At 38.3% G+C, this 144,179-nt stretch overlaps 2 protein-coding genes across 2 annotated transcripts; both read right to left on the bottom strand.

Moving 5' to 3' along the window:
• Positions 1 to 6,885: 6,885 nt before the first annotated feature.
• Positions 6,886 to 26,824, bottom strand: GCSAM (germinal center associated signaling and motility). Its single transcript, XM_036744119.1, is given in 6 exon segments — positions 6,886 to 6,978; positions 6,981 to 7,211; positions 7,690 to 7,718; positions 15,686 to 15,726; positions 20,105 to 20,173; positions 26,745 to 26,824. Coding segments are annotated over 6 exon segments (543 nt in total).
• Positions 26,825 to 43,540: 16,716 nt separating this feature from the next.
• SLC9C1 (solute carrier family 9 member C1) lies at positions 43,541 to 120,789 on the bottom strand. The gene is made up of 27 exons (XM_036744118.1): positions 120,639 to 120,789; positions 118,248 to 118,348; positions 114,517 to 114,645; positions 103,649 to 103,814; positions 102,600 to 102,728; positions 97,795 to 97,956; positions 95,036 to 95,135; positions 93,472 to 93,615; positions 92,146 to 92,320; positions 84,195 to 84,276; positions 81,784 to 81,950; positions 80,734 to 80,856; positions 79,627 to 79,724; positions 77,278 to 77,397; positions 73,821 to 74,016; positions 70,443 to 70,628; positions 69,154 to 69,303; positions 65,029 to 65,080; positions 60,753 to 60,901; positions 57,560 to 57,685; positions 57,310 to 57,408; positions 55,458 to 55,628; positions 49,395 to 49,526; positions 49,086 to 49,271; positions 47,707 to 47,833; positions 45,977 to 46,041; positions 43,541 to 43,612 (listed from the first exon to the last, which is right to left on the bottom strand). Exons 1-27 carry the CDS (start codon positions 120,787 to 120,789, stop codon positions 43,541 to 43,543), a joined length of 3,558 nt encoding a protein of 1,185 aa, XP_036600013.1.
• Positions 120,790 to 144,179: the final 23,390 nt, after the last annotated feature.

The raw sequence follows: 144,179 nt of genomic DNA, 5'->3' as shown, positions 1-144,179 counted from the left end.
ACTCAGTTTTGCTGGGTAAGTGATTCTTGGTTGCAACCCTAGCTCCTTTGCCATGCTGTATATCATATTCCATGCTTTAATGTATAAACTGCTAAATCTTATGTTATCCTGACTGTGGCTCCATGATATTTGAATAGTTTTCTTTTTAATTGCTTACAGTATTTTCTCCTTGATCTGGGAGGTCTGGCATTTAGCTATAATATTCCTGGGAGTTTTCATTTTGGGCTCTCTTTCAGGAAGGTGTTTGTATATTCTTTCAATTTCTATTTTGGCGTCTGGTTCTAGAATATCAGGGCAGCTTTCCTTAATAATTTCTTGAAAGATGAGATGCAGGCTCTTTTTTTATCATGACTTTCAGGTAGTACAATAATTCTTAAATTACATTTCTTGAATCTATTTTCCAGATCGGCTGTTTTTTCAGTCAGATATTTCACATCATCTTCTATTTTTTATTCTTTTAATTTTGTTTGTTTCTTGATGTCTCATAAAATCATTAGCTTCCATTTGTCCACTTCTAACTTTTAAGGAATTATTTTCTTCAGTGAGCTTTTGTACCTCCTTATCCATTTGGCCAATTCTACTTTTTAAAGAGTTCTCTGCTGGTGGGAGGAATTAAGTGGAGGATCAGAGCTGGAGTGCAGAGCCTGCTTACATCTGAGACACAGACTGGGTTGGTGGTTCTTGGGGGAAGAGTAGCACTGGTGTGGCAGTGTTGCGTAGAAATAGCTCTGAAAACAACAGTGCAGCCCCTAAAGCTTGAGACAAAGTACTCTCTACTCTACAAGCAGTCATATCCTGACAAAAAACTCAAGGGTCAAGTAGTTGGCTGGGAACATGGCCAGGCAGTACAAATGGACTCAGATTCAGACTCAGACTTTGGAATCTTTGGTGACAAAGAAGACCAAAACATACAGCCAGAAGAAGTCAACAAAGTCAAAGAGCCTATATCAAAAGCCTCCAAGAAAAACATGAACTGGTCTCAGGCCTTGGAAGAAATCAAAAAGGATTTGGAAAAGCAAGTTAGAGAAGTAGAGGAAAAATTGGGAGGGGAAATGAGAGTGATGGGAGAAAACTATGAAAAACAAGTCAATGACTTGCTAAAGGAGACCCAAAAAATACTGAAGAAAATAACACCTTACAAACAGACTAACTCAAATGGCAAAAGAACTCCAAAAAGCCAATGAGGAGAAGAATGCCTTCAAAGGCAGAATTACCCAAATGGAAAAGGAGGTCCAAAAGACCACTGAAGAAAATTCTACCTTAAAAATTAGATTGGAGCAAGTGGAAGCTAGTGACTTAATGATAAATCAAGATATTATAAAACAGAACCAAAGGAGCAAAAAAATGGAAGACAATGTGAAATATCTCATTGGAAAAACCACTGACCTGGAAAATAGATCCAGGAGAGATAATTTAAAAATTATTGGACTACCTGAAAGCCATGATCAAAAAAAGAGCCAAGATACCATCTTTCAAGAAAGGATCAAGGAAAACTTCCCTGATATTCTAGAGCTAGAGGGTAAAATCGAAATTTACAGAATCCACTGATCATCTCCTGAAAAAGATCCCAAAAGAAAACTCCTAGGAATATTGTTGCCAAATTCCAGAGCTCCCAGATCAAGGAGTAAATACTGCAAGCAGCCAGAAAGAAACAATTTGAGTATTGTGGAAACACAATCAGGATAACACAAGATCTAGCAGCTTCTACATTAAGGGATCAAAGGACTTGGAATATGATATTCTGGAGGTCAATGGAGCTAGGATTAAAACCAAGAATCACCTACCCAGCAAAACTGAGTATCATGCTCCAAGGCAAAATATGGATTTTCAATAAAATAGAGGACTTTCCGGCTTTCTCAGTGAAAAGACCAGAGCTGAATAGAAAATTTGACTTTCAAACACAAGAATCAAGAGAAGCATGAAAAGGTAAACGAGAAAAAGAAACCATAAGGGACTTACTAAAGTTGAACTGTTTTGTTTACATTCCTACAAGGAAAGATGATGTGTATATTTCATAAGACCTCAGTATTAGGGTAGCTGAAGGGAATATGTACATATATACATATATATATACATATATACATATATATATATGTATATATATATATATATATATATATATATATATATATATAGAGAGAGAGAGAGAGAGAGAGAGACAGACAGACAGACAGAGAGACAGAGAGAGACAGAGACAGAGGGCACAGGGTGAGTTGAGTATAAAGGGATGATATCTAAAAAAAAAAATCAAATTAAGGGATGAGAGAGGAATATATTGAGAGAGGGAGAAAGGAGAGATAGAATGGGGTAAATTATCTCACATAAAAGTGGCAAGAAAAAGCAGTTCTGTAGGAAGGGAAGAGGAGGCAGGTGAGGGGGAATGAATGAATCGTGCTTTCATAGGATTTGACCTGAGGAGGGAAAGCATACACCTTCAATGGGGTATCTTACCCCACAGGAAAGGAGGAAGGAGATAAAAAAGGGGGCACGATAGAAGGGAGGGAAGATAGGGGGAGGAGGTAATCAAAAGCAAACACTTTTGAAAAGGGACAGGGTCAAGGGAGAAAATTGGATAAAGGGGGGATAGGATAGGTAGGAGCAAAATATAGTTAGTCTTTCACAACATGAGTATTGTGGAAGGGTTTTGCATAACGATACACATGTGGCCTATGTTGAATTTCTTGCCTTCTTGGGGGGGGGAGTGGGGAGTGGGGGGGAGAGAATTTGGAGCTCAAAGTTTTAAAAGCAGATGTTCAAAAAAAAGTTTTTGCATGCAAGTAAGAAATAAGATATACGGGCAATGGGGCATAGAAATCTATCTTGTCCTACAAGAAAGTAAGGGAAAAGGGGATGGGGGGAATGGGGTGATAGAAGGGAGGGCTGACTGGTGAATGGGGCAATCAGAATATATGCCATCTTGGAGTGAGGAAGAGGGTAGAAATGGGGAAAAATTTGTAATTCAAACTCTTGTGAAAATCAATGCTGAAAACTAAATTATTAAATAAATGAATGAGAAGAAAAAAAATAAAGAGTTCTCTTCAGTGAATTTTTGTATATCTTTTTTCTATTTGGCCAATTCTATTTTTCAAGGCATTATTCTCTTCAGTGCATTTCCGTGCCTCTTTTACCATTTGACCTATTCTGTTTTTAAGGTGTTATTTTCTTCAGTATTTTTTTGTGCCTCTTTTACCAAGCTGCTGACTCTTTTTTTCCCATTGTTTCCTTGTATCACTCTCATTTCTCTTCCAAAATTTTCCTCTACCTCTCTTATTTGATTTTTAAAAATCATTTTTGAGCTCTTCCATGGCCTGAGACCAATTAATATTTTTTTGAGGCAGGAATTTTGACTTTGTTGTCTTCACCTGAGTGTGTGTTTTGATCTTCCTTGTCACAATAGTAACTTTGTATGGTCATATTTTTTTTTTGTTATTTGCTCATTTTCTAGACTATTTCTTGACTTCTAACTCCATGATAAAGCAGGGTTCTGCTTCCCAAGTGGAGGAGGCACTGTCCCAAGCTTCAGGGTTTTTTTTGTGCAGCTGTTTTCAGAAGTAATTCTGAAGACTTGTAAGGTTTTGGTTCTTTAAGGTAGCATGATCTAGGGAGAAGTGTGTTTACTGTTCTCCAGTACTGTGCACTGGTTTGTGAGAGCAACCACATACATTCTTTTCAGTCCTGGAACTATGATCAGGTTCCTGCTCCCCTGTGGCTGCAAGCTTTGTTCTGCTAGTGCTCCTCCTCTCACTGGGACTAAGACCTAGGACTTCAACCCAAATCCAAGTATAAGCAATGCAATGGAGTCCTGCCCCTAATGCCAGCAAACGGAACTCTGTAAATCTCCTTCTGACCCATTGTCCATTCCCCTTACCATCTGTGGGCAGAGAGGTCTGGAAACTTCCACTGCTGCCATGAACTCAGGGGCTTCTGAGGCTTGCTCCTGGTTTGCAGGGTCCTGGTCTGTGCTCCACTCTCGCCCCGGTGTAACAGACCTTTCCTACTGACCTTCTAAGTTGTCTTGGGTTGGAAAATTGTTTCACTCCATCTTTTTGTGGGTACTGCCACTCTAGAATTTGTTTAGAGTCATTATTTAAAGGCATTTGGAGGGGTTTGGGGGAGAGCTCAGGTGAGTCCCTGCCTTTACTCTGCCATCTTGGATCCAAACATTTGTTTCTGTTTTTTAAGTTTTGAATTCTAAATTGTATCCCTCCCTCTTTACCCTCCCCTCCCCACTCCCTGAAGCAGTAAGCAATCTGATATATATTATACATGTGCAATCATGCAAAATATTTCCACATAAGCAATTTTTTACAAGAAGATTCAAATAAAAGAAAAATAATGGAAGAAATTGAAAAATAGCATATTTCAGTCTGTATTCAAACAATATCACTTCTTTCTCTGGAGGCAGAATACTATGCTTCATCATTAGTCCTTTGGAATTCTCTCTGATCATTGTATTGCTGAGAATAGATAAGTCATTCACTGCTGATCATCATACAATATTGCTGTTACTGTATACAGTGTTCTCCTGGTTCTGCTCACTTCACTTTGCATCAGTTCATGTGAGTCTTTCCAGGTTTTCCTAAAATCATACTGTTTGTCATTTCTTAGAGCAAAATACTAATTTATCATAATCTTATACCATAGCTTGTTTAGCCATTCCCTGATAGGCATCACTTCAATTTTCACTTCTTAGCCACCACAAAAAGAGCTGCTATAAATATTTCTGCACAAATAATTCTTTTTCCCTTTTTTTTTTCTTTTTGATGTCTTTAGGATATAGATCTACCAGTCAGCACATCATTTTAAATGAATTATATTTTGGAACAAAAGCATAAATATAAGCAGGAATATTGGTGTGCTAGTAAATGATTAATAACTGCCGCTCTGAAAAATTATAGGTATGACACACTTTCAAGTTTAATTGGCATTAATAATATTTTCTCCATAATTTTCTTAAGTCTAAAAACAAATGAAATAATAAATCAGCCATAATTTTTAGCCTTTACTGATTTTTGAGGTATAAGTGCTCCCATTGAAAATTTTAACAATTGCTCTGTTGACCAGTTAGAGTTGGCTCTAGCACACCATCTCCCTTCTTGAATGACTCAATTTATAAAAGAAAAAAATGTCCAAGACTATATAACATCCCTAAATGGGTCTGTCAGCCATCAGTTCAACGTAACAACAGTGGAAAACTGAGAATCTTTCTACTCCTTTCTTAAACTCTGTTTAGTGGACTTAATCACCTGATGTATTGGATTTTATCTGTCATTGCTCTAGCTTTCAACTCCTGCCCTCAGAGCAGCCTATGTCAGCAAATATCCCAAGATACTTCCATTCTCATTCCATGGGATGACTGAATAACTCCAAGACATCTTAAGAGCAGAGGATTTTACCTTGTGTTGTGTTTGTCCTTCATTTTCGAAGAGGACCATGACATCGGGGAAATGATGACATGACGTGCAGTTGACTTTAATTTGAGTGAGGGAGGACTGTGCAAGGTCACCAGCCTCATTTTCTCCTCCAGAGCCATCTGGGTCCAGTGGCCAGGTATTGATCAGAATGACTGGAGATGACCCAGGATTCAATGTGAGACCCTGGCCCTTGTAGGCTCAGGCTTTTTCACTTAGAGTTTGGTTATGCCCATTCAGTGAATACCATAAAAGGGGATTAATCAGACAGGCAGGAGCTATACAAGTATTTTCATTAGTGGTTTTTTTTTTAAAAAAAAACAACTTTCCTGTGCATGATTTTCTTTTGGTTCTTGAATATGCTCACACTTAGGATATTTTCTAGATAGGGTGTAAAAAGTGCTGGGCCAGGAGTCAGGAGAACAGAGTTATAGTTCCAGCTTCATTAGTATGTGACCCTAAGCAAGTCATGTTATCTCCTTGGGCTTCAATTTCTTCATCTGTTATACATGGACAATGTAGGGATTTGTTTTGCTTGATTACACACATTTGTTAAAGGGTTTTCTTTTTCTTTTTCTTTTAAATGGAGGGTTTGGAAAGGAGGGAAATAAATGCCAGATTGAAAAATAAATTAGAAAAATATTTACTAGGTTGATCTCTAAGGATCCTTCTAGCTCTAATATTATGGTTGATATATGTTGATGAGTAATGAAAGAAAGGAGAAAGGGAGAAAGGAGGGAGGAATTCATCAAACGAATTAAATCTTTGAGAATTTGACTAAAGTTTTTCAGTTTCCACATATACAAAATGGCAAGGCAGGCAAAAAGCATTGGCAGATAGGCCATGAAACTAACCAATCACTTTAAGATCCTGCCCCACCTCCCACTTCTCTCTTTCTTGTACAGGAACACCCCTCCATGAAGTGAAGAAGGTTGGATAAGAAGGTTAGAGATTTGGAATGGGCTCTACACATTTGAGGAGATGGATCCCCAAGCTGTCACCTGGGAATGTCATCTTCCAGGTAAGGCTTCTTCATGACTTCACGCCCTCAAACAAGACAGTGTGGTGTATTGGAAAGAGCACTGAGTGGGAGTCTTGGCTTTTGGGGGCTGGTCATTCCATCATAGAAAGGACACTAAAAGACATCTCATCGAACCCCCCTCATTTTATAAATGAAGAAGCCGAGGCATAGAAAGGTTTAAGTGACTCATCCAGACTCACAGCTAATAAGTATCTGAGGCAGGATGTGAACCAAAATTTGTCTGACTCCCAGTTCATAGCATATTATACCATGCTGCCTTCCTCAGTTTTCATTGCCTCCTCTGTAAAATGGGCCATACAATATCAACCCTAACACAGAGTTGTTGCAAATATCAAATATGAGAAAGCGTGTGAAAGTGCTCTGTAACCATGAAGCATTCTACTAATGAGGTGAATTGGTTGTTACTATTATTACTGTTACTGTTATGGGTAATTACCTTCTTTTCCATTTCTTGGAGTTTTCTATATATTCAGATTCCCCGAATTCATCAGGTTGAAGTGGGATGGGTAACGGGGATGGGCAATGGGCATGATAAGTTCATATTCCTCGTCCTGGATGCTGCCGGAAGGCCGGGGGTTAGAAGGGACCCTAAGGACAGCGTATTCAGTCTCAGGCCCAGGAGCCAGCTGTTTGGTCCTCTTATCTTTGGGGCCAACATTCTCATAGTCAGCCTCCGTGGAGTTTATGGAAGGCGTTCTTTCAGGCACGTGCACGATGAAGGCATAGAGCGGCTCCTTTGCATGGTCTTCATGGCTTCCCTGGCAATTGGTCAAAATAAAATTTGATTCAGATGCTCTCCTGCCTCCCCATTCTGTGCAGCCCTCCTCCAGTGGTGCCTTCTCCTCTTCTCCCCCTAAACTATACCTCCTCCCCTGCTCTTCTCTCTCAGGCCTGCCCTGTCCAAGTGGTGCCCAGTTTGCTAGGGTGCTGTGCTCTCAGCTAGCTGTCATAGAGGAAAGCTTCATCCATGAACATTTCAATGAAGATTTGTGACAAATGACAGCTTAGTATATTCCCCTTCCGAGGCCTGCATTTCTCAAAGTTGAGAGAACCACATTTCATGGATTTCTAATAGTCTCAAGCTCTGTGGCAGCTGGAAGAGAGAAGGGTTTCCTTTTATGCCCTCCAGATGATGCCACTTAGGGGGCCAACCCTGTGTATACACCCCCTGGCATGTCCCTGAGGTGCACAAGCCTGCAGGTCTGTTTTAGAAAAGCAAAATGAGTTTTTCCTTACCTGATGGTAAGAAGGTGAAATTTCTTCACCTAGAAGAAGAGAAATAAAGCAGTCACTATAGATCAGGGGTGCAGGATTGAGAGAGGAAGAGGCATGGAGCTACAGATGTGGAAGTGAATGAGCAGAGGCCTGTCCTGTTGGGACCTACTGCCTATTTCTCTGGAGGCATGAGATGCTGAACAGAGATGGAGGAAGTCATGACAGAGGTGATGGGGTCCACTCCAAATCCATGTAATGTAACTTCTGCGTCAAGGAAATTCTTTTACTTCTCCCCAATTGATTCTTGTTCCTACTCCCCACAAAAGCTGTTCCAACCTTCTCTACTCAAAGCTCCTACACTTGCCTCTCCCTCTCCTCACTTTTTCATCTGATGACATCTCCTATCACTTTACTGAAAAGATAGAGGACCTTCATTGTGAATGTCTTCCTCTTCTCCTCTTTATCTCAAACCCCCCTGACATAATCTCTCATTCTTCTTTTAGTCTCTGATAAGATGGTCCCTTTCCCCAATGACATCAAGCCCTCTCCATCTATTCCTGATCCCATCCCTTCTTTTCTTTTTTTTAAATAAGTTAATTTATTTATTTTTAGTTTTCAACATTCACTTCTATAAGTTTTAAATTTTCTCCCCCTCCTTCCCCTCCCCCTCCCCAAGATGGCATGCAATCCTATATAGGCTCTACACATATATTCCTATTAAACATCTTTTCACATTAGTCATGTTGTATAGAAGAATTAGAATGAATGGCAGTAACCAGGAGAAAGAAAAACATAAAACAAAACAAAACAAAACAAAAAAAGAAAATAGTCTGCTTTGATCTGCATTCGGACTCCATATTTCTTTTCCTGGATGTGGATGATATTTTCCATCATGAGTCTTTTGGAGTTGTTTCAGGTCCTTACACTGCTCGGAAGAGCTAAGTCTATCAAAGTCAGTCATTGCACATTGTGACTGTTACTGTGTACAGTGTTCTCTTGGTTCTGCTCATTTCATTCAGCATCAGTTCATGTAAGTCTTTCCAGATTTTTCTGAAGCCTGCCTGTTCATCATTTCTTATAGCACAATCGTATTCCATCACATTCATATACCACAACTTGTTCAGTCCCCTCCCTTCTTTTCTAACAGATTGTCCCTTCCCTCATCCTCCTACCCTCTCATCCATCTTCAATCTCTTCATGTCTACTGGTCACTTCCCTTCTCCCCACAAACATGTCCAAACCCCTTCATCCTTAAGAAATCTTCTCTAGCCCTTTCCATCCCCTTGAGTTATATTTTTCTCCCTTTCCAGCTAAACTTCAAGAAAAATCTGCCTATAATCATTGCCCCCATTTCCTCGCTTCTCACTCCTCAACCCTTTGCAATCTAGTTTCCTCACTCAACTTGATCTGTGATTTATTTAACTGGCAAATCTAATGACTTTTTCTCAGTTCTCCTTTTTGACCCACCTGTAACATTTAACAATGTCGGTTTTTCTCTCTTCACCTGGATCTTTTTCTTCTTTGCACTTTTGTGACGTTGCCCTCTCTTGGCTCTCCTTCTATCTGTCTTCCCCCTCCTCATTCCTTTGCTGCCTCTTAATCCATACCACGCCCCTTCACTAAAGGTGTAACCTAAGACTGTCCCAGGCCCATTCTCATTTCTCTATAATCTTTCATTTGTTTGGCTTCCTCAGTGCCCATGATTTGAATTATTATCTCTTTGCAAACTTGTCTTTCTTCCATGCTCCAGTTTCAAATCACCAAACGACTATTGGACATTTCAAGTTGAATATCCCATAAACACCTCAAACTCAAAATGTCCTAGGCAGCTGGGCGTCACAATAGATGAAGTGTTGGGCCTGGAGTCAGGAAGACCTGAGTTCAAAATCAGGCTTCAGAAATTTACTAGCTGTGGGGCTCTGGGCAAGTCACTTAACCTCTGCTTGCCTCAGTTTCCTCATCTGTAAAATAGAATAATAATAACCACAATTACTTTACAGGGTTGTTGTAAAGATTAATTGAGATAAAGTGCTATGTAAATGTTAGTTACTATGATGGTAATGATGTTGTCCAAAACAGAGCATTCCCCCAAGTCTAACCCTCTTCTGAACTTCCTTATTTCTATTAATGGCATAACCATCCTTCCAGTCTCCGAGTTTGTAATCTCTGTATCATCCATGATTCCTCATCCTCTAGCCAATCAATTGCCAGATCTTATTGTTTCTACCTCCACAAAATATCTTACATCGGAGTTCTTCTCTTTTCTCATGTAGCCACCACTTTAGTTTAGATCTTGATCATTTCTATCCTGTATTATTGCAATAACCTCCTAAATTGGTCTCTCTGCCTCTGGCATCTCTCCACTCCAATCCAACCTACATAGGCTTTTGAAAGTGCAGATAGAAGTGAATCATTTCATACAAGAGACTGCTTTAAAGTGGAGATAGGTAAAGATTAGACTTCTGAGTGGGTCAGAGGGTCCTTGGGCCTGGGTCCAAGAAGTCATATCCAGACTTCACAACCTCAACTGCCATCTGATATTTGGAAGACCAAATTGATGGAAAAGGTTTAGCACAGAGCTGATTAAAGGGGAAAATTTGCTGTTTGGGCATATTTGAATGGAGGGAAAACATTTTTCCTCTACCTTTCTTGGCACTTCCATCTACTGCATGAGAGGTGGAAACCAATTACCCAAGGAAGCAGACCTGGACTTAGAACTGTTTTTGGCTGAAAGAGTCAATCAGTCACCAAACCTTACTAAGGAATGGTCATGGAAAAGGTCTTCAGTCTCAAGGAAGGAAGGAACATCATGAATGAAGTTAAATGATATACTACTCCAGAATTTATAGAATATAGATAGAGAAAATATTTATATTACGTAAAATTTGCAGGATTCTGCCACTACAATAACAGAAAAAAAAATTATCATCAAATGATAGGGTTAAAGATGTGGTTTGACATTGTGGCTAGAGGTTGACATCAAACCATACCAGTGACATCAGTTGTTAGACATGGTTATTTAAAAACCAGTTTCGTTGTGGCTTCTTATACTAGGCACATAGTGATGAAGATAGGAGTGATCTATTTGGGGAATTATTTACAACTTCTTATGGCCAGTGGTAGAAATTGGAGAGAGGATGAAGGATGAAGGAGGGCTTTCTAACCTGCTCAATTTGAAAAATTATTTTCACCTTACATCAATGATTGAGTAATAATGTAATCAGATAAGGGATAAATAAGTCCGATAAAGAACCAATAAAGCCTAATTTTTATGGATCACACACAAAGGCAGCATAAGGTTACAATGATTTTAAACTAGTAGACAGCTTTTACACTGCCTCAAGATACCAGACTAGCAGACTGTCTTCTTACTATTTACTACTACTTACTCTCTTGAATAATTGAACTATCTCCAGAGACTAGTGGGGAAATGCCATATTCTTTTTAAAGCAATCCTTAATTGACATGAATTTAATTAAATGGTGCCAAACTAAAATTTAAAAATTATTAATTACTTGCCATATGTATAATACTGTGCTACCAGGATATATAAAATAAAGATAGAATTTTTAGGAGCATGATGGACCAAAGTTACAAGACAATAGCTCCTGAGTCTCATTCTCAAAAAACAACAGTAGAATTCCAAAGAGCTCAAATTAGCAGAAAGCCCTAAAAGAAATTTACTCTTAGCAAAACTAAAAAAAAATTATCAGACAAAAGTTTTCTGACACAATGATGTTTAAAAGAGAGAAAAATGCTAGAAGAAAAATATCATAGAAAAACCACAGAAATATCAAAACTAAAATTAGAATTTTCTAAAGATACAATAGAGTAGATAATAAATACACTGAAGTAAAAAAAAAAGAAGAAATAAAATTAACAAAAAAGAAATCATAAGATGGAATGAAAAACTGGGTACTCATAAGAAATCTTAGGGAGAATCAATAAATATTCAATCAATAAATATTCAATCAATAAATACTTATTAAGAACCTACTATGTGCCAGCCACTATGCTAAGAATTAAAAATTATAATGAAACAGCAGTTAAGAAATACCTTGGAGGAAATATAAAGGCAACAATAGACTCAGTGAAAATCAAAAGTATTTTACTGGAGTAAATAATATCAAAAACAGAAGAAGAAAAAGAAAGAAACATGCCCAACAAATTACACACAATAATCATATTCTTTCAATAAATAATTGAATGACACAAACAGACTTGAAGAGAAAAAGAAAGAGGAAAGGAAAATGTTCATTTGTAGGCTCATAAAGAATGAGGAAAAAGAAAAGTGCAGGGCAAAGAGTGTGAAATGGGTAGAGAGTATATGTTATGTTTCGTGTATGTGTGTGTGTTATGGCTGGGATAATATTAGTACTAATGAAATAAGAAAATCATATATCTTCTGATAAAACAAATAATTTTACAAAACGTGGTGAGCTAATGGAATATATTGCAGTTGGGGTGAGATGATGAGATGAATAATTCTTACCTATTCAAAAAATAGAAGTTCCAAGAGACAAAAATAGAAGGATTTTACTTTTAGCTAGAGTCAAATAAAGACTTTTGAACAACAACAAAAAAATCTAGAATGCAAAGGAAAGAAAGAGACTGGGAAGAAATCATTGCTATAAATTCAAATACTTAAATGGATCTGTGATCTTGTCAATGCAATGTACATCATGAACCAGACATGTCTCCCCATCCTACCTAATTCAATCTATTACCTAGAACCCAAAAGCACTAGGCATAACAGCACCCCAAGACCATCAATTTCACTTGGCTCCCATGTGGCTCCCATAGATATTATCTCAGGAAACAACTTCTCTGGAGATGCAACCTGTTCAGTGCTTCTCTGCTGGTGCTTTTGCTCTTATCTTCTCAGCAGAGGCATTTATTGAAGGCCCAGAAATTATTTTAGATGGTAATAAAATCTTTGACATCAAAAAATGATTCAACATCAGGAGTAGATATGGTCTTTTCAGTGGAAATGATGTTAAATAAAAATGTATTAACATATGTTTTGCTGCTGCATCCTAAGAATAACAGAGCCTTTCCATCTGATTTACAGAAAAAACCTATCTGTGTTGTTTCCCCCATTAGAATGTGTGCTCCTTGGGAGCATGGAGAACAATCTTGCTTTTCTCTATCTCCAGCACTCAGCCCAGTGCATTGCATATAATATGTGTTCATTCATTCATTCTTTCATTCATCCATTCATTCTAGGCGTGGTGTACAGACAATTGCATGGATACAGGACATGGAGTGCTGTGTATAAGGAACACAAAAAGTCCAGTCTAGCTGGACTATACAGTGTAGGGAGGAGAAGAATGTATTAGTTTGGAAAGATAGGTTGGAGAAAATTGTGAAGCATTTGAAAAACCAAACAGAGGAGATATTTTTTGGACACAACTGACTCAGGAATTTATTTTGGTTGGCTATGCATACTTGTTACAAGACTCTTTTTGTCCAATTGGGAGAGGAAGAGAAGAAATATTTTTGTTAAATGAAATATTAAATTAAATAAAGAAAAAAACCCTAAATACCATGAAGAAGAAGAAGAAGAAGGAGGAGGATGAGGAGGAAGGGGAGGAGGAGGAGGAGAAGTAGAAGAAGAAGGAAAAGAAGAAGAAGAAGAAGAGGAGGAGGAGGAAGAGGAAGAGGAGGAGTGATGTCTTGACTCATTCATGAATTAGATTTAAATGAGGCAGAACTGACTCAGTGACATGGTTAGATCTGAGCTTAAGGAAAATCACTTTAGCAGCCAAGTGAAAAATGAATTTGATTAGAGAGAAACTTGAGGTAGGAAGGCCAATTAAGAGACCAATTCCTCTTAGTGTGGATAAGAGTTCATGAGGGCTTGAACTGATCAGGTGTCTATGTGAAGAGAAGGAAGAGCTCGAATGTAAGAGATTCTTCAATACAGATAACAGAATTTGGCAATTGATTGCATATGTGAGGTGAGATAGAAGTTGTTGAGGTTAACACTGAGGTTTTCAACCTAGAAGGCTAGAAGAACTGTGCTGCCTTCAAGACAGAGAGTTTAGGGATGGTAAAATAGTGAGTTCTGTCTTGGACACATTGGCTTTGAGATGCCTTTAGTATACCCAATTTAAAATGCCCAATAGGCAATTGGCAATGCAGGCCTGGAGCTCAACTTGGGTTATACACACATATTATATATTCACATATGATATATATGTATATATATCCATACATTGAATATGCATTTTCTTTTGTGTCTGAATTTATATTCATTTTATTCACACATGCATAATCATAAATATATACACAAATATATCCCAACTGAAACTGTATGAAAAACTTCACTTAGTAGAATGAGAGGTAGCATGATGTAAAAACAGTAATGATTTAGCTGATGTTAATCTGGTAGCGATGAGGAAACTGACACACTCAGAGGTAAAATGACACACTCAGTGTTGCATAGTTGATAGGTCACATAGTGGAAAGAACACTGGGTCTAAAGTAAAAAGACTTGGGTTTGAATTTTAGCCATGCTAGCCATACCGGGGTTACAAGACGAAAACAAGATGGATTGGTCATGTGTTAAGGGTGAGCTATAATGGCAGATGGACAGCCAGACTACTCCACGGGAGGAGGATCTCAGCATGTGGGGTGGAACAACATGGTGAATTTATGGGATAACGTTTTCCAGTCTGGCTTCCAGCATCATCATTCACCTGAACTGGCTCTCTCCAAAGTGTTCAGTGACCTCTTAAATGATGAATCTAATGGTCTTTTTTCTTCTTGATCCCTTTGCTGCATCAGACAATGTTGGTCACCTCCTCTTCCTAGATTCTCTCACCCTTTCCAGGATCTTGTGAAACTGTTCTCTTTTAGTTTTCCTCCTATTTATTTAGCCACTCCTCAGACAACTTTGCTGAGTCATCAGTATTATGTCCCTTAATTGTGCATGTATGCCAAGGCTCCTTACCGAGAACTCTTTTCTTCTTTCTCTATTCTTTCTCTATGCTCTAGTCAACTTTCATGATTTTGATTATCATCTCCATGCAAATGACTCAAAGATCAATCATACTCTCTTTTTTTCTTCATTGTTGGCCTCAAATGCATCCTTTTTTTTTAAAGGTCTATTTCACCTTCACCTTAACAACTAAAATAGCTCCCTTCAAACTCCTTCCACATGCAGATACACACCAGGATAGTTCAGCCAGCTTAGAAATTTGAAATCAAAATCTCCTTGTTGGAATGGACCTCAGAGGTCATCTAGTCCATTGCTTACCTACAGAGTTTATGAGAAGATAGGGACACACACACACACACACACACATATGTACAAATATACATGTATGTATACAAACATACACACACACATATCCCTGACAAGTGGTCATCCATCCAACATTTGCTTGATGTCTCTAGTGATAGGCACATTTCTACCTGAGGCAGTCTACTCCATTTTTGTACAACATTAATTATTAAGAAATTTTTCTTTGTATCTATTCAAAGGTCAGCATTGCGCAGTTTTGACCACCACCATCATCATCATCATCATCATCATCATCATCATCATCATCATCATCATCATCATCATCATTTCCCCTAATACTTCTCCAGGATAAATACCCCAAGTTCCTTTAATTTCTCTTCCATAGATCTGTTATCCCCTCACCATCCTAGTTAGTCTCTTCTGAATACACTCTAGTTGATCAACATCCAAATATGACGCCTAATTTTTTTTTATCCCAGTGCTTCAGATGTGTGATCAGGGATGAGTACTGAGTACTTCCTTAGCCCTGAATGATATTCTATTAGTGAGGCCTAAATGCGGAGGAGCGATTTGAGGGTAGCTAACTCATATTTAGCACAAATTTCTCTAAAACTACCAATGTTTTCCATTTGAGTGCTTGTCTGGACATATCCTTTACCAGTTTAGTCAATTTTGTAGACCCATGGCTCAGACTTTACGTTTATCCTTTATCAATTTAATCTTCATAAAAGAAATGCATCAATATAAAAAAAGGAATTAAGAACTTACTTTCCTTGTGGAACTCTTTCTTTCTTCTCTTTATTACTTGTCTAAAAAGAAAGGAAGCAAAGTATAAACCTTCACATCTACTGCATCTGAAAAGGTTCTTATAATGCCAGCAAGAGATTGGATTCAATCTCTTTAATATACCCACAGCTTTAGCTGCATTAATGACAAAGTGAAACTTTGAGTCCACAGCCCTCAGACAGAACAAAGGTCAAACCACAGTGTGGATTTCCCAATAGGGGCAAGATGGTAGAGTGGCCAGAGAACAATACTTGGAATCAAGATGAACTGGGTTTGAATGCTGCCTTGTTGTGTGTGTGTGTGTGTGTGTTTGAATTTACCTCTTGGAGCTTCCGTTTCTTTATCTGTGAAATGGTGATAGCTGTATTGCTTTACCTCATAGGGTTTCATCAAATGAAATAACATGTTTCATAAACTTTTCAGGCACTGGAATATGGATGGGGCCTGGACTTGGATTCCATTAGGACAGTGAACTGCCAGATGAAGAAACTTTCTTCCAAAGTGTGTCAGCACTTTTTCTTCAACTTAAGAGTCTTAGAGAGTTTGTTAGAATGCTAAAAAGTTAAGAGACTTGACCAGGACCACATAGCCAGGTTGTGTCAAAGACAGGACTTGAACCCAGATGTTCCTGGCTACAAGGCTGGTTCTCAAACTTTTCCTGTAGAAGTCAAATTCCTTACGGAACAGGCCATCTCCTTTTTGTCTTTCTATCACCAGCCAACAGCATAGCTCATCTAGTCTGTCGTTTCAATCATGTCTGATTTTTCATGGCCCCCCCTTTGGGGTTTTCTTGGCAAAGATACTAGAGTGGTTTGCCATTTCCTTCTCCAGCTCATTTGACAGATAAGGAAACCAAGGTAAACAGAGTTAAGGGACTTGCCCAGGGTCATACTGCTAGTAAGTATCTAAGGCTGGATATGAACTCAGGAAGATCAGCCTTCCTGACTCCAGGTCCAGTGGTCTAACCATTGCGCCACCTAGCTGCCCCCTACAAATTCTACTAGTCTTTCACCATAGCAAGGATGAAGGGTGCTCAGGGGAGTCACGCCTTCATTACTCTTGGGCTTCACTTCTGGATCTCCTTACTCTCCAGACTTTCTCCATCATGTCTCAGTTGGCATTTTCTCCTGCCCCCTACGTTTCATCTCCCTTTTATGCATTACAGTTAGAATGTCAGATTCTACACTGACTAGCTGTGTGACCTTGGGCAAGTCACTTAACCCCAATTTCCTGCCTTCCCCCCTCCAAAAAAAGGAATGTAAGGTTCTTGAAGGCAGGGACTTTCTTCCTTCTTGCCTGTATTTGTATTCCCAGTGCTTAACACAGTGCATGGCACATAGTAAAAGCTTAATAAATGCTTGCTGAATTGATAACAAGGGGAAAGTCACTTGACCTCCCTGGGATCTGGTTTCGTCATCTTTAAAGTGAGTAGATTAGACTAGACTGGGGTCTCTTCCAGCTCTGCATCTATGATGCCAAGGTCCACTATGGTGTCTCTCCCTCTTCTTCTCTTCAAGTATCAATCTTTCTGTCTTCCATTCTCATGTAAGAACCTACATATTTATCTATCATTTCTATCTCAGAGTGAATTTAAGCAAAAGAGCTAGCATTCCTAATTGCATTTGTATTTGAAGCTCACTTGCTCTATTTAGAGAATAAAAGGGTTTGTTTTATTCAGGAATTTCAGGTGTCTGGTAACTGAAAAATGTTTTTTATGTGTAGGGGAGAGGAGATCTCTGTCTACGTCTCTGAAATCATTCCAGATAAGCAGAGAAGATGGCTGTCTATATATAAGAATGTCCTCTTTTGTTAGATGGCATTAATCAACCTAGAGGGGGATGTTCAAATCCACACTGGCCCTGAGGTATCTGAAGGGTCTTTACTTCTCTGAGATAACTAGCTCTTATTGGACAGAACTAGGGGCTGTAGTTCCAGAGCTAGAACCAGGGGCCATGGAGGTGATCTAATCCAAATCTCTAATTTTACAAGTGAGAAAACTGAGACCCAGTTTTTTTCTCTACTTGTAAGTGGGAAAGTTTGTGGACAATGACCACAACCACCTTCGGCCTAGAGAATTTGAATGAGCATTATTCACTAGACAGTTGTTTCTTTGATACAGGATCCATCCCAGGGGCTTAAGGCAGTTAAGTGAGGCCAGGGGAACAATTTGACTTTCTTTTGTTGTTGTTCAGTTATTTCAGTCACATCCGACTCTTTGTGACCCCATTTTGGGGGTTTTCTTGGCAAATACACTAGAGTGGTTTGCCATTTCCTTCTCCAGCTCATTTTATAGATGAGGAATTAAGGCAGACAAGGTGAAATGACTTGCCTAAGGTCACACAGCTACCAAGTGTCTATGGCTGTATTTGAATTTGAGTCTTCCTGATTCCAAGCCCAGCACTACAACCATCAGTGGTCCCATATAATAATAGCTAACATTGATATGTTGGTTCAAGGTTTGCAGAGTACTTTGCATATATTACTTTCTTTAATTCTTACTTCAACCCTGTAAAACATTTGAATAATTGTCATATGGAAGAGGAATTAGTCTCCCTTCACTTGGCCCCAGAGGAAGAACTAAGGAGCAAAAGGTAGATGTCATGGAGAAGCAGATTAGGTTCCATGTAAGGAAAACCCTCCTGTTAGAGTTGTCCAACAAATGGTGTGGACTTCCTCAGGAAGTATTGGCCAATCTGTAGGTCTTTTAAAAAGCCTTGATGACCTCCAGCTGTGTATATTGTGAAGAAAATCCTTTTTCAGATATTGGTTGGATTAGACGGTTCTTAAAATCCCTTTCAACATTGAAATGCTTTGATTCTATGATGGGTTCTATCTCCCTGGGGAGACTCTATACTGATGGGCATAACCCAACACTATGCGCACATTTGTGCTTGCTAAATAACTGTGGATGTTTGATTCATAGCTCTTTCTTCCTTCACCTCCTTCTTAAAAAAAGACGAAGACAAGATGCCCCATAGACTCTATAGTCAGCAAAGACTGTATTGTCTTTGGAGGTTGTATGACCCTGGGTTCCCATTCCCCTCTGGCATTTCAGACCCAGGCCACTGTGAAAAGGGTGGGTAGAAAGAGTTTGGTCCAGTTCAGAACAACTGATAACAGAGGCCCTTTCCCCCAAACCCCAAAATAGTATCATCGAAGCAGGAAGGAAAGGAAGTGGCCGCCTCAGAAAACAAAAACCAAGAGCTACAGATGAAATGATTGATGAAGAGATTGGGTACAAAGAGATGGGAAATGAGTGTGCAAAATAGCTGCAGATTTTGAAGCTTCTTGGTCTGAATGTGTTTCTGTTCAGCTGGGTCCTGGCAGGACAAGAGTGCCCGAAGCACATGAGATCTCTCTTGCCTTTCCCCTTTTCTTCAGTCTGTCAATGTTTGAAGGTGACTTCGGAGCCCAAAAAGGACAATGAATCATCAGCAAGCACTTCTTAAATGCTCGCTATATGATAGACATGGTATATTGCAGAATGCACAACAAAACAATTAGGGGAGATAAAACGTAAATAGATACAAAATATGGAGAGCAAATATGAAATAATTTGGGGGAAAGAGAAGGAAAGGAATAAGCATTTTTAAGCACCTACTATGTGCTAGTCACTGTGTTAAGCACTTTATAAATATTATCTCATTTGATCCTTACAACAAACTATTATTTTGTGATATAATAAACAAATACATAATATTTGTTACATATATAACAATATAGCAAATTTATCTCTATTTTACAATTGAGGAAACTAAGATAGACAGTGGTTAGGTGACTTGTCCAGGGTCACACATCTAGTAAGTATCTGAGGCCAGATTTGAACTCAAATCTTCCTGATTCTAGACCCACCTGGGTACTAGTCTACTAGTTACAGGTGAGGCGTCAGAAAGGACTTCAGGTAAGAAGTGGTGCTCAAGCTGGGCTTTAAAGGAATCTAGGGCTTCTGAGAGTTGTACAGGAGGAAGGAGGGCATTCTCAGCATGGGACACAGCCTGTGCAAAGTTGAGAACACAGAAGATGCAACGTCTTGTTTGAGGGATAGCGAGAGGGCCAATTTGTCTAGCCAGGAGAGTTCCTAAAGGTGAGCCTCAAGGTGTGGTGAGTCAGGAAAGGTTAGGCTGGAGTTAGATTGTGAAGGGATTTAAATTCCAAATGGAATTCAATTCCTCTAGGTAATAGGGAGCCAAAGGAGTTTTTTGAGCTGGTAAGTGGCCAGACCTGTGCTTTAGGTATTAGTTTCACAATTATGTAAAGGAAGGACTGGACAGAGGACACACTTGAAGCAGGGAGTCCACGCCTCCTCCATAGGGATTCTTTGAAGTTAATAGACCCCCAAGACTTTGGCCCTATAATATGACATTCTGTTTGGCAACAAATACTGCTCAGTTTGGTTCTCACCTGGACTTTTTCTGTTTTAGTTTTCCAGTTTTCGGCTTCTTGTACTCCTCTTGGGTGTCCTTTGGCCAGCTACAATAAAATACACCAGATTCAGTGTTCCTTATAGTCCTTCCCAACCCCTTTACACTCTACAGTCTTTTATTTTTGAGGCAATTAAGGCTAAGTGACTTACCCAGGGTCACAGAGCTAATAAGTGTCTGAGGCTGAATTTGAACTTGGGTCCTCCTGACTTCAGGTCTGGTTCTAGCTGCCCCAGTCTCCCACTCTTTTATAGATGCCCTCGGCAGCAGCAATCCTGCCCTCACTGTCCTCCAGTTGGGGTCACCCCAACTTGTCTCTTGCCTTTGCCCAAAAAGCCCTATTAAAGTGTTTCAGTGTAACAAATTACAAGTCATCTAACTTCCTTGGGCCTCAGATTTCTCACCTGTGAAATGCAGACATGGGACAAGATGTCCTCTGAGGTCCCTTCCAGCTCTAGCTCTGTGATCCTAAAGAAATTCACATTTGTATAATAGCTTTAAGGTTTCCTATGAGAAATAGACACTATTCCATGTGATCCTCATAGCCCTGTGGGCAGCTGCTGTTATTCTTCCAATTTAACAAATAAGAAAATATCACAGATAATTTTACAGACAGGTTAAATGACTTGGCCAACGTCATATAAATAAAAGAGGTAGGATTAGAACCTAGGACTCTCTGACTTTAAGTACAGAAGTTTCTCCATCAAACCTTGCATAGTGCCTTCCTTTCAATTCCAAAGGCAAAACCTTAATAAATCCTACCCCATTTGCCTCAGCGCAGGCTGCAGAATGGATTGCAGTCCAATGAGACTCTCTGCCACTTGTTCCAAGTAAAACAGTGGACTAAGACAAAGCCCTCTTTACCCCCTATCTTGTGGGCAGGGATGGAGTCCTTTGATCAGATGCCTAGATCTTTAAAATTGGAAGGGCTGAGCCATTAACTCTTTTTTCCCACCATCTTTTTGCATTTACTCTTTTCCAATGACTCATATTTGCTACGTCTAGCGTGCATGGGTGCCATGAGCTGAACCCACGAGAGGAGAAGGAAACTCTCCCCCTGCTCTCCCTTTTTTTACCCCTGCCTCTGAAAAATGGTCCTGGCAATGTTTGTTTCTGTTCTGTGTTGTTTCTTCTCAGTTCCAGGGATGGGAGGTATTCCCTATCAGATAGGGAGTTTGAGGCATGGCAACCGTGGGGCCAGATTAGTCATGTGGTGCAGCCAGACAGATCGGCATGGAATCCTTGAAAAGCCAGGCCACGGGGGACTCTAGGCCAAGGAAGAGTTTTTGGATTTGAAACTGGGACTATGCTCTATGGGAACCAAAATAAGCTAGAAACCCAATCCCTTTCCCCTCCCTAGACACTGAGGCAATGCCATCAGGGAGGGAGATTATACCTCCCACATGTTGGGGAATCAATTTGTATATTCGTGATTATGCTTTTTGCAGTAAATGTTCTCTTTGTAAAAGCTCCACAATGTTACATGTAGGGCCTTGTCTGGGATAAAGTTGGGCCCTTCACTTTTGCAGGGACCCCTGGAGAGATTCTCTGCTAGGGATGAAGCAGGTTCAATGTTAGCCCACTGAAATAACCAGGAAAGGAGATTTCTCAGCCTCATTTCTGGTGTGATCTTTGAAGAAAAACAAAACAAAAAACCTCCTCAGGTGCTATTTATATTTTGGGCTCTTAAGCTAGAACAAAACAAAATAAGAAACAAACAACCCCCAAAACCAAAATATCTAAATCCTTTCCTATTTATTAATTACAAATCAAATGTGTCTCCAGAGAGAAAACCCTTCTTCTGAGACAGCAAAAAGTGTTCTTAATCTGGAATCAGAGGCAACCTGGATTCAAATCCTGCCTCTCTTATTTACTATCTGTGTACCCTTGGCCAAATCACCCAATGTTTATGGGCCATGGTTTCCCCATTTGTAAAAGGAAGGAGTTGCACAAAATAATACCTAACGTTCCTCCTAGGTCTATGTCTAGGGCTTCCCAGTTACAGAGTACTAAGCTACCTTTCTGAGATGGTCAATTCGTATCAATTCATATTCTGTAATAGTGATCAAATTACAAATTACAAATACTTTGTGTATCACTATTCATTATTATCTCTAGGTACTTACTGAAGAATGTGTGCATATGCATGTGTATGTGTGTGTCTGTGTCTGTGTGTGTGTGTGTGTGTGAGAGAGATTGTTGTTGAGTCATTTTTTAGTTGTGTCCAACTCTTCTTGACCCCAAGATACTAGAATGGTTTGCCATTTCTTTCTCAATCTCATTTTACAGATGAGGAAACTGAGGCAAAAAGGGTTAAAGTGACTTGCCCAGGTCACACAGCTCGTAAATGTTTGAGGCCAGATTTGAACTCAGGAAAATGAATCTTCCTGACCTCAGGCCTGGTACTCTACCTGCAACACCACCTAGCTGCCTGAGCAAGCATTCTTTAATTGTCCTAAGCCTTGCTCAGGCTGTTCCTGACTCTAGGCCCCTTACTCTAGCCACTTTGCCACCTAGCTGCACAGGAGATATGGATTACAAAACTATTAAGCAGTTCTGATTTGAGGCCAATCAGCAATCAGCAACCAAAGAAACCGAAGGAAGGATAAGAGATACTTTTGAGAGGAGCTGATGAGAAAAGTTGAAGCATCCGAAGGCTGAAGATGCAAGACAGAACTTGGAAGCTATTGGAGCTGCAGCAGAGCCCAGCTAACTGGAAGGTCTGCTGTTTATGTGAGGAGCTGATCTGTTTGGAAGAAAGCTCCTCTGTTTGAAAGAGCTGATTGATGGAAAGGAGAATCTTCCGCTGTGGATGAAGACCTAGCTTCCTTGCTCTCTAGGGACAGCTACAGCATGGGATAGGACAAACCCCACAAATGCATGCTTACTTTGCCTTTTGTTGCCCTTTATAGCCAGAGAGGAGAAATCCTTCAAAACTAATAGAAAACAAAACTTAAATAGCTTTATAGATTCCAGTATTAAAGATGAATGCTTTTCACTCAAAGAAGCTAAAGGAACAGACACCCGGGAAACTCTGCATATGCCATGCTTAAAGCTGCTATTAGCTAAAAGAATTTATCATTGTTTCAGTAGCCAGAGAATAATAGGGGACTAGAGAGGATCAGAGGAGAATCAGGTAACACGTGTCAAGGCAGTTCCCTAAAGAAACCATAGGCTTGAGATCCAGAGGTATGAGTTGTCTAAAACACATCAGTTTCCCTACTCATGTTCCTCACTGCCAGGTTTTTCTAAGTGAGTACCTACTCTCTCCTCATCAAATTAAAAGCAAAACAAGATCCAGTGTCCATTGGTGAGATTACATGGTCCAGGTTTATGGGAGAACTGTTACGTTTTGATTGTTCATTATTTATACTTCTATTGAGTAAATATTATTCTTGTTTCTGTTTTTTGTTTGTTTGTTTAGCAAATATTTTATGCTTAAGAGTTAATGGTTGTCACTGTGATTGATTTGTATAAGTGGAAAGTACACCAATGGGAGCTCAGTAGCTAGCACTGATAGCATAGATATATATTCCCCCACCCTAGGGTTACCCCTATGGTTCTAGGAATGACTTGTAGCAGTGTGACAGCTGTGGCTGGCCCCCTTTCTGGGAAAACTCCCAGACTTGCTGGCATGAGTACAAGTTGGGTTAGTGCCATATTACAAACCCATGCCCTCTTTATACCTGATGAACTTTGTATTTATGTTGCGTATGTTTTGTGTTTAACTCATGTGTGCACTTACTTTATGCCCCAAAGAGAATATAAACTTCTTGAGGACAAGGACTGTGCCATCTTTGTGTTTTTATCCCCAGCTTAGACCAGTGCCGGGCTTATAATAGGATTTCAATGAATATTTGTTGAATTGTATTGAATCACCCTCCCATCTGGGGAGGCATGGTAGTAATAGCTTACATTTATCTAGTGCTTTACGATTTACAAATTACTTTCCATTTATTATCTCATTTGGTTCTTCCAATAGCTGTGAAGCAAGCAATACAGGTCTATTATCCTCATTTTACAGATAAGAAAGATGAGGACCAGAGAGGTGAAGACACTTACCTAGGTTCACACAGCTATTAAGCAGCAGAGCCAGAAACCAAACCCAGTTCAGAAGGACAGTTTCCTTCCCTACACACCCCTGCTTGAATAGGGCAGTGGCTAGCATAAAAGGAAATAAAGATGCAAAGTTCCTCCTCATGGGACCTTCAAAGATCATACGGAGGCAGATGCAATATGTGGGATTCTGGGAAGGACAGAAAACCCCCTGAGGGTGGGAAAAGTCTTATTTAAAAAACATCATTTTCTGTTTGAACTGGGTTTCTGTGTATTATGTTTTCTGTCTTTCTTCTTTTTAATTGGGTAAAATGTTGCAGAGAGAACAGCTGGTCCTTTGCCCAAGGTGGCTATACTGGAGAAGCCATGAACTTCAAGTGAAATGAACATTTCTTTGCTTTATCCTGCAATAGTGTGGCTTTCCAGGGATCTCCCAGCTCTGACTTTTTAATTGGTCCCATTCTTCCTTCTCTGATCTACATCTTTCAACTCTCATTCATCATTTCACCGATGACACTTAGCCCTCAGAGGAACTAGAGACAGATGTCCTCCCACGGGGTCCTCAATTGTTTTGGTCAACTGTTTCAATCTCCTCCTCAGCCACTTCCTTTTGCAACTTAAAAAACAAAAACAAAACTTTGGAGAAAGAACTTTTGTGAGTTAACCTCCTTTTCCAGAATCCTGAACCAATGATATCTAATTAAATTAGGAACCCTAAGAGTCCCTCCAACAGCTCTACTCCTCCTAAGCAAACATCCCTCCTTCAGTACCCTGGGCTACTCCTCACTCTTTTTTGAACTCCTAAACACCAAAAGGGGTTATCTGGACAGAAACGTTGCTCGTTCTGTTCATCTTCAGACAGAGAAACTAAACTCACAGGTCTCTGGCAGTAGCAGAGATTAAATTTTACTAACTTAAAACTTCTACAAACACTAAAGTTTTACAGTGTGTGTGTGTGTGTGTGTGTGTGTGTGTGTGTGTGTGTGTGTATGTAATCACCTAATAGAATGAAACAACTTTAGGAAAAGACCTGTCTTATTCTTGTTTTTGTATCCACAGTCCTTACTTAGTATTAGGCATTATAAGTCTTGCCTCTGACACAAACCTGTGTGATGTCCTGCCCCACCCCCTCCATTCCTCCACCCCCACCCCAATGCCTCCCTTTCTTGGCCCCAACTGAACTAGACCTCTCACTGTCGTAGGCAACTAACTTTCTAAGACCAAGGGATCCTCACCTTTTTTATACTATACACCCCTTTGGCAGTCTGCTGAAACTTCTAAACCCCTTTTCAGAACTATGTTTTTAAATGCATAAAACAAAATACAGAGGATTACGAAGGAAACAAGATGTTAGTGAAAATAAAGATGATCTTTTTTCCCGTTCAATACACAGACCCCTTAAAATCTATTCACGGCTCCTCTGTGGGTCTGTGGACCACAAGCTGGGAACCCCTGCTCTAAGATGATAAATTTCAGGTGAGTTGCTGACCTGCCTATGTGGAGGGAGGTTCTACATTGGGAATTTTCTACTCTAGTGAAATCACATTTGAAAGAAAAGAAAAATTGGCACATTCCATTTTCAAGTACATCAGAATGTTTCATAGTCACTGGTTTATTTTTGCAAAACACCCAGATGATCAGTACAGCAAATCCTAAGCATCAATGAGAAAACTGAGACACAAAAAGACTTAAGTGAATTTGTCCCCCAGAAAAGTGAGTCCTTTCTGGAGTGTGTATATGTGCGTGTGTGTGTGTGTGTGTGTGTGTGTGTGTGTGTGTGTGTGCAGGGGAAAGGGAATAAGCCTCTGTATAGAGCTATTATCTCATTTGATTTTCACAACAACCTTGTGACATAGGTGCCATTTTTATTCTCATTTTACAGTTGAAAACATTGAGGCAAACAAGGTTAAGTGACTTGCCCTGGGTGACATAGCTGGTAAGCAGCTGAGACAGGATTTGAACTAAAGAAGATGAGTTTTCTTGACTCCAAGCCCACCTCTCTGTGCACTAAGCCAGGCAGTTGCTGTAGTGGACAGAGTGAGACTTGGATCATAAGATCATAGGTCTGTCTAGAGCTGGAAGAAGCCTCAGAGGCCACCTAGTCCAACCCTATCATTTTACAGGAGAGGAATCAGAGGCTGTCCAAGGAGATTAAGTGACTTTCCCAAGGTCACACAGGTAGTAAGCATCAGATTCAGCGTTCAAACCCAGATAATCTCATTCTCAGACACTTACTAGCTCTGTGATGCATAGTAAGTCACCTGGCCCTCAGGGACCCCACAGTCCTCATCTGTAAAATGAAGAAATTGGATTCAGCGGTCTATAAGGTATCTTCCACCTCTCGGTTTACATTCTTCAGCCATATACAGAACCGTATTGGGAGCCCAGGTCTGTCTTAGGCTATTCAGCTTCCTTCTGCTACCCAGGTCCCCAACTCACACCCACTCCAAGTGTAAAGATGTAAAGTCTTTCTATCTGCAAAGTTTCTTCTTGTATGGCAGCTGCCTTGCTGGCCCCTGCCCAGCTCCCCCACAGGGCAGAGCCCTGAGACTGCCTGGACTTACCTGAATCCTCTTCGGAGACAGTTCCCCATCCTTTCATTGGGATTCGTAAGCCCAGCTTTTTGTTTCACCTCCCTCTTCATCTGCCCTGAACCAGATTTCGGAACAGAAGGAAACCTAATGTGAAGAGGGCAGCATCATCCTTGAACGGCTAGTCCAGGGCTCAATCTAGAGGAAAGGGGGGCTTTCTAAAAAGGGGAGGAGGATGATAAGGAGGAAACAGAAGCAGAAGAAGAAAGGAATGCATGAGCGACTTTGTGGGTGCCTGGGTCTGCATGTGACTTCCGGAAATGCTAGAGAGAGAGATAATGAAGCTTGTGGTCCCCACCTCGGTGTTCCAATAAGCCCTGAGGAGACACAGAAAGCCCCAGTTAGTGTGAAATCTCAAAGTCCAGTCCCTCATCGCCTCTCTCCTAGATGATTTCAGTGGCATCCAAGTTGGGTTCCCTGCCTCAAGTCTTTCCCAGCTCTAGTCCATCCTCCAAGTGATTTTTCGTTTTTTTTCCACCACTGGTAAATAACTAGTTTATTTTTTCCATTTAATAGTATTTTATTTTTTCCATTTATATATACAGATAGTTTTCAGCATTTGCTTTTATAAGATTTTGAGATCCAAATTTTTTCTCCCTCTCCTCTGCCTTCCTTCTCCTCCCCCCTCCCGAAGATGGCAAGTGATCTGATATAGGCTATGCTTGTGTAATCATATTAAACATGTTGTGAAAGAATCAGAACAAAAGGGAAAAACTACAAGAAAGAAAAAAAAAAGAAAATAGTGTGCTCTGATCTGCATTCAGGCTCCATAATTCTTTCTCTAGATGTGGATAGATGGCATTTTCCATCATGAGTCTTTTAGAATTGTCTTAGATCATTGCATTGCTGAGAAGAGCTGAGTCTATTGATCATGGAGCAATGTTGCTGTTACTGCTGTACAATGTTCACCTGATTCTGCTTCAAAGTGATTTTTCTTTTTTTTTACTTTCTTTTGTTGTTGTTTTGTTTCTTTTTAATTTTTAATTTTTAGTTTATAGCACTCAGTGCCACAAGTTTTTGAGTTCCAAATTTTCAACTCCTCTCTCTTTTTCCCCCCCACTTCCCCCCCTCCAAGATGGCATGCAATCTGATAAAGGTTCTACATATACCTTCACATTAAACTTATTTTTACAATAGTCAAGTTGTAAAGAAGAATTATAACCAATGGAATGAACCACGAGAAAGAAGAAGCAAAACCAAAAAAGAAAAAAAGAGAGAAAGAGCAAATAGTTTGCATCAATCTGCATTCAGACTCCATAATTCTTTCTCTGGATGTGCAGAGCTTTTTCCATCATGAGTCTTTTGGAGCTGTCTTTGAACCTTGTGTTGCTGAGAAGAGCCAAGTCTATCAAAGTTAGTCCTCACAGATACCGTGTGTCTGTAATCATGTATAGTGTTCTCCTGGTTCTGCTCCCTTCACTCAACATGAGATCATGTAAATATTTCCAGGTTATTATGAAGTCCTTCTGTTCTTCATTTCTTATAGCACAATAATATTCCATTACATTCGTATGCCATAACTTGTTTAGCCGTTCCCCAGTTGATGGGCATCCTCTTGATTTCCACTTCTTTGCCACCACAAAAAGAGCTGCTATAAATATTTTTGTACATACGGGTCCTTTTCCCCAAAGTCATTTTTCTTAAGGAAAGATCTGGCCAAGTCATTTGCATTTGCAGGAAGTTCTAGTGGTTCCTTATTGCCTCTAAGATGAAATCGAGGCTCCTCTGGTTAGCTTTTGGAGCCCCTACCTTATCCCAAACCTATTTTTTCATCTTTGTTGTATATTTCTTTAGGAAAATAAAAGGGGGAAAAATTACACTGTTTCTTTTTGGCTAGATCATCTTAAATCCTAGAGGGTAGCGGAGAGCAGAGACAAAGAATGCAATTCCCCAATTTTATTTATATTTTTTGGTGCTAGAGGATCCAATTTAACAAAAACTTTGTGGAAAGAACCCTGGATTCAAAATCAAAGGGCTTGGGTTTGAATCCTAGCTTTGTAACTTACTACCTATTTCTCTGACTTTACTTCTTAGGGCTTTAAGTCCTCATGAATAAAATGAGACAGTTGAACTATTGTGACTAAAAGCCTTGGAAATCCGTCAGTGCTCTAAGTCTACCATCTTAAGATAAAATACAGGATGGTGATGGGAAAGGAAGTGGCCATGAAAAAACTTGGGGCTGGTTGGGGAGGAAGTGACCAATTCTCAGAAATTATCACCCTGTTGATTATAAAGCACGAGAAGGGAAGCAAAGGATCATAGGACTTAGGGGGTCCCTTAGACATCACTTAGTTCAGCCACATTTTATAGAGAAAGAAACTGAGGTGCCTGTCACTCAGCTAGTCAAATGGTAAAACTGGGATTTGAATCTAGGCCCACATCTCTCAATCCAATGCCCTTTCTTCTGGACCTTTTTAGAACCCTTTTTCTGGGGCTGCATCACTCTCATCATCATTGTCACAGAGTTCAAGATGGTTTTGCTGATAAGTTCCTGTGGTACACTATTAATCAGCAGTTGTCACAACTTCAGAGCCACTGACTCAGCTGCAAAGAAATCCAGTAACTCACTCACCAACTGTCTAACCAGGTCCCTCTACATGGCCACCAAAGCTCCTGAGTGTAACTTGTTTTGGGGGCAGCTTGGTGGCACAGTGGATATAGTGCCAGGCCTAGGAGTAAGGAAGACTCATCTTCAAATCCAGCCTTAGATACTTACTAGCTGAGTAAGCCTCAGCAAGTCATTTAACCCTCTTTGCCTCAGTTTCCTCATATGTAAAATGAGCTGAAGAAGAAAATGGCAAACTACTCCAGTATCTTTGCCAAGAAAACCCCAAATGGGGTCACAGAGAGGCAGACACAACTGAACAACAATGGCAAATGACTTGTTTGGCTTCTGGTTGTACAGGGGTCAAATTTAAATACTAAATAAATTGAATATATTAAACAAGCCCTTATTAAGTACCTAATATGTACAAAAACATTATACCTGGCACAAAATAAAAGTCCCTGCCCTTGAGGAACTTATATTTTTCTAGATGATAAAGCATATGTGTAAGTAAGTAAATATGAAGTAATTTCTTTTTTTCTTAATATAGCTTTTTTTTCATCATCTATCCTCCCTACCACCCCTAAATCTCATGGAGAAGAAAACCCAACCTCCAAAACAAATGTCAAAACAAAAAATAAAGGCTTTAATAACTACATGCATAGTCCAGCAAAGCCAGTTCCCACATTGGTCCTTTCCTAAAATGTCTGTTTGCAGTTTTAAAAATTCAGTTTTAGGGAGCAGAGTCAAGATGGCAGCTGAAAAGCAGGGACTTGCCTAGGGCTCTCCCCCAGGACCCTCCAAACACCTATAAAAATGGCTCTGAATAAATTCTAGAACTGCAGAACCCAATGAATGGCAGAGGGAAGCAGGGCTCCAGTCCAGGACAGCCTGGATGATCACTGGGTAAGGTCTATTGCACAGAGCTAGGAGCAGAGGAGAGCCCAGTGTGGGACACGCCTGGGTCAACCAAACCAGGAGCCAAGTGGAACAGGCCCCAGCACCCTGAATCAGTGAGCTGTGGCAGTTATCAGACTTCTCAACCCACAAGCACCAAAGAGAACAGAGAAGGTTAGTGGGAAAAACTTCTGGGGACAGAGCGAAGGGAGTTCACGGTTCGGCCACTGCCCCGGGGCCAGCAGAGGTGGTGCAGCTACAGAACTATAACTGCAGTTGCTTCCGGCCCCAGGCCCACCTGGTAGGAGGAATTAAGTGGCGGATCAGAGCTGGACTGCAGAGCCTACTCAGATCTGAGTCGTGGTCCGGGTGGGCAGTTCTTAGGGGAGGAGGAGCACAGGTGTGGCACAGCTTGCTGTATAGAAATAGGTCTGAAAACAACAGTGCAGCCCCTCAAGCTTAGGACAAAGTACTCTCTACTCTACAAGCAGTAATACCCTGACAAAAAACTCAAGGGTCAAGCAGTTGGCTGGGAACATGGCCAGGCAGCAAAAATGGACTCAGATTCTGACTCAGACTTTGGAATCTTTCTTTGGTGACAAAGAAGACCAAAACACACAGCCAGAAGCAGTCCACAAAGTCAAAAAGCCTGCATCAAAAGCCTCCAAGAAAAACATGAACTGATCTCAGGCCATGGAAGAGCTCAAAAAGGATTTGGAAAAGCAAGTTAGAGAAGTAGAGGAAAAATTGGGAAGAGAAATGAGAAGGATGTGAGAAAACTGTGAAAAACAAGGCAATAACTTGGTAAAGGAGACCCAAAAAAATACTGAAGAAAATAACACCTTAAAAAATAGACTAACTCAAATGGCAAAAGAGCTCCAAAAAGCCAATGAGAACAAGAATGCCTTTAAAGGCAGAATTAGCCAAATGGCAAAGGAGGTCCAAAAGACCACTGAAGAAAATACTACCTTAAAAATTAGATTGGAGCAAGTGAAAGCTAGTGACTTAATGATAAATCAAGATATTATAAAGCAGAACCAAAGGAATGAAAAAATGGAAGACAATGTGAAATATCTCATTGGAAAAACCACTGACCTGGAAAATAGATCCAGGAGAGATAATTTAAAAATTATTGGACTACCTGAAAGCCATGATCAAAAAAAGAGCCGAGATATCATCTTTCAAGAAATTATCAAGGAGAACTGCCTTGATATTCTAAAGCCAGAGGGTAAAATAGAAATTGAAAGAATCCACTGATCACCTCCTGAAAAAGATTCCACAAAGAAAACTCCTAGGAACATTTTCACCAAATTCCAGAGCTCCCAGATCAAGGAGAAAGTATTGCAAGCATCCAAAAAGAAACAATTTGAGTATTGTGGAAACACAATCAGGATAATACAAGATCTAGCAGCTTCAACATTAAGGGATGGAAGGGCTTGGAATATGATATTCCAGAGGTCAATGGAGCTAGGATTAAAACCAAGAATCACCTACCCAGCAAAACTGAGTATCATGCTCCAAGGCAAAATATGGATTTTCAACAAAATAGAGGACTTTCCGGCTTTCTCAGTGAAAAGACCAGAGCTGAATAGAAAATTTGACTTTCAAACATAAGAATCAAGAGAAGCATGAAAAGATAAACAAGAAAGAGAAATAATAAGGGACTTACTAAAGTTGAACTGTTTTGTTTACATTCCCACATGGAAAAATGATGTGTGTAATTCATGAGACCTCAGTATTAGGGTACCTGAAGGGAATGTGATTACAAACATATATAGAGAGAGAAGACACAGGGTAAGTTGAATATGAAGGGATGATATCTAAAAAAAATAAAATCAAATTAAGGGATGAGAGAAGAATATATTGAGAGAGGGAGAAAGGGAGAGATAGAATAGGGTAAATTATTTCACATAAAAGTGGCAAGAAAAAGCAATTCTGTTGGGAGGGAAGAGGGGGCAGGTGAGGGGGAATGAGTGAATCTTGCTTTTATTGGATTTGACCTGAGGAGGGAATACCATACACACTCAGTTGGGTATCTTACCCCACAGGAATGGATGAAGGAGATAAAAAAGGGGGGACTATAGAAGGGTGGGCAGATAGGGGAAGGAGGTAATCAAAAGCAAACACTTTTGAAAAGGGACAGGGTCAAGGGAGAAAACTGAATAAAGGGGAATAGGATAGGAAGGAGCAATATATAGTTAGTCTTTCACAACATGAGTATTGTGGAAGGGTTTTGCATAATGATACACATGTAGCCTATGTTGAATCGTTTGCCTTCTTAGGGAGGGGGCATGGGGAGGGAAGAGGGGAGAGAATTTGGAACTCAAAGTTTTAAAAGCAGATGTTCAAAAAAAAAGTTTTTGCGTGCAACTAGGAAATAAGATATACAGGCAATGGGACATAGAAATCTATCTTGCCCTACAAGAAAGTAAGGGAAAAGTGGATGGGGACAAATGGGGTGATAGAAGGGAGGGCTGACTAGGGAATGGGACAATCAGAATATATGCCATCTTGGAGTGGGGGAGGAGGGTAGAAATCGGGAGAAAATTTGTAATTCAAACTCTTGTGAAAATCAATGCTGAAAACTAAAAATATTAAATAAATAAATAATTTTTAAAAATCAGTTTTAAATTCATTATTTCCTCTCTCTCAGGAGGTGAGTTGTGTGTTTCACCTTTATTCGAAGTTTTAAGGCTTTCAAATTTGTTTTTCTCTATAAAATTATTTTTTCTTTCTTTACAAAGTAATTTCAAGATGGATAGAGGGTTAATAATGGGATGGGGAGGAAGAATCAGGAAAAGCCTTTTGTAGGAACATAAATTTAGAGATTGGGACTGCTAGGTGGCACAGGTATAAAGTAGCAGTGATAAGATAGAAAGCCAGGCTTGTTGTTAGAAAGACTCGCCTTCCTGAGTTCAAACCTAGCCTCAGACACTTCCTAGCTGTGTGACCCTGGGCAATGCATTTAACCCTGTTTGCCTCAGTTTCCTCATCTGTAAAATGAGCTGGAAATGGCAAACCACTCCAGTATCTTTTCCAAGAAAACCCTAAATGGGGTCAGGAAGAGTTGGACACAGCTGAAATGACCGAACAACAAGAAGATTTAGAGATGGAATGGACTTTAGAGGTCATCAAATAAAGCCCCTTCATTTTACAGATGAAGACACTGAATCCAAAGAGATTTGTGACTTGCCCAAGGTCATGCAGCTCGTCAATGTCTGGGGCAGGATTTGAGCCCAGGGCTTTCTGACTTGAGTCTAATGATTTCTCCACCAAACCCCAAGGAAAAGTCACTTGAACTGTGTTTTGGAGAGAACTAGGATTGAGATGGAGGTGGAGTGGGGATACATTCCAGTAATGTTAGTCAATAAGCATTTATTAAGCGCCTACTACCTGCCAGGCATTATGTTATGTTCTAGGGAAAAGAAAGCAGGCAAAAGACAGTTCCTACCCTCAAGGAGCTCATAATCTCATGGGTGAAGACAAACAAGCAAATGTATACAAATAAGCTATATACAGGATAAATGGGAAATAATAGCAGAAGAAAGGCATGAGAGTTGAGGAGTTGAAGGAGGCATCCTTTAACATGATTGTTTCTATATTCCTGAGGAATGCAAATGCTGTTAAAGTATAAATATAACAAATATTTAAATTATCATTTAAAATATTTATTTTAGGCTACGACACCCTTTTTTTAAGTGTCCAGGGGGCAGAATTCTGATTGCCCCACTCTAGTTAGTTGTTGAGTCATTTCAGTCATGTCATGTCATGATCCCATTTGGGATTTACTTGGCAAAGATACTGGAATGGTTTGCATTTCCTTCTCCAGCTCATTTTATAGGTGAAGAATTGAGGTAAACAGGGTTAAGTATCTGGCCCAGGGTCACAGAGCTAGTAAAAGTGTCTGAGGCTGGATTTGAACTCAGGAAGATAAGTCTTCCTGACTCTGGGCTCAACACTCCAGCTACCGAACCACATAGCTACTCTACCCTAGTTAAGACTGATAAAATCATACCGTGGAACTGACTGGGTGGGACCCAGCAGAAGAATCAGACAGTTACCACAGGGGCTTTCAGGTAGACATCTCCTACCTGCACAAAGTTGAGGACTTCTGTATCTACTCTGTGTATGTGGGTAATTGTATGTATGCTCATACTTTATCTAAGTTGGAATAAATTAAATGTTATTAAACTCTACATAAGAGAGATAGAGTTTCTGGGCGTGCCTGCATGACTATGGAAGACTAGCTAGAAAGAGAAAAGGGGTTAGTCCCTATTCTTCAAGCACAAGCAAGAGTTCTGAACCAATGGATGATATCAGATTAGGTACAGATCCTGGGATCTCAACATTATGATTGGCCAACCATTTCTCTAGGTCAAAATGTGCTGTTGGAAGGGTTCTTGAACTCAAGTAGTCTTGGACCATACCAGGGAATAATACCCATATTTACAAAGCACTTCAGATCTTTCAAAGTACTTTTTATATGGCATCCTGGTGAGATAAATAATGTCAATATTATCACTGCTACTTTATAAACGAGGTAGCAAAGTCCCAGAGAAGTGAAGTAACTTGTTCAATGTCACACAGGCAATAGGTTGCAGAACTGGGATTTGAACTCATGTACCTGGAGTTCAAGATCAGTGCCATTCATTTATATATTCATGATGCTACCTTCTAATCAAGAGCAGTACTGGAGATTATTTAGTTAAAATTTAGGAGCTGAAATTCCTCATTAGGTCACTAGGTAAGGAAACTGAGCTGGGAACGTTTCAGGTAGAGGATGTAAATGTTAAAAAGAATTTGGAAATGAATTTTTGGCTATTTTTCTACTTAACACTCAATTGTTAGGGATAAGGATGTTATTAAACATGCCCTGATATATTTTACAAAATTTATTATTTATTAACCTATTTAACACTATCCAATAATTATTAATCAAGCATGATACCATAAAATATTGGACTTGGATTCAGAAAACAGGGGTTTAGATCTTCTCTCTGCTCCTTACCTTGTGACTTTGGGCAGTCAGTTCACCTATCTATTAAAAAAAATCAGCTAATTGATTAATTTTTAACATTCATTTAAAAAACTTTTGAGTTCCAAGTTCTCTCCCTCCATTTAGCCCCTGCTCTATCCATTGGGAAGCCAAACAATATAATGCCCATTAGACACAAGTCAAACATTACTAAAACAACGAAACAAACAAATACTAGGAGATCTAGAAGGTCCCTTTTCCATCTATTAACGCTCTGATCCTATGATAGGTCTTACTATGCATTAGTAGAGATCTCAGAGACAGGGCACTGAAGTGTATAGTGGGCCAGCATCGCAGTAGGAAGGCCTAAATTCAATATGTACTCATTGAGAAACCATGGACAAGTCACTTAACCTTTAGTGCCCCAGGAAACTCTTTTAAGACCAGAAATTTATAGGCAAGTTGCTGATCTGCCTCAGTAGAGTATCAGAACATAACATTCTCTACACTAATCAATACAAATTGTTATCAGATTAGTTCAAACTGTGTAGAAATCTCACCTATGCTTATCGATGAATTATTTAAAAAAATAATAGTTTGCATTTATATAGTACTTTAAGATTTACAAAGTGCTTTACAAATATCATCTCATTTGATCCTTACCACACCTTTAGGAGGCAGGTGCTATTATTATGCAATTTTAAAGATGAGGAAACTGAGTCAGAGACCCTTAAGTGACTTACCCAGGGGTACATACCATATTTCCCCATGTATAAGATGCACCCTTTTCCAAAAAATTTGGGATATAAAAACTGGGTGCGTCTTACACAGTGTTGTAGATTTTTTTTACTTGCATTTCCCGCTTTTTTGCACTTGTTGTCTTTGCACTCATTGTTTCACATTTGCTACTGCATTTGTTATTTGTTTCTAATCACTATTGATTAGAAAAATTGAAATTAACTCTGAGATACCACCACACACCTATCAGATTGATTAATATGACAGACAAGGAAAGTGACAAGTGTTGGAGGGAATGTGGGAAAATTGAGACATTAATGCATTGTTGGTAGAGTTGTGAACTGATTCAAACATACTGGAGAGCAATTCAATATTATGCCCAAAGGCCCACTGGGCCTAAATCCCAAAAAAAGATTTTAAAAAAAGGAAAAGGACCTATATGTACACAAATATTTATAGCAGCTCTTTTAGCAATAGAAAAGAATGGGAAATTGAGGGATGTCCATCAATTGGGGAATGACTGAACAAGTTGTGGTATATAATTGTGATGGAATGCTAATGCGCTATAAGAAATGATGAGCAGGAAAGACTTACATGACCTGATGCAAAGTGAAGTGAGCAGAACCAGAACAGTGTACACAGTATGTATACATGTATATGTGTATACATATATGTATGTATATGTGTGCATGTGGGTATATATGCATGTGTATGTGTGTATATGTGTATATGTATGTATGTGTGTGCATATATACACATACACATATATATGTATGTATATATGTGTGTTTGTATGTATATATACATATATATATACACAGCAGTATAAAGAGATGGTCAGCTGTGTATAACTTAGCTATTCTTAGCAATACAACAATCCAAGACAATTCCAAAGAACTAATAATAATGCTATGCACCTCCAGTGAAAGAACTGACAGAGTCTGAGTGCAGCTTGAAGCATATTTTTTTTACTTTATTTTTCTTGGGTTTTTTTGTCTGTCTTTTCTTTCACAAAATGACTAATATGGAAATCTGTTTTGCGTGACTACCCATGTGTGATTTATATCAAATTGCTTGGATTTTCAATGAGGGGGAGGACAGGGTAGGAGAGAAAACTTAGAATTCAAAATTTAAAAAAAAACAAATGTTAAAATTATTTTTACATATAATTGTGAAAATATTTTTTAAAAAATTAGAAATAGTCGTATCATACTTTAACTTTCAAATCTGTCTTGTGTTACTGTGTCTCCTTCTTAATTACCTTCTGTTCTTTTATGTGAGTGTGTGTGTGTGTGTGTATTCAGTCATATGCAAATTGAAGCATAATTCTTTCATTTTCTTTATTTTTCTTGCTTTACAAGTGCCCCTGAACTTCCCCTGAATGAATATGTCTATGGATGGCACTGAACATGAACTCAAGGTACAAGAGTTCAAATCCCAGTTCTGCCTATGTGACATTGAATGACTTACTTTACTTCTCTGGGACTTAGTTTCCTCATCTGTAATTTATGAGAGAGAGAGAGAGAGAGAGAGAGAGAGAGAGAGAGAGAGAGAAAGAGTGTGTGTGTGTATTTCAATGGCTCTCATTTGGGGCACCACTCTCTGTCCCAGCACTTCCCCTGTGTACCCTCTCCCTGCCCCAAAAACAGAGAGAAAAAAAAAACAACCTTATGACAATTAAACACAGTTAATCAAAATCTGTAGAGTAGCCATGTTCAAATATGTTAATCTTCTTCTACACTCTGTGTCCATCACGTCTGTTAAGAGGTAAGCTTTATCATAGGTTTTCTGGGGATGGTCAGTCATTGCATTGATCAGAATTCTTAAGTCTTGTAAAGTTGTTTCTCTTTATAACGTTGTCGTCCTTTTAACTTGTTCTCCTGGTTCTGTTCTCTCCATTGTACATTAATTCAGATTATCCAGAATTCCCTATTTCTTCTTTCTCCATTTTTATAGTAAAATAATATTGCATTACGTTCACATAGCATGATTTGTTCAGTCATTACCTAGTTGTTTAAGAGGAAATCTAAGGCACCACCTTAGATCACAGTTTTGTTTTCATATCCCATTCCAGAAGTGGGAAATCTGTTTTTTGTTTACAACTGTTATTCCCTACCTCATTTTATCATTCCTCTTAACCTGCTTCTACTCAGGGCCTGCTTGTTTCCTTACTAAGTTTGATGTATTTGTACACAAAACACTTTGTGTGTAGTAAATGACCATAGTAATCTAGTGTTTGAAAAACCCGAAGACCCAAGCTTAAGAGGCATGAACTCACTATTTGAAAAAAATTCCTGGGAAAACTAGAAAGCGGTTTGGCAGAAATTAGGTGTAGACCAACACCTCACACTGTATACCAAGATAAGGTTAAAATGGGTATGTGATTTAGACATAAAGGGAGATATCATAAGCAAATGAGGAAAGCATAGAAAATTTTACCTGTCAGATCAATGGATAAGAGAAGATTTTATGACCAGAGATGAGATAGAGAAGATCATGGAAATTATAGTGGATAATTTTGATTACATAAAATTAAAAAGTTATTGTGCAAACAAAATCAATACAGCTAAAATTAAAGGAAAGCCAGAAACTGGAAAATAATCTTTACAGCAAGTTTCTCTGACAAAGGTCTCGTTTCTCAAATGTGAGTCAATTTTATTTAAAAAAAGAGCCATTCCCCTATTGATAAGTGGTTTATTTTGTTTTGTTTTGTTGTTTTACAATTTTACATTATTTATTTATCTAATACAGTGGAAATACAAAGGAAAAAGTTAGAGTGTCTCCAATAAGTACACGGATATAGCTTTTTTTATGAACTTTTTTTTAACCCTCTATATTCCACTCTTAACTACTGTTGTCCAACAACATTTATATATTGACAGCAAAGTTACATGTCTGCAGGGAACTTTAAAAAAAAACAATTTAAATGGCCAATGCTGCCATCAAAGCTACTAATATTGTTTACTTAAAAGTAGTATGACCTATGTTAAAGCAAGAGCTGCAACTCCATTCTGCTTGAGCTCCCCAGTGCCTGGGCTCCAAGGAAGGTGAGTTGAAAGGGAAGCATGGGAAAGAAAGATCCCAACAAATTTTTATCCTGTGGTCTGGAATCTTGGGGTGGAGGGCAGGTTGCTGTAGGGAAGGGATTTAGGGCAAGACAAGTGTGCTGTTAAGCCTCATGCTAGGACTTTGACCCTCACAGCACAGGTGGGTTTGCTTTGATAATGAGATCTCCAGTGGCTGTCCTGATGACTTCTCTCTTTTTCATTGCCCTGGCTGTTAGATACAGAGAAGCAGGGAAACTTAATAAGATGACCCTTCATAAGAAACTACTTTTCCCCTGTCTCTCCAAGAAATAGGGAAAGAAAAGACATTCTCCATCCTGAGGGTTAAGTATGAACAGGGAATTTTCAGATAAAAAAATCAAAAGTATCTAGTCATTAAAAAAATGTCCTAAATCACTATTGATAAAAAATGGAAATTAAAACTCTGAGGTACTATCTCTCACCTATTAGGTTTGCTAAACATGATAGAAAAAGAAAATGACAAAAGCTGGAGGGGATATACAAAAACAGGGACACTAATGCACTGTTGGTGAAGTTGTGAACTGATCCAACCATTCTATGTTTTTTTTTTTTCCTCTAATAGTATTTTATGATCCAACCATTCTGGAGCACTATTTGGAATTATACCCAAAGGGCAATCAAACTGTACATCCCCTTTGACCCAGCAACACCACTACTAGGTCTGTATCCCAAAGAGACCAAAGAAAAAGGAAAGGGACCTGTTTGTACAAAAATATTTCTAGCAGTTCTTTTTGTGATGGCAAAGAATTTGGAGGGAATGGCTGAACATGTTGTGGAGATGATTGTATTGGAAAATTGTTGTACTATAAGAAATGACAAGCATGATAGTTTCAGAAAAACCTGAGAAGACCTATATGAATTGATGCAGAGTGAAGTGAGATCCTTGTACACAATAACAGCAATATTGTGCAAATTGAAGCATAATTCTTTTATTTTCTTTATTTTTCTTGCTTTTTTGCAGCATAGCTAATATAGAAATGTTTTGCATGATTTCACATATGTCAGTTATAGGTTATCTTATTACTTGCCTTCTCAATGGATGGGAAGGAGGGAGAGAATTTGGAACTCAAAATTTTAAAAATGTTTAACATACATAATAATTTTTAATTAAGAAAATAAATCTTTGCATTAAACATTTTAAAAAATACTTTGTGTGGGGAGTTCAACTTTCCATTGTCCATTTCAGATCAGTGAGGCTTATCTGATGTCCTCCCCTTCCCCCATGTTTGCATACTCCTTTTCTCATATACCTCAATTAGTAGAAATCAATTCCATTGCCTTCTTCCTCCTTTCTATACTAGTATATTCCTTTCAACTGCTTTCTCTCTTTTAATCTTCAAAACAGAACCAATCAACCTCTAAGACCTCTGTTTATTCTTATTTAACACCCACAATGCACTCTGAAAATATTTAGATTTGAAAGACAGGGATTTTAAACTTTGCACCATGAACCTCTTTCACAGTCTAGGCAGGGATGGGGAACCTGCAGCTTCGAGGCATATACCCTGACCACTAGTTACACTCCTTGGAGTGTGAAGTAGGTATGGCCTGGAGTTGGGAAGACTCATCTTCATGAGTTCAAATCTAGCCTCAAATACTAACTAGCTGTGTGAGCCCGGGCAAGTCATTTAACTCAACCTTCCTTCAGTTTCCTCGTCTGTAAAATGAGCTGGAGAAGGAAATGGCAAACCACTCCACTATCTGTACCAAGAAAACCCCAAATGGGGTCACGGAGAGTCAGGCACAACTGAAAAACTACAAACAACAATAGCCCTAATCTTTGGTGTTTCTTCTGCTCCTTAAATAATTTCTTTTCTCCAAGACTTTAACTAAAATAATTTCTCTTCCCTAATACTCTAACTGTGAATGAAATCCAAGACAGGAAAAACACATGGACAGCACTAACCAAGATAATAAGACTGTCTAGCAGTAGTTTCAAATTTAAATATTGATACTTTAATTTTTAAATACAGCATTATAGTTAATTTAACTTTAATATTAATATATTAACTATGTAACATAAGCTTATTTCATATCCCTATGAGTAAGAAAATACACCAGAAATTTACACTGGGATCTTTGAACAAAACATAAATTTAGACATGAGGAATTCCTAAAAATGTCTTCAAGAAAAATATTATGAGTGTAATCCCAATTTTACTGAAGTCATTGCCAAGGGATGTTAGGGTGGGATCATTGAAGTTTTGCATCTTCATCAATCCACAACAAGTCAATAGGTAGAAGTAGGAAACACTGTATACATAAAAAAATGGATTCTTCGATGAACAAAGGAAGGTAGCCTTGTTAACTAGTCCTAAAAAAACAGTAAAAAAAAAAATTTTAAGATGTTAAAGACTTTTGAGATATCAGGGCACATTCTTGATAATTACAACTGTTACAGTAATTACAGTAGGTCAAATTAATACAGATTAGCATTTCTTGAGGTAGTTAATGAAAGGATATTGTGCAAGGGAGTAAAAAGAAAGAGAGATATGAGAGATTACCCATTTTTTTTAATCCTTAGAGTATGAGACAACTGGATAGCATGTTAAGGTCAGGTTCTGCTGAGCTCCCGGAACATTTGGGTGAGAAATTGGAGCATTGTGTCAATCCATTTCCTCTCAAAGAGGGAATGAGAGCAGGAACCTGACCTGTGATTTCATTAGCAGAGGGAACCACTGGATGAGAAACACAGGTCGGCACCTTTTATACCATTTATATCACTGAGAGAGTTTGACTTTCCCATGGTTACTCAACCTTTGTTTATCAGTGGCAGAACGCAGATGGGGAACAGGAACAACAGCCTAAGCAGTTATCAGTTAAAGAACTTTGGGCAGCTCAGGCCTCACCCTACCAATTGATGTTGCTACCAAAGCTATTTGGCTGGTGAACCAGTAAAGGAGTGGCTGAAACAACAATACTATGTTATCTAACTTTCAGGTTTTCCAACTTCTTTCACATTAACTCATTTGCTCTTTTCTATGGAGTTATTTGGTATGGCGAAGTTTTGGGCATATCAAAGTGAGTTCTACTATGTTCTCAGTGACTCCTTTTTCCCTTTCTTTAAGTTCAAAGTATTTAATAGTTTGCATTTTGATTAAAAGCCCTAAACCTTTTAAAATTGTTTTTATTTTATTTTATTAAAGTTCTTATATCACCTTCTTTTCTGAAATTATTCCTCTACATCCAGTGAGCAAAGATTTTAAAAGAGAATAAAAAAGCTGTTCAGCAAAACCAATAAACACATTGACTGTGCCTGATAATATGTGCATTACTGTATACCTGACAGCATATGTAATACCACATCCATAGTCCCCCCACATCTGCAAAGAGGAAAAGAAGGCGCATTTTCTCGTCTCTTCACCAGAGTCAAGCTTGGTAGTCTATAAACCTTTAAAAGGTGCATACAGTTCTTTGTAAAGAAAGGCCTAGTAGACCAGAAAAATGAATTGCTTAAGACCAAAACAAATATGTATGTAAGTAATATGTGTATGTATACAAATATGCCTATATATATACATGTCTCTATATATACCTTTGTGTATACACATCTCTACCAGTTTTCCCACACTCAATTTCAATTACTTAAAAATTACTCAAAGACAATTTCAGTTTCCTCTTAATATGTCTCTTCTCTCCTTCCAGTTTTACCAAACTTCAAGTTCCCTTTCATACTACATCCATATTAATTTTTTTAAAAGCACCACTTTCATTATGTTACTCATCTGCTCAAAATCCTTGGCTCCCTTATGCTTATAAGTAAAAATCTAGATTGAGCTTGGTATTCAAAGCCCTCTGTAATCTACCTAGTCCTAACCAACATGGCCCAACCTTATCACTCATCACTCATCACTATCATGTATGAACCAATTTCCTCTAGGAAGATTGATCTACTGGGTCTACTCACCATCCTCCAAGTGATCCTTCTTTTTTTTTTAACATTGAGACTTTTCTAAGGCAGTTTTCCCCTATCTGGTATACTCTGTTTTGTTTTTCTTTGCTTATCTGAATCCTGCTCATCTTTCAAGATACAAGAGTCCTATCTCCACTTCTACCCAGAGGAATTTCTACTTCCTCCCATAGCACTTGCTCTCTATCACTCAGGTTTTAATCCCTTACACTGCCTTGCAATACTACTGTTTCATGTATATATTTCATATCTCCTGACTTTGATTGTAAGCTTTCTAAAGATATCTGAGGACTATATTTTACAGTTATTTCACATTCTCCCTAGCACAATACTGGGCAAAGAATAGGCATTTGTTGGATTGGGAACTGATCTGGACAGCCTACACCCATGAAAACAATTAACAGAAACATAAAAGAACTAAGGGACATAGGTTGTCACTTAGAATGTAAGGATTTTCAGAAACCAGGACCAAACGGATTTTATTTGAAAAGAAACCCTCTAAAGATAATAGCTAACCAACACTCAGAAACTCAGGAGAACCAACTTAATGGTAGGATATGTTATGATTCAAGGAAAGGATTCTTTACCTTCTCCTCTGGAACAGGTGGTTCTAGGAAATCAGAAAGTCTCAAGTGCTTCCAAGTTCACCGTGATGTCGATGGGACATTCATTCATACTTTTCTGAAGATTCTAGGAAGTAAGAAAGGGTATAGTGACCAACTTCCGGGACCCCTTTTAACACCACCTTGGTGTTGTGACCTGGACATTCACTCCTGTGCTGTCAATCCTTCCCAGTCCCATACTCCTTATCATTCCTGACTCCTTAAGATGTCATAGTCAGTCGGGTACCCTCTGTTCCCTGGATTTTTCTAGCCTCTTATTACAGTTATTCCTTCCACATTGCAGGAGTTAGGAGCACAGTGCCCCTACAATCTGGGAAACCTACGTAAAATTTTAGCCCTCCTTTTGTACCAGAGAAGAAGTCTGAATCATGGTATTAAAAGATAAAATGTGTTCATATTATACAATACTATGCATACATTTCATGCATTTTCTTAGTTTCTAAAGTTTTTCTGGGTCATCTGCTGGCCTTTGAGTGTTGTCTGCAGTTTCTGCAAAACTCTCCCCAAATGCCCATTTAATTTCTTACGCTGACCCATGATATATCAAACTACAACAGGAAAAGTCATGATGTGGAAGGGATAACTGTACTTTCAGTTTCTCCTCCTCTCAGCAGAGAAATGTTGTAACACAAGGCAGGCAATAGAAAATCCCTGATTCCCCGATAATAACAATGGTAATAAATTGCTAAATACTAGCTCTACTCCTAATGCTGTTGCTGCTGACCAGGATTTATACGTTATTTAAGATTACTTTACTAATGGTATTTCATTTTGTCTTCACAACCACCCTGAGAGGTATTAGCTATTTTTATCCTCACTTTATAGATGAGAAAACTGAGTCAGGCAGAGATTAAATGACTTGTCCAGGGCCATATAGCTAGTAAGTGACTGAGAACAGATCTGAGTTCCATTCACTGGGCTACCTACCTACCTCTCAGATTGGTAGAATGTGGAGCAACATTGTGGTTCCCCAAATCAAAATATATACATTTATTGAGTGTTTATTTCTATCGGTAGTTAATGTGATTCTGGAATATGCTAATATCCATTTTTGTCTATTTCTGCATGTCTCCGGGATGTGACACAAAATCAGCCTAGAAAATTCTAGAACAAAAAAATCCTTGGCATGTGTGGTACCCTGAGTTTCAGCATGCAGTTGTAATTGGGTGATGCTGGGCTTTACCTTCATCTTATACTTTTGGATTCCACTTTGGTACAGGGCTCCTCACTACCACTTCAGAGGTAGGTTGCAAGTTCTCAGTGGTCCCTGTTTTGGAGAACTTCTGGCTGCAGTTTTGGTGGGCTTCAGGAATTTGAGTCATCTAGTTTATTCAAGGGCTGCAGCTCTTCCCCCAAATCAAGTCAGTCAATGGGGTCACAGAACTGACCTAACCTTACTCTTGTCCTTTCCTGTGACTTCTTCACATCCCCATCTCTTTTCCCTACCCCTCCCTTCTTGGGAGCTCCAGATTCTCTGAAAGCTTTTTCACTTGGGACATTCTGAGCTAGAAACTTCTTGTTTCCTGGGTGATTGGTATGACTTTGACTATGACTACAGAGATGGGAAATTCCTCAAATCCATCTCTCCCCTCCCTCTAAAATTCCTGGAGCAGTCTCAATGCCTGAACTGCCATGACCCCTAAGCTTCCCTGAAGCATGGCTTATCATTGACTCTCTCTTCCTACCACAGTCTGGAGACCATCTTGCCTGAGTCTCCCTGCTGCTACTCTTGTTTTCTGGGCTGCCTCAATCCCCATTCCCTATCATTCTTGCCTCTTCCTCACTTGGCTATCTCCAGGTAAGCTATGTTGCCTTTCTTTTGGGAGGCCTTCCTTTAAATATGATAAATTAAAAGAAATTATTGCTTTTGGTATTGAATAGCTCATTAATCCTTCTATGAAGCCCCTTTAGGACCATCAACGGACCTTGATAGTGTACATGGGCCATCATTTGAAGGATTATTGCAAATTGCTTGTGCCTACCATGAGTTACTCCACTAACTTTTGGGTCATAATCTTTTAAGTAATAAACATGTTTTTGAATATACCATCAAAGATGTGGACCTGTCAAAAATTCAGTAGATTACATTTTTTTCCCAAAACAAGGAAAATAAATGGGGTAATATTCTATAATCCAGACTGCCTTTTACCAAACTGTAAACTCAGCTAGGTGACACAGTGCATAGAATGCTGGATCTGGAGTAAAGAAGACCTGAATTCAAATCCATCCTCAGATCTTACTAGCTATGTGACCCTGAACAAGTCACCTAACCCTGTTTGCCTCAGTTTCCTCATCTGTAAAATGAGCTGGAGAAGGAAATGGCAAACCTAATCCAGTATCTTGCCCAAGAAAAGTCCATATGGGGTCACAAGGAGTTGGAAATGACTGAAATGACTGAATAACAACAACTTTAGAATGACTTTTAATTTACCATAGTGGTTTCTGAAGGTAGGTTCCTTTCAGAAATGAAATCTGTTGGTGATGTCACAGGACCTGCTACAAAGATAAGATCAGATTAGACCAACTAGAGAAATGAGCAAACAGTACCAGTTCATACAAATGGCAATTTAGAGGCACGTTGGAACCTCAACTTTGGAGGTCAGAAATCACTTTTTCAAAATCTTATTTTTATTGATTCTATTCTTTAAATATCAGATCAAGCTAACGAGCATTTATTAAGTTTCTACTACACGCCAAGTCTTGTACTACAAAGAAAGACAAAAATAAGAACAATAATCCAGTCCCCGCTCTCAAGGACCTCATAATCTAATGGAGGAAGCAGTTGGCAAAGGATAATGTATAAGCAACATATAGATGAGATAAATTGGAGGTAATCAACAGAGGAAAGGAAGCATCCTCAAAAGAGATTGCGAAAAACCTCCTGAGGTCAGTATAATTTTATCTGTGACCTGCAAGAAGCCAAAAAAGTCAGGAGAGCCAAAAGAAGAAGAGTATTCCAGGAACAGGGGACAGATAGTGAAAAAGTAGAATTGTGATACGGAGGGTCTTGGGCAAGGAACAGCGTGGAAGCTGGTGTCAGTAGATGGTAGAGCACATGGAGGGGAGGAAGGTGTAAGAGGGCTGGAAAGGTAAGAGCAGGACAGGTTAAGAAAGGCTTTAAAAGTCATCAGAGATTTCTATATTTGATCCTGGAGGGAATAGGGAGCAATTACCTAGAGGTTATCGAATGGGAGTGGGGTAACACGGCCAGACCTTTAGGAAGATCAATTTGACAACTAAATGGAGGATGGACTGGAGTGAGAAAAGATGTGAGTCACGGAGGCCAAGCAGAAGGCTATTGCAGTGGTCAATGAATGAGGTGATGAGGGACTGTACCAGGGTGGTGGCGATGTCAGAGGAAAGAAGGGAACAGAAAGAAGGGATGATCCAAAGGCAGACCTGACAGTACTTCACATCACATTCATTGCTTAATTATAATCTTTTCTCCTCCTCTCCCCCAGTGAGCCATCCCTTGAAAGAAAGATTTTTTTAAAAAGGAAAATATGCCAATTCTGCAAGGCCTAACCAATATGTCACCTAACTATGTCTGACAGTACATGCAATATTTCATGCTCATAGTCACCTGCAGCTGAAATGAAGGCAGAGAGAGACATAGAAATAATTTTTTGAAGTAAACAGACTACAAACTACATGGTGTCCTAAAAATCTTAGTGCAGTTTGAAGACCATTAAGATAGTAAGTTTAAGACAGTTTAAGTTCGGATTCAAGTCCTAGTTTTTGCGGAACTATTTCTGTGGAGGGTTTTGTAGCAGTTTGAAAGAGGATGTATTTGAGAGGACGTAGGAAAGTCAAAGTATGACAACAGCCATAATTCTTGTTCAGTTCTCTTTTTTTCTTTCTCCTTGAGATGTTACAGGAAAATGACAGGGTTTGGGGAAATGGTTGGGGGGAGAGGAGATGCAACGTAGAAACAAAATAAGAGGAGTAAAGAGTATGAAGGAAGAAAAGATGGAGCATTCTGAGGTTCTAATGCTCTCTCAAGATCAACAGCACAAATATAGCATCCTGAACTTGGAGTCAGGAAGACTAGGGTTCAAATCCTCATCTTAATTTGAGAAGTAGAATTGAATCAAAATGTCCATGTTGATATAAATTTCTTTTTGTAGCGAGAAAATTGGAAAAAAATAATATCTAACTCACCATAAGCTTCATGTTTTATTACATGTTTGCATACAGGCACATATCGTTTAGTATTGTTCCTGCATTTCTTTAGGTCAACTGATGTCTGCATTACAAATAGTTTTGTTATTTTTGCAGTACCTTGTATCTAGAGGGTCAAAAAATACAAAGTAATGACTGATTAACACTAAAATACAGTGATATTCAATTATAACTCTGAGCGTCTCTCCTCAGAGCACATTTTCTGTAGGCTCGTTAATGCTTCTGATTGGTATTCTTAGGTATTAATGAAATAACCTGAGTAACAATTGAATAATTTGGTTAATTATCCAGGTGTTTTCAACAGTCAGTCTGTGAGGACATTGTACAAATCAAAATCAAGTTATTGGATTTATTTTTTTTCATTCAACTAGTTAGCTTATGGACTAGGCCTTGTGATCAGCAGGAAATTCGGGTGTCAAATCCTACCTCTGACATTTAAAACAGAGATAAGTCTCTTAACTACTCCAAGCTTCAGGAGGCCTGATAAAACTTCACTAAATTAAATATGTTTGGGAATTTGCACTGGTGTTTTCCTGCCCATAAAATTGCAGATCCTTGATTTATTGATGTTACAAACTACATAGGATACAGTAGCAAAAGTAGCTTGAAAACACATAGACCATAGAAATAAAGATTTGAAAGAGACCCCAGAGGTCATTTAATTTCCTTCCCAATGCAGGAATTTCAGCCATATTCCTAATGACAGAGAACTCACTACTTGAGAAATTAGCCTTTTGAAAGTTTGGACAAATCTAATTTTTAAGACATTTCTCCCCAATGGTCTGTAATTTCTACCTGTTAGACTTAGGCAAAAGAAGTTTCTTGCCTCATCTACACAGAAACCCTTCGAGCATTTGAAAGTCATGACCTCACTGAATTTATCACTTATTAAAGGCAGTCTTCTGATTTCCAGTCTAGATATTACAAATTCCTTCAGCTAGTCATTACATGACATAGTTTCTTGAACTGCTCACTATTCAGGTTTTCCTCAGTTGAATTCAGTCAGCATTTATTAAGCACCTACTATGTGCAAGGTATTTTGCCAGGTGCCAGAGACACATAGACAAAACTAAAAATGGTCCCTATTCTCAAGGAACTTCCATTCTACTGGATGTCTAGTTTTGTCAACATAACTATTAAATGTGACGTCAAGTTCAGAACATCAAAATCCAGCTCTGATATAATTAGCACATAATAGAACAGCACTATTATATCCTTTGCCCTGGATGACTTTATACTTCTATTAATACAGTCTAAGATAATATTTACTTTTTAAGAAACCGGGTCACATATGGAACATTACACTATAACAGACATATGGATTATTATCTAGAGGTCACATAAGACTATCCCTTTACCTGATGACACGTTTTAGGAATTAGTTTGGGTGCAAAATATATTTTCTGTAACTGACAATCTTTTGCACTTCCATAAACAAGAATAACATAGCTCACAGTTTCGTCATAAATGTCAACTTTGGTATCTATTGGTACATCTCTCACATACACATTACAGAGCTGTAATTGCAGCTTGTATGTCCAATCCTATAAGGAAAAAAGGAAACAACTTATGTTATTTGTGTATGAAAATCAGTCTTATTTAAGCACTGTAAGTACACTCAGTGTTTTCAGATGAGCTGGAAGGGGGAGGGGTAATTAGCATCTTACCTCATAAGCCAAAATTTCCTTGACTTTTTGAGCACCAACACCAAGTGCCAACTTGAGCCACATATTATATTCTATGGAAGGACAGCACTCTTCAAATGTATCATACAAATGAGATTTGGGGATGAAATAGATCTGGAAAAAGAAGGGAGGAAGATGTCACATCTAAAAGCAGAAATTTATCATTTTAGTCCTCACACTTTTAAGAAAGGTGAAAATATTCTTTGCCACCATGGTTTGAAAAAAAAAGGGTTTTCCAGTTTATAGAAACCATAGGGGTGCAGATTTCCTTACAGTTCAACTCTCATAGCCATACACTGCTACTGGAAAAAACCATAGCTTTGACTATACAGACCTTTGTCAGCAAGGTGGTGTCGCTGCTTTTTAGTATGCTCTCCAGCTTTGCCATAGCATTCCTTCCAAGGAGTTTTTCAATTTTTTGGCTGCAGTTGCCTTCTGCAGTGATCTTTGGATCCAAGAATATAAAATCTGACATTGCTTCCATCACTTCTCTATTTGCCAGAAAGTGATGGGACCAGCTGCCAAGATCTTAGTCATTTTGATATTAAACTTCAAGCCAGCTTTTATGATCTCCTCTTTCACCCCCATCAAGAGGCTTCTTCATTCTTCTCCACTTTCTGCCATCGTATCTTCCGCATATCTAAGATTGTTGATATTTCTCCTGGCAGTCTTAATTCTGGCTTTTGATTCACCCAGACTAGCATTTCACATGATATATTCTGCATATAAGTTAAATGAGCAAGGTGATGATAAACAGCCTTGCTTTACTTCTTTTCCAACCTCAGATCAATCAGTTTTATATGTGGTTATTGCTGTTGCTTCTTGGCCCACATACAGGTTCCTCAGGAGACAAGTAAGATGATCTGGTACTCGCATCTCTTTGAGGACTTGCCACATTTTGTTGTGATCAACAGTCAAAGACTTTAGTGTAGTCAATGAAGCAGAAGTAGATGTTTTTTTCTGAAATGTCTTTGCTTTCTCCATAATCCAGAGAACAATGGCAATTTGGTCTCTAGTTCCTCTGCCTCTTTAAAAACCAGCTTGCATGTCTAGTAATTCTTGGTTCACATATTGCTGAGGTCTAGCTTGTAGAGTCTTAAGCAAAGCCTTGCAGGTATGTGAAATGAGTGCAATTGTTTGGTAATGTGAACATTCTTTGGCATTACCCTTCTTTAGGATTGGGGCCTAAATTGATCATTTCCAATCCACTAGCCACTGTAGAATTTTACAAATTTGCTGGCTTACTGAGTGCAGCACTTTAAGAGCATCAGCTTTGAGGATTTGAAATGGCTCAGCTGGAATTCCATCTCCTCCACCAGCCTTAATGTTAGCAATGCTTCCTAAGGCCCATTTGATTTCATTCTTCATGATGTCTGACTCTAGACCAATAACCACATTATTGTGGTTATTAATGATGTTAAGATCTTTCTTGTACAGTTTTTTTGTGTGCTCTTGCCACTTCTTAATCTCGTTTGCTTCTGTTAAATGCCTGCCATTTTTGTTGTTTATCATGCCCAATTTTGCATGAAACGTTCCTGTGATATCTCTAATTTTCTTGACAAGATCTCATTTTTCCCATTCTATTTTTTTCTATTTCTTTTCATTGCTCATTTAAGAAAACCTTTTTATTGCCATTCTCCTTGCCATTCTCTTTAATCAAACCTGTGTCCAAAACTTTCTTTTGTATGTTGCCCCTTTTTGTCACTGTTAGGAAGGGGGAGGATTACTATCATTGAACTTGTCAAGAAAACTCGTTTTATCCATTTATGTTCATTTTAATTTTAGTCACTTAAATAACTTATTACTAATGAGATATTTTATTCGTATCTTGGCTATTATTTACACAGGTTTTCAAGAAGTCAACAGAGGAAAGAGACATTCCACTGATAAGAGACAATTCTGTTCTTCCTAGGAACAGTAAAAATCCTAGTTATGGGAAATTTTACCACCTTTGAAATTGTGTTTATATACCTTGGGATATAACACCACCATCATCATTATAATATCTAACAATTATATAGTAGCTACTATATGTCAGACATTATGCTAAATACAAATATTTTCTCATTTGGTCCTCACCAACCCTGGGAGGTAGGTGCTATTATTGTCACCTGTTTACAGGTGAGGATATTGAGGCAAAGAGTCAGCTTAAGTGACTTGCCCAGGTTCATACAGCTAGTGTCAGAGGCCAGATTTGAACTCAGGTTTTTCCAACTCCAGATCTTGTGCTCTGTTCACTGGGCGACCAAAGTATGAGAATAACAACCAAGTTTATGCACCTTTTTTTAAAAATCAAGAAGTCTAGGCATTAAGATATAGAATGTAAAAAAGTCATCAGCTTGAGGTATTTCATTTTATTAGTAAATATTCTTCATTCATTTTGGTTTTGAATAATTCTAGTTCTTTAACAATAATTCCTCCCCCTTTCCTCACCTCTTTAACAATAATTCTACCCCCTCTAAAGAGAAAATTATATGTGCTTTTTAAAGAAATTTATGCTGTTTTAAGGCAGGTCCCCAGAAAATTGGGGTGAGAAACTAAAAAGATTCATGAGTATATTTTAAAAGAGTCTGACATTTGGATTAATAATTTATGAAAACTCCAGAAGAACATGAGATCACAAAAGAAAGGATAATGTCCAACATACTTATTAGAAGTGAAATTAGATTTTCTTTTCCATTAAGATGGATCAATACTGTTTCATTCCTAAGTTCCAATGGCTCTTCATTCTTCTCTGCTTTGAAAGGAGAGTAATGCCAAAGGGAGCAGTGATGGTGGTGGTAGCTGCCGCTTACATTGGGCCAGAGCTCTAGAGTTGGAAGTAACTTCAGAGACTGTCTAGTCCAGCCACTTCATTGTGCAGATGGGGAGAATGAAGCCAAAGGATTTTAAGTGATTTGCCCAGGGTTTCATGACTGGGATATGGACCCAGGTTCTTTGACTCTAGAGACAGTGATCTTTTCACAGTGGTGTGGGGTCATCATGTTTTAAAGTTTACAAAGCGATTTACATTATGTGAATGAATTTGAATTTCACAATAGTCTTTTGAGGTAGGTATCACATGTATTATTCTTCCCAATTTGCACATGAGAAAACTGAGGCCCAGAAAGATTAGTATTAGAAGGAGGGCACCAAAACCATCTCTACAACTGATTCCAAATCCAGAATTTTTCCCACTGCAAGGTGGTGATTTTTTGGGGAGGTGGGGTGGTGATGGAGAGGGGAGGTTGTTGTTGTTGCTATTCAGCTGTTTTAGTCACATCTCATTCTCCATGACTCCATTCGGGGTTTTCTGGGCAAAGGTACCGGAATGGTTTGCCATTTCCTTCTCCAGCTCATTTTATAAATGAGAAAACTGAAGCAAACAGGGTTAAGTGACTTGCCCAGGGTCACATAGCTAGTGGCTGAGGCCAAATTCGAACTCAGGAAGATGAGTCTCCCTGAATCCAGGCCTAGTACTCTGGTACAGAAGGAATATGGAGGATGGACAGGGAACACTTTGTATTATGTAAGATGGTGTTTTTCCCCCCAAGAACTGTTTTATGCTCGTTAGGAGATTAAAAAAAATCCCCACAAAACTTTACTCTAGTGTAGCAATCACACTGTATGTACCTTGATAGGATCATAGATTTTGAGCTAAAAGGAACTTTAGATATCATTTAGTTCATTTTTATAGATTCAAAGACATCAAATTCCTAAGGGATGAGTTACCCTGCCTTCTGAAACACTCACTTTGGAAAACAAATTTAAAAACAATGCCAAAGTCTAGTAGGCAGAGATAGGATAGGTTTTGAGAGGCCTATCCACAAGGAAAACCAAATGACAGGAATAGCAATAAAATTGGGGACAGCTAAGTGACACAGTGGATAGAGCACTGACCCAGGAGTCAGAATCACCTGAGTTTAAATCTGGCCTCAGACTCTTACTAGCCCTGTGACCTTGGGCAAGTCACTTAACCCTGTTTGGCCTAGTTTCCTCATCTGTAAAAAGAGCTGGAGAAGGAAATGGCAAACCACTCCAGTATCTTTATCAAGAAAACCCCAAATAGGGGCACAAGAATCAGACAAGACTGGAAATAACTAAACAACAACAAAAGTGGTAAAATTTATATTCAAAGCAAGAAAATAAGTTAGGAAAAGCCTATTCTAGTCCTTCACATTTTCTTGTAGAATGTAGATCTGTGATACAGTGGGGCATAGCAGAAAGAACACTAGATTTAGAGTCAGAGTATGTGGGTTCAAATACCTACCCTGGTACTTGGCTATCAGTATAACTTAGTCAAGTCTTGGAGAGGTTGGATTGGACTCAATGACTGGTAAGTTTTCTTCTAGCTCTATGTCCTGTACTACAAGCATTATAGTTGACAGTGATTTCTACCTCTGGCGTCTAGACTATTTGTTTTCCATTTCAACATAGACTACTCCATGACACCTCTAATATTCTTCTCTTTGTCTGCTTCATTTGATGGTGACCTCTCTGAGGGCATTTCACTTCACTGTATCTGTCACAACCTCTAACACAGTGCTCAAAACACCTGTTACTCAGCAGCTATTCTTTGAGTTAAAAAGATGACTTAATTGTGTTGGACATACTGTAGACCCAGAATGTAGTCTCCTGTTTGAGAAGTAGATGTGAATCCATTCTGTGCCTGTCAGCCAAACAAGTCTTGGTAATTCTCTTATTTTACAGAATACTTTGAGAAAGATTATATCCTTTTTCTTTTTCCATGACATTTGTTATTTTATATTATATATTACATACATATAATTATATGTTATATACAATATGTGTATTACATTTATTATATTATATTATTTATTTTGAGGTTCAAAAAGTGCTTTGCATACATGAACTCATTTCAGTCTCATTTCACCAACCTCATGAGATAGGTACAACAGTTATTATTATCTGTTTCACAGATGAGGAAACAGCCTCAGAGAAATAAAGTGACTGCCTGTGGTCCTACGAGGCTGGAAGCAGTATCAGAGATCGGGTCTTCCTGAGCCAGGAGGCCTAGCATGCTCTCCAATGTGCCATGTCCCCTTTCTAAGATGACTTAGTAAATGACCACATCTGGTCTAGGGACAGGCAAAGATACCCCAACCAGTGTGGAAACCTTCCCATCTCTCAAGGTGCTTGTGCAAAAAGAAATAGAGAGACTCAAGGCAGACAGGGTGCCTCTGCTATCTCTGGAGGCAGTCATGCCTTCTTAAATAACTAGTTACCTAAATGAAAAGGAAAAAAAAAGCTCAAAAAAGCTGACTGTTATGTTTCAGTTAGCTAGTTAGAACATGTGTTAAATATACATTTATATTATTTATATATTACATATTCACATATACATTTACATATTTATATATTTTTTTTGTTCAGTCATATCTAACTCTTTGTGACCCCATATGAGGTTTTCTTGGCAAAGATACTGGGGTGTTCTACCATTTCCTTCTCCGATGGATTAAGGTAAACAGAGGTTAAGTGACTTTCCTGGGGTCACACAGCTCAGGAATGTCTGAGGCCAGATTTGAACTCAGGTCTTGCTGACTCAAGGCCCATCCACTGAGCCACCTAGCTCCCTTCTATTTATTATTAAATATATGACATACAACATATTGTACATATTATATACAACATATAATACACATATGCATGCAATCATAAATATTTGTTATTGTGCGTATTTACATAAAATCAATTGTTTGGATAAATTTTGAAGTAATCATCTCAGTATTGTGCATAATAAATCTTAATGAGTACCACCTGTTAACTAATTTGTTTGAAACCCTTCCCTTGGTATGACGATATATAGTGAATTTCATACACCAGCTTTATCAAACAATTCATTAGGTTGGAAAAAATGTGGACTTTTATAAGAGTCTACAATATGCAGATTTTGTTCCTTCACCAACCTTTTTATGCCCTCATCTTCAGCCTTCATGTAAATGCGTTAAATACAGAAACATCTTTATTAATGGATTTAAACTTAATAGCGAATAAAAGGAAGCACTTATCAGGGGAAAAGGAAGCCATATCCAAATGTTTCCTGACCTCTACTACGGTTTTACAGGTGGCAGTAAATTTCACGGGCTCATTGGTTAAGCAGTTCAATTCTCCTATGATTGCCCCACTGAAGAGGTAGTCTACATAAACGATATGACCTTTTTCTTCTGTCTCCGACTCCATTTGGTCAATTCCAGAATAAGGTCTGGAACTCGATCTCTGTTCACAAACAAAAAACAAGATTAAGCATACAATTATCCTTCATTTTCCCCTACTCCAGAAAAAAACAACCAACCAACCAACCAAACCTAAATCCCTTAATGAACCCCCCCCCAAATAATCATTCAATTCATGGCTCATTTACCCACACCCCCTATTCTTTGAAGATTTATCCTAATACTTTCATATAATTTGACTTTGGAATTTTTCATTTCTCTGGGGAGAAAAAAATCCTTAAAGAAAGTTATCACAAAAAGTGGGGCGGGGGGAGGAAATCAAGTGGTAGTGAAATATTCCTTACATGTCTTGCCTTTAATGATTCTTACTACCTTAGGAATCTTGCCCCTAAGTCAATATATTGCGAGGGTAGCATGCGTGTGGCTACCCCCCTTTCCCCTTTTCGGAGGAGAGAAGGCAGTAACCCACGAGTTGGAAGGAAAATAACAGGTTGGTTTGTTTGTTTTTCAATGAATAACTGAAGTAGGCTGGCTCTTCTGCAGAATAGTTGGACAAGACTTTCCATACTCATCCTTATCCAGGTCAGACAAACCCTTCTATAATCCCTTTCTTCTTCAGTCCTCTTGAACTTCTCCTTGATTGCAAACAAATTCCATGGCATCCTAGATTTCTTCTAATTACACTCAAGGATAACAGAGATTATACTCACAGACTCTGAGAGTTCAAATAGGACTCCACCAGGTAATCATTCAGTCTTTGCCTTAAGATCTTCAGTGAGGGAGGATCAACTAATTCCTGAGACAGTTCATTTAGTTTTTAGGTAGTTCTAATTGCTAGAAAATTTTTCTTACATGAGACCAAAATTTCCTTCTCTTCATCATCTGTATCCCCTGCCTCAGATGTATTCTCACTTCAACTCACCTACTCTGAATCCTAATCTTTCTGTAAGGTACAGTTCAGCTGTCACTTCCTCTACAGGACCTTACCTGATCTGTCCAGACATTCATATTTTCTCCCTCCACAAATTACCTTGTACCAACTGTATCCCTTTGGAAGACTGGAAGTTCTTTGAGGGTAGGTAAATCTTGCTTTTGACTTTACATTCCTAGCCATTTAATGTTTCTTCTACTAAATTTAATGGAGTGATTATTGGTGGTGATTGTTACCCACTTATAAATGTAACCGAAAAGATTGTTATGTGGTCATCAGTGTTCTCTGTTTCACACAAATGTAGAAATTGTGCTTCTGGAGGTGGAAGTGATCAAAAGTGTCTTGAACTTGGCACCAGGGTCCAAATCTTAGCTAGCTATGCAGCCTTGGGAATAAATTATTTAATCTCTGTAAACTTTGTGGATATTAGTTATTAATACTTGGTACATAGCTTGCATAATCTATCACCCCTTAACGCTGCTTCTTTCTGAACTGGCTTTCCTTAGATGCTTTCCTAAACACTAGCCCATCCATGTCTATTTGTGTAGGATATAAGATGGGAAAGTTCATAGAATTGTAGGGTCACAGATTCAGAGCTGAAAGAGACCTTAGAGGTCATTTAGTCTAACTCCTTCGTTTTACAGATGAGGAAACTAAGACCTAGAGAAGTCAAATGATTTAACCAAGGTAATACAGAGAGTCAGTACCAAGGGAAAGCTTAATAAGTTCTTAGTGTTATAAAGTTTTGAAAGATATCAGCTTAGTACAAATTTTGCAATTATGGATCTCTTACCTCTATCATGCCAGAGATAATCAGATATATTCCTGTCAGATTATCACCCTCTTCAAATATACTATTTCCACAATCGAAGGTCAAGACTTTGACAGCTTTCTAAAAATCACCAAATGCTCAGATAAGAATGATGTTTTTTGTTTGAGGGGAAGTCAAGATAAAATAATAACAACAAAAACTTACTCCAAATGAAAGGGTAAAAACAAAATTTGGGAAGGGAGACAAAAATAAGTAGAAGTAAAAATATTACCTTAATGAAATTTATGTGGATTCCTGATTTGTTTAGCCATGGAATATGGTATAACATTTCGTCAAGAGAACGAACTCTGATAACAGGTTCCAAACCTAGCAGGTCTTTTTTTTTGGTAGTAATCATCTATGAAACAAACCAAAAAGAGACTTGGTCTTGGCTGGCTTTGGTGGAACCTCTGATACAGTTATTGCTAACATAATGACATTTCCTATGTTTTTTCTTCTGAAATTTTCATCCTCTTTCCTCTTGCCTACCTTTCTTATGAGGTTTTCCTCTCCCACTACTTCCTTGTGTTGCGATTGTCCAGATGGATGGATTTTTATTTTGTTTCTCCAACATTATTTAATATGGATATATGGTTAAAAGTACTATAAGTTCAAGAGTCCTCAGAGTGGAGCCAAGATGGTGGCTGGAAGGCAGGGACTTGCATGAGCTTCCCCCCAGGTCCCTCCAAAAACCTATAAAAAATGGCTCTGAGCAAATTCTAGAGCTGCAGAACCCATGGAATATCAGAGGGAAGCAGGGCTCCAGCCCAGGACAGCCTGGATGGTCACTGGGTAAGGTCTATCCCACGGAACAGGGAGCAAATGGAGGAAAGCCCAGTGTGGGCTGCACCCAGACCAACCAGACTGGGAGCAGGGCGAAACAAGCCCTAGCGCCCTGAATCAGAGAGCTCTAGCAGTTACCAGACTTCTCAACCCACAGACACCAAAGAAAACAGAGAATGTTAGTGGGAAAAGCTGCGGGGGACAGAGTGAAAGGAGTTCCCGGGTTCGGCCACCGCCCCCAGTTGCTTCCGGCCCCAGGCCCACCTGGTGGGAGGAATTAAGGGGTGGATCAGAGCAGGAGTGCAGAGCCTCCTTAAGATATGAGCCAGGTCCCGGTTGGCAGTTCTTGGGGAAGGAGGAGTGCTGGTGTGGCAGAGCTGTCTGTGTAGAAATAGCTCTGAAAACAACAGCGCAACCCCTCAAGCTTGGGACAAAGTACTCTATACTCTACACGCAGTCATACTCCCACGAAAAACTCAAGGGTCAAGTAGTTGGCTGGGAACATGGCCAGGCAGCGAAAACGCACTCAGATTCAGAGTCAGACATTGGAATCTTTCTTTGGTGACAATGAAGACCAAAAAATACAGCCAGAAGAAATCAACAAAGTCAAAGAGCCTACATCAAAAGCCTCCAAGAAAAACATGAACTGGTCTCAGGCTATGGAAGAGCTCAAAAGAGGATTTAGAAAAGCAATTTAGAGAAGTAGAGGAAAAAATGGGAAGAGAAATGAGAGTGATGTGAGAAAACCATGAAAAACAAGTCGATGACTTGCTAAAGGAGACCCAAAAAATACTGAAGAAAATAACACCTTAAAAAATAGACTAACTCAAATGGCAAAAGAGCTCCAAAAAGCCAATGAGAACAAGAATGCCTTTAAAGGCAGAATTAGCCAAATGGAAAAGGAGGTCCAAAAGACCACTGAAGAAAATACTACCTTAAAAATTAGATTGGAGCAAGTGGAAGCTAGTGACTTTATGAGAAATCAAGATATTATAAAACAGAACCAAAAGAATGAAGAAATGGAAGACAATGTGAAATATCTCATTGGAAAAACCACTGACCTGGAAAATAGATGCAGGAGAGATAATTTAAAAATTATTGGACTACCTGAAAGCCATGATCGAAAAAAGAGCCTAGATATCATCTTTCAAGAAATTATCAAGAACTGCCCTGATATTCTAGAGCCAGAGGGTAAAATAGAAATTGAAAGAATCCACAGATCGCCTCCTCAAAAAGATCCCCAAAAGAAAACTGCTAGGAATATTGTTGCCAAATTTCAGAGCTCCCAGATCAAGGAGAAAATATTGCAAGTATCCAGAAGGAAACAATTTGAGTATTGTGGAAACACAATCAGAATAATCCAAGATAACTGGCAGATTAAGGAAAGCTATAAGGACTTTTCTTCTACTCTCTACCATGTCTTGCTTACTTGGTAGGAAATATGATAAAATTATAAAGATTACTGGTCATCTGAGACTTGGGTCAATGATCTTAATGAATGGAGAGCTGCTATTGGAGTAGAGGACAAAGGAGCCTGGGGAAAATGTGACAATGAAGATAAGTAAAGCTACTAGTAAGAGATAAAGGGAAGTTGAGATGCAGAGAGACAGTGGAAATGCATATTGACTCTCAGTACATAGCAGACGCATGGAGAATTTTGAACCTGAGTAAACTATTCTCTGGGCATCTATCCTGCAAATTGGTTGTGGGGAGGACAGGGAATGCCTATTCTTACATAAAGGTATGACAATCATTGACATGGAGATCATTGAGCCCATTGTTAATATTGATGTATTCGCCTAGTTTTCCTATTCAGGACTTCTATCTTTATTCTCCCTTTGTCTTATCTACCATGTGTCATGATACTTCATGCCTTAGGTGACCCTGGTCTCTCTGAAGATCCTTCATATGAAACACAACCCCATAGGGAGATTAGAAGACCAGTTCACTTCATACTGGTATATACTGCATAGGGGAAGGGGCAATGATGCTTCACAATCCTGACCAGGCCAAGCTCCCCACCCCATTTTCCAACCACTGACTTTCTATGCTTAATGATGCTATCAGTCTCAAACCTCTTAGGCAGTGAAATTCAGCTACTCAAGATCTCAGCCACACTCATACTCTCAAGCTGCTACTTCTCTTGCACCAACTCCCAATGCACTGTCATGGCACCTAAGCACCACATTTGCAGTAATCAAACTCAACTTTCCCACTATTATCTCATGCAGACTATATGCCCAGAATATCCTCTTCCTGTAGCCTTTTGTTCTTCTTCCCCACACATAGCTCCCAGGCACAGTTGGTACTGTTAGAGAAGCAAGAAGGATGGAGGGTCTACCCACTGTGGTGGCAACAAAAGGAGTCTCCGGCAGTGTCCTAAATGATTTTATATAAGGGATGCTGGTAAGTCAGCTATTCTTGTCTCACAGGTAACTGCTAGATAAAGTACAAGTTTTAAGCTCAGGCCTATACAACAACTATCACTCAAAACACATTAAGAGCCTACTGTGTGCCAGGTACCATACTGAGTGTTAGGGACACAAAAAGAGGCAAAAGAAAGACCCTGCTCTCAAGGAGCTTACTATTTAATTACTATCTAATTACAATCTAATAAATACTGGTGGAATTATCTTTATTACCTTGTGTATTTCAGAAACTTCACCTTTATTAATTATTCCTTTTGACTCTAAGCTCCTAACAATCTCTGAAGCCACAGTGAGCAAACGGTTAATTTCCTCCTTGGTTTTCATAGTGATGGCAATATCTGGATGATCATACTCTAAATAGCCTGAAAAGTAACAGATGATGTTTCTATTACGTCATCAGTCAGCTTGTTAAAGCCCAAGTCTTTGCTGTAAAATTCTAGAGGTTAATGTGAGAAGGAGAATAGGATGTGACCCTTTTAGAACTGGGACTGGGGTGAGGGAGGTGGGTAAGAGGGGTTGACACAGTTCTCTGCCTCTGTCACAGATACTAGCAGAGACCTATCTCTCATTGGAGCCATCCTTTCTAGCTCTTGTCTATTCATAAAAAGGATGCTTAAAGTCAGGTCAACAGGAAAACAGCCCCCCACTCTTGATCTGTGATCACAACCTACTTATGCTGTTGTACAGAGCCATTGAGACTCTACTCTGATACTTCCTCTGTGATTGGTTTGTACCCAGGACCCCAACTTTTCCTCCTATACTTGCACTCCAATTTTTCCAGTATCCTCTGGCCTGGTCTGCATTTCTCAACACTAATCTATTTTAAATAATCAGATTATAATCTAACCTATGTCTTCCATCCTGGTCAGGATCTTTGAAAATCAACCCCTGCTTTCTATGCTTAGATGATGCTCCTAACTGTATCCTCCTACTTAGTTTGGATCTCTGGCTATTCGATAGAGTAGCCTCCTCAGACATGGCACCTATCCAGACTCTGACCCCAGCATCTTCTTTTTAGGTTTACAGTGTCTGCACATTCTCTTATCAACTGATTCACCAAGTTACAATCTCATGCCTCTCCTCCCTCTCCCTCTGGCCTGACCTTAATCCTGATTTCCCTGTTTGGGTCTCATCTGGCCTTAAATTTCCCCTAAAATCCATGATTGGACATTGACACAAGCATCTTTGTGCTTTAGTTATGTTACCTTTCCTAAATTCAGTACACAAAGTACCTACAGGGTTCAAGGCATTGTGGTAGGTACCAAGAACACAAAGATAGATGCTCCCAGTATATATCCCATTTTACAGATGCAGACTATTAGGGGATGATTCAGAACAAAATGCTGCACTCAGTTAATTCAATCATAAATGGAACCTAAAAGCCATTGTTGGGTTTTGTGGCTATTAACTCGATCAGTTTATTAAAAATTTCATCACAAAGTTTCTCAAGTTCTGCTTATAGGAAAGTGATGATAGATGAAGAGTTGAAAGGGATAGAACTATGAAATATTAGACTTGAAATGACCTTAGAGATCATTTCATTCAACCTCTACCCAAATCACAAATCCCCTCTGTAATATCTCCAACAAGAACAAACAGCCACCTAGCTTCCTACTGAAGACCCCAAGTGAAAGGGAATTATCCCCTTCTGCTCTTAGGCAGACCATTCCATTTCCAGACAGCTCAAATTGTTAGGAAATGCTCATTTTGAGCTTTAATGTCTTCCTATAATTTCCAATCACTGTTCCTAATTCTGCACTCCAGGGCAAAGTAGAACTGGTTAGGTGCACCATTCTGTCTCCCTTCCTGTCCCACATAGCTCTTCTCTTTTCCTTTGGCTAAACATTTCTTCCACCCATCATTTTAGGACATCATTTTAATTCACTTCAAAGATTACCTATGGATAGCTTACAAATTGGGCAGGTTGAGGGGTAAATAACAGATTTGCAAGTCACAAGAAAGTAGATTTGAAAAGCTCACTAGGGCAGCGTAGATATGATCTTAAATAACATTAATCAGAGACTATATATCTGTTTTTCTAAGTTTTGCTGGTTTGGTGTAAAGAGATATATTTTCCCCATTTTTGGACAAGTCTTTTATCTAGAATAAAATTCAAGTATGTGACTCATTGCCCAATGTTCACTCTACTAAGCCATAGTGACTATTTTTACATTTTGTAAAATGTATTATTTTTAACCAGGGGTGGTGGTATAATCCCTATGCTTTTATTATTGTTGTTCAGTCATTTTAGTCATGTCAGACTTTATCACCAAAGTTGGGCTTTTCTTAGCAGGGAAAGTGGAGCAGTTTACCATTTTCTTTTCAAGTTCATTTTACTTGAAGTTCAGTTTACTCAAGTTCAGTTGAGGACACTGAGTCAAACAGGGTTAAGTGACTTGCCCAGGGTCACACAGCTAGTAAGTGTCTGAGGCAAGATTTGAACTCAGGAAGATGAGTCTTCCTAACTGCAAGCCTGGTACTCCATACATTATACCACCTAACTGCCCCTATGCTCTATTACACCTTTGCAAAATCTTTAGGGTAACATGAAATTAGAGAGTACCCAGTTCTTGTCCTTTGAGAGATGTGAAGACATTGCCCATTCACACGTCGATGGAATTAGATACCATCTAGCTTCTAGCTCACCAAGGACCAGTCATACTCCTAATGGCCCTTCACAGAGCATGACACATTACTAAGGGAGACAGTTCCTTTAGTGAGGAGATAATCTCTGGAAGCTGAAAGGAGAGCCATCTATGGAAAAAGAACCTTATCTTTGAGAGAGAGTTGTCTCTCAAGAGGCAGGGTGGTAGAATTTCTCTCTGCTCTTACTCTCTGCCACTGGGTATGGCATCTTGCAGCTTGCTCTATAGGACACACTGTGCCCAGCAGAGAGCAGAAGCACTCCTGAGTACTAGCAGAAAAAACTGGCCTTGATCATAGGGAATTGAGCTCCAAAAAGGTCCAGGTCCAGAAGTATTAGAGTATAGACATATCTTTGCATTTCATTTAAGATTTTATCTCCACAGTGTCTTTATTATCTACCTCTAATCTTCTACAATGACATTAATTGGACTAAGGGAAAGTCAATTGATCAGGGGTGTCCTGATCAATTCTTCCTCTACTACATAAAGAACAGGCAATGGAGTTGACTTGACTTCATGGGTTGCCATGGTAAAAAGACTCCACCACCTACTGGCCAGACAGGGGATAGGATTCTTTGTTCTCGGGTGGGTTGGTCCTTGAATGGCAGGTTCAGGCTGTCACTTGGACTGCACCCAGAGACTTTCTAGCAGAGTAGAAACTGCCAGAGCTTATGCTTCTCTGGTATAGCCTTTGAGAACTGAACCACACCCTTCCTCTCCCCCTCACCCCCCACAATGTCTTAATGTCTTGCTTGGTTAAGATCTTGTCAGGAAATCAAGAATATTATTAAGGGCATGAATGATCATACATGGAAGTGGGCCAGTTATGGGGTGAGAATAAGGGACAAAACACGGACAGTCAAGGAGCTCTTCTGGTGCCCATAAAATGCAAAAGACCTAAAGTGAGCCGTCTGGGTCTTCTGGAATATCATTGGATGAGAACAGACAAAGATGGGTAGGATGAGAAGGCATGAACAAGTTTCAATTTGCACAACTGGTGAGAGAGCCCACATTGATGAAATTGTGGATCTACTTATGCGTAATAACAGAACTAGAAATCACAAAACCTCCTGAAAACATGGCCAAAAACACAGCAAGGGATCGACATGGAAAGAAAAATGGCTCTGGAGTCAGAGTACCTGGGTTCAAATCTTGCCTCTGACTAGCTCACCACAAGCCTTCTTGGACTTCAGGTTTCTCACCTATAAAATTAGGGGGTTGGATGGATGCCCTCTGAGGTCCCTTCTAACTCTCAGCCTCAGTCCTGAAATCTTATGAATAAAATGCTAAGACACCAGGCTGTAATTAAGATAATAGCAAAGAGTCTGGAAAAAAAGCAAAAAAAAGTACTGGAAAATGTATTAATTATATTGCTATTTATAGCATTAGCTAAGAAGCATAGGTCAGTGAGATTTTCTAACTGGAAGGGACCTTATGTTACAGGCAGCATAGTGTAATCTAAACAACGATGGATTTAGAATCAGAATACTTAGCAATGCCAGGGTTCCATCATTTCGTATCATATTACCCTCTCAGTCCTTCAAGTTCCTCATCTGAAAAAAAAAGTCTACTATAGCTGATCCTAGAGCAGCTGTTTATTTAGAAAGTGATTACAGTTAGAAGGATGTAATATAAACAAAGGCTAAAAATTTGGAGACTGAAACTCTTCCTGTGACTGTAATTCTCTTCAGGGGCAAAGATCTGTCCCTAAATATGAATCAGACAAAATTTGAATTTATTGTGGAACCTATACCATCTCTGTTGTCCATGTTGAAACCCAGGGCTTTGAAATGTGCTTATAATGTGCTTACATTGAGAATAAAACCCACCCTAGTGTTACCTACCTAATTCTTTCATAGCATTTTCTGCATTCTTGGACACACGATTACGTATTACCTATCAAACAAAAGGGGTGAAAGTTCACAACCTACATATATAACTGCAAGCAAAACTCAGTGAACGGTGACTCATGGCTTTTTAGACCTAAACTGCCTTGTGGGCATGTTTAATACATGTCGTTTAACCTATACATTGGGCTGGAGAATTTAAAAAGGGACAGTGATATTTACTAGGGACATTTCCAAGAGGCTCAAAGGAGAATCAGGTATTTTCCTGATGGTTTTGGGGGTAAATAACTACACTTTGCTCTTTGTTGAGTGGGCAAAGGGGCTACCGTTGACCTTGGCAACTCTCCAGTGACAAGATGAAATTTTTCATCCTGTTTTGTGAGGGTAATATTAGACTGCGTATACAAAAGGCATCAAGCAGGGCAGTTGGCTTGAGCAAACCCAAAGGTGAACAGATGATATATCTAGGACTGGAATTATCAAAATACCATATAGTTCTAGAGTTGGAAGAGGCCTGAGAACAATCTCGTCCAAGCACTTCAATGTGCGGAGTCTAAAAAAAAAAAGAGGCCTGGAGAAGTCAAGCCATTTGCCCAAGGTTACACAGATATAAAGCAGCATGTGTGATTTGGATCTAGGTACCTTGGCTCCAAATCTAGGGCTTTTCCCATTATACCACACACTTGCATTTAGTTGAATGGAATTAATAGACACAAAAATCTCTTCTACAGGGTATTCCTAAAGCCTGGACACATAGGCAAAAATGCATATTTTCAAGAAATGAAACGTTTGAAATTTTCAACAACATTTTATTTAACTGGAATATTAACAAATAACATCTTCAATGTGATTTCCATCATTTGTGATGCAAAGGTCGATGTGCTTTGCAAGATTCATGTGAACTCGATGCAATAACCCAATAACTCCACATTGCTGTCAATTTTAGCACATTCACTCTTGGAATATGAATATGAAATCATATGATGTTATTTGAAGTTGAAGATGTTATTTGTTAATATTCCAATTGAATAAAATGTTGTTGAAAATTTCAATCATTTCATTTCTTGAAAATATGCATTTTTGCCTATGCGTCCAGACTTTAGGAACACCCTGTAAATGGGAAGGAGCATGGAGGTCTTCTAATCCAGGCTCCCACTCAACGTTAACACTTAGCCTAATCTTGAAAGGATGTGGAAGCTGATGTCCTTCCCCCTGTGTTCAGTTGTCCTTTGCTTTAGAAAGATGCTTCCCCTATAATTTGGCTTTGATAACTCCTAGGATGCCTTGTGACTGGTTAACAAGACTTGGAGACAATTTCTGAAGAAAAGAAGTTTTGCAATGAAGATTCCTTATTTTAAAAAAGCTAAAATTTTTCTAAAATTTTTTTTGCCGACTAAACATATCACACAAATGCTTCTGAAACGGCATTTCTAATCCCACTAATATTAACTACCTGAATCAAGGGTATCTGACCTTCAATTTAATGGAATAGAGCAAGAGTGTTTTAACTCTTTTAGGGGTTAAAGTCTTTCTGTGTTATTCTGTTATGAAGACTTCAATCTCTGCAATATGAGTTAATATACTAGATAAAAATTACATATTGGTCATTCCATTTTTTTTCTTCCTAAGGTTTACATAAACAGCTTGAGAAAAGATAACATCTTTTGTAATTTTTTTTGTTCTAATAGGAATTGTTCCAAAACAATTCATAGGTAAAAAAAAAAAACCCTGGTTGCCAATGAAATAAAGAAACAACCTGATACATTTTTCAGCACAACAGGTATATGGTATTATGGAAGAAACACTAGATTGGTGTCAAGAGGACATGAATTCAGATTTTTGTTCTCCTGCTTACTACCTGTAAGGACTTGTGCAAATTACTGTAACTCTGAACCTCAATTTCTTCTTTCTTAAAATAAACGATTGGCCAGGATGGCATCTAATGTTCCCTCCCGGCTCTAGTACCTATGATCCATTGTTCCACTGTAAATAGTTAGATTTTTTTTTGATAGCAGGCAAAATGTTTTTGGTTAACTAGAGAGTTATAATGTCCATGGGCACATGCTAGTTCTCATCTTTAACCATCTGGAATGTCTTAGTATAAATGTATAAAAAAAACTGAGCTGTGTTGTAGAGTGGATAGAGTATTGGAAAACTTGGGATCGAATCTCATCTCAGATACCAACTGTGTGACCCTGGAAAATTCATTTAGGCTTTCTAAACCACAGTTTTCTTATCTGTAAAATGAAAATAATGACAGTGTATACTTCGCAATACTGTGAGAATAAATGATATAGTGTATGTAAAAGGCTTGGTAAGCCATTAGGTGCTATATAATTATAAGCTATCAAAATATTTATTCATAGTGTAGCAGGAAGAATGATGGACTGGCAGTCAGGAAGCCCAGACTCCAGGCTTTCTTTTTCTTTTTTCTTTTTTTCTTAGAGCAAAGTTGCTAGTTGATCTTGGACTTCATCTCTCTGGGTCTTTTCTATAAACCAGTTAGACTACGTGAACTCTAAGGTATCTTGTATATCTATGATGGATTTCCCAACCTTCGCCCCCCAATTTTCAACGTGCCAGCTCACTTACCTGCCTTTCTTTGCTTAGCTAGTCTGGAAAAAAGGGAAGAGGAATATGGGAGGGGACTCGAGCACTGGGGGACAGGGCTGAAGCTCTGCTTAGGCCGCAGCTTCTGTCATTTCTTCCCCTTCTTCCTTTTCCTTGTTTAATACAAAGATATGTAAGCATGGTGGGGAAGCCACAGTACAGGGCAAGAGGGAAGGAATCAATGCCTTCAACACAGTCCTGTTCAATTCAGTTCATTCAACTGAATGGACTTGATAAATTGCTTTACTACATACATATACTACAGTGAACTGGGTAAAGAAAGACGGGATTTAAAAAAACCCCTGCCCACAAATGCCTTACAGTTTCCTGGCGGGCACTACATATAAACACAAGTAGATAGCAACGCAAGGCCTCTCAAGAGGTACAGAGCATTAACAGCTTGGTATTGTAAATGGAGGAAAGAGGAAATAATGGAGGAAGCTGCTTAAGCACAACAGGACATGAATGCCCCCTGCCTGTGGGCACTGGATCTGTATTTTGACTTGAAGGGACAGAAATAAGGAGGCAATACCAGGTATAGACCACAGAATATAATGGTCAAGGAACAGGTCCAGTTTGACTTAAATTTGGAGTACATGAGTGGGAGTAATATGAAATTAGTCTGGAGAGATAGGTGGAAACCATGTCGTAAAGGGATTTAAATGGCAGACTGAGAAACTTAGATTTTATGTTAAAGACAAGAGGAAGCCATTCCTATTGAGTAAGGGGATGATATACTCAACTATGTACATTAGGAAAATTATTTTGGCAGCCATGTGGAGGATGGTATAGGGAGACATTGGAAACTCAGGATTCAATTACAGTGCTGCGCTAGAAGTATTGATAGCCCGAAGCATGTGTGTGTGTGTGTGTGTGTGTGTGTGTGTGTGTGTGTGTGTGTGTGTGTGATGGAGGGATGCGGAGATGGCTGTGAGAGATATTATGGAAATAGAATTGATAAGACTTGGCGATTTGAATGAATAAATGATAGTGATTGTGTTATTGTCCGCTGCTTTTCAGTCATGTTGGACTCTTTGTGACCCCATTTAGGGTTTTCTTGCCATTTCCTTCTCCAGCTCATTTTATAGATGAGGAAACTGAGTCACAGAGAGTTAAGTGATTTGCCCAAGGTCACACAGCTAATAAGTATCTGAGGCTGGATTTGGACTCAGGAAGATGAGTCTTCCTGACTCCAGGGATTGGGGTTCTATCCACTGAACCATTAGGTATCCAAATGATAAGAAGAGGGGAATTATATCAGTATACACTAAACAAACTCTTTTCTTGTCAGTATAGTTTTAAAACCTCAGGTTTACAAAAAAAACCTCAGGTCTACAGGGAGAGGCTAACTTAATAACTTAAATAAAGAGCCACTGCCTTTCTACTACCTAAGGTCATAATAACAGTCTTGGAAACATAAGATTTGTATGTTAAATCTGTCAACATGAGTCTAAGAATGAAGAGGGAAGAAATAAATCAAATATAATTTTTATTTTTTATTGTTTCTCTCACCTGAGCAACTGATTTACTACTAGCGATCTGGTCAATTACACATGCTACATCTGCTTCACCTTGAACATAACCTTTTAAGATGGCATATCTAAAGGACAATTGATGGCTAATTCTCCTATGCATTAACTGAAGTATCATTGGTGTTATGATCTGAAAATAAGGATAAATAACATTTAATACAAAAATCTATTTAACCTAAAAGATAATTTGACTGATACTGACAAAATGAAACATTTTTAAAAATTAGTAGAGTTCTTAAGTTATCTGAGGGATAATATGTAAATATTAAAAAGGAATTTTAAAATAAGGCTTCTGAACAGAGTACATTTACAAAGTATGATGCCGTCTGAAAAATAAATTAACATCCCTTACAAACAAATGTCAGAAACAATATGGCGTGAGAGGCAAAGCTTCCTAATATACCATTAACCTTAACATTATTATCAGTGAACAAGGGAGATGATTTCCATAAATCATTCCTTTCTAAACTAGACTATGGACATCTACCACCCACTAGATATTCATCCTGAAGCTTCTCTGCATCTCTAGAACTCATACAGTGGAAGTATTTTCCTCTCCTGCCAGCTCTCCCTCTGATTGGCTTCATCTAAGGAGCGCCCAGGCCAACAATATTTCACTCTTCTCTAGGCTGTGCTCCAGGCTTCCTCTATCATGCCCCCAAAATAGGTACCTTTTCCTCCTTTCCCCTCTCCCCAACTCTTTCCAGTATCTTTGTATGTGTTCTCTTCCCCCATTAGAATTTAAGCTCTTTGAAGGAAGACAGGAAGGAAATTATTAAATGTATTAGATGCTTACTATATACCATGCACTGTGCTAAACCTTTTATAAACATCTTATAAAATTATCACATATGTAATTAATATATGATAGATATTATAATATGTGTATATACATATATATTATCACAACAACCCTGGGGGATGGGTACTATTTTTACCCCTATTTTATAGTTGAGGAAACTGAGGCATACAGAAATTAAATGACTTGATCGGGGTTATATAGCTAGTGAGTGTCCAAGGCCAGATTTGTACTCAGATCTTCCTGACTCCAGACCTATATTCACTATGCTACAAAGACTATCCTCCTTTCTACTTGTATTTATATTTCCAGGGCTTAGCGCAGTGCCAGGCACATTGTAAACACTTAACAGATGCTTGTTGACTGACAAAATAGAACACTACATTATACTACGTTAGCCTGAACAGTCAGAAAAAAAGCCTATATTCAATATTCCAGATCCAAAATGATGTAATTTGATGATTCATTACCTTTAAGAGGCGAAATATACGAAGTAACCTCACAATTCTCAGAAAGATCATACTTTGACTCAAGGAGTCCGTAGTTCCAATATGTCCTTCTTCAAGCATTACTTCTTCAATGATGGCAACCGATGTTATTGCTAACTCACATATGTTCCAGCTATGTAGGAAAAAGTTTTTCCTCATTGCTATCATCTGTTTGATCAAAAATCCACATATTTACCAGTTGAGACTTGACAGCTGGATGACTACAAGAAAAGAAAAATCTACTGATAGATTTTTCGCTGAACTACAGTAAATATCTCTAAGGACACACATGGACAGTGGGGAGAAGAGACACCAGAGGGAGGAAATGAAGGAATGATGGAAAGTACAGCTGTTTGCCAGCCAATAGGCTTGTGTCCCTGAGGGATAGAGTTTTCTGGGGGCACTTATAGGTTAAAGTGACTTGTTCATAGTCACTTAGCTAGTATATACCAGACACAGAACTTAAACCCTGGTCTTCCCGATGCCAGTCAGGCCTTCTAACCACTAAGCCATATTGCCTCACTTCTGTTCTCATACATACAGCTAAGGAGATACATGGAGTGCTTGCTTATTGCTCATGTCTAAACAACTAAAACAAAGCAGAGGATTATACTGGCACATTTGTGACTTTCTTGGATGGATTTCTACATGTCAATTAATCAAACAAGATGGCTAAAGGGAGCAGATAATTATAAAACATTCTATTTCATGTTGGCCATGTTATCATAGTCTCACAGGTTGTTGTTGTGTTTGTCCTTCGTTCTTGAAGAGGACCATGACATCAGGGAAATGATGACATGACTTGCAGTTGAGTTGGATTTGAGTGAGGGAGGGCTGTGCAAGGTCACCAGCCTCACTTTCTCCTCCAGAGCCATATGGGTCCAGTGGCCTGATCTAGTACTATTTATGTATCTATTATCTTTATTTATAATCCACAAATGAGTGCTTCCTAGATCAGGGTTCTCATTTAGGCTTGTTCTGATCATGACTTGAAATTGATATTAGGGCCTTTCATATTTGTATAAATCTGCATAGACTCTACAGTTATTTTCAGGCAATTTTCATGGGAAAGAGCTATTTTATAACTATTAAGTTTCATATTTCTGGACTATTCTGTTTTATCTCACCTACTACAGAACGAAGCACTGCTAGAGGAAATGTGTACTTGTCCATTAGTTAATTTAGAAAATGTTGACTTAGAATCTTTGACAAGAGGAAAAACTTACTTCTAATACAAAAAAATATAAAAGACAAAATTCTCTTTTTTTCATATGCCACGCAGTCTCTTACTAGGTATGTAGCTGGCTTAGGATAGTAAAGTTTAATTTGAATTTTCAAATGGTCTCAGACCAAAAACTAGGAAATTCTTTCTTCCATTTTTATCCAAGTTCCCAGGGACTTCCTTGCCAAATGAATAGATAGAAAACACAGGGTCCTAATCAAATGTGAAACAAATTTTGGCAGAAACATATTTTGTGGGTAAAATTGAAAAAGATTTGGTAAATTTGGGTCCCAAGCTTCCTTAAGCAGCTTTTCAATTCAATTCAACTCAGCACTTTCTAAAACAGAAAAGGCTTCATCAACGTCAGCCACAAGTACTATTTACTGGTTTTCGCTGCATTCTTCCTTTGCCTTAAGAATACGTAAAGGATAGACAGAACGTTGCAATAAAATCCATACTATACATACATCTAAAATGGATATATCGATTTGTAATTAAAATTATTTTAGAATGTTACAAGTATCCTAAGATATGTTCCAACTATATGCTTCATAGACTTATAGAGCTAGAAGGAGATTAGAAATAACTAATTTAAACCCCTCATTTTGCAGATGAAGAAACTGAAGCCAGCAAGCCCAAGGAGCTCACCCAGGATCAAATTGCTGGTCTGTGATGGAGCTAGGAATAGAACACAGGCATCCTAATGCAAATTCCAGTCCACTTTCAAAGGTGACAAAATTTGGCTTGCTTTTTTTCTTTTCTTTTTTTAGTAATAACTCAATACAGATTTACATATATGTACATATTTTAAAACTCCTTCATTCTCTTCTTCTAGGTAAATGATTATCCAAATAATGTCTCTAACTTATAAAATAACCTTGGAAGATTCCATCTGTTTGTGGTTTAGTTTCAAATATATGCCTCCATTATCTTCATACCTTAATGATAACTAGATACTTCTAGAGATCCATTATTTCCTTGGTGTGGGTACTATCTCAATCAATACAGATGACAACTCCTCTGCACCTTAGTGGATGTATTCATGACTTGCTGTAGCCCATTAACACCGTTATTTGGTGGTTAACTTTATGCCTAGCCTTTCTGCATTTACCAACTGGTCCTCAGACGATAGTTGAATGTTGATATTCAAATCCTTTCCAGTGTAGTAAGATCTGCTGAAACTTTTACTTTGTTAGAATTGCCTTTGAGAATCCAACATCGCATTTAAATCTTGATAAGGCACTGGAGTAGGATCTTTAAAGAAGATCTCGTTGATCTTCTGCCACATCTTGGAAAGAGTCCTGAACTTGGAATTGTGGTATTTGGGTGCAAATCCCAGGTCTTTTGCTTATTTGCTGTGTGACTTTGGAAAAGTCTCTTCCCTTGGCTGGGCTACAGACATACCCTTTGCAAAATGAAGGGTTTGGCCTGGATAATTCCCCAAGGGCCCTTTCAAGGTCTAGATCTATGATCCTATGACTTTAATTATAATAATGATGATTATGATGGTATCGTGCAATCACAAAATATTTTTCAGCCCGTTAATCAATCAATCAACAGGCATCTATTAGGCACCATGCTAGGTGCTAGAGGTGCTTACATGTACATTATTTCTTTTGATCCTCAGAACAACTCTATGAAGTAAGTGGGATACTTTCAAGTATTTTGCCTGAGCTCACAAAGCTAGTCATTAATAAATCTGGAACTAGAAATAAAGTCTTCTGCCTCTAATGCAAGTGTTACAGTTTCTGCTAGCCTGAACATTTTCTCCAACACCACATTTTCAATTTTCCAATAATACTTCAAACTGTATTATATCTCTCAAACAACAGATGTAATTTCACTATCTTTAATTTCTAGCTTTAGCCTCAGTCTCATAAGACAAGAGTTGAAATATGATCACATTTCTAGTTGCATTTGGAAATGTCTAAACATTTACTCTGCACTGAGGTGTGTAAATTAACATTAATTTTGTACTGATAGTTGAGGAAGAAGTTTTGATATCCCTCAAGGTCACTGGTGATACCTAAGTGGTATGACAAAACCAAGTTTGGGAATTTTTTCTTTGAACACAACATATCTAAAATCACACACACACGCACGAACACACACATAGATGGGTAATAGATGGTTATTACCTTAAATACGGCCTCCAGTATGTAAAAGAAAAGGAATGTGCGGTTTACAGATCTGATTTCCATGCTATAGATCCCATATAATGGTGGTATCCAAGAAATTAGAAGAGGAGCCATACTCAACATGATCACAAGATATCCAGAGTATTGAAATTCATCACTAAACACGATCTTATGACAAAATAAAGGAACTGGAGTTCTGTTTAAAAAAAGTTTATAGAAGAAAAATTATGTCATTATTATATACTTAAGCTCTTTGTCAAACCTGTTAGGACCCACCAGAGAACCTAGTTCCTTGTTGCCATCATCAGCACCTGTATAATCCTACTTTTACACTAGAAATAGCCTAGACTTTCTAGCTCTATCTGACCATACATGGTTTAAAATGAAGACTAAAAACCTTTATTCCAGGATCAAAAGGTATATCTCGATTGTGCTATTGTGCAGACCCACCTAAACGCTCTTGGTCTTGAGCTGCAGTTCCAGGTATCCTATTCTAAAATCCATTTCCCTCCTAGTTTCCTTGTACATGACTTGAACCTTCACTTGTGCCCAGAAGTTCTGCCCATACTTTTGATTTCTTGGATTTTTTGGAATGTTTGAATACTACCCATATTCACTTTGGACTTCCAATTAACAACAATTTTACTGTAAGGCCCCATTTTGGCCTCACACCCTAGACTTTGACTATTAAGTAACCCTCATGGTAAATTTATTCTATTGGCCTCACTCAGGTGAGAACCTTGCCTTATATTTCACAGAGAAAAATAGAGGCCATTTGCTGAGAGTTCCTTCTTCTCCTCATCTTACATCACTCACATACCTTCTGCCACTATCTCCTCCTTCACCCTTGTCTCACATGAAGAGGTGGCCTTTTCCCTTAACAAATCAAACGCTTCACCACTCTCCCTGTTTACTGGTTGCTTCTCCCCTGCCTACACACACCCATTTCTTCCCCACCCTCAAAACACTCTCACTTGACCTATCTATCCTCATTAGCTCTTTTCTCAGATCTTTCCTCCTTTTTGTGGTTAAACTGCTGAGGTCACCTACAATATGTGCCTCCAATTCTTTTCCTTTAATTTTCTTCTTAACTATACAGTCTGACTTCCGACCTCATCATTCAACTTAAACAGCTCTCTTCCAAAGTTAACAATAAATTCTTAATTGCCAAATCTAACTGCCTTTTCTTACTCTTCATCCTTCTTGACCTCTCTGCAATCTTTAACATCATAGATCATCCTCTTTTCATTGATACTCTCTTCTCTGTCAGTTTCTGTGACACTGCTCTAGCTTGATTCTTCTCCTACCCCTCTGAGCACTCCTCCGTCTCCCATGTTTGGTTTTCATATAGGTCATGCCCACTAACAGTGGGATCTGTCCTCTATGATATATGTATAAGTATACATATTCATATGTAATATTTTTGTATTGTGTATTTATATTTATTTAATACATATATATTTCATCCAATCTCACCAGCTCCCATGGATTCAAATGCCATCTTTATACAAATGATTCCCAAACCTACACATCCAGCCTTAACCACCAGACTTAGATTTTTAATTGCCTTTTGAACATCTTAAACTCAACATAAAACTGAATTTATTAATCTTTTTTCCAAAGCCCTTCTCCTTCTAAACTTTCCTTCCAGTCATCCAGGCTTATAACCTAGTTGTCACCCTCACTTCCTCACTATCACCACTCACATATAAGCTATTGCCAAGTCTTGTCAACTTTACCTTAATTTCTCTGATTATGCCCTCTTTTCTCCTCTGACACTGCCACCAGCCTGGCCCAGGATCTCACCACCTCATGCTTGGACTTATTGCAATAGCCTGCTGGTTGGTCTTCTTGCCTCAAGTCTTTCCCCCACTCTAGTCCATCCTTCACTTAACTATCAAATTGATCTTCCTAAAGAGCAGGTCTGACCATATCAATCCCCTGTTCAATAGCCTATATCAACTCTATAAAAAGGATCAAATCTATAAACTCCCCTGGCATTCAACACCCTTCCCAACCTGACCACCTTTCAACTATTCAAATCTTCTTATACCTTACCCAACATATTCAGAGATCTGTACTCCTTGCTATTCCTCACATAAGACAATTCATTTCCCTGACTGTGAATTTTCACTAGCATCCTCCATGCCTGGAATTCTCTCCCTCCTCACATATATCTCCTGGCTTCTCTGGCTTCCTTTAGTCATAGCTAAAGTTCTAATCCCTTCAAGGAACTTTTCCCAATCTCACCTAGTGCTAGTACCTTCCCTCTGTTGATAATCTACGATTTATTCTGTATATAGCTTGTTTCTACAAAATCATTTGCATGTTGTATTCTCTTTTGGACTATGAGCTCAAGAGCAAGGAGTGTTTTTTGCCTTTCTTTCACCAATGATTAGCCTAGTTCCAGAAGACACTAAATGAATACCTGTTGACTTTCTTGCCCTTCTGCTCTACCTGCAAGCATATTTGCATTACAAACCTTATAACATCTTTATTCCATAATCCTCTTGGGTCCTTAATTTTGTTTTTGTTTATGGATGCACTGGAGGTTTGGGGAAGCCTATTTACTCTTCAGAATAATATTTTAAAATGTATAAGATAAAATACCTAGGATTACCAAGGAAATAAATTATACTGAAATATACTATCAAAACTGTTTTAAGTCCACAGGTCCCAGGCTATGAATACCTGCCTTTGAATAAAAACAAAGAACATAATAATGTATTTTGTAGTAAATTTTTTGATAAAAAATATTCTTAAAGATTGGTAGATTAAAAATAGGTTAGAATAGGCATGCAATTAAATAACATGCCAAATTAATAAAGAAAAAATGTATTGTTTATATATCCTCATAAATGAAAAATAAAAACAATATTCATTAGCTTAATATTTTAGACTTAGCCTGTAGCTATTTTTCATCATTCGCAAATTGATAGAAGAGCTGAAACCAAGGAGTGACTTCAGGCCATCCTTCTCTAGTTTATTTATTTATTTTTTTATTTTTAAGAGATAGCTTTAAGGAAACAGTTTAGTAAAAAATAATCTAATAGCTAGAGTTCTGTTCCAATTGAAGGAATTATTAAAATTTGTGGAGCAAAGTGGTTGAATTTATAAAAACTTTCAACTTGTTTCCATTTCAGAGAGGCATAATGAAGTAGTGGAAAGAATTCATGATTTGGAGCCCCAAAAACTGGGTTCAGATTTGAGTGTTTGTAGTTACTATCCGGATAACCATAGTTACTATCTGGATTACTTGTACAATCTAACTCCTGAGGCAGCTGCAAGAAAGGTTCTGTGTCAATGCTAGTGCATTGTGGAAATGATTTTTTGCATGGCTATCTTTGAGAATTACTATTCTATGCTGCTATACAGTAAATAAGGAATCAAACCTTGTAAACCTGGAAAAGTTTGCATACATGTAATTAAGTTCACATTAGAGTTGTATGGTACTCACTTTGGTGGCACTCCTTTTTCTTTTTTAGTGTTATAAACCCAATTTAGTAACATTTTCCTGAAGACATTAAAAATTTCATATTTTTCAACATAAGCCTGTATTGATTGAAAGCTCATAAATCTGAAATAAATAAAGAAAAGACATTTCAAGTGTTTTTCTGGGATATTTTGAATTCAGGTCCATCAGAAAGCCAAGTCTAATTTCCTGGCTAGACAGACCATACTCAATTATGTGTAGTAATAATTGGAAGAGTCAGGAGAAAAATGGCAGAAAAAATGGCCTAAATCTTTCAGCTGACATGTACCAGTTTTGTAGAGACTCTATCAAGCATGTGGCTCACATTGTACCAAAGCAAGGCATGAACACTCGCTCTGAGAAGATGAATTCCTAACTTGGTCAAGTCCAAAGAACTTAAATGATCTGATGGGCTACAATGGAAGAATTTGCTTTGCTCGACTATGCATATAAGTTAAAAGGGCTTTGTTTTTCTTTTTCTTTTCATCAGTACTGGATAGGAAGGTAAAGAAGGATAAGGGTAGACTAAGGTGGGGAAGAAAAAAGGAAAGAAAGAGAGAGAGAGAGAGAGGGAGGGAGAGAGAGAGAGAAAGGAAAGAAGGCAGGAAGGGTCACTGAGGCATCTTTTTTTTATTTTTAACAATGCAGAAAAGTGAACTGAAAGAAGTATAGACAAGCTTTGAAAGTTCTAAGTTCAACTTACATACTTTAAAAGAAAGAAAACTATATGGAATAGTGACCTAAAATTTCATGTATGGCAGCTAGGTGGTTAGCCGTTGGGCTTGGAATCAGGAAGATTCATCTTCATGAATTCAAATCCAGCCTCAGACACTTACTAGCTGTATGACCCTGCATAAGTCATTTTATCCTCTTTTCCTCAGTTTCTCATCTGTAAAATTAGCTGGAGAAGGAAATGGCAAATCACTTCAGTATCTTTGCCAAGAAAATGGTAAAATGAGGTCATGAAGAGTCGGACAGGACTGGAAGGACTGAAAAACAATAAGTTTCATGTGCAATTTTCTTTTCCATTATATGTGGAAATGCCTGTTTTATTTAGTGTCTATTAAGTTCATAATAGAAAAATAAGGAAAAAATCTAATGGTATCATTGGAGGGATTTTCCTCATCACTGAAATAACAGACTTATTACAAATATCTCCATTTACCCAGCCACCACCTTAATTCAGGACCTCATCACTTGTCATTTGGATATCATCTCTTGTAATAGTCTTTAATTGGTTCTTGCTTTCAACTGCCCTCTCCAGTTCAACCTTCACACAGCTAGCAAATTAATATTCTCAAATTTGACCATGTCACTCCCCTACAAAAATAATAACACACACACACAAACCCATTCAACGTACTTAACATAACATCTGTTCATACAGTCTAAATTGTAGCCAAGCTGGCCCACTGGCTATTTCCCATTCATTAAATAACTTTCTATGTCTCTACTCCGTGGAACTAGCTTGCCTCCCTTGCTGCCACCTCCCCTCCCCACCCCAGGGTAAGACCATCATTTCTAATCTCATCACCATGCTGCTAACTCAAGCCTGATTGACTAGACCTCCTCCAGCCTCCTCTCCCCTCTGTTTGGAGGGCCAAGAGGGTGAAAAGGCTAAGGTCTCCCACTACATCCTGGGCCATCTTCAGTCATCCTGATCTATATCTTGCCCAGATGGCTCCACAGGAGAAAGTGAGGCTGGTGACTTTGCATGGCCCTCCCTCACTTAAATCCAATTCACCTGCAAGTCATGGCATCACCTTTGAGAATGAAGGACCAACAATAATAACAACCTCCTTTTGTGTGTTGTCTCCCCAACCCGCATTTGACTGTAAGCTTCTTTATTAATTTTATCTCCAGTACTTAGCACACTACTTGGCACACAGTAAGCCCTTTTTTTTTGTTCATTTGTTTTTCAGTCATGGCTGACTCTTCATGACCCCATTTGGGCTTTTCTTGGCAAAGATAATGGAGTGGTTCACCATTTCCTTCTCTAACTCATTTTATAGATGAGGAAACTGAGGCAAATAGGGTTAAATGATTTGCCCAGGATCACAGAGCTAGTAACTCTGAGGCCAGAGTTGTATTCAGGAAGTGACTCTTTCTGACTCCAGGCCTGGCACTCTACCCAGTGCACCACAGTAGGCCCTTAATCAATGTTTATTGGGTTTATTAGATTGGATTGCCCTAACAGGATGTCATTCATGAGAGTAAGGGCTATTTTTTTCCCTTTGTATCACTAGTGCCTAAGACAGTCCCTTGAATATAGCTGACTCTTAAGAAAAATTTGCTGAATAAATAAATGAATAAAAACATTAAACAGGCACTTACTCTCCCTTTTTATCGTCAAAACTCCCTGCAGCGCTTACCAAGACTTTGGCTGCATTTTGGGACAAAATCTCATTTGTGTATTGCCTCTCATAGCTTGCCTTTAAAGAAATAATAAAACTAATTAGTATAAGAAGGGTAATAAAGATGACATACTGTTCTTTTCTCTAGGGAAAGTAATTCTGCATGCAGAAATAGTAAGTGCTGAAACCCTTTTTTAAAATACATTTTGGCCTTCATATAGAATTCAATCTGTGAGATCATATAAATTGAACACCTTGATTTTGCATGCATACTAGGAACTGAGCATTCCTGGAATTTTATAAATATATGCTTCTCCAACATCCACTCTCAGTAACTGTGCATGACACATGAAAAAGTATGTGGGATGGAATATCAGAAAGAAAATGACAACAACAACTAGATACAGCACTGGGGAATAATATGTAAAAAAAAGGGACCAAAAGCCTTTTCCCTGTTAGTAGATTTTTCCCTTTTTAAATTGTTGTGTATATATCTATCTGTTTCCATGTTACATCCTTACCCCATCCCCATCAATAAAATGGAAACTCACTGGGGGAAGGGCTTGCTTCTCATTTTGTCTTTGTATAGCTCCTCCACACCCAGTACAGTGCCTTGAACATAACGGGTTCTTAATGAATGCTTGCTAGTTTGGATTAAATTGGTCTGGTCAGCCCAGGAGTGGTGCCTAACCTCTCTTCCTTAAAAACAATGTCACCTTAATCCACAAGTACAAAATGCATTGAATTGGTGGACATTAGACCTACTATCTAATGACCCTGCAAAAATTGTAGGTGATGTGGCAGCCTATACAAGTAGCAGCAAGGGGGTGAAAAGTGCTTTATGGGTCTTAGTTTTTATACAGGCCAGCTACATTAGGAGAGGCAGTGTTCTATAGCAGATAAATTCCAAGGAAAGAACTGGACATGGGGTTACTGAGATCCAGATTTTAAAATTGTGTTATTCACTTCAGCACTACCTAAATGTCAACCATGATCAGATAATTGTCTAATGCTGTGTTTCCTTTCCTCCAGTAGGTTAGATGTTTTTTTTCTGATACAAACAAAAAGAATAAAACACAGTACTAACTATTTGTGCTGATAAGAGGCGCACTCTTGCCAGTTCCATGATTTCAGTGCTAATGGTGGTCTCTGCCATTTCCTTGTTACAGCTCAGACATTTGAGCTTCTGATCTGTTTCTTCTGGTGTCAACTAATTGTAAAAATCAAATATACCAACATAAATATAGCATTAGTATGCACATCAAGTAATTAGCAAACAGGCTTTTTTCTTAAAAAAAAAAAGGATAGACAGTGAAGAAAAAAAAAAACTTTCAGCTGGTTGGAAAGATACTATTTCCAGAACTAATCAGATTATTGGAAAGTCCAAAATTCTCCGAATGGATAGGCAATGGCCTACTTTATAGATAGCTTATCAAGATTTGGTTTCAGGGACCCACTGACTTTTCTGAACCATATTCAGAGGCCCTTGGATTTGGGTTATGATATCGCTCAGGAATCCAAGGGCTTTCTGCCCACTGCCAGATTCCCTGAACTGGGTTTGAACTTATCATTGGTTTTGACTTACTTCTACTGGAACGCTTTTTCATCTGATATCCTCTCTCCAGCTAACACCAGGAACACGAGGTAATTTCATCCCACTCCACTATGGTAGGTTCTGTGGGGGATGCTGTTAGGTAAGATAATGAAAAATATTATGACAGCATTCTCCATAGCACCTGATATAGTAGACTGGGATGAAAAGACCTCTTGCTCCTTAAATATGGGCCCTAAAACTCCAGTGGGGGGCAAGTCAGAACCAATGTTCTTCCTATTGTGCTATTAATAATAATATTAATCATGACAATAACTAGCATTTATATAGCATATTACAAATATTATTTCATTTGATCCTCACAACCACTCTAAGAAGTAGGAGCCCATTCTATATTTGTTGATTAATTAATATCTATAGAGATCCCCCCACTTACTATTGTGCTAAATACTACAGAACCTTGTAAGTTGTCTATTGATCCTAAAGTGCAAGACTCATGAATCAGTACTCATTTCATGAATTATATTTACTTGAGGTTAATCACAGCGTACTCTGTAGGGAAGACAATATAGATTAATTGCTCACCTTATATGGATTTTGAAATGTTATGTTTTTGTCAACCAAGTTCCAATCTGCATTGGCAAGATCTCTGTCAAATTTCAAAGCAGAGGCTGCAGTCTTGGTTATTTCTTGAAAATGTTGAACCGTGTAATAGAGTGACTTGCGTTTTGTTAATGTAATATCACGGAGACCTATCAAACAAACAATGGGTCTTTAAATTATGGAAGGCTTGGTCTCCCTATGTAGATTTATATGATTGCCACTCACTTGGCTCTTAATGTCTTGGTAAGAAATATGAATGGAATTAAAAAATAAGAGACTCAAATCTGCCAGTTTTATGGTGGGAACAACTTAGGAATTCAAAGGATTTTGCTTCTAGACTTCCTTTCATTTGGAAGAATGAAAATCAGGGTCAGAATGCTTGTGAACAAAACTACCCATACTCTCTCACTTTCAGTAAGAGTTCCATATGGAATCTAGAGTTGTCATCTGCCAGAATAAAAGCTCTCTTTGGTCTAACTTCCCACTGTTTCAGTTCCCTTCACTTCAACCTAAGCTCTGGTTACACAAAGACAAAAGTGAAATGGTCCCTGCCCTCAAGGAACTTATGGTCTACTGGGAGGATGCAAGATGTCCATATGTATTTATACAATTCTCTTTCTCTCTCTCTCTCTCTCTCTCTCTCTCTCTCTCTCTCTCTCTCTCTCTCTCTCCACACACACATATACATACACATATATACATATATACATAAAAATTTTGAGAGGGAGGGAACTAGTAACTGGGGTAAGGGGATCAGGAAAGGCTACATATAGAAGGAATGCTTGAACTGAGTCTTTAAAGAAACCAGAGATTCCAAGAGGTGGAGGTGAGGACGCATGGGGGACAGCCAATGAAAAAGTAAAGAGAAGGGAAACAAGATGGCATGTATGCAGGACAGCAAGGAAGTCAATATGATTGGACTCTGGAGGGCATGGAAGGAAGTGATGTGTAAGACTGGAAAGATAAGAAGGTGGAAGGTTGTGATAAAATTTGAATGTTAAACAGAAGAGTTCATATTGATGATAAAGAACTACTAAGTTTATTGAGTGTGTGGGGTTACTGGGTGGGGCATAGAAAGGCTGTGATGTGGTCAGAACCTACCTTTAGGAAAACCCCTTTGGTGGTTTTGTGGAAGATGGATGGGTGATTCAATATCTATATCTATAAACTAGATTCTCTATGATGTACTGGATATTTCTACCTAGAGGTTTGGTCAGCACCTCAAACTCAACACGTGTAATATGGAATTCATTATCTTTTCACCTCCCCAACCTGCCCCTTTTCTAAACATTTCTGTTTCTCCTAAGGGTCTTGCCATTCTTCCAGTTACCCAAGCATATAACCTCAGTGCCATGCTTACTCTTCCTTCTCTCCTATCTCCTCCATGTGCTATCATTTGCCCAGGCATCTTAAGATCTTCATCCTCATTCATGACTCATCTGAAGTGCCACCTCATCACATATATGGCCTTCTCTCTGCCTAGCTTCTTCCCCAACACAATTTTTAATACTCTCTCCCTCCTCAAAAACCTTCAATTTATTTATGTGCCACATATCTTTCCCATTAAATATAATCTAGTAATTTCTTAAAAAAATTTTTATCCTTGTATCATATGCCTTGCATGCAATGTTTGTTGAATTGAATGTGAATGGCTGTTTATAAATAGTCAAAGTGAAAAAAAAGACCTCAGTTCATACTCTGCCTCAGATACTTAACAGTTTGTGATGCAGGGTGAATCATGTCACTCCTTATGGCTGAAGTTTCCTCATCTCTAAAATGAGGTAGTTGAGATCAAGCACATCTATGATCCCTTCCAGGCCTAGATCTATGAAAGTTTATGATTGATCTACTATATATTATATTTTTGTTCACATTTGGTTTTCATTCTCTCACTAGTATACTTCATTTTGTCATTCTGGCTTCTTCATCTCTTCTGTTCTCAGTAGCTAAATATGGACTTCCCGTATAGAAGTTTTATTTTGTTTGTTTTGACTGATTACCTTTTATAAGCCAAAGTAATGGAGCCATTTGAAAACCCATAAAATAGGCCAGGGAAGACCTTGATGTTAATTATCCACATTTCCCAGTTTGTTCCAATTTCTGCTTCTGCCTGTGTAGAATTATATTTATCTGGCATGTAACTTATTTGGGTCCATGATGACCAATTTTTAGCTTAATTAGCAGAAGCCATTTTGGGTTGAATGTTATCAAGAATATTGGTCCAGCCTTTTCATTGATCTTCTGTGAGGTCTTGAGCAACTCATTTAATTTCTCTGAGACCTTGATTTCCTTATCGGTACAATTAATAGGTTGTATTAGATAGACAACCTCTACCATCCCTTTTCTTAGATTCTCTGCATATTTTTTGTCTCTACAACATTAATATGGCTTACCTAAGTAGATAACTGCTCGAGGTAATGTAATTGAATTGATGAGTAAGGTAATTAAACATACTGTCACTCCATAAAGTAATATCTAAAATAGAAAAACAAAACAAGAAATCTCTGGCAATTTAGATGTTATATCTTCACCAATGTAAAATTAAGATCACTCAGCTATGTCAACAACCCTATACACAAGTGGCTGACTCAACTTTAGTGGATAGGCAATTTTCCTTAATACACTATGGGGTAGTAAGATATGGCTGCTCTGCTATTCCTTTCCTTGCTCCCATACCCCTGACTTCAAATGCTATACATCTATGTCATAAACATCACCTGACCTGGGGAAAGCACAGGGCATGGCAGAGAGGCCCTGCTAGGCCCTATTGCCCTGTGAATTCTCTTTTGTGCTTCCTTTATTCTCTCCAGAGGAAAGCATTGTATATCTTCAGTTCTACTTCTTTCTTGCCTCCATTTCCTATACTGTTGTGCTGAAAAAAGTGAGCGAGACCTGGATATACATTTAGATGTGGATTTATTGAAGCGCGCGAGCAAAGGGAGAGAAAGAATATTTAAAGGGAAAGAACACAATTAGATTTCCATGGAGATGGGGACACAAACAGTGGGACAAGCTGAGGCAGGATTATTTCCGTGGAGAAGGGAACACAAGCAGTGGGGTCCGTGGAGATGGGAGTAAAAACAGTGGGGTGAGCTGGGGCAAGATGGAGAAACTGGAGGTGGGGGCAGAGCATAACAATACTTCACAATAAAACTCCTTGCAGAGATTAAGTCAAGACATGAACTAAGGACTTCTCCATCTTAACCTACATGATATCCTTATTTTTAAAAATGCCAGCTTAGAAAATACTGAACATTATGAACAATCCCCTTTTCCAATGGCCAGAGCATAAAAAAGGTAAATGACCCAATGTGAAGCTAGAATAAAAAGTATTTAAAAGTTTACCGTCATGTGGCATACCGGAAAAAGACTAGACAAGGAGTCAAGAGATCTGAATTCTGCCATAAATAATCTCTATAGCCTTAAGTAAATCAGTTTCCCATTTTGGCACTAATAAAAGCGTTAGACCCAATGTTATCTAATTGCTCTTCCAATTGTGAAATTGTTTTGTCTACAGTTTGAGCTAAGCTGAATTAAATAAAGATTGGAAAGATAAATTTATGTCAAAGAGGCAAAAGGAACCATGAAGTATAACTGATATAAAAGCTTTCATTTAACCAATTCTGTTTCCTGGCTATGATGGTTTTTAATGGTCACTATGGTTTGGTCCTCAGCACATATTATTCTATGGTCAAGAATTAGTTGGTTTATTCAGATAAAAATGGCAGAAACATAATATCGGACTGTGTGTGGTGAAGTAGAATCATGGGATCTAAGAGGAAGGAAGGAAGAGGTGATTCAAAGATCACCTAGTGAAACTGTACACTAATCATCTTTAAAATATCACCCACAATTACTCATCTAACCTTCACTTGGTTGTTGAGTCATCTGTGGTATGTTTGACTCTTGATGACCCTATTGGGAGTTTTCTTGGTGAAGATACTACAGTGGTTTGTCATTTCTTTCTCCAGGTCATTTTACAGGTGAGGAAACTGAGGCCAACATGGTTAAGTGGCTTGCCCAGGGTCACATAGCCAGTAAGTATCTGAGGCCAGAATGGAACTCAGGCCTTCCTGACTCCAGGCCTGGTATTCTATCCACTGCACCATATAACTGCTGTAACCTTCACTTAAAGATTACCAAATAGTTAATCTGCAATCTCTTAAGGCAGTTCTTTCTACTTCTGGAGAGCTTTTTCACAAGAGGGACCAGGCATGTCAAATCGTCAGAACTCCAAAAAGAGTTCTTGGAAGAACTTCAAAAGGACTTTAAAAATAAAATAGGAGAGACTGAGGAAAAAACAGGGAAAAAAACAGCAATCCAAGAAAATCAAGAAAATTATGAAAAGAAAGTCAATTAGCTGGAAATAGAGAATCAAAAACTTAAAATTATTCCTTGAAAACTAGAATTGGGCAAGGGGAAGCTAATGATAATATAAGACATCAAGAAATAATAAAACAAAATCAAAAGAATGAAACAATAGAAGAAAATGTGAAACATCTTGTCAGAAAAACAACTGATTTGGAGAGCAGATCAAGGAGAGACAATATAAGAATGGTTGGACTACCTGAAAGTTACAATCAAAAAAAGAAATCTTGGGGGCAGCTAGGTGACACAGTGAGTAGAGCACCAGTCCTGGAGTCAGGAAGACTTGAGTTCAAATCCAGGCTCAGACACTTGACACACCGACTAGTTGTGTGACCTGGGGCAAGTCACTTAACCCCAATTGTGCCTTCTCCCCTTCAAAAAAAAAAGAATTAATTAAAAAAAGAAATCTTGATAAAATATTTAAAGAAATTATCAAGGAAAATCACCTGGAAGTTCTAGAACAAGAAGGCAAAGCAGAAATAGAAAAAATCCACTGATCATCACCTGAAGGGGATCCCAGAAGGAAAACTTACAGGAATATCATAGTCAAGTTTCAAAGCTCCCAGGTAAAGGAGAAAATATAGCAAGCAACAAGAAAAAATTTAAATATCATGATGCTGCAATAAAGATTATAAAAGATCTAGCAGCTACTACACTGAAGGGCCCCTATGTCTTGGAAGCAAGAGCAAAAGAGCTGGGGTTATGACCAAAGGTAACTTACCCAGAAAAGTTAAGTGTGATCCTGAAGGAAAAAAAAATGGACAGTCTTTCGAACTGAAAGACTTTCAAGTATTTGTGACAAAAATAGCAGAACTTAATGCAAAATTCAACATATAAAATCCGGAAGAAATATAAGCTAAACATTAAAGATCAATTATAAGGGAATCAATAAGGTTAAATTGTTTACTCCTTATGTGTAAAAGTGTTATCAGTACTCTTATGACTGTCATCATTATTTGGGTAAAAAGGCTTGGGCTGAGCTGTGTATGATTGAGTGAGTCTAAAAAAATGAAATTGTGTAGGTGAAGGAGAGCTTGGGTGCATGTGCTTGGGTCCAAATTCCAAGATCACATTTCTCCCTAGCCTCAAAACACCATCCCTGACAGTTATCCCCCCAGCCCAAGAACACTATGCCCAGCAATAACTCATGAGTGGCCCCCAGTAAAACAAACTACCTTTCCCCACAGTTACTCATAAGTGGGTCCCCAGTAAAATAAACTATCTTTCCCCATCATAAGAACAAGCTGACCTCTGAAGAAATTCTCTTGCAAAAACAAGACTCTTTTGTAACCACAGAATTATCATGTATTGATTCCCACAGCTATATTCAATCCAGAGGTCAACTATAGTCATCAACTCTCAAAACTATCTTGCTACAGAAGTAATAGACCAAAAATGCATCCCTGAGAAACCCCTTCCCCTGGTTTCCAGTAATAAACGATGCCTGTGACCAGGGTTGTAGGTTATAACATAATTAGCACATCTGCGAGATAATCCACTACTTTTCCTATATAAACTTTAGCATCATTCCTGTTAAGTTGCAAGTTCCTTAAGGAATGCAATTGGCATTAAAATAAACCTTTGCCACCTTAACTTGAAGAATGCTTGAGTCCGTGAATTCATTCCAGACGACCCACTTCATTCTTTCAATCCAAACCCCCCTCAAACCTTATCACAGGGAGACATAAAAATGAATAATTATGTCATACAAATGAGGCATGAAAGGAATTAATTGATACAGAAGAAACAAGTGGGGTGAGGAGGGTGGGTAGTGCTGAAACCTTGCTCTCATTGGAAATGGGTTAAAGATGGAACAACATATGTATCTAGAAGGGCATAAAAGTCTTTTAAAATTTGAAACAAGAGGGCAAGGACAAGGGAGGGACTCTTAGAAGAACAGGTGGGTTAAGGTATAGGAAGGCAAATTAAATGAGTGAGGAGGGGTAGGGTTAAACAGGGGCAAGAACAATGGAGAGGAAAAAGAGGAAGGAGGGAAATACACAAAAGGAATTATACCTTAGAATGTGAATGGACTGCACTTACCCATAAAACAAAAATGGATAGCAGAGTAAAAATTTGAATTCAACTATTTGTTGCTTTCAGGAAACACAATGAAAATGAGAGGTATACACAAAGATAAAATAAAGGGATGGAGCATAATTTATTACGTAAAAAAAAGCACAGGTAGTAATCATGATCTCAGACAAAATTAAAGCTAAAATAGATTCAATTAAAAGAATAAAAAACCTGAGAGTATACCTGCCAAAAAAAGACAGGAACTACATGAATATAAATGCAAAACACTTTTTATACAAATAAGGTCAGATTTAAATAATTGGAGTAATATTCATTATTACCTAACTATTCTACTTATTCAATGCCATACCAATCAAATTATTTTAAAATTATTTTATTGAGTTAGGAAAAGTAATAACAAAATTCATTTGGAAGAACAAAAGGTCAAGAATTTCAAAGAAACTAGGGGAAAAAGGTGTAAGGGAAAGGGATTCAGTAGTATCAGACTTTAAACTATATTATAAGGCAAGAGCATTGTTGCAGTGTAAACTGGATAATTTTGATTATTTTACATTAAAATTTTCTTGTATAAATAAAACCAATGTAGCCGTAGAAGGAAAGCAGAAAATTGGGAGGGGGTAGCTTTCATAGACAATCTCTTAGATAGTATGTGACTGTGTTGGAATACTGTTGTGGTATAGGAAATGATGAGCTGATTAACTTAGAAAAACATGGAAAGACTTGAACCTATGAAGGATGATGCTATCCACCTCCAGAGAAAGAGATGACAAGTGGAAATATGCATAGTACAGTCTTATATATATATGTATATGAGTGTTTATGTGTATGTTTATAGATTTCTACATATATGTATACACACTACATATGTGTGTGTGTGTATATATATATATATATTTATATATATACACATATATATTCATTTAATTTGCAGCCTTCTCTAGGACAGAGAAGGAGGGAGAAAAAAAATAGAGTAAAAAGTGCACAGCAGATAACAAAAGAAAACCTAGAAGGAAGGAAAGAAAATTTGGAAGCTGAGTAGCTTTGAAAAAAAAATGTGTAGTATTTATTAAATAGGTTTTCTTGAAATGGAAATGTATTTTCTCTTGAGTGCTCTTTTATGTTCTGCTGTGTACATGGAAATGTTTTTTTTTTCTTTTCTCATTTTGAATTTAAATTTAAAATGAGTGTGTGTGTGTGTGTGTGTGTGTGTGTGTGTGTGTGTGTAAATATTTCTCTTTTGGCCAGCAAGCCTGAGCGTCTCTAGAGGAGAAAGTGAGGCTGGTGACTTTGCACAGCCCTCCCTCACTCAAGTCAAAGTCAATTACAAGGGTAGTTCCATCTGGGCAACTCAGCTCGTTTTCATTCAGTACCTTCTAGTCCTTTCCAGTCCATCCTGTTCTGTCTCATCCCCTCCTCTTCCCTTACCTCAGAGTGTTCTGCCCAAAGGATGGTAAATTTTGATGGCCTAAAGCTGCCTAGCTAACTTAGGGTTTATTGCCTACAGTTCTTTCTCAAAGACCAAGCCTTAAACCCAATTCACTGTGGATCTCAGGGACTGGACAGTAACAGGACCCTGCCAAAGCACCACTTAAAGGTTGTTTTTTGGGCCCTCCAGGCTCAGAGTGAATGTAAATAGTAACTGTTTCTCTCTTGGCAAGCAACCCTGAGGGTCTTCCCCTCCCAGTTTGATTTTTTTTAAAATTTATGGGTCCATCCCTTGACTCACTTCTTAAAAATGCCTATTCACTGAATGGGTGTTACCTCACTCAAAGTGAAAACCTGAAAAGACCTTAGCTTAAAAGGGCCAAGATCTCCTACTACATCCTGGGCCATATCTGGCCACTGGACCCAGATGGCTCTGGAGGAGAAAGTGAGTCTGGTGACCTTGCACAGCCCTCCCTCACTCAAATCAAAGTCAATTACAAGTCACATCATCATCTCCCTGATGTCATGGTCCTCTTCAAGAGCAAAGGACAAACCACACACACACACACACACACACACTATATATATAGATAGATATAGATATAGATATAGATATATATATAGATATAGATATAGATATAGATATATATATAGATAGATATAGATATAGATATAGATAGATAGATAGAGATATATATAGATATAGATATATACACACATACATACACACACATATATAATACACACACACATATACATATATACATACACATATATATTCATGACATATATCCAAGAATGGTACATATAAGTAGGTATATATATGTATATATATGTACATATACATATACATATATAAAATATGGTGCTTAGAAAGAGGTCTCAAGTTCTATTCTAATGGCAACGTAGAGTTGCCCCTGGGTTCTCAAAAGCTATTCTGCCAGGCATTACCAAACTAAAAAATCTTTGACTTACAGGTCTGATAATGGGCAAGATGCCTACCATCTTGACGTCAGCCTAGCTACATGTGGAGTTCATTATCAAACCACTGGTCACCAGGTGACTGTTTTGGGTCACAGCATCTACTAAAGAGGGAGATGGGAATTGTGGTCAGTATCAATGGAAGAAGCACTCATGTTGATAAAATTATAGATCTTTTAAAGGAGAGAAGATTCCCCAACTTCTAAGTTTAATAACACTGTTGTCAAGCCTTTACAAATTCAGTTTAAAAATGAGGTCTCCTTCAGTCATTGGACCACAGGCTATATCTGCACTACACAGAGATTTCTAATCATCTAGTTACTTTATCAAGTGATTACTTGAGAAACTGTGATTGAATGATTCCAAAACTTGTACTTTAGAAGGTTCATTATTAAATCTGAAATGCTTTTCTATTGTTAGTCCATGACTGATTGTATTCCCCTATAGTTTAAAAAAAATTTCCCCTGAGATTCTAGATGTTTTGTTCCCTATAATAAATTATTTTATCTGGTATTAAGAAGCAGCTGCTTATGATCTGATTGGTATAGCCCTAAGTCTATAAATTAATTGAGACAGCATCAAGATTTTTATTAAATGGTTTGGCCTAACCACAAATAATGGACAACTCTTCAATGGATTAAGATCACACTTTATGCCTATAAAAAGTCTATTTATATAAGTCTTGAGTATGTCCAAGCCTGATTTGAAAAGACATCAGAACTGGTGTTCTTACATTGGAATACGCAAAGGGACTTTGCATCTTTAGCTTTGATAGGAAAATTGGTGCCTTTCTCCCCCCTACCCCCCCCCACCCTACCCCCCATTTCATAGCCCCAATGTTATGTGGATAGGTGCCATTGATCTACTTCACTGAAATATAGACAATATATACCAGAAGGATAGCATGGGATATAATGGGTGAATATCCAGCCTCAGAGTTAGGAAAACCTGAGTTCAAATCCTGTCTCTGAAACATATTGGCTGTGTGATTCTAGACAAGCCAATTAATCTCTCAGTATTCTTAGGCAGTAACTCTCTGAAATTATAAAATATAGAGCAGTTTATTCTTTGCATTGATAGTAGAGGGAGTTTCCATGCAAGAAGTTCCCTTCACCAATGAAAGCATAGATTTAAGCCCCGCCCCCCCACATACACACATACTTGATAAGTACTCCTCTTATGCCTCATGGAACGTTGAGGTAACCTTGGGCCCTTAGAGGTTAAACCAGAACCAGGATGTAAGCTCTAAGTAGGTCCTACCCGCAGTGAAAAACCTTTGATCATTGACCCAGCAATGTTGGACTATGTATCCTCTGTCTAAGGACTAGACTAGCCAGGTTCAGAGAGGTGTATCATAACAATTTCTTGGCCACAATAAACACTGATGAAACCAACTCCTGAGATCTAGAGAGGTTGTAACTGGTATTGGTAAAAGAATGCCCAGAGTGATAAAATCATGGATCCTTGAAATGTTGAAATAAGATGAAACAAAGGTTTTACAAAATCCCAAATGAAAACTATAATTTTCTTTACCTGAGATTTTTCTCTTTCTGATCCAATGAAATTATCAGAGTAAGAAAATATAAGAGCCATGTTTATGTTAAGTAGCCCCTTCATTTCACTCCAGACAATTGTAAATGCCCAGCGCCAGGGAAATCCATAGCCAAGACGAGATAAAATAGGGCTTAGGATCAGAAAGACCAGAATTCTGAAAGAGTTAAGAAACATCACTTCTTATAATTATTAGGTCCATTGTATTCAACAAGAATTGCCAGCTCTCAGAAGAATGTTCTCCTGCTCAGGATGGCAAATTATCCCTAGGAATTATCTGTTACTACTAAAAGATATTAAGGCAGGACAATGGTATACACAGGCATCAGCTTTGAGCAGCTCAGGAACTCATTCAAGACTGATCAGCTATCACTGTTAGGCTGACTGTGACCCTGAAACCTTTCTGGAACTTCACCTTTGAAGTATCTAGTGATTTGATCCTATTTTTTGTGGCTTGGTGGTTCTATGTGCTGTAGTCACTGGCCTAGGGCAGGTCATGGAATCCTGGATCATAGTAGGATAGAAATGGATTGGACCTTAGCAATCAACTGGTTCAAACTCTTGTTTTACAAATGAGAAAACAGACCTAGTGGTAGTAACTTTCTCAAGATACTGTCTTCTGTATAGCCTTGAAAATGGGGTTCCCTCATTGGGACCTTATTATTCTTCATGTTTTATTGGGGAAAAGAGGGAATTAAAGCCAACTGATTTAGAGCAAAATGGGTCACTGAGTTGGTTAGCAGCCTAGAATGTGAGTTAGCTCATATGCTGTTCAATTCCTAGACTCCCATTCATCAATAAAGGCAATAGAATAAAGAATACATTTTTGATGTGATCAATGTGGGAATGTTTTGCTTGACTATTTCTATGATAAAGGAATTTCTTTTTTTCTTTCTCTCTTTTGCCTTTCTTTTGTTTCTCTCTTTTTTTTCTTCCTTTCTCTCTCTGTCTCTCTCTTTCTCTAAGTGTCTGAGGCCAGATTTGAACCTGGGAATATGAGTCTTCCTGACTTCAGACCTGGCACTCTAACCACTATGCCAACTAGCTGCCTTTAATAAATGTTTAATTGATTATGAATTCATACTTCATGTTTCTACTGCACTGGAATAAATTTCATATTTTACATAATTTTAACTTCTAATAGTGTGAATTCAAATATATGGGAGCACTTCTGAGTGCTCCCATATTTATTTATTTATTTATATTTATATAGTATTTATTTATTTATATATATTTATATAGTATTTATTCTAAGCAGAATCTAACTGTATAAAAGAGAGATGAAACATTAGCTGCAATCATTCATACCTGATGACAATCAGTGTGAAGTAGAGGTGCACTGTATAATATATATCCGAGAATGATACAGCTAGGTAGGCATGTGCAGGGATCATCATGCCAATAAGGGTAAATACCATCAGAGAAGCAAAAAATCTGAGAGTTTTCCAGAATCTGTGTTTTCAAGAAAAGCACATATTTAAAAATTAAAACTAATTCCTTTATGTTTAAAATTTTATACACTATTTGAATCAGTATCACTTGTTTCTAGTTCAACTTGAAAGAAATATAAATATTAATCTATAGGACTGATTAAGACTAAACCATTACAGCAATTGGATTCCCCATGGCCTCTATAGGTGTCCCAGAAATACTGCCTGCTTTGTGGGGTATTCCTAGTCTGACTCCCATGAAAGCGAGATCTAAAACTTCTGCCATTGTATCTGGCAGCTACTACACAAGTGTCTGATGTAGCATGTTATGGTTCCATATGCCCATTTGATTTTGTGATGATATAAGCATTTAAGGTCTCTTCAACTCTGAGGGAAGTAAACTGCATTATTTCCCTATTCAGACTCTGCTTTGGAACTAGCAGCCTTTAATGACTGTATGCAACCAAGTTTCCATACATCTCTGTTAAAAGGGAGCTCTATGGCTGAAACTAATTCATGAGAAGAAATGTCTGCCTATGTTCTTGGTCCTATCTTTTCCTTGAATAGTTCCTTTTCAAGATATCTTTGTCACTGAGGCATAGAGGTTGCTTCCAGTTCATCAGGAATATTTCTTTGAATATGACATACTCAACACTCACAAAAAACATTAAAAAGGAGATATTTGACTTATAATTATGTTTTAAAAGAATAATGAATCGAAAAGATAATCAGAAGAACACTTAGTAGCAAATATCCTAATAGTTGGTCCTATTATTCAGCACCATATCCAGTGAGACTTTATTCATCCAGTAAACTTTGGTTAGCTGCCCATTTTATGGCCAAACAGCATTGTCTTTCTTGTACATATGGACTAAAAGGTTATGGTGGTCAAGTCCAGGGCTGGGGAACCTGCAGCCTTGAGGCCACATGTGGCCTTCTATGTCCTTGGGTACAGCCTTTTGACTGAGTCCAAGCTTTACAGAATAAATCCTTTTATTAAGGGGATTTGTTCTATAAAGTCTGGATTCAGTCAAAGGGATGCATTTGAGGACCTAGAGGGTCACATGCGGCCTTGAGGCCACAGGTTCCCCACCCTGGTCAAGTCTGGTCTCTTGCAATTACTTTCTTTTTGGTCAAACTGTGACAGTTCTACAGAACCACAATGACCTTGGTGTTCAGTTCAACACTTTACTTTGCAAGGGTTGGCAAACTATCACCCAGGCCAAATCCTGACAGCCACCTATTTTGTACCACTCCCAATTAAGAATGGTTTTTACATTTTAAATAAAGTTTTATTGTATTTAAAAATGGCTTCACAAAATAGGTAGAGGGCCAGATGCGGCCCTCAAGTTTAATTTGCTGACCATTGGCAAACTACCTCTCTTACATGATTCAGAGTTGCCAATTGAAGACATATATATGAAGACATATCAGCTACTCACTTGAAAAGGAATAGTTTAACTCCCGGTTTAAAGCTTGTAGAATTGAAAAGAAGAGCTGCCACAGATAAAGAAATAATTCCAGACATTCCACTCCATTCAGCTATTTGAAAAAGCAAACAAAAGTATTACTGTATCATTGGTTTTGCACATACATACACACACACATATCTCACTGATGACACAGAGCTGCCTCTACATCAGAGTACAATTCTCCCTTTCACATTGCGGGGATTAGGGTTTTGGCTCTCTCATCATACCAGAAAGGTCTGATTTTTTTTCTTTTTCTTTTATAGGGTATTTATAGTACCTTATTTTAAAATTTGGGTTAAGTATTTGGTCATAGGCTCTGTATCATCTGCTGGCTTTTGAGTGTCATCTGCATCTTCCTCAAAACTCCCCTCAAATTCCCATTTCATTTTTTATGCTGACCCATGACCCATTGAAAATGTGATGGGGAGAGTCGCAATGTGGAAGGATAACAGTAATCCCATTGGATGACTTGATAGCATGATGACATTATGGAGTTGCTAACTACTACTAACTGCCTATTGAACATCTTGAACTGGATGTTCTGTAGATACCTTAAATTCAACATGACTCTAAAAGAACTCATTACCTTTTCCCCTAAACCTTACCCTTTTCCCAACTTCTCTATTTCTGTCAATCCCATTCATTCTCATTTCTAAACCTACTGTCATCCTCAACTCCCCATTCTCTTTCACTGCCCCTCCCTGTCTTATCTGTTGCCAAGTCCCATCAATTTTATATATTCACAAAATCTCTCAGATATGCCTCCTTCTCTCTACTAACATTGCCACCACCCTGGTGCAGACCCTTATTACCTCATGGGTAGAGTACTGTCATAGCCTTCTTTTCTCAAGTCTCTCCCCACACTAATCCATCCGACATTCAGTTACCAAAATGATCTTCCTAAAGTTCAGGTCTAATTAGACCTTAAACTACATTATACAGTGAGAGCATTGTCGATGTATAAAATAGATAATTTTGATTATTTTAAATTAAAATTTTCTTGTATAAATAAACCTATGCAGCCAAGAATAGAAGGAATGCAGAAAATTGGGAAAAACTTTCATAGACAGTCTCTCAGATAGAATGTGATTGGGTTGGAATGATGACCCAGGTGATTTAGAAAAACATGAAAAGGCTTGGACTTATGAAGGAAGATGTCATCCACCTTGCAAGGAACAGATGACAAATGGAAATAAGCATAGTACAGTCTTACAAATATGTGTATGAGTATATATGTGTATGTCTATAGATATCTATACATATGGCATATATACATACATACACATATATATATGTATATACATACATATGTATGTTTGCGTGCTTAATGGTAGCTTTCTTTGTGGGGGAAAGGAGGGGAAGAATAAAGTAAAAAGTACACAGCAGAGAAGAAAAGAAAACCAAAAGGAAGCAAAGAAGAGCTAGACAGCTTTGAAAACAATGTGTAGCATTTTATAGGTTTTCTTGAAATGGAAATTTATTGTTTTATATTTAATCCTCTCTTATGTTCTGCTGTATACATGGAAATTTTTTCCCCTTATTTTGTATTTAAGTTTAAAATAAACTTAAAATCTACAAAAATAAATAAAATAAAAATAAAATGCGGGTCTGACAGTGTCCCTCCTCTGCTCAACAAACTGAAATGGTTTGCTATTACTTTTAGAATCTAATATAAAATCATCTGTTGGGCCTTTAAAGCCTTCTCCAACCTGGTCCTTTCCTACCTTTGCTGTCTTCTCATGCCTCGCTTCCCTCCACATGCTCCAGCAATTCTAACCTTCTTTCCATTGCTCATGTAAGTAGACTCAATTTCCCAAATACATGCCTTTTCCCTAGCTATTGCCCATGCCTGGAAAGTGCTCCCTCTTCATCTCAGTCTTCTGGCTACTCCAGCTTCCTTTGAGTCCCAGTTAAATCCTACCTTCTATAGGAAAACTTTTCCAGTTTCCCTCCTCTCCCTCCACCCCACAATGCAAGTGCCTTCCCTCTGAAATTACTTCCCAATTACCCTGCAATATATTTTGCACACAACTGTTTGCATGTCTTCTCTTAAAAGAATGTTAAAGAATTAAAAGAATGCCTGCCTTAAGCACAGGAATCTTGATTTTGCCTTTCTTTGTATCCCTAGTATTTAGCATACTGTGTGGTATGTGGTAAGTGCTTAATAAAGACTTATTGACTGATTGTACTTTTATTTCAGATATATAGTGCAGTGGCTGTGAAGGCACTTGGGAAATTCTCCGTGTCCCCAGGGTTACACCAGGGTTTCCAAATACATGATACACATTTGTACTGGGTAATGTGGGTCCAACTCAATGGCAAGCTGTGGTCACCTATAATCACCTCTGCTACTGAGCAGAGTTGCTAACAACACCAGGAAATAGGTGCTATTATTATCCTCACTTTACATTTTAAGAGGCAAACATAAGTTAAGTGATTAGCTGAGGTAGCACAGTTAATATCTAAAGCTGGATTTGAACTCAAATCTTCCTGATTCCAGGCCCAGAGTTCTATCCACTGTATCATCCAGCTTCCCTGAGAGACAATCCTTACTTCTGAGTAATTCAATTAAAGCAAATCTGGTTCAACAGCTATTAAATGTCTACTACATGCAGAGCAAGGGGCTAGATGCTGAGAGACTAGCAAAGTTTAGGTAAGACAAAGAGGCCTCCCTTATAAAGCCCATAGTCTAGCAGAATAAAGAGTTCATCAATAAGTTCTTCACTTACCCACATAAAAGTTGATGTATACTAATGAAAAACCAAGCATTGCTTCACTGATATCATCAATGAATTTATTCTTGAGCCAAAACTGGAAAAATTTGTAGTTTGCAAATGCCAAAACAAAACTTCCCAGAAGTTTTTTTGCAATTTCATTAACAATATCAACACCTGGAGAAAATTGGAATAGGGAAGTAAAAAGTTTAAGTATCTATTCCCAAATGTGAATACGATCCTGAGTCCACCAAATTTCCTATCTGGAAATTACTTTGGATTAGGAAAAAGAGGAATTAATAAACTAATCCTATATAATGTAGTAAATCAGCAATACTGCATCATGACTAGGCAAGTAGTTTTCCTTCATATTGCTAATGGTATTTAAAAAAATTACCAGTCTTTGCAGTATAAACATGAATACTTCTGTAGTCATAGGATAGGCCTTGGAAAACACTTATCTTAAGTGATTAAGGAGTGAAACCGATCAAGAAGAAAAAGGAGCAGCTATAGTCATAGTTAAAAAAATAAAAGGAGAGTGGCATCTCAACAACAACAAAAGAGCTTGACCATAAAAACTACTATGGTGGGGGGGTGGGGGTGGGGAGGGGTCAAAATGGCAGCTGGAAAGCAGGGACTTATGTGAGCTCCCCGCCAAGTCCCTCCAAAAGCCTATAAAATGGCTCTGAACAAATTCTAGAACTGCAGAACCCACAAAATAGCAGAGGGAAGCAGAGCTCCAGCCTCGGACAGCCTAGATGCTCACTGGGTGAGGTCTATCCCGCATGGAGCTGTGAGTGGAGGGGATTGGAGCCCAGTGTGGGCAGTGGCAGGACCAACCAGGCTGGGAGCTGGGCAGAACAGCCCTTAGCAACCTGAATCAGTGCGCTGTGGCAGTTACCAGACTTCTCAACCCACAAACACCAAAGACAACAGAGAAAGTTAGTGGGAAAAGCTGTGAGGAGTGAAAGGAGTTCGTGGTTCAGCCACCGCCCTGGGGTCAGTGGAGGTGGGGCAGCTACAGAACTACAGCTGCAGTTGCTTCTGGCCCCAGGCACACCTGGTGGGAGGAATTAAGTGGAAGATCAGAGCAGGAGTGCAGAGCCTGCTGAAGATATGAGTCAGGTCCCAGTTGGCAGTTTTTGGGGAAGGATGAGTGCTGGTATGGCAGAGCTGGCTGTATAGAAAGAGCTCTGAAAACAACAGCGCATCCCCTCAAGCTTGGAACAAAGTACTCTTTACTCTACAAGCAGTCATGCCCTGACAAAAAACTCAAGGGTCAAGTAAGTTGACTGGGAACATGGCCAGGCAGCGAAAATTGACTCAGATTCAGTCTCAAACTTTGGAATCTTTCTTTGGTGACAAAGGAGATCAAAACATACAGCCAGAAGAAGTCAACAAAGTCAAAGGGCCTACATCAAAAGCCTCCAAGAAAAACATGAACTGGTATCAGGCCCTGGAAGAGCTCAAAAAGGATTTGGAAAAGCAAGTTAGAAAAGTAGAGGAAAAATTGGGAAGAGAAATGAGAAGGATGGGAGAAAACCATGAAAAACAAGTCAATGACTTGCTAAGGGAGACCCAAAAAAATACAGAAAAAAATACTGAAGATAACAACACCTTAAAAAATAGACTAACTCAAATGGCAAAAGAGCTCCAAAAAGCCAATGAGAACAAGAATGCCTTGAATGGCAGAATTACCCAAATGGAAAAGGAGGTCCAAAAGACCACTGAAGAAAATACTACTTTAAAAATTAGACTGGAGCAAGTGGAAGCTAGTGACTTTATGAGAAATCAAGATATTATAAAACAGAACCAAAGGAATGAAAAAATGGAAGACAACGTGAAATATCTCATTGGAAAAACCACTGACATGGAAAATAGATCCAGGAGAGATAATTTAAAAATTATTGAACTACCTGAAAGCCATGATCAAAAAAGAAGCCTAGATATCATCTTTCAAGAAATTATCAAGGAGCACTACCCTGATATTCTAGAGCCAGAGGGTAAAATAGAAATTGAAAGAATCCACTGATCACCTCCTCAAATAGAGCCCAAAAAGAAATCTCCTAGGAATATTGTTGTCAAATTCCAGAGCTCTCAGATCAAGGAGAAAATACTACAAGCAGCCAGAGAGAAACAATTTGAGTATTATGGAAACACAATCAGAATAATACAAGATCTAGCAGCTTCTACATAAGAGATCGAAGGGCTTGGAATATGATATTCTGGAGGTCAATGGAGCTAGGATTAAAACCAAGAATCACCTACCCAACAAAACTGAGTATCATGAAGGCAAAATAAGGATTTTCAATAAAATAGAGGACTTTCAAGCTTTCTCAGTGAAAAGACCAGAGCTGAATAGAAAATTTGACTTTCAAACACAAGAATCAAGAGAAGCATGAAAAGGTAAACAAGAAAAAGAAATCACAAGGGACTTACTAAAGTTGAATTGTTTTGTTTACATTCCTACATGGAAAGATGATGTGTATGATTCATGAGACCTCAGTATTAGGGTAGTTGAAGGGAATATGCATATATGTATGTATATGTATATGTATATGTATATATATATATATATGTGTGTGTGTGTGTGTGTGTGTGTGTGTGTGTGTAGGTATGTGTATATATATATTATATATATGTGTGTATGTATGTATATGTGTATGTGTATATATGTATATAGACAGAGGGCCCAGGGTGAGTTGAATATGAAGGGATGATATCTAAGAAAATAAAATCAAATTAAGGGATGAGAGAGGAATATATTGAGAGAGGGAGAAAAGGAGAGATAGAATGGGGTAAATTATCTCACATAAAAGTGGCAAGAAAAAGCAATTCTGTATGAAGGGAAGAGGGGGCAGGTGAGGGGGAATGAATGAATCTTGCTTTCATCGGATTTGACCTGAGGAGGGAATACCATACATACTCAATTGGGTATCTTACCCCACAGGAAAGAAGGAGAAAGAAGATAAAAAAGGGGAGATGATAGAAAGTAGGGCAGATAGGGGGAGGAGGTAATCAAAAACAAACACTTTAGAAAAGGGACAGGGTCAAGGGAGAAAATTCAATAAAGGGGGATAGGTTAGGAAGGAGCAAAGTATAGTTAGTCTTTCACAACATGAGTATTGTGGAAGGGTTTTACATGATGATACGCATGTGGCCTATGTTGAATTGCTGCCTTCCTAGGGAGGGTGGCTGGGAAGGGAAGAGGGGAGAGAATTTGGAACTCAAAGTTTTAAAAACAGATGTTCAAAAACAAAAAAAAAGTTTTTGCATGCAACTAGAAAATAAGATACACTGGCAATGGGGTGTAGAAATTTATCTTGCCCTACAAGAAAGGAAGGGAAAAGGGGATGGGAGGGGAATGGGGTGACAGAAGGGAGGGCTGACTGGAGAATGGGGCAACCAGAATATACGCCATCTTGGAGTGGGTGGGAGGGTAGAAATGGGGAGAAAATTTGTAATTCAAACTCTTGTGAAAGTCAATGCTGAAAACTAAATATATTAAACAAATTAAATAAATAAATTTAAAAAAAAACTACTCTGGTGGCACTAGTGGGGAAGACCAGGACATAAACTCAGAAGAAGACAACAATGCAAAAACAGCTATAATCAAAGCTTCAAAGAAAAATGATAATAGGACAGAAGCTCAACAAGATTTTCTGGAAGATTCAAAGAAAGAAACAAGAGTGATAGAAGAAAAATTGAGAAAGTAAATGAAAGTGAAGCAAGAAAATTACAAAACAAGAATTAACAGCTTGGTAAAAGAGCCACAAAAAATTATTGAAGAAAATAGCACCTAGAAAACAAAATTGGGCTAACAGTAAAAGGGGCACAAAAATTCACTAAAGAAAACTCTTTCAAAAGCAGGCTAGGCCAAATGGAAAAGGAGATACAAAAATTCATGGAAGAAAAAAATTACTTAAAAAACGGAATTGGTCAAATGGAAAAAAGAGGTACCAAAGCTCATAGAAAAAAAATTCCTTAAAAACTAGAATTGGGCAAGTGAAAGCTAATGACTTCATGAGACATTAAGAAATAATAAATAAAGGCAAAACAATGAATAAATGGAAGAAAATGTGAATTTTCTCATCAAAAAAGCAACTGACCTGGACAATAGATCAAGGAGAGATAATTTAAGAATTATTAGACTACCTAAAAGCCATGATTTTTTTAAAAAAAGAGTATAGACAGCATATTTCAAGACATTATCAAGGAAAACTGTCTCAATATCTTAGATTCAGAGGGTAAAAAAGAAATTTAAAAAATCCACTGATCACCTCCCAAAAGAGATCTCAAAATGAAAACTCCCAGGAATGGTATAGTCAAATTCCAGAAAGTCCCTGCTGAGATGATCTGGAGTTGACCTGTGGAAGGTCTTATGACCTGTCAAAGGTTTGTTGATGAAGTGGTTATTATATAGCCAACCATAAGATTTCCCCCCTTTTGGAATTAACCAATCAATGCATTGTACCTCTTCATTCTATTTTTAATGATCTCTCAAATTGTATAAATATTACCTCAAAACTAAGCAGAGGGGTCCGTGACTGCAGAGCAGAGTCCTTAGGGACCACTAGTTTTCCTAATAAATTGTAACTGCTTGGAGTGTTTCAATGTCCTTGTTGTTTGGGATTGGAATTTTGGATTCACTGGGAATTTTCAAGAGATATTACAATAGTGAAATCAATAGGTCTTGGCAATAGACTGGATATGGTGGTGGGGGAAGAGGGGAGAGGAGAGATAATATGGAATTAAGGATGACCCCTAAGTTGCAGGTCTAGGAGTAGGAGGAAAGAAAGGAGAAAATAACAGGTTCTTACTTGATGTTCTAGAAATTTCCTTATAATAATTGTCAGCAATTTGTAAAGTGATCCTGAAGGTATTATCAGCTAAAGCAGCCATCAACATGCATTCTCCTTTAATTAAGTGTGTGAGGCCCTTTGAAAGACCTGTGAAGAAAAGAAATTGATTTTCAAAGTTGTATTAAGTGAAGAGGTACATATTTATCAGTAAAGTGCAGTCTGATGTATGGACCATTTATCTTTGTCTGCTTCATAGCCCCACTGACCCACCTCAACAAAAAGTCATTTCAAGAGAACTTGGTCAGTCATGGGAAAAGCAAATGAAGTCCAACAAATATGCTAAGGCTAATTCTGCGTTCTTGACTAATTCAATTGATTTATGGTTGGTTATGGTTTTCATAAAAATTATAACCTTAAAATGATCATATCCCAAAATTATATCATGTTTAAAAGCAAAGAAATATTTGCAAGAAGCAATACAGCAATATATAGTAGCAAGTAGACTACAAACCCTAGAATCAAACTCTCAAGCCTGATTGACATAGTGCAATGTTCGCATTATATTTTTGCATCAGACTAGGAATCCAAAGACCTGGGTTTGAATCCTGAGCCTGCTGCTGAATAAATGTATGATTCTGTACTAATACCTCAGTTTTTCTGATTTTTAATTTTCTTATTCTTAATTTTCCCTTAGTTTCCTTGCAGATAAAATGGGAATAAATAACCTCGCCCTGCCTGCTTTACAGAATTGTAGTGAGATTGTAAGCCATAATGCACTATACAAAAATGCAGCAAATGTTATTATTAAATAGTTGTCTGAAAGGATGTGCGAAGCAGAAGATTTTTGAAAATTGATCTCTTTAGACAAAGGACCGTCTTAGAATAATCTAAGCTTTCAGCTCCTCCTCAAAACCGGCCTGAAGAAGTTACAATCTATCCCAGTGATCCTGACACATCTCCTCCCCACCCCCAACTCAGAATATCAATATCAGTATCAATAGCCAAGGGAATTTAAACACAACTAAGGTGAATGTAGATGAGTAAGGAAGGAGAAAAATGTGACCTACCAAGATTCTTTATGGCACTTGTGGTCAGCATGGGATCTGTACAGACAAGGATGATTGCAAATAATACCCGGGAAGTGCTTTTCAAAACTAACTTATTCACAGACATCAGATACCAGTCAACTAAGGCATAATTCAGGAAAAAGCCAGGAACTGTAAGAATGAATATCTGTGGAGACATTTCATAAGACAAAGAACTCAGGTCATCTGTGTTGCCTTATATTTCGCTCTCATAAAAGTAGATGATACACAGGGAAACAGAATGACAGTGGAGCATAGAAAGCAAGCCTCTGAGTCAAGGAAAACCTGGCTTCAAATCCTGCCTCTGACACACACTAGCTGTGTGATTCTAGATAAGTTACTTAACTTTGCAGTCCCTTCAGGTAACTCTAAGATTCCAAGTTACAGAGCAGGTGCTATTAGAATTGGTAGAGGAAGTTTCATCATTGGGAATTCTCTTTACCTATGAAATCAAAGTTTCATGTCCTCTCCCTTCCCCCGAAAAGTGAGTGTGTGTGCATGTGCATGTACACACACACACACACACATATATATACACACATACATATATACACATGTGACTTATACGTGTATATGTTTTGTGTGCACACATATACAAATTATAATGAATTACATATGTGTGTGTTGTATGTGTGTTATTCAGAAAAATAGAGTTGGACAATACCCTTCAAAGCAGGTCTCATTTATCCTCTAGCATTTAAAACTTCATAAATACATAAGTTCAGGAACATATTTACTGAAACCCTGTGATGGTGGCAGTATTCAGTCATTTTCAGGCATGTCCAAGTCTCCGTGACCCCATTTGGGGTTTTCTTGGCAACGATACTGGAGTGGTTTGCCGTTTCCTTCTCCAGATCATTTTACAGATGAGGAAACTGAGGCAAACAGGGTTAAGTGACTTGCCCAGGGTCACATAGCTAGTAAGTGTCTCAGCAAAGAGCTTCGATGAATCAGATTCTAAGGCCCTAAGCAATGTCAGGCATAATAAGAGAATTACAAAAAGGAAAAACAATTATTTTTAAGTGAGAAAGTAAAAGAATTTATTGTTTTCCCAGAAAAAAGTATTAAATACATAAACATGACACATAATATTTGCAAATATACAAAGACATCATGTTAAGAGAGACAAGGGAGGGAAGAGACAGAAAATAGAAGGGCAAAGAAAGTAATAACAAATGATAACAACTGATATTTTTATAGCAATTTAAGGATAAAGGGGGCTTTACGTCCATTCAAGATAGGAAAGGAATGTGAGAGATGAAACCCAAATAGTCTCCTCAGCCTCTTACCTTCATGATGCTTTCCTGGGACTACCTTTTCCTCTACTCATGGCAGCTATTTGTAGATGGAGTATTTAGATAGATTTTTAGATAGACAAGAATTTTTTTTAAAGAAAAAAATAACTTAAAACAATGAAACAGACAATAGTGCAATCAGCAACCCAATAATAAAATAACTAGAAACCATCTATGTGACTTTTCTGATGGATGTTGACTTTTCTATCCAACACAATACAATTTAATCAAACAAACCTTGAAATGTGTTTTAAGGAAAAAACAGAGCTGTTTGTGAGTCAATAATGAAACAATCTTATTAAAATGTTAGAGAGTTCATCAGAATATGAAAGGACTATGAGGACAAATCTGGGTCCTTCAGATCCAGAGACACAAGAAGCAGCTGAATTGAAAAATAAATCAGAAGCTTTGAGGGGAATTAAAACTTTTACAAAATGAATACTCATGTAGAACAACTCCAGTCTGTATCTTAGCTTGGGCCAAAATCAATTCCATGTCCCTTCACTTAGAGCTACATGACTTTAGTATCTGAGATTATGCAAGAGAAAGCTGTTTTTACTCAATAAAGCCCAATGATCCCACTCAGGCATAGACAGGAAGAGAGACAACCTAGAAGATGGGGCCACTCCCTGAAGTCAGTTAGTCAGTCAATAGTTATTAATCACCTGTGCCAAGCACTATGCCAAGACTTATGGATACAAATAAAAAAAGAAAGATAGTCCCTTACCTTCTAGGAGCTTACAATCTAATGGGGGAAGACAATGCACAGAAGAAAGCTGAAAAGTTGATAGGGAGGGAGGAAGGTCTCCCGAATGATGCAGATGAAGTCTGATGGGAAAGGAAGTGATGGCTGGCCTGGGAGAACTTTCCTTAAATGGAGGCTGGAGGAGGAGTTATTTGTTCTGCCCTCAGGCCCTCCAATCAGAGAGACAGAGCCAAGTTTGCTTTGCTTAGGCATATCATTTTGTTTTGTTTTTTTTTTTACCTGAATCTGTGTAAGGATGTAAGATTCCTCTATTGGGAAGGAAATGCCTTCTGCCAAAAACCTCTGCTCTGCAACTTAAGAGTCTTAGACGGTTGATTGGAATCACAGAGATAGTATGTGTCAGGGAGAGGGTTTAGTGTATGAACAACTTCCTGGGACTTTTTTTCATTCTTTCTTTATTTCACAGAGATTGGCGTAGTATAAGCACATAGTAAATGCTTACTTAACGTTTGTTGATTGACTGATTCCTGGGTCTGAAGCCAACTCTCTACTATCTTGGAAAGATAAAGAGACAAAGGTAGAAATATATAGAGATAAAGATAGAGATTGGTATATATCTCCCTCTCTATTCCTATCTACCCCTCCTGGACCACTGCCTTGTCATAGTGGAGGGGATTGCATAACTCAAAGAAACTATCAGCTATGCTGTGCAGGGTTACCCAAGAAGGATAGGTTATATTGAAGAGTTCTGACCAAAAGCAATCCACTGGAAAAGGGAATGGCAAATCGCTCTAGTGCAGGCATTTCATAACTGCTTGATGATTGGTCAAAAAACAAAGTTAAACACAGAATAGTAAGTGGTTATACTGAATTGGATAATAAGACTTTAAAAGTACTTCACATACTTCAAAGTTTCAATGCTTTCAGTTGATAGGAAACTCAATAGGGACCTGGATGAGTTAACTTGTAGCAGAGAATGAGACAGTTTTGATAAGGTTTCTATTTCCCTTTCAATGCCATGTGACTAAACTTGAGAATCCAAGATACCACATCAAGACTGGAGAGGAGAAAGGGCAGTTTACTAACTACAGGGTAAGAAAAGCTGCTTCTACCTCACATCCGTATAGTGCATATTTCCCAGGCTCAATTAATCAAACAATCTGGGAGACTGGAAAGATGATGGCATCCTCAACAGAACTGGGAAGTTGAAAAAAGAGGTGGTTTGGGGGAAAGTTCTGTTCTGTTTGGGGAATTATGAGTTTAGAATATGTTGAAGACATCCAGGTGGAGATTCTCAGAAAACAGATGGAGATTTGGAACAGGAGCTCAAAAAAGAGGTGAGTATTGTATATATAGATTTGAGAGCCACATTTACAGAGATTACCAAGAGAAATGGTAGAGAGAGAAGAGGATAGGGTCCAAGGTAGAACCCTGGAGTACATTTATGTAAAGAAGGTGAGACAGGAATGATAAGCCTCCAAAGGAGACTCAGGACTGATCCAACAAGTAGGAAGAGAAACACAACAGATCAACATAACAAAAATTCTTTGACCAAAGCAGGGATCAATCATTACTTCAGAAGATTGATGATGAATATAAATCCATACCATGGCAGAGCAGTGATGAATTGAGATGCATGTATTCTCAAACATGGCCAGTCTATTGATTTGTGTTGCTTGACTAAACTTGTTACAAGGGAAAATTTCTTCTTGAGGGTAAGGGAAGAGAGGAAAAGGTAGATTAATTAGTAGTGATAGACAGGAAAAAGAACATCAATAAAACAGTTTTACATACAGAAGCAAACCCACCAAAAGAGGAGAAGGAGACACAAGTAGAGCACTCATGTTATTAGCTCGTTAAAGAAAGACTGTAATGGGAAAAATGGAACGACAATTCCATTTACTTATCTCACCTTGTTGTATCTAAGCTGAGCATAAGCAAACACAACCATAAAAATATTATTCATGAAGGGGAAGATATTTTAGAATATAGCCTATAAAGTAAATTGTTATGTACCTTGAAGCTTAATGACTTCAATAAGGAACTAAGTAAAGGGGAGGATAGCAAAAATTCTGTTGAAAAATATAATTTGGAACCAAGAAATGAAAAGGCTAAACTCAGGGAGTTTTCTCAGTAGCTTTGTGTACGTATCTCATGAATACTTCTTTCCCATATCCAGAAAGCATTGGATAAGGTGAGCAAAGATCAACACAATAAAGATAAAATTAACTATGTCTCTAAATTACAAGGAATAAATGTTTGGACACATAGCAATAATTTCTGAACCAGCTTCCTCTTTGTAATTATATCTTTATTAGTGCAAAGATGCAGGTAAACACCAGATTAGAAGAAAGGATACATATGAAAATAAGTTTGTGCAATTTTAGCAACTCCAATGTAACCTGGAAAGAAGAGGAAGAAGAATAGGAAGAAAGAGAAAAATAAGAAGAAGGAAGAAGAGGAGAAGGAGAAAAAGGAGGAGGAAGATGACAATGATGATGACCAAGAGGAGGAGGAGGATGAGGAGGACAAGGAGGACAAGGATGATGGTGAAGAGAATCTGTCACCAAAAAAGTGTCCAAAAGCAAAGACATTGAATCTCTTGACCATTTGCCATTTTTTAGAGAAGTTTGGTCAGTACAAAACAGTTGCTAGAGAGAGAGGACCGAAAGAGACCATAAACTAGCACAGCAGAAGACATGGCAGCTGAGAACAATCAATTTAGAGTTTCAGTTCATTTCAAAACATTTCAAAGGAAAATGACAAAAGACTACAAACACTATTGTCTCAAATAGTAGTGAAAACAAGTTGAAGAGAAAAGCCTACTGAGAGGTTAGCTTAAGATGTAGAAATGACAGAAAAAATACTGAGGACAGTTGTAGGTGAAACCAGGGCAAGAAATAGATAGTACAAGGAAAAGTAGTCTCATTGATATTGGTAGTAGAACCACTACATTTGGAATTCATCAGCTTAGCACCCTCTGTGAGGCAGTTGCAACAATATATGAGAAGAAAAAGTTGAGAAGAGTAGCTGGAGCAGAACAAGTGTGTACAGGAGAAACCTATGCTTTAAAGTGAGACAATTTGAAAAAAAAGGAGCTCAGGTATGAATTTCCAAGTTAGCTCAAACAGAGGAAATTTACAAAAATATAAAGCTTGACAGTGATTAGAATTGGTGGCAAATTATCCACATAATCTACTGTAAGATTTGCAAAAAGAGATAAAAAGATATGGATCCATTAATAACCAGATAAAACTCTGCATTCTTAGCAATACATAATTCCATAACAAGACTGTAAAAATAATACTCATAAAACTTAATTCTACACATTATTTCTGAGAAAATATTAGATAACTTATTTATCAGAACTAGACATGAAATAATCAATTTTACATATTTTTATGCGTTTTTAAGAGTTTATGAAACAAACTGTCATAATTTATAGTGATTAAATGGATTGGCCAGGGTCGCACAGCCAGAACGTGTCAAAATCAGGACTTGAACTCAGGTCTTCTTGATTAAAAACTGGCATTCTAACCACTATGTGTTTCCTTATAGCCACTGTGTTAGAGGTTTGAGAACTCATGGGCTTTCTAAGACTTATTTTTCAGATGGACAAGTGTTCCTTCACAGCCCTTGAAAGAGAGTTGAATTATTGAGATTTTTGAGCTAAAAGATGGACTTGTCATACCTAGGAATTTTGAAAAAAGATAATCAGAAGCTGCAAAGAGAGAAGAATAGAGAAACTGCATGAAGTGACCAACTGCAGCAGTGAAAAAGAAAAAAGGCCACACCTTCAGCCGCCATCTAGGACATAACGAATTGAGCTGCAAAGAGCAGTAGCATCAGCAGAAGGCTAATGATTACTCACCTAGAGAAAGAAGAGAGATAGCTGAGCTGTGACAGAACAGAGATTGTGGTACACCATGAAATCTCTACAGGTGTCAAGGGACAAAAAACTTCAACTGAAGCTCTTTATTGTAATCATTTCCAGAACTGAAGGAAGTTCTGAAAGGTGTCATTTTTTCCTCATTCTCCCTCTCTATGTCTATCTACTAGTAGACACTGTTATAGGCTGTTTTCTTCTTTTTGGAAAATCTGAGTTGAGCCTTTTATCCAGATTTTGCTTCATATGAAGGTTGTTCATGAAGGCTTAATGGGGAAATGAGAAAGACAGGAGGGATTAGTTAGAAATACACCAAAATCTCAATTAGAGTGGAGAGCAAAACCTCTGTTTAAATATTGGGAAGTTTCACTACTGGGGGCTCTGAGCTATTATGATTTTATTAATAACATTTAGTCTGATATGAGCTCTATAAAATATCAGAGAAAAGGACTACATAAACTTGAAGACTCAAGGCTAAAAAGTAAGCCAATTTTTGTAAGAGTGAAGTTGCTTAATGCTTCATCATCTGACATGAGAGAAAAGGGGGACAAAGCGGGAAGGGTGGTGAATGAAGAGGTCACACTCTAAACTGAACTTGTGGTAAGTGATAAGCAAGACCTTGGAGAATTTAGATCCACCTTTTCCCATAAGGCCTTTAGCTGACCCACTGTGCTCTCCATAATGACACCTGTTAGCTACCCTATATTAATATATTAGTTAACTTTAAGCACTTAGTTGTTAATTTTCATATTTCCATGGTTGTTTAGATGACCTTACTACTTATTTGTGTCCTGAGGGGATAGGACCACTAACTAGTAGATAAGCATAACAAAAAAAAATGAAAAAAAGTTATTGTCACACACAAAAAAGTCATTTTTTCACCACAAAAAGATGGCAGAGTAAAAGCAAGGATTTGCTGGAGCTCTCCCCCAAACCCCTCCAAATATCTGTAAAAATGACTAAAGAAATTCTAGAGCTATAGAATCCACAAAATGACAGAGTGAAACAAATCTCCAGCCCAAGACAACCTGGAAGGTTGACAGGAAAGGTCTATTACACCAGGCTGGGAGTGGAGCACAGTCTAGTGTGGGCTGTGCCAGCACAGATGGGTTTGGAGCAGGCCTCAGCAGACTGAATCACAGGCAGCTGTGGTGGTTTCCAGACTTCTCAACCCAAAAATGCCAAAGACAGCATAGAAGGTTGGTGGGAAAACACTGGCAGCTGCTTCCAGAGCTCCTGGCCCACAGATGGTGGGGGAATCAAGCCACTGATTGGAGGGGGGATTGCAGGGATCTTTTTGCTGGTGTTGAGACAGGATTCTCTTGCTTTGCCCTTCTTGGATCTGGGTCATAGTCCTGGGTGGCAGTCCTTGGGGGAGGAGGAGCCTGGTGTGGCAGAGCTTGTGGCAGTTGTGGAGAGGGAATCCTCCTCACAGTTCCAAGGAAGAAAAGAGTGCCTGTGGTCACTCAGACCAGAGCACAGTCCAGGAGAGGAGCAAACACCTCTCCTTGGATCCTACCATCTTAGAAGAACTGAAAATTTACAGGTGCCTAGAAGTATCTCTGACAACAGCTGCACAAAACCCCTGAAACTTGGGACAGAGCATCTCCACTCTGGAAGCAGAGCCTTACCTTGACAGAGAGCTCAAAAGTCAAGTAATTGGCTGGGAAAATGAGCAAGTGTAAAATCTTACTTTGGTGACAAAGAAGATCAAAACATACAACCAGAAGAAGACAAGAAAGTCAAAGTTCCTACCTTCAAAGCCTCCAGGAAAAATATGAATTGGTCTCAGGCCATGGAAGAGCTCAAAAAGGATTTGGAAAATCAAATAAGAGAAGTAGAGGAAAAAATGAGGAGGGAAATGAGAGTGATGCAAGAAAATCATGAAAAAGGAGTCAACAGCTTGCTAAATGAGACTCTCCAAAATACTTAAGAAAATAACATCTTAAAAATAGACTAACCCAAATGGCAAAAGAGGTCCAAAAAGCCAACAAGAAGAAGAATGCCTTAAAAAGCAGAATTGGCCAAATGGAAAAGGAGGTCCAAAGGATCACTGAAGAAAATAATTGCTTAAAAATTAGAATGGGGCAAATGGAAGCTAATAACTTTATGAGAAATCAAGAAATTATAAAACAGAACCAAAAGAATGAAAACATAGAAGACAATGTGAAATATCTCATTGGAAGTACCACTGAACTGGAAAATAGATCCAGTAGAGGTAATTTTAAAATGGTTGGACTACCTGAAAGCCATGATCAAAAAGAGCCTAGATAGCATCTTTCAAGAAATTATCAAGGAGAACTGCCTGATATTCTAGAGCCAGAGGGTAAGATAGAAATTGAAAGAATCCAGTGATTATCATCTCTTGAAAAAGATCCCCAAAAGAAAACTCCTAGGAATATTGTCACCAAATTCCAGAGTTCCCAGGTCAAGGAGAAAATATTGTAAGCAGCCAGAAATAAACAATTTGAGTATTGTGGAAACACAATAAGGATAACACAAGATCTAGCAACTTCTACATTAAGGGACTGAAGGACTTGGAATATGATATTGCAGAGGTTGAGGAAGCTGGTATTAAAACCAAGAATCACCTACCCAGCAAAACTGAATATAATACTTCAAGAGAAAAAATGGATGTTCAATGAAATAGAGGACTTTCAAGCATTCTTGATGAAAAGACCAGAAATGAACAGAAAATTTGATTTTCAAATACAAGAATCAAGAGAAACATGAAAAGGTAAACAGGAAAGAGAAATTATAAGGGACTTATTAAAGTTGAACTGTTTACATTCCTACATGGAAAGATGATATTTGCAACTCATGATATCTTTCTCAGTATTAGAGGGATTATATATATATATATATATATATATATATATACACATATATACATATACACATACACACACATATATATATATATAGACAGAAGGCACAGGGTGAGTTGAATATGAAGGTATGATATCTAAAAAAATAAAATTAAGGGGTAAGAGAGGAATATATTGGGAGAAGGAGAAAGGGAGAGATAGAATGGGGCAAGACAAAGCTTTTATAATAGAGGAGAAGAGGGAGAAGGTGAGAGGGAATGAGTGAACCTTACTCTCCTCAGCTTGGGCTTAAGGAGGGAATAGCAAAAACACTCAATTGGGTATGTTACCCTACAGGAAAGTAGAGGGGAGGGGGATGGGAGGGAGAGGATGATAGAAGGAAGGGCAGATTGGGGGAGGGGGGAGTCAGAGGCAAACACTTTCAGAAAGGGACAGGGTCAAAGAAGAGAATAGAATAAATGGGGGGGGCGGGATAGGATGGAGGGAAATACATTTAGGCTTTCACAACATGACTATTATGGAAGTGTTTTGCGTAACTACACATGTATAACCTATATTGAATTGCTTGCCTTCTCAATGAGGGTGAGTGGGGAGGGAAGAAGGGAGAGAATTTAGAACTCAAAGTTTTAAAAACAAATGTTAAAATTGTTTTTACATGCAACTGGAAAATAAGATATATAGGAAATGGGGTATAGAAACATATCTTGCCCTACAAGAAAGTAAGGGGGAAAGAGATAAGGGCATGGTGGAGTGGGGTGATAGAAGGGAGGGTAGACTGGGGGAAGGAGTAATCAGAATGTGAGATATCTTGGGGTGGCGGACAAGGGAGAGATGAGAAAATTTGGAACTCAGAATCTTGTGGAAATGCATGTTGAAAAATAAAAATAAATTAATTAATTTTAAAAATATATTAAAAAGTTTTCTTTTCCTTAGAAACTTACATGTTTCTATTGTGTAGATAAACACTAAAGGTCTCAGTTTACCCCAAATATCTGAGTGAGCGGCTCTATGTAAGTACAGACTAATTTAGCTTTTCCCTAACTTTGTAGACATACAAGCAATTGAAAACGGAATCTAAGAAAGGATTGCAGAAAAATGAGACTATTAATGATAACTAACATTCCTATAACACTTTAAGGCTGACAAAGTGCTTTTTCTATGTTTTCTTATTTAATCCTCACAACAGCCCTGTGAAGTATATGCTATTTTTTCCCTCATTTTTCACATGAGGAAATGGAGGCTGAAAGAGGGTAAGTGACTTGTCACACAGTCACAGTTGAACAGCTAGTATGTGTTAGAGGCAGGATGCAAAATCAAGTCTTAACTCCAAGTACAGTATACTATCACCCTACTGTCACTATCACTTGGCTAAATTCCCAAACTTACTTCTGTCTGAATTAATGAAACGCACTCCCTTCTCACCTCTGCCTTCTCTTAGAATCCATAGCTTCCTTCAAAGCTGAGTTCAAATGCTACCTCTTTTTTTTCTTTTGTATTTTTTTATATTTAAAATTCTATTTTTTCTCAATCACATGTAAAAACAATTTTAACATTCTTTTTTCAAATTTTGAGTTCCAAATTGTCTCTCTTCCTTCCCCTGCCTCCCATCCCCCATACTGAGAAGGCAAGCAATTGGACATAGGTAATAGATGTGTCAAATACTGACTCTTAGAAGGAATTTTTATTGACACTAGCTTCTCCTCTCACTCTAAGAGCTAGACCACCCTCATTTTTGTTTGTTCGTTTGTTTTTCACTGTGTACGAATTTTGTATTAATTAATGTTGGTTTCCCTTAATGGAATGTAAACACTATGAAGACAGGAAATGTTTCATCTGTCTTTGTGCTCGGGGCTGAGCACAGTGGCTGCCACATACTTGTCACTTAATGGGGTGATTAAATCAAAAGGGAAGACTAACAATTGGATTATTTCTTTAACATTGTCTTTTTACTCTCCCAGATGTAGCTTCTACCTAACTTTGAACCTAAAGATAAAAGAAATCCTTTTTCCTGAAGACTCTTAGCTGGATTTGAAACTAACTTCTGGAACCAGACATTCTGTATGCTCTGGCCACCTCCTAACATGTAGCTAAATTACATTAAATTATATTATAGGGGAGAAAATCACATTGCTTACCTGCCAAAATAGTTTTTTAAACATATAAAAATCTGTATCAAATGAAACTGCAAATATAATCACTGGAGTAAACAAATTAATAAATATGACAGGATCCATCCATTGTATTGGCTCTGTAAATTTCTGCACCTGGGAACATGAAGGGAAGTATAGTATTTCTCCATCACGAACAAATGCCAGCTTCACATATTATAACTATTAATGATAACATCTATATAAAATGCAGACTGTCCACAAAATATGCAAAGAGTCCATTTAGTTTGCAAACGTGCACTTTAACAACTGAGCCATTTTTAAAGTTTAATCTGTTGTTGAAAACCTCATAGGCGTATCAAGCTATTTTAGCCAATTCAGTGGGACCAGCGCCCTTCTCTCTACTCACCTGGTCAACACCCTAACGTCAGGAATGCTAGTTGGTCACCTGGCTCCAAGTCTCTCCTGTCTCTGATCCTATTCTCCACACAACTGCCAAATTTATATTCCTAAAGCATGGGGATGACCATTCTCTGCCTCAAGAAATTCCTTATTATTCCCGAGATAAAATACAAATGCCTCTGCTTTGTCATTTGATCTCCTTCACCATCTGGCTCCATCTTACCTTTCCAGGTTCATTGAATATTACTCCCCTTTATGAGTCCCACATTTCAGACAAGGTGACCAACTTACTGTTCCCAGTTCCCAGTGTGAGATATAAAAAGAAAAACTGTGTTTCCACACAGGTGGAGGGAAGTGGGTTTTCTTCTCAGAGAACAAGTCTCTTTTTGCAAAAGCAATTCTCAGAAAAGGGGAAAACCAGTTTCAACTGGGTCTGTGGTCAAAAGCAGGGCAAAGGGTAAGCTAGACCTGAAATATGCATGCTTAATCACCTCATGAATATTCACTTCTCCCTGGGAGAAGTGAATTTTAATTCATTAATTTCATTAAATTCATTAATTTCGTTTTAATTCACACGTGATCTATGTGGATGTACGTGGAGGGAAGGGAGAACACCTCAAGGGGAAACATGAAGTAGGCATATGGGGAAGTTGCACACCTCAGGGTACTCAGTCAATGAGGAAATGAGGGAGGGACTTCACATTTTGAGGCAGGGATTTACACTGCTGGCTTGCACTTTTGATGTGTGTTGCTGCTCAGGCAGCACACCCACTTCTTGCAAGAACTGTAGAATAAATGAGCTTGCCTCATCTACCTCAGGAGTCTTTGTCAGTCCTCTAGACATTTTATTTCTAACACCAGTATTCTCTACCTCTGAGAATTCCTAGCTTCTTTCAAGGTTTAGCTCAAGGGCTACAAGATCCACCCAGATGCCTCCCCTTAACAGTGCCAGCACGCTCCCTGAAATTTCTTTGTATATATTTTCTATTAATATCTTTAGACACCGTTGTGTCCGTATCTACACCCTACTGAGTAGAATGTAAACACCTTCAAGGTAGGGACTATTTGCTTTTATTTATTCATTTTAGATCTGGTTTTCCCAGAGCCTCCTACAGTATCTGGCTGGAACAGCACTGAATAAATACTTGTTGAATGTTATGAATGAATGAATGTTGTTACGAGAGGCAATCTACTGTCAGAGAAGGTCTTGGGCAAAACTAATTGAGTACTGCCTCCCTGACTCTGATGGGTTGGACCTCCCAAACTAGGAAAAAAGAATTTTAGCTGACTTGCAGCAAAGGACCTTCTCCTTACCCTCTCAAACTGGTTTTTAACCTAAACGAGAAGCATATTAAAACTCCTCAAATGAAGGAAGTTAGATGTTATAGTGGACAGAGCACTGGACCTGGAGTCCAGAAGACCTAGGTTCAAATCCTGCCTCCGATACTTAACTCTGGGCGAGTCACAACATTAGTCTTAGTTTCCTCATCTGTAAAAGAGGGATTGTTGAATCATTTTAGTCATGTTCAACTCCCTGCGACCCTATGTGAGATTTTCTTGATAAAGATATTGGAGCAGTTTGCCATTTCTTTCTCTACATCATTTTGGAAAAGAGATGAGGAACTGAGGCAGACAGGATTAAATGACTTGTGCAGAGTCACACAGTTAATAAGTGTCTGAGGTCAGATTTGAACTCAGGAAGATGAATCTTCCTGACTCCAGGCCCAACACTCTATCCACTGTACCATAGATGTAAGTATTAAAAGTTCGCTGTGTTATCCCATGATCTTACCTCAAGTAATGTCTCTTAAACTATTGATTCTTGCCCTTAAATCCTACCACTTGACCCTGACAAGTTTGATCATCTGGGCCAAGAATTGGGATTGTGGGATGTAGAGCTGACAGACAATTTGGATGTCTTCTAGTCCAACCACCTCATTTTACAGATGGAGGAGCCCGAGGCCCAGAGACATTAGTGATTTGTCTCAGGTCACAGTTATAAATAGAAGAGCTGAGATTTGGAAGAGAATCTAAGAATTGGGAAATCATAGACAATGTGGTCCACCCTCTCCCTGCCTGCATAGGTTCCTGCCCTACGATATTCTTAACAAGGGTCTGCCATGTTTGAACATCTCACCCTCAGTAAAGCAGAACCTATTATCTCCTGGACAGTCCATTCTACTTGGGGATTGCTCCAAGTGTTAGGTGGTTCTGCATAGCAAACCTAAGTCTGTCTCTTGGTCACTTCCACCGATATTGTCCCTCGTCCTGATCTCTGGTGCCAAACAGAACAAATCTGTTTTCTTTTCCTCATGATTACCCTGGATTCTAATAGAACAGGTCTGCATGACATTTGGCCTGTGGGCTGCTTAGGGCCTGCCTAGTGCTTGAGGCCCACAAAAGGATTTTGCCTACAAAAAATGTAGAGGATGTAAACCAGGCCTGCATAACATAATGTGCGCAGGCTGCTTTTGTGGGCCACAAGCCACCATTTATTATGCAGGCCTCTGACAGAGTATGTGCTCCAGTTCCCTTATTATTCTGGTCACTATCTTCCAAACATGCTCCAGGTTGTTGTTATCTTTCCTACGATGTGATGCCCAGAACTGAACACAGAAATAAAAATAAAGAAATAAACAAAACAAAACCCCTTTATCCAATATCCTTTTTTTCTTAAAACCTCTCCTCGTGAATCTAACTGAACAAAAAGTCAGGAAGCCTGGCTTTGACAGTTAGTTCTTTCACTCACCTTGGGGAATTTGGGCAAGTCATGTAACTATTCTAATAACCCTTAGGTTCTTTACCTATAGAATGAGATAACTGAACTAGTAAAAGGTGCCTTCCAGTTCTCAAATATCAGGATCCAAAAATATCTCCCTTTCCTTTCTCCCATATGTGCAGACTACTTGATTACAATTAAGTGACCTCAAATCCTACTCAACCTCTATTACTCAAATATTAGAGCAATGTATAAATGAAAATATAAATGACCAGGATAATTACTTTTTACTGCCTATATTGGTCTGGGTAAGGCTACTTGTAATTCTCTAGCACAATGGCTGGGGAGGGAGGGGAGGATTTCCTTCATTTTCCTGTCACATTCTCCTCAGTGGCCACAGGACTCCAGCATCAGTAATAACTCTGTATCTGCATCCACATTGGAAGCACCTCAAGTGCAGAAACCCCCTTTTTTCTGCCTTCTGTGTCCTATCATCTTCTGCCAGTGCGAATCACTGATCTATTAAAAACCAAAACCATGTAAAGAAAGCATTTGTCACACAGAAGTTTCAGGAGCACCCTCAATCCAGTTTATATTTCTGTTGCCTTTTGCTAAAATATAATTTTATGATACGAACCTTAAAAGATGAAAAACTTAGGATTTCAAAAGTACATCCTATTAAAAACAGGATTATTGGGAGGGGAAAAGGTGAGTCTTTCAACTTGATCTTCAAAAATGCTGTAACAAAAATATTTGCCATTAGTGGAAGGGAATATATTTATCCAACTTTCAGATGGCACATTTGACTGGGATTAACAGTGATACATTTATGTATATGGTCCAATTTTGCATTTAATTTCCTGCACTGAAACCCTTGCATTGCTCCACTATGAGGTTCCTGAAATTTAAAGAGTTGTTCCTCAAATGTGGACTCATTTCTAAAATTCTTGGCAAATACCCATAGCACCGGCCATGAAACAGGCTTTGACAGAGGTTCCTGCACTAACAAGGGCTTAGTAGCTTTCAGAATCAAATGTTCCATCCATGTAGTACTTGGCTCAAATTGGGGAGCAATTCCTCTGATTTTGCCCAGTTTGGGGTTCACTATGCCGCCTGATGGCTGTCTCCACCAGAACCCCAGCCTAAGAGCATGCCAATCAAATGTCCTATGACTACTATTCCCATTTACTCTTTCATCAAAAACTTTTCCCTGGCTACCATTTCCCTGGATATACATTAATTCCTTCCACATCGGAGGAGGCTAGGGGTGTGGGGCACCCCCATAATGGAGAAAATCCATGTAAAAATTTTTGGCCCTCTTTTCATACCAGAGAAAAAGTCTGAATTATTATGGTATGAAAAGAAAATATGTAATACTATACACATATTTTATGCATTTTGGAGTTGCTAAACTTTTTCTGTGTTGTCTGCTGGCCTGCAAGTGTCATCTATGGTTTCAGCAAAACTTCTCTGAAATTCCCATTTAATTTCTTATGCCAATCCAAGATATATCAAAACCGTGATGGGGAAAATGGCAATATGGAAGGGATAACTGTATTGTCTTCCCTTGTTAAAATGTAAGCTCTTCAAAGGCAAAGACTGTCTTGTTTTTTTTTAATCTTTGCATCCCCAGAGCTTAGCACAATACATTGTTCATAGTAAGACCTTAATGATGGCTTTTTCATTTTCTTTCTTGATAAGTGTTACCTTTCCATTTCTGAAATCCTACAGGCAATAGTTGATAAAGGGACTAAACATCTTTAGATCTTTTTCCTGGAAGATGCCAAAGTCAATACTAAAGAGAAGACCCAATTAGAAATCTCTGGGATAAGGAAAGTTCATAGTCACTGACTTATTCAAGGCTTATATGGTGTTTTACTCTTTTTCCTGATTTTAAGGCACAATAAACAACATCCTCATTAATTTCTGTTTGTTTGCACAGTCCTACTATTTTATACATTCAGCAACTTAGCCCTTTCTTGCCACGATTTACACAAATGACCATAATGAAGAGTTAGTCTTTTTTTAATCAAAGAAAGCAGCAAGAAGAAACCAGAGAAGTTATATAGACTAGACAATAATAACTATTGTTGTAGATAACATTTATATAACATATTATGTGTCAGGCCCTGTATTAAGTGCTTTACAATTATTATACCATTGGATCCTCATAAGAAACATGAGAGGTAGGTGATATTATGAGCCTCATTTTACAAATGAGGAAACTGAGGCAAACATAGGTTAAGTGACTTGCCCAGGATCACACAGTGTCTGAGTCTGAATTTGAACTCAAGTCTTCCAGACTCCAAGTCCGGTGTTCCATTCATTGTGCCACCTAGCAGCCTAACATATTGAAGAATACACAAGTAAATGAGCTCTTCACCTGGAATTGAGATAACATCTCAGCTCAAACCTGGAGAGAGAACAAGCTCATCAAAGGGTAGTCTGTTGTAAGCAGTATCTAGACATGTAGGAGGTAAAGTTATAGAGACAGGATAAGGGCCAACTTCTCCTACAGGTCCCCAGCTTGACTATAGTTCTCCATTCAACAGTCCACACCTTTCCTCTCTCACAAGTCTCCTTTGAGGTCCCTGCTAGAGTGATCTGTTTAACAAGTTGGAGTAAGTCCCTTTTCCATTCACAAAGCATTATGGCTCAGCCTTCTCTCAGTAAATCAGGAGTCATGCCCCTTACACAGATATAGCGCAAGACTTTCAGGGCACCCTCGGAAAACTCACCCTCAAGTTGGGCAGAAGATGTGATATGCTCATTATTTTCCATCAGTGAGGCAATTCTCCCACATAGGAAAAGAATAGGGGAAGAAGTTTCTAGATCTGCTTCACCAGCAGGGGACTAAGTAGATTTGAGCTATTCATTGCATAAAGGTGTAGACTTGGGAAAAAAAAAAAAAAACTTTCAAATTATTTAATCAAGCCCGCCATTAACTCTGAAGCACAATCTTTTCAAGGTACAGCAAACAAAAAAGATAACAGAATAGAATGGTAAGGAAGAAGAATTGTATACATACCTCCAAGTATATTTATAATGCATATCCCACATACGGTTGTGGGGAGATGCTCTGGGTGGGAGAATAATAAATGATTAAAATACGTTTTCCAGTTGTTAGTACTATCAGAATAGGCATAAATCCCGCTGGTATTCTGGGGAAAGCGTCTCATCTTGCCACCTTGGATAATTTCTCTGTGAAGTCTTCTCCCTGCACATCACAAAATAAGAAAAAACATGAAACTTTCCTTCATCATACCCTCTAAATCATTTGTGTAGTACTTCCCTTACATTTCATTTTGTACTATTTCCAATGATCCCGAACTATTTAGCAGCAGCTACTTGTCATGCCAGGTCAACCTGAAAGTCAACTAGCTTCTTTCTTCCATCATTTAGATCTCTAGATCACCTAGTCTCTAGAATGGTTTAGGAATTTCTAGCAAAGTCCTGGAGAAGTTGGTATGGGATTGTGATGTGTCTGAGGGCAGAGGAGAAGAAATAAATATTTAACAATTGGCTCTCCAGGGAGAGAAATGTACACTGGATACATTTTTCTTTATCTTTTTATTTTTTTTTGGAGGGAGGAAGGCAGGGCAATTGGGGTTAAGTGACTTGCTCAAGGTCACACAGCTAGTAAAAGTGTCAAGGGTCCGAGGCCGGATTTGAACTCAGGTCCTCCTGACTCCAGGGTTGGTGCTCTACTCACTGCACCACCTAGCTGCCCCAACACTGGATATGTGTTTAAGCTTAGTCTGCATTACTGGTATTTTTTCCATCATTTTCTTAAATCTGGACAATCAACGAAACCATCACAACAAAACTGCTTTCCACAATGTAGAATTGTGTGTAGTGGAAAGTTCTGAAATCAGTGAATATGGGTTCAAAACCAAGCTCTCTTGCTTACTAGCTATGTGGTTATGTGCATTACTATTGTTGATATGATGATGATGATGTAAATAATAATAATAGCTGACACTTATATAGCACTTTGAAGATTGAAGAAGACTATCCAAGCTTCATTATTTATAATGAAGGAATTCAGGCTCTAAGGCTCCTTCTATTTCTAAATACTATGATCTGATGATCTAAAAGATTAATAGTGCAACAGAAATACTACTGGATTCGAAGTGAGAGTGTCTGAGAGCATGTTCCAATTCCACCATTTAATGTGTGATAATGAGCAAGTTTCTTCACTTTCCCTGTGTTGCAGTTTCTCCATTCACAAAATGAGGAGTTTGAGGAAAATGATAAATGTTGGAGAAGATGTGGGAATATTGGAACACTAATGCATTGCTGGTGGAGTTGTGAGCTGATCTAACCATTCTGGAGCACAATTTGGAATTATGCCCAAAGGGCTATAAAACTATTCATATCCTTTGACCCAGTAATACCACTCCTAGGTTTGTATTACAAAGAGACCATAAAAATGGGAAAAGGACCTACATGTACACAAATATTTATAGCAGTACTTTTTATGGTGGCCAAGAATTGGAAGTTGAGGGGACGCCCATCAGTTGGGGAATGGTTGAACAAGTTGTAGTATTTAAATGTGATGGAATACTATTGTTCCATAAGAAATGATGAGCAGGTAGACTTCAGAAAAACCTGGAAAGACTTACATGAACTGATTCTGAGTGAAGTGAGCAGAACCAGGATAACATTGTGCACAGTAACAGCAACATTGTGTGATGACTGACTTTGATAAACTTAGCTCTTCTGAGCAATGCAAGCATCTAAGACAACTCCAAAAGACTCATGATGGAAATGCCATCCATATCCAGAGAAAGAAATTTGTAGTCTGAATGCAGATCAAAGCATACTATTTGCTCTCTCTTTTTTGTTGTTTCTTCTTTCTCATGGTTTCTCCCATTGGTTCTAATTCTTCTTTATAACATGACTAATTTGAAAATATGTTTAATATGAATGTATACGTAGAGCCTAAATCAGATCGCATGCCATCTTGGGGAGGGGAGAGGGGAGAGTGGTGGAGAAAATTTAGAACTCAAAATCTTATGGAAGTGCATGTTGAAAACTAAGAATAAATAAACAAACAAACAAACAAACAAATAAATAATAGCACTTAAAACAAAAATGAGGAGTTTGGAATAAATGAACTTCTAACTTTTAATCCTACGACCTTATTACTTTTATTGAAAACAGCAAAAATAACAGTGTTAAGCCTATTTATGGGACACCACAAGTGTCATGGACGTTCACTGCTACTCGTTTTGTGATCATGCAATGGTTCAAATCCTGCCTTTGACATTTCTTATGTGAACTTGGGGCAAATCACTTAACCTCAGTTTCCTCATGAATAAAACAAAAGTTATAGCCTCGAAACTTTCGGAAGGCAAGATACTGAAGTACATCACTAGACCTTTCATTGGCTGCCCAGCCTGCTTTCAACTGCATGGAACAAGATGACTCTCCCAGGATAAATTCATAATTTCTAATCTCATCACCATGAAGGCAAGTCAAGCCTTGATTGACTCTACCTCACTCAGCCTCCTTTCCTGTGGTTTGGAGGGTTGGAGGGTGGAGGATGAAACACTCATCCCAATATCTTCCTTTACTGGGGGCTGAACCTGGGCTTTTAGCTCACTCCACATAGCATCTGCTGCCCTGCCTAGTGTCAACTCCATGGAATACAATGCCCCCACTCTGGGTACCTCCTGGTATCCCATCCTTCATCCTCCCACCTCTGCTTTTTTTCCTCCTTTCATATGTTGTCCCCCCCTTTAGATGGTAAGCATTGAGGACAGGGACTTTCTTTTCATTAAATTTATCCGTAATACTTGACACTTAATAAATGTTTATTGTATTAGATTATTGGATTAGAGCTACCTTTCAGCTCTAGATATATGATACTAGGGCTTCATTAGTACATTTCCTGCTTCTTGGCTGGAGATAATTGCTAGAAATATATTGCAGGCCAATTAGATCCAGTATGCATCTCTCCATTGCCCTTCAGGTCATGCAGAACCTTAATTCCAGCATCTTCAACACATATAACATCACTATAAGATGGAGAGTTAAAAGATGGCTTTTTATGCCAAGGAACAGCTAGGTATTATTAAGAAGGGCAAACACCTCTGGTGAGCACATGTGCCCAATGTTTATAAAAAGAGGATTTTTCATTTGAATTCTATCTGCGATTGTATTTGAGAAGGACTCTTGCATCATCTTGACATATGCAAGAGAGAGACCTTATTGGAGGAGAGCCTGTAATCTGTGCCCTGATGGGGCTGTGACTCCATGCCATCATAAAGGGGGAAACTGAAGCCAGGGAATTCAGAAACTCCACCGAAGACTACTGAAATGTCTGAAATCTCCAGTCATGTTCACATTGTTATGTTTTCATATGATGGTAGGTTTTTGTGAAGATTTGCTGCTCGCTCTGTTTTTGTTGTTGTTCAGTAGTTTTCAGGCTGACTCTTCATGATCTCATTTGGAGCTTTCTTGGTACAAATAAATAGAGTGATTTGCCATTTCCTTCTCCAGCTCATTTTACAGATGAGAAAACTGAGGCAAACAAGGGTAAGTGACTTGCCCGAGGTCACACAGCTGGTAAGTGTCTGAGGCCAGATTTGAACTCATGAAGATAAATCTTCCTGACTCCAGGCCCAGCACTCTATCCACTGTACCACCTAACTACTTGCTTGCCTCTTTAAATTATAACATTGTCTTCATGGACCATGAGCGCAACCTGATTTCATATGCAAAGCTTTCAAGTTTCCAAAACAGCCTGTTTCCCTACTTTTTAAATAGTTATATGAATTACTAAACATGTAGTATCAGACCAAGTTCCAGAATTTATGGAAAAGTTTTGGAGGAATCTCCAGAAAAGGTTTCAAGACTATGAACTCCTTGAGAGTAAGGACTGTTGTTTTGGTTTTTGGCGGGGGAGGGAGTTAGGAGATACTTTTTCTGTATCCCAGAGCTTAGCACAGTGCCTAGCACATAGTAGGTATTTACTGAATGGTAACCGATTGACTAACAACCATCTATCATTCACAGGCTAATATATAGAGAAATAAACAATCCATAAAAGAAATATCTCCATTATATACTTCCCTTACAAGAGCAGACATAGTATTTGCTCCTGGTAAATTTTAAGAGAAATAATACTAGACACAACTCTAGAGAACTCTCATTTTCAAGTTACTATGATTAAAACCCATACCTCAACCTGACAGATGTTCCAGAAAAAGAGCAGCTGTCTGAATTGATTACATCAGAAAGTTGTCTATAATATGTTAGAATGTCAGGACACCGAGTCAGTCCTAGTACAATCCTGGAAGCAGGACAGACTGCAGGAGAAGCTTCAAAGAAATGTCCAGTGTTTAGTGCAGTGCCTAAAGCATAGTAAGTGCTTTTAGTTTATAGACTATATGACAAAGGCTGAAGTCTGACTTCACAATACCTTAAGGTAGCATCCCATCTCCAATCTCTGGAACTTTTATTTTAGGTGCCATTTTTATGGAAAGCCTTTCCTGATCTTCTTACTTATTAATGTTCACTTCCTACTCAGATTATATTGTATTTACTTATACCCCCCTACTACTATGTGAGCTCTCCTAGGGCAAGGACTGAATTTCTTGTTGCTGTTATTGTTTGACTTTGTATCTTCAGTGCCTAATACGGTGCTTTTAAAAAAAGTAGGTGCTTAATAATTGTTTGCTGACTTGAATATTGACAGGGCAAAAATTTAGATAATATGATACCCAAATCTTGTTACTGAAGAAAAGGATGTTATGGGGTGGGAGGCAGCAAATTAGCATTTGCTTTCTGAAATTGATAGAATTCACCAGGGAATTGCTGAATTCATTTATTCTTTTTGTCTGTGTCGATGCAACTCTTTCTGAACCCACCATGAGGTTTTCAATAGTTAACCTTGAAGACAGTTATGTTTCTTTATAAGATGAAAGTGCAAAGAGTTGTTGTTGATTAGTCTTTTGCAATCATATACAACTCCTCTTGACCCCGTTTGGCATTTTTTGGGCAAAGATATTGAAGTGGTTTGCCATTTCCTTCTCTAACTCATTTTACAGAGACTAAACTGAAGCAAATAGGGTCAAGTGACTTGCCCAGTGTCACAGGGCTACTAAGTATCTGAGGTTGGATTTGAACTCATGAAGATGAATCTTCCTGATTCTAAGCTCAGCACTTTGTCTATTGCACCTCCTAAGAGGTTACACTATCTCATGGTAAATGAGTTACACTAACAATCACCTCCTTGAAAAATTAGATAATCCTTTCTTTTTTCCTCTCAACTTTAAGCATTTGCCAGTCACTGGGTGACTTATTGCTTCACTCTGTAAATTAAACCATCAGAGACCATGCCTGAAAGGAGCAAAGCTTTCTACCTTATCTTTCTACCATTTTCTACCCTGCTACAATCTTTGAGTTGTTTCCTTCTTCAATCTTCTTCCTACCTCTTGTTCTGTGTACTATAGTCAAGTGAAATACTATTAATGTGTCTGATAAAGGCACATGAACGGGCTGACCCAATTGTTTCATTCACCCTCTTTGTGACATCCCAGACCATCATTTCTTTCCCTGGTCCCTGTGTTGTCTCACCCATTAGAATGTAAGTTCCTTCAAAGTTAGGGGATATCTTTACTTTTGTATTTGTATCCCTGGTGCTTGGCTTACAGGAAGCCATTCGTTAATTGGGCTGAGATCCAAATGACAACTCTAGTCTAATATTACTTGTGGATATGGACATCAAGATAGGAAGATTGGGTTTCCCACCAGTAAAATCTCCACAATAAAACATCAGGCCTACTCATTAACTGAAGATAGGGCAACAAGTATACAATCTAATTTACTTTACTTTTAATGCTTCTTCATTCTTGAATGTTGGTCAGGTATGAGTCCTTCTTCTGTTTCAGAAATCAGCTTTCAACACCTGTGGAGATGAACATCAATAGACCATCAATACATCCTCTCTGGGGATGCAGTTACTGCATTTTATTTGCACTGGGGAATTATCTAGCCTGAGCTATACTGTCCAGGGACTATCTTAGATGGTAGCACTGGAAAGAAAAAAAAAAACAGAAGAGTTCAATGCCCAAGCATTGAAAGGGTAGGTGGGAAAAAGAGGAAGAGCTGGAGAGAACAATTTAGAAACCTGAGTGGTGAGAGCAAAACAGACAATTTCCAGCAGTCTGGCTGGTGCTGGCTGGCTGTGTGAAGAGGCAACTGTTTCTCTCAGGAAGAAGCCAAATTAGATTTCGGGGGAGAAATTGCCAGTTTGAGGAAGAGCTGTTGGCACTGCGGAAGTGTCATGGAGGTGGCTAACTGAAACCTGCAGAACTTTGTCTAAGCCCCACCCCTGCTCTTCACCCATTGGCTCCCAGTACCTGATCCATTACCTGATTGGCCAATGCAGTACAAGTCAGGAATTCTCAATTCGTCTGTTTGCTGTTTCTTGAAACTTCAGTTGCTGAACAGGAAGTCACTGTTCTTAGGTTAAGAAACTTGACATCATGAAGTGGCAAATACAATTTTCATTTTAAAAACACTTTAATTCTTTAGTTTATAACAACTGTAGGTAGCAGTAACTAATGGTGCTGAAATAATTTTTTTTTAACACAGAACAGAAAACATTTATGATATCAACCTCACTAAATATAGAATTACATCTTGGTTTTACTATTGCCTAATTATTCCCATACCATTGTGAGATATTTAAAGGACAATATCTTAGATAGGAATATGTATGTATGTATATATGTATGCATGTTTGTATAATCAGTACCAGACAGAAGACAAACCCGAATACTCATCTACTTAGCTGTTTAGGATATGAAAAGGACTATAATTCTAGACTGAATAGCTCAGATCTTATATATCTGCATCTTATTATAATAGCTCAGATGTGTTGCATTAGCCTGTGTTCATATCTTTTACTGATCACCTGCCATGATTATAGAAATTTGCCATAAAAGGAAAATAGGGAAGTAGAGTAAAGGAAAATGTTTTCCTAACTTGATGTCAATTCTCAGCTAGAGTCATACAGGCAACCAATTATATTGAGGAAAATGTCCTAGTCAGATTGAAAGTCAGCGGATGGGAAACTTTCCATTCAAGAGGAATTAACATACTGGCAAAATCAAGTCAGGATAATTCTACTTTAGCCCATGCCAATAGTCATTCTCGCAGCCTTCCCATGAGACAGAATTCTACCCGCTGTTCCCAGATATCACCCCCATAGGGTTACTGGCATTAACAATCGTTTTCTCAATAGCATTTCCTGATGATCATACCTGGAACCCAACTCAAAATAATATCACTTACAGTTCCATGAGATTTTCCCTCAGATAGCAAGTTTCACTAATCATGCTTAGGAATGGATATAAATTACTTTCATCTTGTTAAAATAATTGTAATTTATCAGGCATACTGAATTTATCAGGCACACTAAAAAAAAAAATCACAAAAGAGGTTTTATTTAACATTCCTTTCCACTAGTATTTCTCCTCAAAAACAGCTTAGAACTCATCCTAATATAAAACGCCATCATTAGAATCTAATGAATAATAACATTCTGTAAGTTTGTATAAAGAGTGAATATATGATAGCTGTAAACTTCCAGACTGACTGTCTCTTATTCAACCCTTAAAGCAAAAATAAATCTTTAAGACTGGAATTTGTTAAGACTAGGTTGGTTAAAATGTAACTTCAGTATATGTCACTCCAGATACAATTTCATAATTCACAATAAACAGTCCTTTACTATAAACTAATTCCTAATTACCACCCCCACGCCCCCTTCATCAAGAAGTACTTGCAATGGAGGAAGAGAGAGTTTTCTAAGTGGATAGCCAATAAAATTTCCCCTTTACTCTAGGCAGACTGGAAGTTTCCAGTTTATTAAATTATAATACTTTGAAATATTGATGGTTTTCAAACATTTTCTTTTCCTTTAACAGTTCAGCTCACAATGTAGCAACATCCAGATTGGAAGAGAAGCTGCATTCCTGCCAGCATATCAGCACAATATCATAAACAATACTATGGATTTGAAAATGAAACAAAACCCATTTCCAATCAGGTGACCTCAATTCAGTTGAATACAGTTTTAAATTATTTTACACAGAAAATTATTCTGAACAAATTTAAGTGAAACTTACTTCCTAAACAAAAACTGATCCATAAACTTTCTCATTCCAACTATGTGTAAATAGCTCTTTTCACCTCTGTAGCTATCAGGGTTAAGCATCATAGAACTAATACCATGCCACCAGCAGAACTAAAACAAACTTATAATCATGTCAAATATCTTCACAGGTAAAACAATGCGGGATCTTTTATTTCATTGTTGTAATCTGAATGAAATTAAATACTCTTAACAAAGACAGCTAGTAGCCTTTACACAATTCTTTAACAAATGAATTTATAACCTGTAAATATCTAAATCAGAAGATAATTTATTTTCATATCTACAATGGTGTTAGAAAGTTTCACAATACAGATGTGCATTTAATTTTATATTAAAAATACCAGGAAATACATATACAGCTTTACCAGTTTGAATTCACACCTGTTATTAGGTTAGTTCAAGGTGTGTTGGGCTAAGTCTGTCCTGGCAGAAAACCTCTAAGGAGTTAGGTTAGGTACTGACAGGGAGTGGCCCCTTAATCCTCTGGCAGAAATCTTTGAGATTTTTCACAGAGGGAGTTAATTTAAAAATTCTCAATTGGAATAGATAAAAGTTGTGTGGCTGTAGTTTGTCCTTTATTCTAGAAGAGGACAGGGACATCAGGGAGATGATGACAAGACTTGCAGTTGACTTTAAGTGAGGGAGGGCTATGCAAGGTCATCAGCCTCACTTTCTCCTCCAGAGCCATCTGGGTCCAGTGGCCAGATATGGATCAGGATGACTGGAGATGGCCCATGAAGCAGTGGGAGACCCTTTTAGGCTAAGGTCTTTTCAGGTTCTCACTTGGAGTGAGGCAACACCAATTCAGTGAATAAGCCTCTTTAAGAAGTGAGTCAAGGGATGGGCCCTTTAATTAAAAAAAAAGAAAATCAAACTGGGAGGGGAAGACCCTCAGGGTTGCAGGCCAAAAAGAGAAACAGTTACTATTTACATTCACTCAGAGCCAGGAGGGCCCAAAAACCCACTGTTAAGTGGTTCTCTGGCAAGGACCTATCCTTGAGATCCAGAGTGAATTGGGTTTAAGGCTTGGTCTTTGAGAAAGAAATGTAGCCAGTAAACCCCAAGTTAATTAGGCAGGTTTTGGCCATCAAAATTTACCTTCCTTTGGGTAGAACACTCTTAGATAAGGATATGATATCAGAGGAGAGGAGAGGAGAGGAGAGGAGAGGAGGGCAGGCCTGAGGCTAAGCACTCTATGAACCAGAGCTTCCTACAACCCATCTAGAAACCAGTGAGTGAGCACAGCTACCAGATGCTTCTCTCACTCCTCTAGCAGGAGACTAAGAAGTCACAGCTGCAGGAAATTCTTAGGATAGTGTGGTACAACAGGCAGGGATTGAATCATCTCCTTTGTAATTTCTAGTTCTCAACTAAAATCAAGTCTCAAACCTAATTACTTCAAACTTAGTCTCCTATATTTCTAAAGAGTTCGAAAAATATATTTACATCAGTCTTTTAACAATTGAATCTACAACCCAAAAGAATACTGACCTAAAAGTAATTTACCATTTTACCAATAGTCCTAATACAATGAATTATCAAGTCAATGTGAGGTATTATCTTTATCTACTTTACAGGTTGGTAAATTGAGGTAACTTGGTTTAAGATCAACCAGTCAACAAACTTTCAGATCCATGTATTTTCCCAATTTGTCTTAACACCAAATAGTATAATAAATTCTGATTTGTCATAAGCATCTTATTAGGAGAGATATATTTCACTTAAAAATGACACTAGAATAAATTCAATTACACCTGAATCTCCTTTTCAGATTGTATCACACGGAATCTCAATTTATAATTTCAATTATTTAGTCTTATTTATTATGGGGTCCCCTATTTCCAGCCAATTTATTACCAAAGATTTTAAAAGTGGCAGTAATCTATCCCAATTGTCACACTTAAGAGCACATTATAATTTAGTTCAAATCTGGGTTCTACAATCTCAGGAAGAGCCCATATCAATTTACTCCTAGCCTTCTGTAAATGTTTCTGTTGGAATCAAGTTGCAAAGCGCAAACTTCCTCAAATCTTCCCAACATGCTTAGACCTTCTTTTCATTTTTATACATCTCTCCTGCGGTTTGAAAACTCAAATCTTCCTTATTACCGTGTGTGTAGATATATATATGTGTGTGTGTGTGTGTGTATTTATGTACATGTGTGTGTATATGTACACACACGTATATGCATGTATACATACTCAGGCATATACACATATAAGTATACATACACATATGTACATGTGTGTGTGTATGTATGTGTGTATACACACACATATACATTCATATCCCTCCAGTGGTCTTGAAAACCACACCTTTCTCACTTCTTTTTCCAAATCTCCAAAACGCTTTACTCAGATGACACAACTTTCCTTTGCTTGTTCAAATCCTCCATTTCCACCTTATCCCAGACTATATCATTCCACTGAACTTTATATTGTTGTTAAATCCAATGACTTAGTGAAACCTTACTTTCCCAAGCTATATAGTTGTTTTAACAATCCAGCTAGCAGCTTCTGTGGGGGTGTAAGATCCACCAACAACCAGCACCCAGAAAGCTGCCAACACACTGCAAAAGCACAGGTTCTTTTGATGAGCTTACTTTAATTCAGCACACAAATATCATTCACTTAGTTCAGGCGGAAAAAGCCAGCATCCTGAACTTCAGAATAAAATACAAACAAAGTACAAACAACAACAGACAGGCCTTGTCTGATTCAAATCCCAATACGTAGTTACCAGAGTTTAACAAAGTCCCAGCTTCCGGGTTTACAAGCTGAAGGGCTTCTTAGCTACAGCTGCCCGGGAGTCTTCAAATGCCACCAAGAATGAGAGTCCTAAACAAATTGCAAACATCAACAGATAGACCAAATGCAGATTCATAGTTACCAATATCTAGGTTCAGCCTGGGAGCTCAGAACAAGGGCTGGCCCAGAGTCACATGCACCACCACTGCTGTGGGTAAGAGCTCCAAAGATGAGAAAGCCAACCCCTGGTTTTAGATCTTTTTCAGGGTCAGGGGTGAGTCACACATGCGACTCACCCATGTGACCTAGAATCATCACAAAGAGGTGACTTAAACCCACATGGTCTAAAAGCCTCTGCTGTCCCAGACATGTCACTCAAACTCATGTGTAAACTAGGCTCTCCCCTGAGTTAGCCCCACCTTGGGCCCCACCTTAGTTACCAATCCACACCCACATAGGTTTAACACCTAATAGGGGTTTGGGCCTGGGGCTTAGCATCTAGTAAGACTCAATGAAATACCCTGAATTACTCAAAGGAAACAAAAGCCAAACTCTTCAAGGGCACTTGTTTGAACTAAGTGCTAAGAGTCCATTTTGCTTACCAACACAATAGTTAATTTCAACTTGGGTGATTAAAAAACTTTTTTTTTTACTAGTTTACCTACAACCAATAAACACTGTTGCTTGATTAGTTGCAAATTCAAGAGTTCATCGAGGAAATTAAAATACCTCAAGTCTCTCTCATTTTCCCAGACAGGGATGGAAACATCTACTGCCTATTCCTAAAAGAAGTCTGTGAGACAAATCCCTTTTAAAAATCCATTAAGATGTTCTTAGTAAATACAAAAACTTTTGTTTTGGGGAAGCCTGCAATGACTTATGTTCCGGTGGAAACACAGGAGAAGGGTTCCTGGGCCCTCTCAGCCCTAGTGAGCAGTTTGCCAAAAGCTTGACTCCTCAATTAACAATCAAGGTTTCTTATGTTATTTACAAAGATCAACTTAAAGCATTTTTCCAGATTAACGTATTTACTCTCTTTTCTGTTTACTTACTCTTCACTTTTCAGAATCTGGAGAAAGTCAATATTTTGTAATTCATAAGTCAAGAGAGTTGTATTTTTCAATTCTTACCAATATTCCTTATACAGTTTTTACAATAGTAACATACATTTTAAATATAAATGGCTGATACTCCAAATTGATTGCATTTAAGGCCACTATTGATCAAAATGTGTCTTAAAGGATAAAAAAAAAACCCTTATTTTGTAGTTTTAAACACATTGCCCTAATGTCAGATATCAGGTGGGCAATTGTAGGGAACAGAGTACCCTAGCCAAACACCTCCCTGGATTTAAATTGAACATGATCGACAAACTTTAGGTTTGTGATCCAATTAAACTTGGATTTATAAACTTTTTAGTATTCAAGATCATTTTCCAGTTAAAATTTTAGCCTTAAAAGCATTTAGCCTCTAGAAGCTGCTTCTGAATTAAACATTTCTTTCCACACTCACCTTCAATTAGTCAGCATTTGTTAAGTTTCTACTGGATTATTGTTTGTCCTTCACTCTCAAAGAGGACCGTGGCATCAGAGAGGTGATGTCGTGACTTGAAAGTGAATCGAATTTAAGTGAGGAAGGGCTGTGCAAAGTCTTACCAATTGAAGGATTAGTTGTTCAACTTCTAAAATTGTGCAAGAAGAGAGTGAAAGGAACACCTGGAAAAAAGCTCGGGCTAGGATTTTGGGATCTGGGGAAAAGAAAATCTATCTTTGACATCTGCAGCCTTTCCCCTTTCCCCTTCGTGCAATCCTCCTCCTTAGGGAATATATTGGTGCCATTTCCTTTCTTATTTTGGGGGCCCCAGTTTTTCTTTCTCCTATTTTGGGCAATATGGCCTCTATTTTCCTGGGCAGTGAAAGCACTTACATGGATCTGGAAATGTGGATCTTGCCTACCACACTGCCTTGTCAGGGCCCCTGAGACAGATGGGAAGAGAGCTCAGAAAACCTGTACGGGCTTCCTGGACTGAAATGGCAGCCTTGTCTTTCTCCAATTCCTGCCCTATCTTTCCTTCCCTCATAGAAAGTATATAAAGCAACATATTTGATTTACTTAATAGGCATTCTATACCAGCTACGATATCAGTTGTAGAAATTTTTTTGTATTTTTGTCAGGGATTGATTAACAAATGGGTACAGATAATACAAGCATCACATTGACAAAAGGGATCTAACCTCAAATACAGTTTAGTACTTTTACTTAGCCTTATAAAAATGATTAGCATTCTCACCCTCTTTTTGCACTTTCTCCTGAAACTTCATCGCACTTAATGGACATGACTTCTCTAGGTGGGGAGATCAGAGGGAGAGTAAGGTTTGTACTGCCTAATAAAAGCACATTAACCGGATTAGACTAAAGCAAGAAGTTTTAGATGAACTAATCACCTTTTCATTTCTGTTTTCTCTGGATCATTTAGGGAATCTCTCTGGCTATACTGTTTTTTGCTATTGTTAGTTCCTATTATACACAAAAATTCTTAAGCTGACCTAGGTTTAAATCTTTCAGTTTAATTTCTAATTCAGTCTCTTGGGCAGTTTAGCTTGGGTAAGTGGGAAACTATCAATGAATCCCAATTGAGATGTTGGCGATCTGCCCTTTGAGAATTAAAGGTACAGGACACATAACAAACCTCCCTACTACATAAACTAATGGAAGGCAAGGGCAGGGGGGACTACACCTGAAGACTGTTATCTCTTCCCTAAATAAATTAAAGGACATTGCTCTGCCAGTGCCACTGAGCAGTTATAGCTAAAGAAAAGTGTGCTCCTATCACCACACTTTCTCCTCACTCACTGCTTGGGGAGAAGGAAAAGAGAAAAAAAACCAACTTGCTTGTTACTCATAGACACACATGCATAGAAATGAAAGGAAAAACAATCCCTTCAGATTACACAAACCTGCTTCTTCCTTTCTTAGCTGTCAAAGAATGTCTGCCTGTAACATTCAAAGTTATGTTTTTAACTTTCTTAAAGCAAATTACAAAGAATGTTCATTCAAGACTTACTCTAATAATTTCAATGTACAATTCACAATTTAGAGAAGCCTCGCTAGTTTCCAGTTAGTTAACAATGTACTCTCTTCTCTGTTCCAGTCTGGCCATAGCCGAAACTGAGAGAGAGAGACAGAGACAGAGACAAACAGAGAGACAGACAGAGAGAGACAGAGGCAGAGACAAAGAGAGAGAGACATATATACAGGGTATTCCTAAAGTCTGGACACATAGGAAATGTGGAGTTATTGCATCAAGTTCACGTGAATCTTGCAAAGCACATCAACCTTTGCATCACAAATGATGGAAATCATATTGAAGACGTTATTTGTTAATATTCCAATTAAATAAAATGTTGTTGAAAATTTCATTAATTTCATTTCTTGAAAATATGCATTTTTGCCTATGTGTTCAAACTTTAGGAACACTGTACACACACACACACACACAATATACACACATGCACACATATACACATATGTGCATACATCTAGGGACATACATATACACATGCATATACACAAACATATATGTGTATTCACATGTGTATGAGTATATGTGTATGTACACACACAAATATATATGTGTGTGTATATATATGTATTTATATATATATAATTTTTTCTTTTTTTTTACAGGGGAAATGAAGATGGTTTTATTTTGTGAATGAATTAAATACATTTATTCTTTTTTGTTAGTGGTTCTTACGAGTAATGCATTATAGTAAAATAGATTCTAATGATGAGGGCACAATCTCTGGGGTCTTCCAACTGGATCATTGGGCCCAAGTCTCTGCCTAGCCTAGCCCTCTATTGTCCAGTTGTTTCCTGATCACTTAATCCTGATCAAAGTATCGGTACCCTAGCTCTGTTACCACAGCCCTCTATTGTCTGTATGTCTCCATGTAGCCTTCAGCTATTTCCCACCCTGGTGTCTGACCTCATCTCAGTCCCATCAAGCTCCTCCTTAGACTCCTCCTCAAGTCCCTCCCTAAACCCCTCCTCCAGTCACCCCAGTCCACCCCTCAATCCCTCCCACAATCTTTGTGTATATAATCTCCATCTTGCCTCCATGAAGGCGCTCAGATCCAATCTAGCTCAGATTGATCTGGCCTGCTTGTTACAAGTGTCACAAAGGGTGGGATCTCCTGAGGCAGACCAATATGGCTAACCCTTAATAAACTTTGTCTTTTCCCTTGGCTGAGAAGGCTTGAGTCAAATTCTTTTGGCAGGATCTGGCATGTCGGTATTTTGGGGTCACGAGCACCCCTAGAAACCTATGGTTCCCTACCACATTCATTTTGATTAAACCTCTTCCCTAATGCCCCAGAATCGCTCAGTGAAGTACTGATGGGAAATTAGTCAATCTTCAAAAACTCTTGGTTAATGGGTAACTATATATTCCGGCCTCCCTCTCCCCCCCCCCCTTTTTTTTTACCTCTAAAACTTGTTTGCTTTACTAAATGACATGCAACTTGAGGTCAAGGGGGTGGGGAATGATAATCAACAAGTAGACACAGCAGATCTTGTATTCACTACATCTTTCAACCAATTCTGCCTCATATTTTATAGGAAAAAATGAAGCCATTCACTGTGAACTTCCTCTTCTCCCCTCTTCCTCAACTCCTATCACTCAGGTGTCTTCTGCCTCTGAGAGTCTCTCCTCCTTCACCTTTGTCTCATCTGATGAAATGGTTTTCTTACTTATCAAGGCTAACCCCTCTACCTGTTCAAATGATTCCATTACGTTCTACATCCCGAAATGAATTGTGTCATCCCCACTCTATCACTTCTTTTCTTTTTTTTTCCAACTTTTTTTTTTATTGGATCAAGAATCAAGAATCAAGAGAAGCATGAAAAGGTAAACAAGAAAGAGAAATCATAAGGGATTTACTAAAGTTGAACTGTTTTGTTTATATTCCTATATGGAAAGATGATGTGTATGATTCATGAGACCTCAGTATCATAGTAACTGAAAGGAATATGCAAATATATGTGTGTATGTATATATATATATATATATACACATATGTGTGTGTCAATGTATGTATATATGTAGATGTGTATATATATATAGACAGAGGGCACAGGGTGAGTTGAATATGAAGGGATGATATCTAAAAAAATAAAATCAAATTAAGGGATAAAGGATAAGAGAGGAATATATTGAGAGAGGGAGAAAGGGAGAGGTAGAATGGGGTAAATTATCTCACATAAAAGTGGCAAGAAAAAGTAGTTCTGTAGAAAGGGAAGAGGGGGCAGGTGAGGGGGAATGAGCAAATCTTGCTCACCTCGGATTTGACCTGACAAGGGAATACCATACACACTCAGTTGGGTATCTTACCCCACAGGAAAGGAGGAAGAAGATAAAAAAGGGGGGACGATAGAAGGGAGGGCAGATGGGGAGGAGGTAATCTAAAACAAACACTTTTGAAAAGGGACAGGGTCAAGGGAGAAAATTCAGTAAAGGGGGATGGGTTAGGAAGGAGCAAAACATAGTTAATCTTTCACAACATGAGTATTGTGAAAGGGTTTTACATAATGATACACATGTGGCCTATGTTGAATTGCTTGCCTTCTTAGGGAGGGTGGGTGGGGAGGGAAGAGGGGAGAGAATTTGGAACTCAAAGTTTTAAAAACAGATGTTCAGAAACAAAAAAAAAAGTTTTTGCATGCAACTAGGAAATAAGATACACACGCAATGGGGTGTAGAAATTTATCTTGCCCTACAAGAGAAGAAGGGAAAGGGGGTTGGGAGGGGAAGTGGGGTGACAGAAGGGAGGGCTGACTGGCAGGGCAACCAGAATATGTGCCATCTTGGAGTGGGTGGGAGGGTAGAAATGGGAAGAAAATTTGTAATTCAAACTCTTTTGAAAAGCAATGCTGAAAATTAAGTATATTAAATAAACTATATAATTTTTTTAACACTTGCCTTCCAGAGAAAATAGGGCTGATCTTCAAGGTGATCTTCACTATAGACACATAGAGACAAAAAGACAGAAAAGAACACACTCATGGAATATAGAGTCTCAGTGACTAAAACTAAAAATTAATTTTGCTAATTACTTCTTTTGTTCAAGGATATCTTTTGCAGAAAGACACCTTCCTGATAAAAATGTTTTTTTAAAGGCTCTGTGCTGAAGCATTAAATGTGATATGTCTCCACACAGACACCTGCTATCTGATTGATTTAAAATAATTTTAGAGTATATTCTCTCACAGATCAACAGCCTGGACCTCCTTTTGAATCTCCATGTCCTGTTAGGATTTGATGCACACTGTTAGGCAGCTTGGGATTTGTAGACAGACCTCCCCATAATACATCCAATCCTGAGGGAGCCAGAAATTGTATTTTATCCCCCTAGGTTACTTCTGGAGATCCCTAGCAATTAGAATGAAATCTATTGATGACTCCACTGTGAGAGTAACCAATTATTAAAAGCTGCAGCACACAGAAAACACTCACAACAGACACAGAACTTATATTATTCTTACCCAGAGAAGATCTAATTGTTGGGAATAAGGAGAGAATCAATCTGCAGCTGTAGTTCCTAACAGAAAAGTTCCCCCCTGTAAACAAATTTTTCACTTTCAGTCCAATAAAATGGGGGTCTATAATAAGAATCAGAGGTACAGAGCTCTGATCCTTTTGTGGGTGCTAAACTGTGACAAATAAAACCCTGAGAGACAAGGTTTCCAAGTATTAATAGTCAATGTATTTATTAGGCTAGCCAGGGGTGGGGAACCTGCGGCCTCAAGGCCACATGTATCCCTCTAGGTCCTCAAGTGCGGCTCTTTGACCAAATCCAAAAAAGAAGTTTGAAGTTTGGATTCAATCAGAGGACTGCACTTGAGGACCTAGAGGGAATTTGGATTCAGTCAGAGGACCGCAGTTGAGGACCTAGAAGGACACATGCGGCCTTGAGGCCACAGGTTCCACACCCCTGGTGGCCAATAATTAATCAACTGATGGTCAGTGGTTTCTCTCAGTAACCAAATACGACAAGGGAGAATGAAACAATTTAAATCAAGTTTATGCCTTCAGATGGGGAACTCCCCTGACAAATAAAACTTAACCCTGATTGTTAAATATTTAATGATGAGGTGGGCTAGAAAATCTTTAGTTACTCTTGCAGATAATGTGGCTTGATCATGAGACTCAGCAACCATCAGAAATCTGGGCAGGAGAAGCCATTTCCATCCAGACCTCTCTGGCTTCATGAGCTTAGGGTCACCCTAAACTTTAATGAAGGGGATCAAAGACAGGCATTCATTCCCCCTGGGAGAGAACTCTCCCCAACTGGATTCTCTTTATACTCTAAACAGAAGTCAGGTTTCTCATTTGGGTGGGGTCCAGCCTGGATGCCTCATGCAGAGCTGGAATAGTTCTGGCAGTCTTTAGATGGGGAGGGACTTCTCTCTAAACCAGTTTTTTTATAGAAAAGAGAATATTACAAATTATTATTAACAGTCAAATGGTATAGTACTGAAATTAATTTTTCTCACCCCATGGAGTATTTCAGTGGGGTTTCCATGGCAAAGATACTGGAGTGATTTCCCATCTCCTTCTTCAGTGTGTTCCCATTTTACAGAAAAGAAATTGAAGCAAATAGGGGTTAAGTGACTTGCTCAAAGTCACAGAGCTAGTAATTGCCCAGATTTGAACTCAGATCTTCCTGACTCCAGCATGGTGCTCTATCCACTGTGGCCATCTACCCAAGAGCCAGTGTGGCTTCATAAAGGGCTGTGGAACAGTCAACATGGTGTTCACTGTCTGACAATTCCAGAAGTGCCAGGAGCAGAAAGGAGGTCTGTACACAATGTTCATTGATCTGACTAAAGCCCCTTTTACTGTTAGTCACGAGGGCTTATGGAAGATCACGGCAAAATGTGGTTGCCTAGAGAAATTCATCAGTATCATATGCTGGTTTCATGATGGTGTGCTTACCCAGATTCTGGATAATGGATGATGCTCTAACACTCTCTCATTCTCCAAGGGAGTGAAGCAGGACTGTGTACTTGCTCCCAAGCTTTTTAGCACAAAGTTTTTAGTGGATGTTTTTGGATGTCATCAATGAGGACAAAAAGGACATCAAGTCAACTACTGCATGGACAGCAAATTATTTAACTCAAAGGCTACAAACCAAGACTAAAGTGCAGGGAGAGTTGGTGTGCAACTTTTTGTTTGCAGACGATTGTACATGGAGATGTGACAGAGTACAGGTTGATCTTCTGCTGCTTGTGCTAATTTTGGCCTAACAATCAACACCAAAAAAACACAGGTTCTCCACCAGCCAGCACTGCATTATCCATACATGAAACCAACATTGTGGCTTATTATATAGCCTATAGCCTATTAAGCAAATGGAGGAATTTTGAATACTATGGATAAATTCACTTCCCTTGGCAGTATACTTTGCAGGGATGTACACACACAGAGGATGAGGGTGATGCATGCATAGTCAGAGCTAGCTCAGTGTGTGGAGAGTCTCCAAAGGAAAATGGGTGAGAAGAGGGATGTTAGACTGCCTATCAAACTGAAGGGCCACAGAACTGCTGACTTGTGAAACCCAGATAGTCTACCAGCACCATGCCAGAAAACGAATCACTTCTATTTGAATTGTCTTAGGAAGATTCTCAAGGTCACCTGGCAGGACAAGATACCAGACACTGAGATCCTTTCTTGAGCTGAACTGTCAAGCATTCAGACTCCACTGCAGACAGTGCAACTCTGATGGACTGGCCACATTGTTTGAATGCCAAATGTACATTTCTGGGAAAGACTATTTTATGGAGAACTCACACAAGGTAAGTGCTTAGATGGTGGTCAGAAAAATCGATACAAGGACACTCTCAAGGTCTCTCTGAAGAACTCTGGAATCAATTGTGAGACATGGAGGACCCTAGCACAGGACCTCTCAGCATAGCATGCCTGCCAAAAAAGGTGCTATGCTCTATGAGCAAAGCAGAATTGCAGTGGCTCATAAGAAATATGAGATGACAAATTTAGAGACATTTCCACTCAAAATATTCACATGGACTATTTGTGCCTGACCTGTTGTAGAGCCTTCTGATCTCATATTGGTCTGAGAGACATATTTGGACACACTATACATTGACCCCAAAATAGTGATGTCATTTTGGTCCTCTTCAAGCACAAAGTACAACAAGCATCCCGATTCCAGGCCCAGTGTTCTATCCACAGTGCCACCTGGCTAGTCCCCTAGTCCTGTGGAAGTACTTTTTTGTTGCTGTTGTTCATTTGTTTCAGTTGTGTCTGACTCTTTGTGACCCTGTTTGGGGTTTTCTTGGCAAAGATGCTGGAGTGGTTTGCCATTTCCTTCTCCAGTTCATTTTACAAATGAGGAAACTGAGGCAAACAGGGTTAAGTGACTTTTCTAGGGTCACACACCTAGGAAGCCAGATTTGAACTCAGGAAGATGAATCTTCCTGACTCCAGGTCCAGCGCTCTGTGAACTATGGAGCCTCTTAGCTGCCCTTGTGAAAATACTAAAGAGGCACAAATAAAACATGAAACTAAAAATGTCTATATAATGTTATATATTTGGTCAATTTCATTTAAAAAGAGAGAGAAGAAAACCAAATTACCAGTATCAAAAATGAAAAGGGTGAATTCACCTCCAGTGAAGAGGAAATTAAAACAATAGTTAGGTATTATTTTGCCCAATTGTATGCCCGTAAATTTGACAACCTTAGGGAAACGGATGAATATTTACAAAAATATAAATTGCCCAGGTTAACAGAAGAGGAATTAAAATACTTAAATAACCCCATCTCAGAAAAAGAAATTGAGCAAGCTATCAATGAACTCCCTGGGAAAAAATCTCCAGGGCCAGATGGTTTTACATGTGAATTCCATCAAATATTTAAAGAACAATTAATTCCAATCCTTGATAGACTATTTGGGAAAATAGGTGAAGAAGAAATCCTACCAAATTCTTTTTATGACACAAATATGGTACTAATACCCAAACCAGGTAGAGTCAAAACAGAGAAAGAAAATTATAGATTAATTTCCCTAATGAATATTGAGGCAAAATTTTTAAATTAAATATTAGCAAAAAGATTTCAGCAACTTATCACCAGAATAATACACTATGACCAGGTAGGATTTATTCCAGGAATGCAAGGCTGGTTCAATATTAGGAAAACTATCAGCATAATTTATTATATCAACAACAAAATTAGCAGAAACCATATAATCACCTCAATAGATGCAGAAAAAGCCTTTGACAAAGTACAACAACTATTCCTATTAAAAACACTAGAAAGCAAAAAAATAAACAGAGCCTTCCTGAAAATTATAAGTAGCAGCTACCTAAAACCATCAGCAAGCATTGTATGTAATGGAGATAAGCTAGATGCATTCCCAATAAGATCAGGAGTGAAACAAGAATGTCCATTATCACCCCTATTATCCAATTTGGTACTAGAAATGATAGCTTTAGCAAAAAGAGAAGAAAAAGAAATCAAAGGAATTAGAATAGGCAAAGAAGAAACTATGTTATCATTCTTTGCAGATGATGTGATGATTACTTAGAGAATCCTAGAAAATCAAATAAAAAACTATTTGAAATAATAAAAAATTTAGCAAAGTTGCAGGATATAAAATAAACCCACATAAATCCTCAGCATTCCTATATATTGCTAACAAAGTCCAACAACAAGAGATAGAAAGAGAAATTCCACTTAAAGTAACTGTAGACACTATAAAATATGTGGGAGCATACCTGACAAGACAAACCCAGGAACTATGTGAACACAATTACAAAACACTTTTCACACAAATAAAGTCAGATCTAAATAAATTGAAAAACATCAATTCCTTATGGTTAGGCTGAGGTAATATAATAAAATGACAATTTTACCTAAATTAATTTAATTATTCAGTGCCATACCAATCAAACCACCAAAAAATTATTTTACAGAGCTGGATAAAATAACAACAAAATTCATTTGGAGAGATAAAAGGTCCAGAATATGAAGGGAATTAATGAAAAGAATGCTACAGAAGATAGCCTAGCCATACCAGATATTAAACTGTACTATAAGGCAGCAGTTATTAAAACTACTTGGTACTGGCTAAGAAACAGAGTGGTGGATCAGTGGAATGGGTTAGGTACACTAGATGCAGTAGTCAATGACTATAGCCAGCTTCTGGGTTAAGAATTTACTATTTCACAAAAACTGCTGGGAAAAATTAGAAAATTAGTATGGCAGAAACTGGGCATAGTTCAATAACTTACACCATATGCCAAAAATAAAGTCAAAATGGGTTCATGATTTAGGAATAAAGACTGATACTATAAGCAATTTGGGAAAGCAAGGAATAGTTTACCTGTCAGATTTAAGGGAAAGTGAAGAATTCATGACTGAACAAGAGATAGAGAATTTTACAAAATGCAAAATGGATAATTTGGATTATGTTAAATTGAAAAGCTTTTGTATAAACAAAGCCAATTCAACAAAGATTAGGAGGGAAGCAGAAAACTGGGAGAAAATCTTTACAACCAGCATCTCTGATAAAGGCCTCATCTCTAAAATATACAGGGAACTGAACCAAATTTATAGGAATACAAGTTATTCCCCAATTGAGAAATGGTCAAAGGATATGAACAGGCAGCTTTCAGAGGAAGAAATTAAAGATATCTATAGGCATATGAAAAAATGCTCTAAATCACTACTGATTAGAGAAATGCAAATCAAAACAACTCTTAGGTACCACATCTCTCCTGTCAGATTGGATAACACGACAAAACAAGAAAACCATAAATGCTGGAGAGGATATGGAAAAATTGGAACATTGTTACATTGTTGGTAGAGTTGTGAACAGATCCAGCCATTCTGGAGAGCAATTTGGAACTATGTCCAAAGGGCTACAAAAATGTGCATACCCTTTGACCCAGCAATATCACTTCTAGGACTATAGCCCAAAGAGGTCATACAAGTGGGAAAGGGACTTGTATGTACAAAAATATTTATAGCAGCTCTTTTGTGGTGGCAAAGAATTGGAAATCAAAGGGATGCCCATCAATTGGGGAAAGGCTAAACAAATTGTGGTATACGAATGTAATGGAATACTATTGTGCTATAAGAAATGAGGAGCAAACGGACTTCATATTAACCTGGAATGACCTATGTGAACTGATGCTGAGTGAGGGGAGCAGAACCAGGAGATTGTTATGCATGATTACAGACACACAGTATCTATAAAGACTAACTTTGATAGACTCAACTCATCTCATTAATACAAGGATCAGACAGCTCCAAAAGGCTTATGACAGAAAAAGCCATGCACATCCAGAGAAAGAATTATGGAGTCTGAATGCAGATTGAGGCAAACCTTTTGCTCTCTCTTTTTTTTTTGTCTCTTTTTTGGTTTCGTGTCTCCTTTCTCACGATTCATTCCATTGGTTATAATTCTTCTTTACAAAATAAGTTCAATGTGAAGGTATATGTGGAACCTGCATGCCGTCTTGGTGGGAAGGGGAGAGGAGAGGGAGAGAGAGAAAATTTGGAACCCAAAAACTTGTGGAACTGAGTGTTGTAAACTGAAAATAAAAAATAAATTTATTATAAA

The sequence above is a fragment of the Trichosurus vulpecula genome, chromosome 2, assembly GCF_011100635.1.
Source record: "Trichosurus vulpecula isolate mTriVul1 chromosome 2, mTriVul1.pri, whole genome shotgun sequence".
In the NCBI taxonomy this organism is placed as follows: Eukaryota; Metazoa; Chordata; class Mammalia; order Diprotodontia; family Phalangeridae; genus Trichosurus; species Trichosurus vulpecula.
This window is presented reverse-complemented; position numbering and strand designations above follow the sequence as displayed.

Coding starts and splice junctions, on each gene's coding strand:
- SLC9C1 (XM_036744118.1), bottom strand. CDS start 120,789: ATGAGACGCTTTCCCCAGAATACCAGCGGGATTTATGCCTATTCTGAT. Junction 97,957..102,599: donor GGAAATTTCTAGAACATCAA/GTAAGAACCTGT, acceptor AATTTTCTCCAG/GTGTTGATATTGTTAATGAA. Junction 47,834..49,085: donor TTCCTAAAACGTGTCATCAG/GTAAAGGGATAG, acceptor TTGACCCTCTAG/ATACAAGGTACTGCAAAAAT.